Source organism: Rutidosis leptorrhynchoides, chromosome 2, assembly GCF_046630445.1.
Source record: "Rutidosis leptorrhynchoides isolate AG116_Rl617_1_P2 chromosome 2, CSIRO_AGI_Rlap_v1, whole genome shotgun sequence".
In the NCBI taxonomy this organism is placed as follows: Eukaryota; Viridiplantae; Streptophyta; class Magnoliopsida; order Asterales; family Asteraceae; genus Rutidosis; species Rutidosis leptorrhynchoides.
Window position 1 is genome coordinate 467,069,264 of NC_092334.1, and position 144,179 is coordinate 467,213,442.

General features: G+C 34.6%; 1 protein-coding gene across 1 annotated transcript; it reads left to right on the forward strand.

Annotated features, from left to right (window-relative positions):
- The first annotated feature begins 132,436 nt into the window (after positions 1-132,436).
- LOC139892567 (heavy metal-associated isoprenylated plant protein 7) lies at positions 132,437-134,591 on the forward strand. Its single transcript, XM_071875679.1, has 5 exons — positions 132,437-132,554; positions 132,667-132,868; positions 132,988-133,190; positions 133,276-133,366; positions 133,799-134,591. Exons 1-5 carry the CDS (start codon positions 132,546-132,548, stop codon positions 134,269-134,271), a joined length of 978 nt encoding a protein of 325 aa, XP_071731780.1. The 5' UTR covers positions 132,437-132,545; the 3' UTR covers positions 134,272-134,591.
- The last annotated feature ends 9,588 nt before the right edge of the window (positions 134,592-144,179 follow it).

A 144,179-nucleotide genomic window follows, 5' to 3' on the forward strand; every position in this document is an offset into this window, starting at 1 on the left:
GATATGATAGAGATGGGTACACCATGCCTGGAAACTACTTCCTTCAAATATAGGCGTGCTAATTTCTCCATACTGTCTGTCTCCTTTATTGGTAGAAAGTGAGCTGATTTAGTTAGACGATCAACTATCACCCAAATAGTATCATGACTACTTGCAGTCCTTGGCAATTTCGTAATGAAATCCATGGTTATTCTTTCCCATTTCCACTGCGGAATTTCTGGTTGTTGCAGTAATCCTGACGGCTTTTGGTGCTCAGCTTTGACCTTTGCACACGTCAAACATTTGCTTACATAAGTAGCAATTTCTGTCTTCATATTAGGCCACCAATAAAAATTCTTGAGATCGTGGTACATTTTTCCGTTTCCTGGGTGAATTGAGTACCTCGTTTTGTGTGCTTCATCTAGTACTAGTTGCCTTAGATTACCATGTTTTGGTACCCATATCCTATCAGCAAAATACAGGGTTCCATCGGCTTTTACTTCAAGCCGTTTTTCTAACCCTCTGCTCATTTCGCCTTTTTCATTTTCTTCTTTTAAAGTCTCTAACTGTGCTGCTTGAATTTGCTTTGTGAGATCAGTACGAATTGTAATATTCAAAGCTCGGACCCTAAGAGGTTTTACTCTTTCTTTTCGACTTAGGGCATCAGCTACAACATTAGCCTTTCCAGGATGGTAACGGATTTCACAATCGTAATCGTTTAACAACTCTACCCAGCGACGTTGCCTCATATTGAGTTGTTTTTGATCAAAAATATGCTGAAGACTCTTATGGTCGGTGTACACTGTACACTTGGTGCCATATAGATAGTGTCTCTATATTTTGAGTGCAAAAACTACTGCTCCAAGTTCCAAATCGTGCGTCGTATAGTTCTTTTCATGAATTTTTAGTTGTCGTGAGGCGTATGCGATGACTTTTGTGCGCTGCATTAATACACATCCTAAACCTTGGCGTGAAGCATCACAATAGATCACGAAATCATCATTTCCTTCCGGTAATGACAAAATGGGTGCAGACGTTAACTTATTCTTTAATAACTGGAATGAGGATTCCTGTTCCGTGGACCAATCATACTTCTTTCCCTTTTGAGTCAATGCAGTTAAGGGTTTGGCGATTCTAGAGAAATCTTGAATGAATCTTCGGTAGTAACCAGCAAGACCTAAGAATTGGCGAATTTGTGTTGGAGTCTTCGGGGTTTCCCATTTACTAATGGCTTCGATCTTGGCGGGGTCAACTTTAATTCCATGTTTACTGACAACATGGCCCAAAAATTGTACTTCTTGTAACCAGAAATCACACTTCGAAAATTTTGCGTACAATTCTTCTTTCTTGAGTATCTCCAGTACCAGTCTTAAGTGTTGCTCATGTTCTTCCTTGTTCTTCGAGTAAATCAATATGTCGTCGATAAAAACAATGACAAATTTGTCTAAATACGGTCTACAGATGCGATTCATTAGATCCATGAATACTGCTGGAGCATTAGTTAATCCAAAAGGCATGACTAGAAACTCATAGTGACCGTAACGGGTTCTGAACGCGGTTTTAGGAACATCTTCTTCCTTCACTCTCAGCTGATGATATCCGGAGCGTAGATCAATCTTAGAATAAACACTTGATCCTTGCAATTGATCAAACAAATCATCAATCCTCGATAATGGGTACCGATTCTTGATCGTTAATTTGTTTAATTCTCGGTAATCTATGCACATTCTCATAGATCCATCCTTCTTCTTGACGAACAGAATAGGAGCACCCCAAGGTGAAAAACTAGGACGAATAAATCCACGGTCCGATAATTCTTGCAACTGGTCTTGTAATTCTTGCATTTCTGAAGGTGCAAGTCTATATGGAGATCGGGCTACAGGTGCAGCTCCTGGTATGAGATCAATCTGGAATTCTACACATCTGTGTGGAGGTAGCCCCGGTAATTCTTCTGGAAATACTCCGGGATATTCTCTTACAACCGGCATGTCATTAATGCTTCTTTCTTCAGTATCGATCTTCTTTGCATGTGCCAGAATAGCATAACAACCTTTTCTTATAAGTTTCTGGGCCTTCATACAGCTGATAAAGTTCAGCTTTGAGTTGCTCTTCTCCCCATAAATCATTAATGACGTTTCATCCTTACGAGGGATGCGGATTGCTTTCTCAGCGCAAACAACTTCCGCTCTTGTTTTGGACATCCAGTCCATGCCAACTATTACATCAAAACTTCCTAATTCTACGGGTATCAAATCAATTTTGAAGGTTTCACCAGCGAGATTCATTTCGCAACCATGGCAAATTTTATCGGCTTTTATCAGTTTACCATTAGCTAATTCAATAGTATATTTATCGTCTAGAGGTAATGATGCACATTTTAGTTTAAAACTAAAGTCTTTACACATATAACTTCTATCAGCACCCGTATCAAACATAATAGAAGCTAGTTGATTATTAACGGTAAACGTACCCGTGACAAGATTAGGATCCTCACGTGCTTTACTGGCACTAACATTAAATGCCCTCCCACGTGCGGGTTCTTTGTTCTTCTCCTTATCAGGGCATTGATTTATAAAGTGACCAGACTTCCCGCATCCAAAACATTTCTTGACATCGGTCAGTTTTGTCTTTACTTCAGAAACGGTGGCATAACAATCTTTCGCCACATGTCCTTTCTTGTTGCACTTATCACAGACCACTTGACAATAACCTACATGATGTGTATAACATCTTTTGCAGAACGGATGGGGTCCCTTATAGTTTGGACTTGCAGTTGCCCCATCTTGTTTACCTTTAAAAGTTTCTTGTTTCTTCAGGTGAGTACTTTTGCCCTTATAGTCTTCCCATTTCCTCTTTCCTTCAGTTGTCTTGACTTCGGTAATTGGTGCCTTAATCGAACTCTCTGTGATCTGGTCCATGAGTTGGTGTGCCATTGTCATGGCTTCCTGCATCGTATTCGGTTTGGACGATGTAACATTTCCTTTGATATTGATCGATAAACCGTCAATATACATTTCTATCTTTCGTTTCTCATTTGGCACCAATTCGGGACACAACAAGGCTAGTTCCATGAAACGCTTTTCATAGTTATTGAGATTCGCGCCGATAACCTTCAGATTACGTAACTCAGATTCCATTTTTCTGATCTCGTTTCGAGGACAGTACTCCTCGATTAGCATCTTTTTCAGTTCTTCCCAAGAGATATCATATGCCGTATCTATTCCTTCTGCTTTAGCATAATTGTTCCACCAAGTAAGTGCACCATCTTGCAACGTGCACGAAGCATACTTTGACTTGTCTCCGTTCGCACAATTACTGATTTTGAAAACGGACTCCATCTTTTCAAACCATCGGGTTAGACCGACTGGTCCCTCAGTTCCACTAAACGTCTGTGGTTTGCATCCCTGAAAAGTTTTGTATGAGCATCCGTTTCGTGAATTTGTGTTTACGGCTGCTGCTTTGGCTGCTGCTTCAGCTGTTGCTTTTGCTGCTTCGGTTGCAGCAATTCTTTCATTCACACGTTTCTCGACTAGTTGCTCAAACTCAGCATCCGACATTTGAGACATGTTTCTTCAATAAACACAACAGATATAATTTAATCATATAGAATATTATAGGTAAAATGAGTTGTCAATAGTTAATCGTAGCATATTAATAATATGAACCGATTATTATAAAAGCCTTTTCTTCTTATTAGCATTTTATAATTATTTCTAGGGTATTACCTACCCGTTAAGTTCATACATAATAGCTAGTACCAGGAATTAACTACTAAAATCCTAATAATATTCCACTATAAAAATTTTATAGCGAGTTACTACATTATTATGTAATAATAATAATAAGAAGTAGTAATAATACAAATAATCATTCCATGCATTTATTATTAATAAACCAAAATAATACAATACCATACAATATTGATATTTTACATATGCTTATTTTACATAACAAGATAGAGTAGCACACATAAGCAATAAAATAGCGCATGAAAGATTTATGATTGCGAGGTCGTTCATTCAGAACTATCAGAAACTTCTTCCCATTTGGTTCTCTCTGCCAATTGTTTGTGTGCACATGGTCCGACAGACATTCTGGCAGTGTATTTTATTTTTAGTTGGGGTTTTGAGGTACCCGTTGCCTCAGTGGGTTTAATACAATAAGGGTGGTTACGGATCGAATGGTCCTGTTCTTTTTTAATAATTAAGGACATTTTATTATTGTGGTTGTTTTTATTATCTATAGCAAGTTGGAATTTCTCCTTAGTGATCTCTTTTATTTCATTAGCGAAATCCTCCTCCTTACTGATCTCGTCTGATGACGAACTGTCTGAGTCATGTGTAGGAGAATATGATGACGAACTGCAAGAATATGTACCGGTGGTCATGAACCGAAATCTGCCAGGCGTAATCGGCACAACCCGCCCGTCGGCGGTATATCTGGACCAATGTCCATATTTGTTTAGAAATGGACGATCCTCTTTTACTCCAGGGATCATGGGTCCATGCCAACGATACTGTGGCTCCGGAAAACTAAAGCTGGGTGGAGCTGGAACCTCCTCTGGGTTTACCGGGAGTTGAGATTCCCCGGCTAACACAATTTCTTCTTTAATAGGTATTGGAACGCCCTTTTCAGTTGTGGATAGAATAGATTCAGTGTCCGATTCCGAGTCGTACAAAATGATAGGATTAGAAGAAGTCATCTATCACATAATTGAAACAACAATTACGTTAGCATATAAATATATCACATATAATGTTTTTGACCAAATAATAAGCAAAAATCAGGAAAAACAGATATGGTCATAGTCCAGACTCACTAATGCATCCTAACAATTACCAGTTAAACACAATAATGTAATTTCTGGTTCCCTATGACCTCAAGCTCGGATACCAACTGTAACGACCCGTCAAAATCGCTATTGACGCGGCACGTTAATCATTGATTCCACAGTGAGGTTTTGACCTCTATATGATACGTTTTGATAAAATATTGCATTCATTAAAATAAGTGACTTTCTAAACATAGAAAGTTATAAACATGTGGGCGAGTGCTTAGGTATAAGCAAAACCCCGAAATACATAAGTCTTTAATTTACAGGTTGACATCACGGTCCAATTATTTATTACACAACGCAGTTTTATTTTGAATGCAATAAACTTTGTACAAAGCATGAGAGACTCCATGCAGGCAACAAGCACATCACAGCGGAAGCATTCTAAGGACCTGAGAATAAAACATGCTAAAAAGTCAACACGAATGTTGGTGAGTTATAGGTTTAATTGCTCGAGTCATAAACATATATAAAGATAGACCACAAGATTTCATCAAAAGTTTATCAATAGATTCTACGTAACAGAGCACCCTGGTAACTAAACTTAACTCTATAGTGATAATTACCCCATTCGTTTTAATACACGCAAACCAACGTGTCTTAAACTCAAATAACATACGTCCGTTAAAAGGCTAGCGCTCTAGCTCGGACGGGGATGTCAAGCCCTATGGATCCATATACAATTATTCGCGCCCACCAGTCCATATCCTATGTACTGGCAGCTGCTAGTTACCAAAGCTAAGGGATTTTCGGTTTAACTCAGTGTAGAATTTTGTATGTACTTGTGTCTTATTGCGTTTAAAATAAATTGCATGTATTCTCAGCCCAAAAATATTTAAAGCATTTAAAAAGGGAGACTATAACTCACAGTTCAATATTGAGACTCAATATTGTAGGCAAATTGCGTAGACGTAATGACGGTAGACGACTGTCTGGTTGGCCTTGGATTCAAGAACAATACCCCAAACAATACCCAATATTTCCTTAGCTTAAAGCGGTTTGAAACCCGAATTAAAACACCCTCGAATATACTTTATTATTATTAACTTAAATTAAAATTATAATTATAATTATAAATTAAAATTTACGTACATAAATAATTATGAAGAATTTCGTCGAGCAAAACTGACATTTTATAGTACTTTTCGATTTACTGTAGCTCATGCGATCGCATGAGTTTTCAGCGTTTTTGCCATGCGATCGCATGGCCGCCTTTTCTGTTTTTGTTTGCTAGTTCGTCGACATCAAATAGTGTTTAATGTAGCAAATAGTGTTTACTGTAGCAAATAGTGTTTTACTGTAGCAAATAGTGTTACTGTAGCAAATAGTGTTTCACTGTAGCAAATAGTGTTTACTGTAGCAAATAGTGTTTCACTGTAGCAAATAGTGTTTTCACTGTAGCACTGTAGCAAAATACGGTTTCACTGTAGCAAATAGTGTTTTACTGTAGCAAATTGTGTTTTACTGTAGCAAAGTAATTTTTACTGTAGCAAATAGGGTTTTACTGTAGGAAAGTCATTTTTACTTGTACATATATATATACTTACATATAATTGTTCATGAATCGTCGAGAGTAATCAAAGGTAATTGTATATATGAAACAGTTCTAAAATTTTGAGACTCAATCTAACAGACTTTGTTTAGCGTGTTCAAATAATAAATCGTATAGAGAATTGGCTTAAATAAGTCAAAAATTTTCGGGTCATCACAATGCTGGTACCTCTGCTACTGCCACTACTGATTCGTCTCAGGCTACTGCTTCTGCTGATAAGAAGCCATATGTGTGCCAGGTACCCGATCCTGATGAATTGTACCTAATTTCATCTATAGGGGAGCATCCATCACTCCCAGAGTTGCTTGCTGGTGGATCAGCTTACTATTGATCCCCAAAGTGCTCTGGTGTCAGCCAGTAAACTACCTAGAGAAGAGCTGACTGAAATGCTGTCTCAGCTTGATCGACCAGCAAGAGAAGAGGTATATGAGAGGCTGGCCACTTTAGAACAAGATCAATGAGCAGCCATACTATCACTATTTTGGTATGGCTCCAGCTGCTTCTTCATGGCCTAGTACATAGAGGCCTCTCAAGTTCATCAGAGATCTCACTACTGGTAAATTTATCATGCAAAAACTTCCTGATTCGCCAGTACCTTCTGAGTCATCAGCTTCTTCATCATCATCTTCTTCATCTGATGGTGATGCTGATAAAGGTACTGGTAAGGAAGAGCCAGTCATTCATGATAATGTGACTGGCTCCAAAGATAAACCAGTAGATCTCACTGATGATGCTGATAATGATGCTGACAAGGATACCAGTGGTTCTAAAACTTCGGGTGAAGGTAAAAATGATGGTTATCATGGTGATGAGTCAGACTCTGACCTTCCACCTCCACTACCCCACGGAGGTACTCCTGTGTTAGCTGCTAGTGATCGCCCCTCCACCAGCTATACTAAGTTTAATGCTGATGAGGTGGCTGCCATCTCCACTTTGGCTGTCTATAAGACATTAGCTGAAGTTACACCAGATCTACAAAACACCATCCGCTCTGTAATTGTTGATAGAATGACTGAAGCCATACAAAAAGCTGGGCAAGTTACAACTTCATCCATTGAAGCCCAGCTCAAATAAGTATGTGCCTTTGCAGATCTTGCGGTGGAAGCCATTGTCAAACAACATGAAGAGGAGGATGATTTAAAGAAGCGAATCATCTCTCACAATGAGTATACTGAGGATATTGCCCATCTTTAAGCTGATTTGGATGCTGCTAATCGTAGAATTCTCTTTCTTAATGAGGAGAATAGGGTATTGTCAGAGAGATTGGATTCGCAGGAACAACAAATGGCTACTATGATTTCTACCTCAGCTTATGTTCAAATGGTGGTGGTAATGCAACGAATGGCTGCTCTTCAAGCTGATGTTAGGGCTGATGTCCAACAAATGGCCATAGGTGTTGCTAGAAATGAAGTTCGAACTTCCAACCTCTGCCTAAGACAATATGGCATTGATCCTGGTACCAATCCTTCTCCTGCTGATGTTGAATGGAATAATTTTGCTTTCTCTGTTCCTCAGTCAGATAGTGATCTTGATGCACAGGTCTCCCCTGCTCACCCTTTTGACCCTGCTGATGACAAAAAGGGAGAGAAGAAGTCTAGAAAGAAGTCCAAAAAGAGAAAACAATCTGAGGGGGAGCATGAGCATGAAAAGGCTCCTAAACAGCAAAGGAGAGATGGTGATGATGGTGGTGATGGTACTGGCACTAATCCCAGCAACGCTCATACTGAAGCTGGTGTACAGGCAGCTGGTGAATCTCAACCCAGTGTGTCTGCCACATCAGTGGATGATATTGGTTCTGGCAGTAAGCCCAGTGATGTTTCTGAATTGGCTGTTGCTGAATCTTTTGTTGTCTCTCAAACCATTGAACGTAAAATGAAAAGAAAAATGGAGAGACATCAAAAGAGGCAGCATGAATTAGATGATGCTTTCAACGCTAAGTTTGGGGCCTATGCTGCTCTAAAAAGACTTAAAATTGAGCGTAGACGAACCCTCACTCCTGATAAGCGTGAAATTGATGATGATCTGATCAGCATTGAAGAATATAAAAGGGCTACCCTGAAAAGAAATGTTAAGTTCGTGATCAAGTATGATTAAAAGAAAGCCAAGCTTTATGCTGAGCGAGCAGATAGAATAAAGAAGATGACTCCTGAAGAGATGAAAGACTATTTAGCTTCTACTGAGTCAGGAGGAGTTAGAGCTGATGTATTTATGAAATGGCTAGATGCAATGTTAGAAACCAGCTCATCTTCTCAACCAATATCATCTACTCATCCAGCTAAACAACAACAGCCAGCAGATGTTGATGTTCAGGGGGAGCATCTTGCTATTGTTCCCTATCTGCCACCACAAGAACCAGTATCAACACAAGAACCATCAGCTGAACCCAAGCCAATTGACAAACAAAGGGTGAAATTTGCTCCTAGGGACAACCAGCCCCTAAGGAAAGGACCCCTATTTGAGTCAGCTGATGAAGATACTGTGGTAGTTGTGCCAGCTGATACTAATCAGTCAGCTGGTACTGAAGACACGGCAAGGAGTGATGTGAATGAAGACCCAGCCAGTAGTGTGCTGCTGGGTGAAACAAGTGTTGAAGACCCAGCAAAGGTGGATGTGCTGGGTGCTAATCAAGATGATGATACGGTTAATCCTGCTGACTTTACAGTCTGGGGTAGAAGAGATCACTTATTTTAATCGTGTTAATCAGTTTCTAGTGAGTTCATCTGGCATAGGTGAATCAATCATGTATCCTCCATCTTCCACAAAACGTCATGGTAAATACAGATCCTGGGAAGATGATTCAGTTACCCGTGGTGAGCCAGATCTATTTAGAATGAATCCAGATGAAAGAGAGGCTTACAGGCTGGAGATCACTGTACCATAATTGCTTGAGCAAAGACATGCAACTATTAATGAAAGGATATGCCAAGTTAGATTTCTGCATCATCCTCTTGATCAGCCATTCTACATCACTGTCTTGACTTATGGCATTGAAATTAGTGTATACTTAAATAGCAGTGGTCAAAGGCTCTCTACTGATGAAGAGAAAGCTCAATTTCAAGAGGCTTGCCAGCTGGGTATGGATCTAAGGCGGTATCGTGCTGCCCTTAGAACTGAAGAGGGTAGAAAGATGATTGAAACAGAAAAGTCCCTAAAAATTACTGCCGATGATTATCTGTTGGGCTTAGAAGCTGAAAGGCAAAGAAGGGAGGCTGCTGATGCTGAACTCGCTGAAAGGTTAAGGCTTCAGAAAGTAGAAGACAAATTGGCTGCTGATACAAAGCAAGAGGCTGAGTTCCTCAAATTAGCTAAAGCCATTGTCAAGGAACAGGATAAGGCCCTTGATGAACTAGAAGCTGCTGAGAAAGCACCTGCTATTGCTCCTATAGAAACAGCCCGAACCATAGAACTATCTGATCATTATTATAGGTGCAGGTATGGTGATGTGATGAACAAAAGATCAAATCCCAGCAAGATCATCAAAGTGCACAGAGGCTCAAAAAGAGCTTTCAATGTCAGCAGGGAGAATAATGTTCAAGAAAGGATAAATTATGATGAGTTACGATTCTTAGGATTCGGTGAATGGATGAAGATACTGGAGTACTTCATTGGTAAAGCTAAAAGTGGTATTAAAAAGTCATTGAAGCCAGAACTCCAAGAGCTCTTCAACAAAGCTACAAAATTTGGGAATGCACCAGTAGTAAACGTAGAAGAAGTACTTTCTCAAAAACCTAAAGGAAAAAAATCTACTGGTGAAGGCCCACAAAGAAGAGATCCCATCATACCACCTCCTCATATCCCTATATTTGATCCTGCTGATATACCTATCCTATTTCCTGAAGCCTGGAAAATCAAACAAGAGGAGCTATCTAAAGAGGAATTAGATAAAGATAAAGATAGATAGCCCTCTAGTGCTCAAATTGTATCTTTTTTTTATTTCATTTTTCATTATGATGTTCTTGTAATTACTGTATATACTCTGTTGTAATGAAAGTGAAATGAGTTTATTTTCAAAATCATATCAAATTATAAGATATAGATAACTCAGCAAAAGATTCCAAAAACAAACTTAAAAGGGACAAATTTACTGCCCATTTTTCATTAGGTCCCTCTGTGCTAGCTTTAATGTTTTCTCTATATGTCATAGGTTTTTTCATCATCAAATAGGGAGAGATTGTTGAGTCCCCAAATAATTAAGGATTTAATTATGACAAAACTGTAATTTATTTGCACTAAAATATTATGTACAGCCAGCACAAGTTTATTTATATATAGACAACAGATATTGCTGTGTCGAGTGTAGTTTGTTGCTCAGTCTACCAGCACAAGGTAGACAGTTTTCTTCAATCAGCACAGGATGTGTACTCAGCAGTTCAAGAATATCAAGTGTCTCAGCAATGAAGAACCAGCACAGCTGGAATGCAGCTTACTATACACGACAGCTATGCTCCATTATAAGCATAGTAGTTTCTCGAGTGGTCTACATCAATTGTACTATTCAACAGAAGTTAAAGAAAAAGTTGAACAGAAAAGGACACGCGTCGACGGCTGACAATTGACCTTACAAGACCACGTGGGAATGCAGAAGTTTAATGCATGTGCAGACATGGGTTATACTTTGTCAACACCTAGGGAACACAATATTCTATTTGTTTAATCAAATAGTGGTGCCAAACCGAATTGGGGTGTTCCTGCAAATAGCTACCAAAGAGGAAAGAGGAGAGCATGCTCTCTGATGCAGTTGTCCCCACAAGTACAGACATCCTATGTACCAGTGGACAATAGAACCATTACACGGTTAATAGGACTACTATAAATTGTTGTATCCACTATTGTAACAACTAGTGGTGTGGGTTTATTTATTTAGAGTCAAAAACGTGTAATAGCTTTTAGTTTACCTCTTAGCTATATTATAGGTAATCTTTATCAACCAACTATCATTCCGCCAAGGATAGTTATGATTCTTTGTGATTCAATCAATAAAGAATAGCCGTTGAAAATTACCTGTGACTCTATTTAATTTACATGCTTGAATACTAATCGTGTTTAACTGTTAAGTTAATTAAAAGAAATTGTATTCACCCCCCCCCCCCTCTACAATACTCCTGTTGTTATCAAGGGACCAACACTTCCACCCCTCATCATACTAACAAAACCCAACTCGTTAATATTGTCAAAAATACCCATTACAACACTAGACTCATGTGGACACTTTAACCCATAATTATCCCAAATCATACATTATATCTAGCAAGTATCACCCATTGATACATACTTGCTAAACAACTTGTACACCTTGACACTAAATACACCCAATATCTCTTTTAATCTCAAGAACCCTGAGTTTACACAATTCTTTAAGGATTCTTTAGTAGTAAGAAATAAACAAAAGTATGACATCCTCTTATGGTCATTAAATTTCCCAATTTTGACCCAAAACCCAAACCCCCCAAATAAATCACTAATTAAGAATTAGGGTTCTTACAAAACAAAATAGAGAGGGATGGTGGTGATGAGCAGCTACACACATTTGAGTGTTGTTGAAGAACACCTAAAATTCTCATGCACCACTTCAATCATTAAAATTCTCACTCCTAGACCTCTTTCTCTCACTAGAAACTCAAGGGGTAAGATGTTTTGCTCACTAAGTTGGTTGTGTTGGTGAAATCTGAGTCCAAGTTCCAGATTTTGGTGCTAAAATACGTTTTTAACAAAATTAAACATAAAACCCAGATGATTTACCAGGGTTACCTCCAATAGGGCAGTATTCCATTTTGGGCTGTCCCATTCTGATAGTCCACTTCCATAAATAGAAAGGAAAGAAGATATTTCATTGGTGGATCTGGAGAGAGAAGATATTTCATTGGTGGAGAAATGAAGTCAGTGAAATTTTTTAAAACTGCGTGTTTTTTGTCTGTAGACTATTGGAATGAGACGAAGGGAGTATTATGTAATGATGTGGTTAGGACCAGTTTGTGACAAGGGTCACAGAATAGGTTTGTTTATTTAATTTGGACTTCGTTTGGGTTGCCAAATGATGTACGAAAGATATCAGATAACTGATAAATACCCGTGTGTTGCACAGAGTAGGATTTTAACCCACTTTAGATGACTAGTGCTTCCATTTTATTCATTTTGTTCCAGAATATTCACACACACAAACACATCTCGTTCTTCATCTTCTCCAACTACCAAACCCTAATCTTGAATTCTTGTTCTTCAGCTTGAATCTTTCTTACTATCTTGTTCTTCGTGATTTACTGAGTCTATCAAGGTAAAAATCATAGCATTTCATGCTTTAATCTTTAAGAAATTTGGGTTTTTGAGTAAGTTTTACAAAGTGAGTAATTTGGGTCAAAATGGGTAGATTTGATGTTGTTTGAGTCTAAAATTTGTGGTTTTATGTTTCTACATGTTTAGTTTCTTCGATTTGGTCAGTTTTGAGGTTGTAATCGAGCTCTAGAGCAAGAATGGGTTGATTTTGGGTGAAACCCGTAGCCTTGTTTATCAACATCTGCAGATAAACACAGTCGGCCGAGTGTCTCAAGACACTCGACCGACCGACTCGACAGTCAACCGAGTGTGTATGACCCACGGCCGAGTATGTCTGTGAGAGACTATCGACCGAGTGACTAGACACTTGGCCGAGTGTCTTTGGGAAGTGAAATATTTTACTAAGCGTTGATTTGTAGCCGTTATGCTGCCCGTTTGTATATTGATGATCAGGAAGTAATAAGTGTTAAGTAGAAATTTTTAGCGATCGCTTTTTATACAAAAATATCTGTACTGTGTTTTTTGGTGTTAATGGACAGAAACTAACTTGATTTGCCTTATGTTCAGGTGATAAGGATAAGGAAGCAGCTCAGTAGTAGATTATCTGAGCTGGTTGCTGGTATTTGGTGAGTGGGACTAACTGGAGTATATAGTATAGAGTAGCATGTTATATTATGATTGTCATGCTTGTTAGATATACTTACTGATATAGTTAGTTAGTATGTTGTGATGACTGCATGTTAGTTGATGCTTGCCTGTTGGATCCCAGTGCGTCCCTATTGTGTGGTTGCCTCGGCAGGAGAGATCAACCTCCGGGTTGGGTTCCTCATGTGGTTGCCTAGACAATCGTGGTGTATATATATGTGAATGACGCGTACGTCGCGTGTGGATTATGTATATACACGCGGTGGTGGAGGAACTTCTGGTAAGCCTCAGTCTGATCAACTGGTGGTTAATGGTTTGGCTGAGCCACCAGAGTCTCTGTAGACGGCACTTGAGTGATGTTTGTGTGCTAGTTTTTGTGACATGATTAGTATAACGGTTCATGTGTACTATTTCCTGTAGTTAGTCGTACTCACTTAGCTTCGTGCTAATTCCCCTCCATCTCCTCCCTGCAGGTTGTAGCTTTTGTAGATAGTGCAGTTTTGGGAGATGACGGTCATGGTGATGTTATGTTTGACAGGGTTAACTCTGATGTGGTCTTTTAGGATATGAACCGTGTACTTTTGAAAACATAATGTAATTACGTCTTTTCCAGTTAAATATATAATTTGTTTTAATGACACGCGACATTGGTTTGTACAAACGTTGATTACAATTTATATCGTATTTATTTAATAGAATGCTTCCGCCACGTATAAAAAAAATTAGCGGTGTCACAAGTTGATATCATAGCTTAGTTTGGCAGCATGTGCATTGTGATCTAAATGTCATGTTCCCAAACTTAGTAGAGTCATGTCAAACATAACATGCTGGGGATGGGTTAAGTGAGTATTAGGACAGGTTATGTGTTAGTTGTTAGTACTAACAGAGTTTATACTAAGCCTTGGTGTGAGTGTTTTGGTAGTGCAGTAATGACAGATAATGAAGAAAACACTACTGGCCCCACTGTCCCTGGAACTGGTACTTTCAGAGCTCCCGATGAAGATGGGCATGTGTCATTGGAAGAGGAAACCTCACAAGAGGTTATAAACCTTCAAAGTCGATTACTAGAAGCTGAGGAGAAAATTAAAGAACTGGAACAAGAACGAGCTAGATGGAACCCTAATACCACTGCGTTGAACACAATTTTTCCTTCAAACCTTTATACTCAAGCCGGTGGCAGTTCTCAGTCACATTTTCCTTAAATTACCTATCAAAACCTCCAAATTCCATTTCCGTTTAACCAGTCGTTTCCAAATTAGATGATATACCCATTTCAAATTCCCGAGACAAGAAAGAAATGTACGTATAAACAGTTTTTGGACTGTAAACCTCCTGAGTACAGTGGTCACACAAACCCTATGATGACCCTCAACTGGTTAAGAGAAGTGGAGAGAGCGTTAGAATCATTTTTTTGTGAGCCAGAATCCATGGTGTTGTTTGCTAGTAGGCTTCTCAAAGGTGAAGCGATGGAATGGTGGGACTCTATCACTGTATATTTACCCAAAGGACAGATCAGTCAAATAACCTGGGAACAGTTTGCTGCTAAGGTTCGTGAGCAGTATTGTTCTGAGTATGCGATGGAAAGATTGAAAACGGTGTTTCTGAATATGAGGATGACGGAAAGTATGACGATTGATGAAGTTTTTAGAGATTTTACATCTAAGTTAAGGTTTGTTCAGCAATGGGTACCGATAGAGATGGATAAGATCCAGCATTTTATGCGGGTGATTAAGCCAGAGTATAGAACAGTAGCGAGATTTGCAACGACTTTGGATCAGGCTCATAAGATGGCCAAGGTTACTGAAGGTGATGTAATGGCAGCAAAAAGAGAAAGTTCAAAAGGTGGATCGTTTGGGGCAAAATCTGAAAGTCAAACAGGTGGTCAGTCTGTTCAGCAATTAAGTAAGCAATCAGGATTTCGTGGTAAGAAGTCAGGTGGGTTTAAACAGAAAAGTAAGTCTGGTACTAGTAGATCGGGTTCTAGTCAGTCTGGGTGGTGTACTGTATGTAAGTCGACGCATGTCGGCCCATGTTCTCCTATGACCAGAAGATGTCTAAAATGTGGAGTTTTAGGTCATGAAGCAACAGCTTGCTCTTTTAAATCATATGTTTGTTGGAGTTTCCATTAAGAGGGGTATAGATCTGCAAATTATCCATCTGCATCAAGAGCCAGTTCTGGGGCAGGGTCAGGGGCGAGGTGAGTAACTTCTGGGGATCTTCTACTTCTACTGCCGAGCCGAAGAGAAAGAATCCTCCAAGAGCATAGGCAAGGGCATTTCAGATGATGGTAGACGCTGCAACCACTACCAATGACGTCTTCCTTGCTAGCTCGTGTGTTGTTTGATTCAGGAGCTAATCGATCTTTTATGTCCTTTGGCTTCTGTGATAAGTTGAAGTTGCATGTTAGGATGTTAGATGCGCCTTTGGGAATAGAAGTAGCTGATGGTAAAATGGTTCCATGCACATCATCCGTGTCTGGAATTACCATCGAAATCGACGGCCATTCCTTCCCTTTAACCTGTTTGTTGATGCCTATACCTAGCTTTGATGTAGTCATAGGCATAAATTGGATAAGAGCTAATAGGGCTAATATTAAGTGTGATAAGAAGATGATTTCTTTTCGTTTGGCCGATAGATCCCGAGTGATAGCTAGGGGAGAGTGCAGTGGATTTAACTTCCCTATGGTTTCCCTAATGAAAGCTCAGAATGCGATATCAAAAGGGTGTGATTCGTTCTTGGCCTATGTGATTGATGTTAAGAAAGAAAAGAAGCAGGTAACCGACATTCCAGTTGTGTCAGAATTCCCAGAAGTGTTTCCAGATGATTTACCAGGGTTACCTCCAATACGTGAAGTAGAGTATAAATTCGATTTAGTTCCAGGCGCTACGCCAGTTGCAAAAGCTCCTTACAAATTAGCTCCGTCAGAAATCCAAGAGATGATGTTAGATAAGGGGTTTATTCGACCAAGTTCTTCACCGTGGAGTGTTCCTGTTTTGTTTGTGAAAAAGAAAGATGGGTCGCTTCGTATGTGTATAGATTACCGTGATTTGAATAAGGGAACAATAAATAATAAGTATCCGTTACCGAGAATAGATGATTTATTCGATCAGTTATAGGGTGCTTCCTACTTTTCAAAGATTGATTTACGTTCAGGGTATCATCAGGTACGTGTTGCAGAGACCAACATACCCAAAATAGCATTCAGAACAAGATATGGTCATTATGAATTTCTAGTTATGCCATTTGGGTTAACAAACGTGCCAGCAGTGTTTATGGATTTAATGAACAGGGTGTGTCGTCAGTATCTTGACAAGTTTGTGATTGTCTTCATAGATGATATCTTGATATATTCGAAAACCGTGAAAGATCATGCTACGCATCTGAGGTTGGTGTTAGAGCTTCTGAAACAGTAACAATTGTACGCTAAATTCTCCAAGTGTGAATTTTGGCTCGAGAAGTACAATTTCTGGGTCATGTAATTTGTGAACAGGGTATAAAAGTAGATCAGTCTAAGATAGAAGCTGTAATGAATGGGAACTTGCCGAAAATGCCAAAAGAAATTAAGAGTTTTCTGGGTTTAGCCGGTTATTACCGTAGATTTATTAAAGACTTTTCTGAAATAGTAGGTCCGTTGAATAAGTTAACCAGAAAAGATGTGGCCTTACGATGGACTGTTAAACAAGAAAAGGCTTTTCAGACTCTCAAACAGTTGTTATGTCAAGCACCGGTTTTAGCTTTACCAGAGAGATCATAAGATTTTGTGGTTTACTATGATGAGTCACGTGCTGGTGTAGGTTGTGTTTTAATGCAGAGAAATAAAGTCATAGCGTATGCTTCACGAAAGTTGAAAGATCATGAACGAAACTACCCTACTCATGATTTAGAATTAGCCGCATTTGTTTTTACCTTGAAGCTTTGGAGACACTATTATATGGTACACATTGTGAAATCTATACAGATCATAAGTATTCTGTATAACTTTTCGCAGAAAGAATTAAACATGCGTCAACGTCGATGGCAAGAATTGATTAAAGTTTTTGATTGTGAGATTAAATACCATCCGGGTAAGGCAAATGTAGTCGCAGATGCTCTGAGCCGAAAGAAAATCGTCGAAAATGTCAGATTTATGAGAATTGAGATAGTTTCAGACTTGTTCGATCGATTGAAAACAGTTCAGTTAGCAGCATTGAATAATGAAAACCTAAAGAATGAGCAAATAAATAAAAGAAAATTTGACCAATGCAATGATTCTAGAGGATTAAAGACCTATAAAGACCTAATTTGGGTGCCTATGCTTGGAGATTTGAGGGATTTAATCCTTACTGAAGCGCATAAATCGAGATTGACAATGCATTCGGGTAGTACTAAGATGTACAGAGATTTGAAAACGTTATATTGGTGGCCGACAATGAAGACAGATGTTGTAAATTTTGTCGAAAAATGTCATATTTGTGCGCAAGTTAAAGCAGAACATTAGAAATCGTATGGGTCTCTACGACAGTTAAAAATCCCTTAGTGGAAATGGGATCATATAACGATGGACTTTGTAACCAAGTTACCCCGAACCCAGAAGGGACATGACATGATCTGGGTGATAGTGGATCATTTAACAAAGAGTGCTCACTTCTTAGCTACTCGTGAAACAGTTTCGTTGAGTGATTTGGCAGAGTTGTACTTGTAAGAAATCGTTAGTCTACATGGTGTACCGTTGTCAATAGTTTTCGACAGAGATACTAGGTTCGTATCAAACTTCTGGAACAGTTTATAACAGAATCTTGGTACGCGTGTGAATCTAAGTACAGCTTATCATCCACAAACAGACAGTCAGAGTGAACGAACGATTCAGACACTAGAAAGATATGTTAAGCGCGTGTGTCTTAGAATATGGTGGTTCTTGGGATTCACATCTTCCATTAATAGAGTTTTCTTACAACAATTCGTATCATTCGAGTATCGGAATGCCGTCGTATGAAATGTTGTATGGTCGCAAGTACAGATGTCCTACGTGTTGGTTAGAAGCAGGTGAAAAATAATTTGCAGGTCCCGAAATTGTTCAGATAACTGCAGAAAAGGTCGAAATTGCACGTGAGAAGTTAAAAGCAGCCAGAGATCGACAAAAGATGTATGCTGATCCGAATAGACGTCCGATAATTTTTAATGTAGGTGATCGTGTATACCTGAAGGTATCACCGTGGAAAGGGGTTATCATATTTGGCAAACGTGGTAAGTTGGCACCAAGGTTTATTAGGCCATTTTCGATCAGGGAAATATTGAATGATCAAACCGTTGTTTTAGATCTTCCATCTGAGTTAGCGGGAATTCACAAGTAGTTCAATGTGTGTTATTTAAGGAAGTGTAAAGTAGACGATGAAAGTCAGATTCTTCCATTGAAAGATCTGAAAGTTGACTTGACTAAGAAATTAGTAGAAGAGCCAATTCGTATAGTGGACAAGAAGGTCATAAAGCTAAGAAAGAAACAGATTCCAATGATATTAGTGGAGTGGCGACATAGCTTAGGTTCTAACCTGGCGTGGGAAACCGAGGAGTTAATGAGGGAATGTTATCCCCAGTTGTTTGACCTTGACCAGATTACGAGGACGGAATCTTCTTAGGGGGTAGATTTGTAACATCCTCAACTGGGCTTAGCTGTAAGATTACTAGTTTACCCTTAAGTTTGATTTATGTTGATATATGCTTTTATTTTTATTTAATATTTATTATTATGTAATGATGTGGTTAGGACCAGTTTGTGACAAGGGTCACAGAACAAGTTTGTTTATTTAATTTGGACTTCGTTTGGGTTGCCAAATGATGTACGAAAGATATCAGATAACTGATAAATACCCGTGTGTTGCACAATGTAGGATTTTAACCCACTTTAGATGACTAGTGCTTCCATTTTATTCATTTTGTTCCAGAATATTCACACACACAAACACATCTCGTTCTTTATCTTCTCCAACTACCAAACCCTAATCTTGAATTCTTGTTCTTGAGCTCGAATCTTTCTTACTATCTTGTTCTTTGTGATTTACTGAGTCTATCAAGGTAAGAATCATAGGATTTCATGCTTTAATCTTTGAGAAATTTGGGTTTTTGTGTAAGTTTTACAAAGTGAGTAATTTGGGTCAAAATGGGTAGATTTGATGTTTTTTGAGTCTAAATTTTGTGGGTTTATGTTTCTACATGTTTAGTGTCTTCAATTTGGTCAGTTTTGAGGTTGTAATCGAGCTCTAGAGCAAGAATTGGTTGATTTTGGGTGAAACCCATCGCCTTGTTTATCACCACCTGCAGATAAACACAGTCGGCCGAGTGTCTCGAGACACTGGACCGACCGACTCGACAGTTGACCGAGTGTGTTTGACCCACGGCCGAGTATGTCTGTGAGAGACCATCGACCGAGTGCCTAGACACTTGGCCGAGTGAGTGTAGACAGTCGGCTGACTATCTCTGACAGTCGATCGAGTGTCTTTGGGCAGTGAAATATTTTACTAAGCGTTGATTTGTAACCGTTATGCTGCTCGTTTGTATATTGATGATCAGGATGTAAATTTTTAAAATACATAAGTGTTAAGTAGAAATTTTTAGCGAGCGCTTGTTATACAAAAATTTATGTACTGTGTTGTTTGGAGTTAACGGACAGAAACTAACTTGATTTGCCTTATGTTCAGGTGATAAGGATAAGGAAGCAGCTCAGTAGTAGATTATCTGAGCTGGTTGCTGGTATTTGGTGAGTGGGACTAACTGGAGTATATAGTATAGAGTAGCATGTTATATTATGATTGCCATGCTTGTTAGATATACTTACTGATATAGTTAGTTAGTATGTTGTGATGACTGCATGTTCATTGATGCTTGCCTGTTGGATCCCAGTGCGTCCCTATTGTGTGGTTGCCTCGGTAGGAGAGATCAACCTCCGGGTTGGGTTCCTTATGTGGTTGCCTAGACAATCGTGGTGTATATATATTTGAACGACGCGTACGTCACGTGTGGATTATGTATATACACGCGGTGGTGGAGGAACTTCTAGTAAGCCTCAGTCTGATCAACTAGTGGTTAATGATTTGGCCGAGCTGCCAGAGTCTCTGTAGAAGGCACTTGGGTGATGTTTGTGTGTTAGTTTTTGTGACATGATTAGTATAACGGTTCATGTGTACTATTGCCTGTAGTTAGTCGTACTCACTTATCTCCGTGCTAATTCCCCTCCTTCTCCTCCCTGCAGGTTGTAGCTTTTGTAGATAGTGTAGTTTTGGGAGAAGACAGGCATGGTGATGTTATGTTTGACAGGGTTAACTCTGATGTGGTCTTTTAGGATATGAACCGTGTGCTTTTGAAAACATAATGTAATTACGTCTTTTCCAGTTTAATATATAATTTGTTTTAATGACACGCGACATCGGTTTGTAAAAACGTTGATTACAATTTATATCATATTTATTTAATAGAATGCTTCCGCCACGTATAAAAAAAAATTAGCGGTGTCACATTACCCTTATTGGTTCTTCAACACATCTCAATTTATCATCCCCGAAGTCTCTAATTTTCCAATATTGCCCTAGCTGGACAGGCCACTTGTGCGATGAGCAAACATAGGGCGCGACGCGCTCTATGCTTGGTTCAGGATGTCACAAGTCTCCCCCCGTTGAGTTGTTCGTGTCCTCATGAACCACTCTGGTGAACATACAGACAGCCACTCTTCAGGCTCCCAAGTATACTCAGAACCCTTTTTATAACGCCATTATACCTTCAAAAAGGTAAATGTCTTGTTTCAGAGCTGTTTCACTTTATGATCCATTACCCTTATTGGTTCTTCAACACATCTCAATTTTGAAAGGACCCATCCTAATCCATCCGGACGAAGTCCATATCGATTATAAATGATTCACAACAGTTGATTACATCGCGAGGTATTTGACCTCTATATGATACATTTTACAAACATTGCATTCGTTTTTGAAAAGACAATCTTTCAATACAACGAAAGTTGACGGCATGCATACCATTTTATAATATATCTAACTATAACTGATTTAATAATAATATTGATGATCTCAACGATTCGAATGCAATGTCTTTTGAAATATGTCATGAATGACTCCAAGTAATATCTTTAAAATGAGCAATTACACAGCGGAAGATTTCTTTCGTACCTGAGAATAAACATGCTTTAAAGTGTCAACCAAAAGGTTGGTGAGTTCATTAGTTTAACATAAATAATCATTTCATAACTTTAATAGACCACAAGATTTCATATTTCCATTTCTCATAAACATACGTCCCATGCATAGAGACAAAAATATCATTCATACGGATTGAACACCTGGTAACCGACATTCACAATATACATATAAGAATATCCCCATCATTCCGGGATCCTCCTTCGGACATGATATAAATTTCGAAGTACTAAAGCATCCAGTACTTTGGATGGGGCTTGTTGGGCCCGATAGATCTATCTTTAGGATTCGCGTCAATTAGGGTGTCTGTTCCCTAATTCTTAGATTACCAGACTAAAAAGGGGCATATTCGGTTTAATAATCCAACCATAGAATGTAGTTTCGATCACTTGTGTCTATTTCGTAAAGCATTTATAAAAGCAGCGCATGTATTCTCAGTCCCAAAAATATATATTGCCAAAGCATTTAAAAAAAGGATTAATGAAACTCACCTAATGTATTTTGTAGTAAAAATACATATGACTAAATTGAACAATGCAGGATTGGCCTCGGATTCACGAACCTATATCATTCATATATGTATTAATACATATTCTTGAAATCGAACAAATATTTATATTTATATATATATATTATTATATTTAATAGTTTATAGGTTTTGTTTATTAATTAAGTATAGCTAATTTTATATATACCTTAGATGAATAATTAAAATATTATTATAAACATAATAATATAGTGATGTTATGTATATTAAATATGTTTTTATGTAACTAATATTTATTTGATAAAAGTTATATTAATAATAATTAAAGAGTTTGTATTTCTATAATAATAGTAATAGTAATTACTTTTTAGTGATAGTAATTATTGTCATGATAGTAGTAATGTTAATAATAATGATAATAGTAATAATGATAATTTCAATAAGAGTGATAATTTTTTACAGATGTTAATTTTAATGATAATACTAATTTTAATAAAAATGCTATTTTTAAAAAAATAATAATACTTTTAGTAATAATGATATTAATAATAATACTGATAATAATAATAACTATACTAATAACAATTTTACTACTAATAAGAGTAACTTTAATAATAATACCTTCTTATATATATAATTGATAACCAAAATCTTAAAGTTTAATCCTAAAGCGATTATTCATGACTTACATCCATGAAAGAAACATATTAACTTGATATTCATATCCATAGTTTATATATAATAAGTATAGCCATAACCATGAATATCATCATGTCGTTAATCATATTTTTAAATGCTTCATAGTGCTTGTTATATATATTTTCATACTTGAAACTATAATTATATCATATCGTTTATTATCGTTAAACTTTTGATTCGCAAGCAAAGTCATGATACCATGAATTTAATGTAAATTTCGTCAATAATAATACTAACTATAATAATACTTATTATTCAGTTACTTATAACAATAATAATCTTAACATTATCATTAATAATCATACTAATGGCAATAATAATAATAATAATAATAATAATAATAATAATAATAATAATAATAATAATAATAATAATAATAATAATAATAATAATGATAATAATAATAATAATAATAATAATAATAATAATAATAATAATAATAATAATAATAATAATAATAATAATAATAATAATAATAATAATAGAAATAAAGTGATAATAACAATTAGGTAACTACCTTACTAAGCTTTATAAAAAATTCTGCCACGAGCTGGGCTCGAACCCGCGACCTCCCGTTCACAAACACACCCCATTAACCATTGATCCATATTAGTTTTTCTGAATATATTCCATCCTATATCTATATACGCTTTATCCGATTATTTCTCACTTCATCTTCTTCTTTTCAATTCCAAATTCGACCAGAGGCATAACAATCATCAAAACAGAAATTTTAACTACTCCAAAATGATAACAAACTAATATCAATTGTTTATGTTACTTGAAAACAACAAAAAAAAATATAAAAAGAAGTTCAGCAGCATTGCCGCTGTCGCAGCAAAAAGAAGAAAAAAAAAATATCAAAGTTCGATTTTCGTAGCATTTTAGAAAAAGATTATAACACGAAAAGTTTTTCTAATCATATATAAAAACTATTTGAATCATTAATTGAACTTAAAACCTCAAAACAGATTCGAATTTGATGATGAACACAAAGCTTTGACTTTTTGAAACTTAACTTTGACTCGATAATTCGAAGTCATTTTAAAGAATTGGGATTTGAAATTTTTCAGGAAGATTGAGTAGAAGAAACCTAACACAATGGCATTATTACTTTTTGAAGTTTCTTTCGAATTCGAGTTTTGGGTATAAAGATATGAAGGACAGGGTCGACTTTATTTTCCTTGTTTTCTGTTTAAATCCCACAACTCAATTTGATTACTAGTATTTGTGATTGATACTGATAATGGATACCAGAATAACCCCTCTCTAATTCGAGGAAACTGACTCAAGTATATAGAAAACGTGTGTCGACATCAAGCTCCCACAGATATCCATTTAGAAGGGGAAAAAAAAAAATAAAAAAAAAATATAAGACAAGGATGTATAACAGATTGTTGGACACTTCTATGTTGTAATGGCATCTGAAATCGACAGAAATATTCTCAATCAGACAGGAAATCAAATTTTGACATTGGGGTACAATAGACTTTGTTTTTATATATTGGATTTTATATACCATATATAACTAGTTAAAGAAAATAAATAAATATATTACTAATAATATTAATACTAATAATAGTTATATTAATAATTAATAAACACAATTTTAACAACAAAGATAATAATAACTATAATAATAATAATTTTTAAAAAAAAAATAAAAAAAAATAATAATAAAAATAATAACAACATTAATATCCTAAACTACATGTATTAACTTGTATATGTAGTATTAATAATATTCATAATACCTAATGGTAGTATTACTAGTAATAATAATAATAATTATACAACTTACTAATAATAATGATAATAATATTCAACCAATAACAATTTTTAATGATGATACTTAATAATAATATTAATAATATCAAGTTACATGTTTTAATTCTTTATATCTATATATAATAATAATAATAATAATACTTGTTAATGATAACGTAATAGTAATGTCTAATAATAATACAACTTATATTTAAGATATAACAATTTACATATTTCCATTTATATATTAATACTACAGATATTGATATTAAATATAAAAGCAATTATAACAAATATATTTTAAACTTGTAATTTACATTTAATTATAAATTTTATATGATATTATAGATTAAATATTCAATATTCATATTTTTTTTATATATTACCATATAATAATAATTATTGATAAGAATCATACATATATAGTTTCATATCATATCATATATATATATATATATATATATATATATATATATATATATATATATATATATATATATATATATATAATCATTTTAATATTACTAATTTATTATTATTAATTTACATGTTTAATTACACACAGTTGTTCTTGAATCGTCTGACATAGGTCATAAGGGCAAATGCATTCATGTAATTGTTCCAAAGTTTTCGAGACTCAACATTACAGACTTTGCTTATCGTGTCGAAATCATATAAAGATTAATTTTAAATTTAGTCGGAAATTCCCGGGTCATCACAGTACCTACCCGTTAAAGAAATTTCGTCCCGAAATTTGAGTGAGGTGGTCATGGTTAACAATGAAGATGTTTTCATGACGAAAATTAAGTTGATAAATAAAGTTTTATCATCATTGAGTAATATGGATAGAACAATTCGATTAATTGAAACGTATGAATGAAGCTATCACAAAAGATCGAGATGAATAAATGGAGATTTTCCATAACTTTTGACGTAGTCGCGATTGAATTTCCGGAATTCAAGGGAATTAAAGAAAATCTTTGAAATCTGAGAGATTTGATTCTTCGGTGAATAAGGAGATTAAGATCTCTATAATTAAATGCGGTAATCTGTCTCGATTCCTCTGTCTGATATTTTCACTATAAATTTTACCTTTTCCATTTCATTAATTTTCACCACTTCAATACTCAATTCCCAAATTCAAAAGATCGTGAAAATGCTTAATCCAGTTCTGATCCTTGTCCTTATCCTGATTATCGCAACAATCATTCTCCCTTTCCAACTTCTACCGGAGGAATCCGTTTATTTCTACTATTCTTTAGGGATTATTGTATTTATAATCCTCCCGTGTCTTTATATTACTATACGCACTGATATTCACGGTTTGTAAATTCGGTGTTGTTGCTGGGCTTTATATTTTCTCTTATATTTTGGAGCTCTTTGCCTTTTTATTATCCTCCCGACCTCTAGTAAAGCGAGTAACGGTCTAGAATTCGTAAGTATGGAATTTCGAATAAACATCGTGTTCTAAATAAGAACTAATGTATTAGCATGATTTGATTTATCAAATTACCAGAATCACTGAGAATAGAACTATCAAGAATATACTTTCTTGATATGTTCAGAAGTTAAGCATAATGAAAGAGTTATGTAACATGGCACGTGATGATGTTAGGATCTGTGAATCATCACGTCCCATTTGAAACTCAGCATGACTTACTGTAATATAATCACGTTGATCAAGTGTCATTATATTATACTAACCCATGCATCAGTTCCCAACATTACTTCAATAACATTCATATTTTTAGCTCGAAAGTTTATAGAATATAGAAACTAACAGTTTCTATATGATGTAATACTGATAGCACGAAGAGATTAATGATTTCAGATAAGAATAGTTATAAAAATATCTCCAGAAATATGGAGGATATTTATAATAAAAGATACGATGATATCTTGGAATTTCTAATATCGATGGATGATGAAAAAGATTTATCCCTAAGGGTTTAGATTCGGAAGCAAGGTATTCGCTAAAGATTTCATCAGCAACAGAATCATTTGGATTCTTTGAAGTCAAACTTATTCTTTGTGATTTGTCCACGGCTTCCTTCATAGTTTCGCATAATCCGCTTTTCGGTACTAGATTTTCTATTGAATGTTTCCAATATAATGACACACAGGAAGCACGAAGAGGTATATAAATATTGAAGATATTGATGATGATATTTTGGAATTTCTAAGTTCGATGGTTGATAAAGAAAGATTTTTCGTAAAATTTTAACATGACTTCGGAGCAAGATATTCTCTAAAGATTTCAACGGATCCAGAATTATCTAGATTCTTTGAATATAGGGTATGGTCCTTGTATTTGTCATTGGTCTCCTTCATGGTTAATTCTATCCGTTTTCTAGTTCCAACATTTCTGAGCTTTTCCAACATATTATTCTTTATCATCAAACTTCCGACGACTAAGGTCGTTTACGGTTGTCTATGGTTTCTGCTGCTTCATTCAGCTTTTTCAACATTCAGAGTATTGATTTGTGACTGAGTGTTTTTCAGAATTCAGAATGAGAGATCATAATTCTTAGAGATAAATGTCATACATATAACTATTGATGTAGATATGCTGTGAGTTTTCAAAGTACTGATTTCTGATTCCCGGTAATTGGTATGGCAGTTCTTGTTACAAGATGTGGATGATTATATGATAGGGTTTCAATGAATAAATATAATAATTTTGTCACAGAGATTTATGTCAAGAAGCAACGAAGTTGCTGGTACGTCTGCTGGTAATATAATGGAATATAAAAGAATTCTCTGGTATCAAAAGGGTAATCGTATATATCAGGGTTATAGTAAGTCTACTTCGAATGAAAAGTCGAAGTTGACTTGCTGGAGCTGTGAAAAAATTGGCTACTTTGAAAAGGGATCTCAAAGCTATTTTCGGTAATAACAACGCCAAAGGAGCTAGCACAGATACGTGTTAAACATTTACTCAGGTTCTGAGTGTTTTCAGGTGCATAACTATATGCATTAATCTTTTCTTCCGTAGATGAAGTGCGATTGGTTCAACCTCTCGATTGAGGTGTTTTTAAGAATCATGAAAGGTTTGAACGCAGATGGTAATCGTCAAGATACAAATGAGGTTTAAGATGAAATCAAGTGGCAAACTTGAAGAATTGTTTAGTTTCATATGTTATAATCAATATTTTAATTCATTTTAATTGTCCAATGTCGACGGTCCACAGTTGATAGTCCACAATTTACAGTCCAATAATTCATATATAGTTTAATATATAATATTCGAATTAATTAACATGTGTCATGACCTGTATACGTCTCAGACTCGATCACAACTTAAACTATATATGTTATTGTAGAATCAACCTCAACCCTGTATAGCTAACTCCCGCATTACTGCATGTAGAGTGTCTATGGTTATTCCAAATAATATATATAGATGGGTCGATATGATATATCAAAACCTTGTATACATGTCCCGATATTTAAAGTGCGTAAAATAAATAACAGAAATTAAATGACGATAAATTAAATTGCGATAATTAAATTGCGATAAATAAACTGCGATAAATAAAATGTAATCAGTTAGCTAGGAACAGTTAGCTGGAAATAGTTAGCGTGGATTCTTAACAAAATTTCTCATAGTTAATTAGTCTGTTTCTAACAAATTTTATTTTGTCAAATGTTTCCTTCATTATGCCACTTGATTTTTGATAAATCAAAATCCAAATATGAAATTGGATGAATATGGTTATTCTGTGGTGAGCGGATTTGTATATCGGTGGACGTAAATAGGATAGCAAACAACTGTTGAATCAGCTTCGAAGAATGTACAGTGTAACTTATTAATGTGAAATCTGAATACTCCTCGGGTATTACCTACCCGTTAAAATATTTTCACCATTAACAGTTTGTATCAAAGAATTATTAATTACAAACTTTATGAAAACATATATGATATACATTTTCTTTAGATGTAATCATGGATTTAATGAGTTAATATGATATTAAACTCATTTGATTTACCGTTAGAATAAGAATATATAATCTCTAAAGCATTAGAAATTACATAATCGCCATGTCGAACTAAGATAACTGATGTAGAACAATTCATAGAACGATAATTATACTCGAGGTACATAATGAGATTTTGAGGCATGGATTGTTGATGCTAATGGTGCTGTTACTGATGGTACTGTTGGCGCCGGTGATGTTGTTGAAGCTGGTACATTTTGCACCATATTTTCCAAATTGATTACTCGAGTGCGAAGTTCGTTGACTTCTTATATTACTCCGGGATGATTGTCGGCCAGAACAAGTGGATGAATAAGGTTTAGAATTGTGGATAGAATATAATCGTGTCGACTACTCTAGAAATGAGGCTGAAAATGGTGTTTCGGATAGATTCGTCGGTAAACGTTTCAGCTTCATTGTCAAGAGGTGAATTCGGTTGGTGGAAGGGATCGCCTTTTTCGCGTCTCCATTGATTAGGTCGACTACGAACTCATCAGATGAATTGGGGATGGATGATTGATTGATTCATTCTGGTGACACTGCTTTCGGAGCTTAGGTGAACATCCATGTCGGAATAGCTGTCGGAATAACTATCGGAATAGCTATCGAAATCTGAGGGACTCGAACTTGTTGAGGGATTCATCTCGTACGATCAGATGAATTATTTTATATAAGAAATAGATTATAGGATATAGATTAGTACCCTGCAATACATAATTTACATATGTATATATAATACTAAAATCCCATAAGTTACAGAGGAATCTACGGAAGTTGTCAGGCAAAGTCTACAGTAACAGATATGCTAAGATATGAATTAGCAGATACACTAAGATACGAATTTTGTCTATACACTATTCATGCAATCATTGCAGTAATATGTGTCTAGACTAAGAATGATAAGCGGGTAATTTCCTAAGGATGGTAAACAGGTGATTTCTGACAAAAATGATAAGCAAAACTTTTGACATGCAGACACGGTCGAAGTCCAGACTCACTAATGCATCCTAACAATTATCAGTTAGACATAATAATGCAAGACCTGGTTCGCTAAGACCACCGCTCTGATACCAACTGAAAGGACCCGTCCTAATCCATCCGGACGAAGTCCATATCGATTATAAATGATTCACAACAGTTGATTACATCGCGAGATATTTGACCTCTATATGATACATTTTATAAACATTGTATTCGTTTTTGAAAAGACAATCTTTCAATACAACAAAAGTTGACGGCATGCATACCATTTTATAATATATCTAACTATAACTGATTTAATAATAATCTTGATGATCTCAACGATTCGAATGCAACGTCTTTTGAAATATGTCATGAATGACTCCAAGTAATATCTTTAAAATGAGCAATTACACAGCGGAAGATTTCTTTCGTACCTGAGAAAAAACATGCTTTAAAGTGTCAACCAAAAGGTTGGTGAGTTCATTAGTTTAACATAAATAATTATTTCATAACTTTAATAGACCACAAGATTTCATATTTCCATTTCTCATAAACATACGTCCTATGCATAGAGACAAAAATATCATTCATATGGATTGAACACCTGGTAACCGACATTCACAATATACATATAAGAATATCCCCATCATTCCGGGATCCTCCTTCAGACATGATATAAATTTTGAAGTACTAAAGCATCCGGTACTTTGGATGGGGCTTGTTGGGCCCGATAGATCTATCTTTAGGATTCGCGTCAATTAGGGTGTCTGTTCCCTAATTCTTAGATTACCAGACTAAAAAGGGGCATATTCGGCTTAATAATCTAACCATAGAATGTAGTTTCGATCACTTGTGTCTATTTCGTAAAGCATTTATATAAGCAGCGCATGTATTCTCAGTCCCAAAAATATATATTGCCAAAGCATTTAAAAAAGGGATTAATGAAACTCACCTAATGTATTTTGTAGTAAAAATACATATGACTAAATTGAACAATGCAGGATTGGCCTCGGATTCACGAACCTATATCATTCATATATGTATTAATACATTCTCTTGAAATCGAACAAATATTTATATTCATATATATATTATTATATTTAATATTTTATAGGTTTTGTTTATTAATTAAGTATAGCTAATTTTATATATACCTTAGATGAATAATTAAAATATTATTATAAACATAATAATATAGTGATGTTATGTATATTAAATATGTTTTTATGTAACTAATATTTATTTGATAAAAGTTATATTAATAATAATTAAAGAGTTTGTATTTCTATAATAATAGTAATAGTAATTACTTTTTAGTGATAGTAATTATTATCATGATAGTAGTAATGTTAATAATAATGATAATAGTAATAACGATAATTTCAATAAGAGTGATAATTTTTTACAGATGTTAATTTTAATGATAATACTAATTTTAATAAAAATGCTATTTAAAAAAAAATAATAATACTTTTAGTAATAATGATATTAATAATAATACTGATAATAATAATAACTATACTAATAACAATTTTACTACTAATAAGAGTAACTTTAATAATAATACCTTCTTGTATATATATAATTGATAACCAATATCTTAAAGTTTAATCCTAAAGCGATTATACATGACTTACATCCATGAAAGAAACATATTAACTTGATATTCATATCCATAGTTTATATATAATAAGTATAGCCATAACCATGAATATCATCATGTCGTTAATCATATTTTTAAATGCTTCATAGTGCTTGTTATATATATTTTCATACTTGAAACTATAATTATATCATATCGTTTATTATCGTTGAACTTTTGATTCGCAAGCAAAGTCATGATACCATGAATTTAATGTAAATTTCGTCAATAATAATACTAACTATAATAATACTTATTATTCAATTACTTATAACAATAATAATCTTAACATTATCATTAATAATCATACTAATGGCAATAATAATAATAATAATAATAATAATAATAATAATAATAATAATAATAATAATAATAATAATAATAATAATAATAATAATAGAAATAAAATGATAATAACAATTAAGTAACTACCTTACTAAGCTTTATAAAAAATTCTGCCACAAGATGGGCTCGAACCCGCGACCTCCCGTTCACAAACACACCCCATTAACCATTGATCCATATTAGTTTTTCTGAATATATTCCATCCTATATCTATATACGCTTTATCCGATTATTTCTCACTTCATCTTCTTCTTTTCAATTCCAAATTCGACCAGAGGCATAACAATCATCAAAACAGAAATTTTAACTACTCCAAAATGATAACAAACTAATATCAATTATTTATGTTACTTGAAAACAACAAAAAAAAAAATATAAAAAGAAGTTCAGCAGCATTGCTGCTGTCGCAGCAAAAAGAAGAAAAAAAATATCAAAGTTCGATTTTCGTAGCATTTTAGAAAAAGATTATTACACGAAAAGTTTTTCTAATCATATATAAAAACTATTTGAATCATTAATTGAACTTAAAACCTCAAAACAGATTCGAATTTGATGATGAACACAAAGCTTTGACTTTTTGAAACTTAACTTTGACTCGATAATTCGAAGTCGTTTTAAAGAATTGGGATTTGAAATTTTTCAGGAAGATTGAGTAGAAGAAACCTAACACAATGGCATTATTACTTTTTGAAGTTTCTTTCGAATTCGAGTTTTGGGTATAAAGATATGAAGAACAGGGTCGACTTTATTTTCCTTATTTTCTGTTTAAATCCCACGACTCAATTGTTTATTAGTATTTGTGATTGATACTGATAATGGATACCAGAATAACCCCTCTCTAATTCGAGGAAACTGACTCAAGTATATAGAAAACGTGTGTCGACATCAATCTCCCACAGATATCCATTTAGAAGGGGAAAAAATAAAATAAAAAAAAAGTATAAGACAAGGATGTATAACAGATTGTTGGACACTTCTATGTTGTAATGGCATCTGAAATTGACAGAAATATTCTCAATCAGACAGGAAATCAAATTTTGACATTGGGGTACAATAGACTTTGTTTTTATATATTGGATTTTATATACCATATATAACTAGTTAAAGAAAATAAATAAATATATTACTAATAATATTAATACTAATAATAGTTATATTAATAATTAATAAACACAATTTTTACAACAAAGATAATAATAACTATAATAATAATAATAATTTTTAAAAAAAAAATAAAAAAAAAATAATAATAACAACATTAATATCCTAAACTACATGTATTAACTTGTATATGTAGTATTAATAATATTCATAATACCTAATGGTAGTATTACTAGTAATAATAATAATACTACAACTTACTAATAATAATGATAATAATATTCAACCAATAACAATTTTTAATGATGATACTTAATAATAATATTAATAATATCAAGTTACATGTTTTAATTCTTTATATCTATATATAATAATAATAATAATAATAATAATAATAATAATAATAATAATAATAATAATAATAATAATAATAATACTTGTTAATGATAATGTAATAGTAATGTCTAATAATAATACAACTTATATTTAAGATATAACAATTTACATATTTCCATTTATATATTAATACTACAGATATTGATATTAAATATAAAAGCAATTATAACAAATATATTTTTAACTTGTAATTTACATTTAATTATAAATTTTATATGATATTATAGATTAAATATTCAATATTCATATTTTTTTATATATATATTACCATATAATAATAATTATTGATAAGAATCATACATATATAGTTTCATATCATATATATATATATATATATAATCATTTTAATATTACTAATTTATTATTATTAATTTACATGTTTAATTACACACAATTGTTCGTGAATCGTCGGACATAGGTCATAAGGGCAAATGCATTCATGTAATTGTTCCAAAGTTTTCGAGACTCAACATTACAGACTTTGCTTATCGTGTCGAAATCATATAAATATTAATTTTAAATTTAGTCGGAAATTCCCGGGTCATCACAAATTTATCATCCATAACGATAGTCGGCAATGGCACAAAAGCATTTTCATCCACTAGACACTTTCTCAATTGTAACACATGAGATGTTGATGTGGTTGTGCAACGATACATCTTTTACCCTCTAAATTTATATATGATTCAAACACTACAAATAAGCACACACAACTAACGAGCACTTAGAACCCGGTTATTATAGCACTTCTATGTAAGTATTCTTATCAAATTCGTCCCAAGAGATCGGTGTAAGTCGAATATTTGAAACTATCAATTATCCTAGGGTTTGTTTGATTGGGGGGGGGGGGGGGTTTGATTGATTTTGATTAACAACTAAAACTTGCACCATTAAACAAACTTAAACTTAACAAGTAAACTAGTAGCAAGAAATAAGTACGAAGTATTAAGACTTAAATCAAATTAACTAAGAAGTGTTCACTTATCTAATCATCTCTATGTTTGGCTTACCCCGTTTTGCCTATTTTGCTATCACAATAGTTGTTGAACTATTAAATGTTTAGTATGACTACCAAATCTCAAATCAAACAACACTTCGCGAATTCACATAAGCATTGTATTCTAAGATAGAGTTAAGCATGATTTGATTATTGAGATTATGCTTAGGTTGAAATCACTTAAAACCCCCAACTATCAAAATCACTTAAGATAATCGGCACTACTATGTTGACTAAAGGCCAATTGAAAATCAACCTAGATTAAGAACACAATCACTTGAAATTCCTAAACTAGTTGTCCAGATCACCTAAGGTGTTGAAGCATACATTGATTCACTTCTCAAATCACTAAGAGATCTACTCGACATATGTAATTAAAGTCAAGCCTAAAACAGACTCATAGCAATGGTTCTTTAGCTAACTCAATGACACATGATCATGTAATTCATTCATACAACATTATTCAATTGATTTTGGGGCAAACACTAGCGTTAGAGATTCATAGATAAGCAAACACAAGAGATTTAGCCAATCATGGCTAAGATCAAACTAATAATAAGCTGATGTGTGCAGCGGAGGCGTACGAAATATTATTATTTTTAATACGGAATACGATACAAATCACACAAGTTTTTAATTATTTAATTATGGGATATACCTAAACCTTGCTGCAACACTTATAGGCAGTGTACCTAATCGTAGAGTAGTGTAGTTTTTAGTAAGTCCAGTTCGTTTCGCAGGGAGCTAGCGATTACGTACTATATTTTTAATAACTATATTTATATAAATTATATATAATTATATATAGTAATATTATTATAAAAGGGGGGGTTTTACCGTTTAATGACCGATTTGTCAATTTTATATTTTTAAGCGTAAAGATAAATGACAATAAATAAAGTGCGTAAAATAAATAACAATATTAGAATGACAATAAATAAAATGACAGTAAAAAAAAGTACGATGAGAAATACAATAAAAGAATTATGTGAAATGTCTCGTTCATATTGATTATAAACGTTCCATATTAATTGATTTCGTCGCGAGGTTTTGACCTCTATATGAGACATTTTTCAAAGACTGCATTCATTTTTAAAACAACCATAACCTTTATTTTATCGATAAAGGTTTAAAAAAGCATTACGTAGATTATCAAATAATGATAATCTAAAATTTACCGTTTACACACGACCATTACATAATGGTTTACAATAAGAATATATTACATCAAAAATAAGTTTCTTGAATGCAGTTTTTACACAATATCATACAAGCATGGACTCCAAATCTTGTCCTTATTTTAGTATGCAACAGCGGAAGCTCTTAATAATCACCTGAGAATAAACATGCTTAAAACGTCAATAAAAATGTTGGTGAATTATAGGTTTAACCTATATATTATCAAATCATAATAATAGACCACAAGATTTCATATTTCAATATACATCCCATACATAGAGATAAAATTCATTCATATGGTGAACACCTGTTAACCGACATTAACAAGATGCATATAAGAATATCCCCTATCATTCCGGGAAATCCTTCGGACATGATAAAAATGAATTCGAAGTACTAAAGCATCCAGTACTTTGGATGGGGTTCGTTAGGCCCAATAGATCTATCTTTAGAATTCGCGTCAATTAGTAGATCGGTTTACTAATTCTTAGGATACCAAGCAAAAAGGGCATATTCGGCTTCGATCATTCACCCATATAATGTAGTTTCATTTACTTGTGTCTATTTCGTAAAGCATTTATAAAACTGCATGTATTCTCATCCCAAAATATTAGATTTTAAAAGTGGGACTATAACTCACTTTCACAGATTTTTACTTCGTCGGAAAGTAAGACTTGGCCACTGGTCGATTCACGAACCTATAAAAAATATGTACATATATATCAAAGTATGTTCAAAATATAATTACAACATTTTTAATACGTTTTACTGTTTTAAATTTATTAAGTCAGTTGTCCTCGTTAGTAACCTATAACTAGTTGTCTACAATTAGATGTACAGAAATAAATCGATATATATTATCTTGAATCAATCCACCACCCAGTGTATACACGTCTCAGGCTAGATCACAACTCAAAGTATATATATTTTTGGAATCAACCTCAACCCTGTATAGCTAACTCCCACATTACTGCATATAGAGTGTCTATGGTTGTTCCAAATAATATATATACATGGGTCGATATGATATGTCAAAACATTTGCATACGTGTCTATGGTATCCCAAGATTATATAATATATTAGAATATATGTATAATACAATATAAGTTAGCTAGGATATGATTAATATAGATTTGTTACCAATTTTCACGTAGCTACAACAAGAAAAATTATCCAATCTTGTTTTACCCATAACTTCTTCATTTTAAATCCGTTTTGAGTGAATCAAATTGATATGGTTTCATATTGAACTCTATTTTATGAATCTAAATAGAAAAAGTATAGGTTTATAGTCGGAAATATAAGTTACAAGTCATTTTTGTAAAGGTAATCATTTCAGTCGAAAGAACGACGTCTAGATGACCATTTTAGAAAACATACTTCCACTTTGAGTTTAACCATGATTTTTGGATATAGTTTAATGTTCATAAGAAAGATCATTTTTCCAGAAGAACAACTTTTAAATCAAAGTTTAACATAGTTTTTAATTAACTAACCCAAAACAGCCCGCGGTGCTACTACGACGGCGTATATCCGGTTTTACAGTGTTTTTCGTGTTTTTCGATTTTAAATCATTAAGTTAGCATATCATATAGATATAGAACATGTGTTTAGTTTATTTTAAAAGTCAATTTAGAAGGATTAACTTTTGTTTGCGAACAAGTTTAGAATTAACTAAACTATGTTCTAGTGATTACAAGTTTAAACCTTCGAATAAGATAGTTTTATATGTATGAATCGAATGATGTTATGAACATCATTACTACCTCAAGTTTTCTGGATAAAGCTACTGGAAATGAGAAAAATGGATCTAGCTTCAAAGGATCCTTGGATGGCTTGAAAGTTCTTGAAGCAGAATCATGACACGAAAATAGTTCAAGTAAGATTTTCACTCGAAATAAGATTGTTATAGTTGTAGAAATTGAATCAAAGTTTGCATATGAATATTATCTTGAATTAGAAAGATAACCTACTGTAAATAAGTCATGAATGATTACTCATATTTTTGTAATTTTATGAGATATTTCATGCTAGTTTTCAAATGATGGTTCCCACATGTGTTAGGTGACTCACATGGGCTACTAAGAGCTGATCATTGGAGTGTATATACCAATAGTACATACACCTAAAAGCTGTGTATTGTACGAGTACGAATACGGGTGCATACGAGTAGAATTGTTGATGAAACTGAACGAGGATGTAATTGTAAGCATTTTTGTTAAGTAAAAGTATTTTGATAAGTGTCTTGAAGTCTTTCAAAAGTGTATGAATACATATTAAAACACTACATGTATATACATTTTAACTGAGTCGTTAAGTCATCGTTAGTCATTACATGTAAATGTTGTTTTGAAACCTTTAGGTTAACGATCTTGTTAAATGTTGTTAACCCATTGTTTATTATATCAAATGAGATTTTAAATTGTTACATTATCATGATATTATGATATATAATATATCTTAGTATGATATATATACAGTTAAATGTCGTTACAACGATAATCGTTACATATATGTCTCGTTTCGAAATCATTAAGTTAGTAGTCTTATTTTTACATATGTAGTTCATTGTTAATACACTTAACGATATATTTACTTATCATTTAACATAATTAACCAAGTGTATCAATATCTTAATATGATTCATATGTACCTAGTAAGACGTTGTTATAACGATAATCGTTATATATATCGTTTTCTAGTTTTTTTAATTTAATAAACACAATTTTATGTATATAACTCATTGTTAAAATACCTAATGAGATACTTACTTATCATAATATCATGTTAACTATATATATAATCATATATATGTCATCATATAGTTTTTACAAGTTTTGACGTTCGTGAATTACCGGTCAACTTGGGTGGTCAATTGTCTATATGAAACCTATTTCAATTAATCAAGTCTTAACAAGTTTGATTGCTTAACATATTGGAAACACTTAATCATGTAAATATCAATTTTATTTAATATATATAAACATGGAAAAGTTCGGGTCACTACAGTACCTACCCGTTAAATAAATTTCGTCCCGAAATTTTAAGCAGTTGGAGGTGTTGACGTATCTTCTAGAAATAAGTGCGGGTATTTCTTCTTCATCTGATCTTCTCGTTCCCAGTGAACTCAGGTCCTCTACGAGCATTCCATTGAACCTTAACAATTGGTATCTTGTTTTGTTTAAGTCTTTTAACCTCACGATCCATTATTTCGACGGGTTCTTCGATGAATTGAAGTTTTTCGTTGATTTGGATTTCGTCTAACGGAATAGTGAGATCTTCTTTAGCAAAACATTTCTTCAAATTCGAAACGTGGAAAGTGTTATGTACAGCCGCGAGTTGTTGAGGTAACTCAAGTCGGTAACCTACTGGTCCGACACGATCAATAATCTTGAATGGTCCAATATACCTTGGATTTAATTTCCCTCGTTTACCAAATCGAAAAACGCCTTTCCAAGGTGCAACCTTAAGCATGACCATCTCTCCAATTTCAAATTCTATATCTTTTCTTTTAATGTCGGCGTAGCTCTTTTGTCGACTTTGGGCGGTTTTCAACCGTTGTTGAATTTGGATGATCTTCTCGGTAGTTTCTTGTATTATCTCCGGAACCGTAATCTGTCTATCTCCCACTTCACTCCAACAAATCGGAGACCTGCACTTTCTACCATAAAGTGCTTCAAACGGCGCCATCTCAATGCTTGAATGGTAGCTATTGTTGTAGGAAAATTCTGTTAACGGTAGATGTCGATCCCAACTGTTTCCGAAATCAATAACACATGCTCGTAGCATGTCTTCAAGCGTTTGTATCGTCCTTTCGCTCTGCCCATCAGTTTGTGGATGATAGACAGTACTCATGTCTAGACGAGTTCCTAATGCTTGCTGTAATGTCTGCCAGAATCTTGAAATAAATCTGCCATCCCTATCCGAGATAATAGAGATTGGTATTCCATGTCTGAAGACGACTTCCTTCAAATACAGTCGTGCTAACTTCTCCATCTTGTCATCCTCTCTTATTGGCAGAAAGTGTGTTGATTTGGTGAGACGATCAACTATTAACCAAATAGAATCAAAACCACTTGCAGTCCTTGGCAATTTAGTGATGAAATCCATGGTAATGTTTTCCCATTTCCATTCCGGGATTTCAGGTTGTTGAAGCAGACCTGATGGTTTCTGATGCTCTGCTTTGACCTTAGAACACGTCAAACATTCTCCTACGTATTTAGCAACATCAGCTTTCATACCTGGCCACCAAAAATGTTTCTTGAGATCCTTGTACATCTTCCCCGTTCCAGGATGTATTGAGTATCTGGTTTTATGAGCTTCTCTAAGTACCATTTCTCTCATATCTCCAAATTTTGGTACCCAAATTCTTTCAGCCCTATACCGGGTTCCGTCTTCCCGAATATTAAGATGCTTCTCCGATCCTTTGGGTATTTCATTCTTTAAATTTCCCTCTTTTAAAACTCCTTGTTGCGCCTCCTTTATTTGAGTAGTAAGGTTATTGTGAATCATTATATTCATAGATTTTACACGAATGAGTTCTCTGTCCTTTCTGCTCAAGGCGTCGGTTACCACATTTGCCTTCCCTGGGTGGTAACGAATCTCAAAGTCGTAATCATTCAACAATTCAATCCATCTGTGCTGCCTCATGTTCAGTTGTTTCTGATTAAATATGTGTTGAAGACTTTTGTGGTCAGTATATATAATACTTTTGACCCCATATAAGTAGTGCCTCCAAGTCTTTAATGCAAAAACAACTGCGCCTAATTCCAAATCATGCGTCGTATAATTTTGCTCGTGAATCTTCAATTGTCTAGACGCATAAGCAATTACCTTCGTTCATTGCATTAATACACAACCGAGACCTTGCTTTGAGGCGTCACAATATATTACAAAATCATCATTCCCTTCAGGTAATGACAATATAGGTGCCGTAGTTAACTTTTTCTTCAACAATTGAAATGCTTTCTCTTGTTCATCCTTCCATTCAAATTTCTTCCCTTTATGCGTTAATGCAGTCAAGGGTTTTGCTATTTTGGAAAAATCTTGGATGAATCTCCTGTAATAACCAGCCAGCCCTAAAAATTGGCGTATGTGTTTCGGAGTTTTCGGGGTTTCCCACTTTTCAACGGTTTCAATCTTTGCTGGATCCACCTGAATACCTTCTTTGTTCACTATGTGACCGAGGAATTGAACTTCTTCCAGCAAAATGCACACTTTGAAAACTTAGCGTACAGTTTTTCTTTTCTCAGCAACTCTAGCACTTTTCTTAAATGTTCCTCGTGCTCTTGATCATTCTTCGAGTAAATAAGTATGTCATCGATGAAAACAATAACAAACTTGTCAAGATATGGCCCACACACTTGGTTCATGAGGTCCATGAACACAGCTGGTGCGTTAGTAAATCCAAACGGCATAACCATCAACTCGTAATGACCGTAATTCGTCCTAAAAGAAGTCTTTGGAATATCATCCTCCTTCACCCGCATTTGATGATATCCAGAACGTAAATCGATCTTCGAATAAACAGACGAGCCTTGTAGTTGATCAAATAAGTCGTCGATTCTCAGTAGTGGGTAGCGGTTCTTGATGGTAAGTTTGTTCAACTCTCAGTAGTCGATACACAACTTAAATGTACCATCCTTCTTCTTGACAAACAAAAACATGAGCTCCCCACGGAGATGTGCTTGGTCGAATGAAACCACGCTCTAAAAGTTCTTGTAATTGGCTCTGAAGTTCCTTCATTTCGCTAGGTGCGAGTCTTTTGAAGCACGAGCTATTGGTGCAGCTCCCGGTACAAGGTCTATTTGAAATTCAACGGATCGGTGTGGAGGTTGTCCCGGTAATTCTTTTGAAAATACATCGGGAAATTCTTTTGCGACGGGAATATCATTGATGTTCTTTTCTTCAGAATTGACTTTCTTGACGTGTGCTAGCACAGCATAGCAACCTTTTCTTATTAGTTTTTGTGCCTTCAGGTTACTAATAAGATTTAACTTCGCGTTGTTCTTTTCTCCGTACACCATTAAGGGTTTTCGTTTTTCTCGTATAATGCGAATTACATTTTTGTAACAAACGATCTCTGCTTTCACTTCTTTCAACCAGTCCATACCGATTATCACATCAAAACTCCCTAACTCTACTGGTATCAAGTCAATCTTAAATGTTTCACTAACCAGTTTAATTTCTCGATTCCGACATATATTATATGCTGAAATTAATTTACCATTTGCTAATTTGACTAAAAATTTACTATCCAAAGGCGTCAATGGGCAACTTAATTTAGCACAAAATTCTCTACTCATATAGCTTCTATCCACACCCGAATCAAATAAAACATAAGCAGATTTATCGTCAATAAAAAACGTACCCGTAACAAGCTCCGGGTCTTCCTGTGCTTCTGCCGCATTAATATTGAAAACTCTTCCACGGCCCTGCCCATTAGTATTCCCCTGATTCGGGCAATTTCTAATAATGTGGCCCGGTTTTCCACATTTATAACAAACAGCGTTGGTATTACTTGCTCCGACACTATTCGTTTCAGCATTACTTGTTCCGACATTATTTGTTCCTTTAGTTCTGTTAAACTTTGGTCCGTAGACCTCACACTTTGTCGCGCTATGACCATTTCTTTTACACCTGTTGCAAAATGTCGTGCAAAACCCCTGATGATCTTCTTCACACCTATGAATTGGCTGTTTTTGGTTTTTGTTGCCGTTGTTGTTATTGAGGTTGTTGTTGGGATTGTTATTGTTGTTGAAATGGTTGTTGTAGTTGTTGTTGTTGTTGGGATGTTTTTTGTAGTTATTGTTAAGATTGCGGTTATTGTTGCGATTGTTGTTGCGGTTGTTGGGATAGTTGTTGCGATTGTGGTTGTAATTGTTGTTGTTATACTGGTGACTCTTGTCACCGTTTTCCTCCCACTTCCTCTTGAGTTGTTTTGTGTTGGCTTCTTCGGCCGCCTGCTCATTAATTCTTCCCTCAATCTGATTTATGAGTTTATGAGCCATTCGACTTGCCTTCTGTATAGAAGCGGGCTCGTGTGAACTCACATCTTCTTGAATCCTTACTGGTAACCCTTTTACAAACGCGTCGATCTTCTCTTATTCATCTTCGAATGCTCTCGGACACAATAGGCACAACTCTGTGAATCGTCGTTCATATGTGGTAACGTCGAACCCTTGTGTTCGTAACTCTCCAAGTTCTGCCTTGAGTTTATTGACTTCGTTTCTAGGACGGTACTGCTCGTTCATCAATTGCTTGAATGCCGACCACGGTAGTGCGTAAGCAGTATTTTGTCCTACCTGTTCAAGATAGGTGTTCCACCACGTTAACGTAGTACCTGTGAAGGTATGTGTCATAACCCGACCTTAACCATAAGGACGATTACAATAACATATGATTTCATCGCGAGGTATTGACCTCTATATGCGACATTTTTCAAAAACTGCATTCGTTTTTACAATACAAACCATAGCTTTTATTACAAATACAAGGTTTAAACAACTTAATAATGATTATCGTTTAGCGATAATCTTAGACTTACAAACTTTACATGTGATAATAACAATACGACTTCCAACATATTTTACATTACAAATCCTCCGATATGCAGTTTTATTTTTGACACAAATATGCATACTCAAGATCTTGCTTAAATTCAACATGTTGCAGCGGAAGCTTTTAGTTATCACCTGAGAATAAACATGCTTAAAACGTCAACATAAAGTTGGTGAGATATAGGTTTAATGCCGGCAGCGTTATAAATATAGACCACAAGATTTCATATATAAACGTTTTAATAAAAATATTCTAAGTTGTTGAGCACTTGATAACCATACTTAACATTTAATCAACGTCGCATATTCCCTTTATTATGAAATCTTACTACACCGTACCAAGTGTAGTCACCAAAACGAAGTACTGTGCAACCGTTGAATACTGGTCGTCCAGTCCGGTTGGGGTTGTCAGGCCCGATAGATCTATCAACAGGATTCGCGTTTACAATACCTCATGTAAATAATAGTTACCAAGTTACAGGGAAGTATGCCAGTGGTACAACTCAACGTAGAATATATATTTTTAATCACTTGTGTCCATAACGTAAATCATAAAATGCATGTATTCTCATCCCGAAATATTTAGAGTTTAAAAGTGGGACTATATACTCACCTTTGTCTTGAAGGTATTTAACTCGACTTGGTCTCCGATAGATATCACGAACCTAACCATATATATAATATATCAACATATTTTCTTTTTAAGTAATCGTTACATATATATATATATATATATATATATATATATATATATATATATATATATATATATATATATATGTATATATATACTTTTAATACTTTTAATATTTTCTTAGTCCGTAGTTAGCAGTCCGATGTTAGTGGTCCACAATTAGTTGCTTAAATAAAATAAATAAAGACCCCATCGTATTCGTATTGATCAGAATTAATCTTGACCCATGGTACCATGTTGTCAAGTGACGTGTTGCGTACATAAAGTACCGTGTTGTCAAATGACGTGTTGCGTACAATCATGAGGTCTTATGATTAATCTTCTCGTGTTGTTTACGGGTGGTCCTGATATATAAAATCAAATCATAAGTAAATATATATTAAATATTATGTTAATTAGCCAAGATATGATTAATCCGATTTTGTCATAATATGATATATTACAGGTCTTGAAGTGTTTTTAAAAATCAAATTAGAAGGATCTATTTAGTTTGCGAACAAGTTTGAAATCACTCAAACTATGTTCTTGTTGTTAAAATTTTACAACACAAAATAAGATAGCTATATAAATATGAATCGAATAAGGTTATGAATAAGGTTACTACCTCAAGTTACTTGGACAAAGCTACTGGAAAAGGTAAGAAAAATCTTGGAATCAAAAGAGTGGTGGAGTGGGATTGAAAGATTGGAAGTAATCTCCTTGAAATCGGATGACTATATTGATACGTTCTTGAGTAGGTAAATGAAGAGAGATTAGGGAGTGAATTAACTTGAAAGAAAATTGGAAATGAAATTGTATGTGTGTGTGTGTGTGCAAAATAGCATGATTATGGGATGGATATATAGGAGATTTAGTTTATTTTCTTGCACAAAAGTCACACATGAGGTTAAATGGCTGGTTCCCACATGTAACATCATGTCTAGTGGCTGATCATTGAAGTTTATTGTTGGTATATACCAATAGTAAATACGTATAGAAGCTGGGTATGATACGGTTACATATACCCTAGATATACTTGTAGAAATTTTGAGGAATCGGAACGAGAATTCAAATATGGACGGGTTTATAACTGTAAAAGAGGCTCAAAACTGGGCTTTTATTTTTGGGTCAAACCGGGCCAAAATAAAATTTTAAGACATTTTTAATAAAGCAATGTTAGCCAAAAAAAAAATTTCCAAGCTAACCTGGCAGCTCGACCCCAGCCAGGGGCTCTGCCCCTTGGACCCCACCAGGGGTTGCCACTCCTTGGACCCTGCTTATCGGGGGCGCTGCCCCCGAACCCCCGTCATAATCAAGATAAGTTCAAACAAGTGTGCACTCCACACTTCCCCAGACTTGTTCGATATTTATCAAGATTATTTTGGTTACAAATTAATCCCATTACACTTAAATCATATTGGTGACATAGATCACCAACACACTATAGATTGTACGTATATATGTCAAAGAACGTTACGTATAGTTATCGTTTTGAAAACTTAAGTTAGTGGTCTCAAAGTATACTTATAACTCATTGTTGTTAGTTCACAATGAAATGTTAAACCATCCTTAAATCATGTTAAATATGTATAGATATGTACATATACATAATCGTATAATTATCGTGTGTTATATAGTTCGTGATATCATCGGTCAAATTGGACGGTCAAACGTTGTGTGAAACTCTTTTCAAAAACATAAGTCTCAACAGTTTGGATTTCTTATCATGTTGGTAAGGTTTATTTTATGTAAATATTAATCTCATAAGTATAAAACAATCGGAAAAATCCGGGTCGTTACAGTACCTACCCGTTAAATAAATTTCGTCCCGAAATTTTAAAGTTGTACCTATTTTGCGTTGTCGGGTAACAAATGTGGATACTTTTGTTTCATCTGATCCTCTCGTTCCCAAGTAAACTCGGGACCCCTTCGAGCATTCCAACGAACCTTGACGATTGGTATGTTGCTCTGCTTGAGTTGTTTAACTTCACGGTCCATGATTTCGACTGGTTCTTCTATAAATTGTAGTTTCTCGTAGACTTGGATTTCTTCAAGAGGAATGGTGAGATCTTCCTTTGCAAGACATTTCTTGAGGTTTGAGACGTGAAATGAATTATGTACCCCGGCGAGTTGTTGTGGTAACTCAAGTCGATAAGCTACCGGTCCGATGCGTTCGATGATCTTGAACGGGCCTACATACCTTGGGTTCAGTTTACCCCTTTTTCCAAAACGTATTAAACCTTTCCAAGGTGACACCTTTAGCATAACCATGTCACCGATCTGAAACTCTCATGGTTTCCTTCGGACATCGGAGTAGCTCTTTTGGCGACTACGGGCTGTTTTCAATCTCTCCTTGATTTGCACTATCTTCTCAGTAGTTTCATGGATGATCTCGGGACCAGTTAATTGTCGATCTCCTACTTCATTCCAACAGATAGGGGATCTACACTTCCTTCCATACAGTGCTTCGAATGGTGCAGCTTTAATGCTCGCATGATAACTATTATTATACGAGAATTCTACTAACGGTAAATACTTATCCCATCCGTTTCCAAAATCGATCACACATGCCCTGAGCATATCTTCAAGAGTCTGAATTGTTCTTTCACTCTGCCCATCAGTTTGCGGATGATATGCAGTGCTCATATCCAAATGAGTTCCTAGGGCCTCTTGTAGTGATTGCCAGAACTTTGATGTAAATCTACTATCACGATCGGATATAATGGAAATAGGTATTCCATGCCTTGAAACAATTTCCTTTATATACAATCGTAATAGTTTCTCCATTCTATCCGTTTCCTTTATAGGCAAGAAATGTGCAGACTTGGTGAGACGATCAACAATCACCCAAATGGTGTCGTATCCCCAGGCAGTCTTTGGTAACTTCGTGATGAAATCCATGGTAATACCGTCCCATTTCCATTCTGGGATTTCTGGTTGTTGAAGTAACCCTGACGGCTTCTGGTGTTCTGCTTTGACTTTGGAACAAGTTAAACATTCCCCAACATATGTTGCAACGTCTGTCTTTAAATTAGGCCACCAACAATGCGTCTTAAGATCTTGATACATCTTTCCAACTCCAGGATGTATCGAGTATCTTGTCTTATGTGCCTCGTTCAATATCAACTTCCTTAATCCACCCAACTTCGGTACCCAAATACGATTTGCAAAATATCGAGTTCCATCTTCCCGTATAACGAGTTACTTCTCATACTTCTTCATTATTTCATTTCCTATATTTTCTTTAGTAAGAGCTTCTCGTTGAGCCTCTTTGATTTGTGAGTTGAGATTCATGCGAATTTTTATGTTCATTGCTCGTACTCGAATTGGTTTCCGTTCCTTTCTGCTTAGAGCGTCGGCCACTACATTCGCTTTCCCGGGATGATAGCGAATCTCACAATCATAGTCGTTTATCAGCTCGACCCACCTACGTTGCCTCATGTTCAGCTGTTTCTGATCAAAAATATGTTGAAGGCTTTTATGATCAGTAAACACAGTGCATTTAACCCCATATAAATAGTGTCTCCATATCTTCAATGCAAACACTACTGCACCCAATTCTAAATCATGCGTCGTATAATTCCGCTCGTGAATCTTCAATTGTCGGGATGCGTATGCTATAACTTTCTTCCGTTGCATAGGGACGCAACCAAAACCTTGTCGCGAAGCGTCACAATATATCTCAAAATCATCGTTCCCTTCAGGTAATGATAAAATAGGTGCTGTAGTCAACTTCTTCTTCAGTAATTGAAATGCACTCTCTTGCTCAGAAGTCCATTCGTACTTCTTCCCTTTTTGCGTTAACGCTGTTAATGGTTTAGCTATTCGGGAAAAATCTTGAATAAACCTTCTATAATAACCAGCTAAACCCAAAAATTGGTGTATCTGCGTTGGTGTCTGTAACGACCCGTCAAAATCGCTATTGACACGGCACGTTAATCATTGATTCCACAGTGAGGTTTTGACCTCTATATGATACGTTTTGATAAAATATTGCATTCATTAAAATAAGTGACTTTCTAAACATAGAAAGTTATAAACATGTGGGCGAGTGCTTAGGTATAAGCAAAACCCCAAAATACATAAGTCTTTAATTTACAGGTTGACATTACAGTCCAATTATTTATTACACAACGCAGTTTTATTTTGAATGCAATAAACTTTGTACAAAGCATGAGAGAATCTATGCAGGCAACAAGCACATCACAGCGGAAGCATTCTAAGGACCTGAGAATAAAACATGCTAAAAAGTCAACACGGATGTTGGTGAGTTATAGGTTTAATTGCTCGAGTCATAAACATATATAAAGATAGACCACAAGATTTCATCAAAAGTTTATCAATAGATTCTACGTAACAGAGCACCCTGGTAACTAAACTTAACGCTATAGTGATAATTACCCCATTCGTTTTAATACGCGCAAACCGACGTGTCTTAAACTCAAATAACATACGTCCGTTAAAAGGCTAGCGCTCTAGCTCGGACGGGGATGTCAAGCCCTATGGATCCATATACAATTATTCGCGCCCACCAGTCCATATCCTATGTACTGGCAGCTACTAGTTACCAAAGCTAAGGGATTTTCGGTTTAACTCAGTGTAGAATTTTGTATGTACTTGTGTCTTATTGCGTTTAAAATAAATTGCATGTATTCTCAGTCCAAAAATATTTAAAGTATTTAAAAAGGGAGACTATAACTCACAGTTCAATATTGCGATTCAATATTGTAGGCAAATTACGTAGACGTAATGATGGTAGACGACTGTATGGTTGGCCTTGGATTCAAGAACAATACCCCGAATAATACCTAATATTTCCTTAGCTTAAAGCGGTTTGAAACCCGAATTAAAAACACCCTCGTATATACCTTATTATTATTAAACTTAAATTTAAAATTATAATTATAATATAAATATAAATATTGAGAGTTTAATTTGAAAGAGTTCGTCGAACAAACTGCGTATTTATATTACTTTTCGATTTACTGTAGCTCATGCGATCGCATGAGTTTTCAGTGTTTTTGCCATGCGATCGCATGGCCGCCTTTTCCGTTTTTGTTTGCTAGTTCGTCGACATCAAATAGTGTTTACTGTAGCAAATAGTGTTTTACTGTAGCAAATAGTGTTTTATTGTAGCAAAGTAATTTTTACTGTAGCAACTAGGGTTTTACTGTAGGAAAGTCGTTTTTACTTGTACATATATATATATATATACATACATATAATTGTTCATGAATCGTTGAGAGTAGTCAAAGGTAATTGTATATATGAAACAGTTCTAAAATTTTGAGACTCAATCTAACAGACTTTGTTTAACGTGCCAAAATAATAAATCGTATAGAGAATTGGTTTAAATTAGTCGAAATTTTTCGGGTCATCACAGTGTCTTAGGAGTCTCCCATTTTTCAATGGCCTCAATTTTAGCTGGATCAACCTGAATTCCTTTGCTACTAACAACGTGGCCAAGAAATTGCACTTCTTTCAACCAAAATGCACACTTAGAAAATTTGGCGTATAACTGTTCTTTTCTTAACAATTCTAATACCAACCTTAAATGCTGCTCATGCTCTTGCTCACTCTTGGAATAGATAAGAATATCGTCAATGAAAACGATAACAAACTTATCTAAATACGGACTACAAACTCGATTCATGAGGTCCATGAATACAGCTGGCGCATTAGTCAACCCAAACGGCATGACCAAAAATTCATAATGACCGTAGCGTGTCCGAAAAGCAGTTTTCGGAATATCTTCTTCTTTGACGCGTAGTTGATGATAGCCCGACCTTAGGTCGATTTTTGAGTAAACACATGATCCTTGCAATTGATCAAATAAGTCATCAATTCTCGGTAGTGGATACCGATTCTTGATAGTTAACTTATTTAATTCACGATAATCTATGCATATTCGGAAAGATCCATCTTTCTTCTTGACGAATAAAATCGGAGCTCCCCACGGTGAAGTGCTCGGTCGAATGAAACCACGGTCCAGTAATTCTTGTAACTGACTTTGTAACTCTTTCATCTCAGATGGTGCAAGTCTATATGGAGCACGAGCCACTGGTGCAGCTCCTAGTACTAGATCTATTTGAAATTCTACAGATCTAAATGGAGGTAATCCCGGCAACTCTTCCGGAAATACTTCAGGAAAATCTCTTGCCACAGGCACGTCGTTGATGCTCTTCACTTTTTCCTTCGTTTCGACTTTATTAACATGTTCTAGGATAGCATAGTACCCTTTCTTCAAGCACTTTTAGCTCTCAAACAACTAATGAGTTTTAGATTTGAGTTACCCTTCTTAGTGATCTCTATAAATTTTTATTACTGAAGAAAAAATATGTGATAATTCGTCGAGCAAAACAGGCGTATTTATATTACTTTTCCGTTTACTGTAGCTCATGCGATCGCATGAGTTTCCAGTGTTTTTGCCATGCGATCGCATGGTCACCTTTTCTGTTTTTGTTTGCTAGTTCGTCGACATCAAATAGTGTTACTGTAGCAAATAGTGTTTCACTGTAGCAAATAATCTGCTCAATCGGATGCTCCCTTGTCCATTTGGTGTTATGAACAGGTGAGCTGGTTGTAGAACACACAGCATCTTGATCATCAGCTGGTTCAGATGAGTGAGCAGCAACAGAAGGTTGCTGATCAATATCAGTAGAATCAGTACCAGCTTGTGATCTCTCAGAACCAGCAGACCTAGGCTCATAGTGTTTTACAGCAACAAATAGTGTTACTGTAGCAAATAGTGTTTACTGTAGCAAATAGTGTTACTGTAGCAAATCACTGTAGCAAAGTCGTTTCACTGTAGCACTGTAGCAAAATACGGTTTCACTGTAGCTAATAGTGTTTTACTGTAGCAAATAGTGTTTTACTGTAGCAAATAGTGTTTTACTGTAGCAAATAGGGTTTTACTGTAGGAAAGTCGTTTTTACTTGTACATATATATATATACATACATATAATTGTTCATGAATCGTCGAGAGTAATCAAAGGTAATTGTATATATGAAACAGTTCTAAAATTTTGAGACTCAATCTAACAGACTTTGTTTAGCGTGTTAAAATAATAAATCGTATAGAGAATTGGTTTAAATAAGTCAAAAATTTTCGGGTCATCACAGTACCTCCCCCTTAAAGAAAATTTCGTCCCGAAATTTTGAGTAGTACCTGTTTCATGAGCGATATCAGTGAACAAATGTGGATACTTTTGCTTCATCTGATCTTCACGTTCCCAAGTAAACTCGGGTCCTCGTCTTGCGTTCCAACGAACCCTAACTATCGGTATTTTGCTTTGTTTTAATTGTTTGACCTCACGGTCCATGATTTCAACAGGTTCTTCGATAAAATGGAGTTTATCATTGATTCGTATTTCGTCAAGAGGAATTACGACATCCTCTTCAGCTAAACATTTCTTCAAATTTGACACGTGAAATGTGTTGTGAACACTACTAAGTTCTTGCGGTAGCTTTAATCGATAAGCAACTGTTCCAATTCTTTCGGTGATTTCAAAGGGTCCTACGTACCTAGGACTTAGCTTTCCTCGTTTACCGAATCGTGCAACGCCTTTCCAGGGTGACACTTTCAACATGACTTTGTCGCCCACTTGAAATTCTAGCGGTTTTCTTCTTACATCAGCATAACTCTTTTGGCGACTCATGGCCGTTTTCAATCGCTGTTGTATTTGAATGATCTTTTCGGTGGTTTCGTGAATAATTTCTGGTCCAGTAAGTTGTCTTTCTCCTACTTCACTCCAACATATAGGAGATCTGCACTTTCTACCATAAAGTGCTTCAAATGGCGCTGCGTTGATGCTCGTATGATAGCTGTTATTGTATGAAAATTCTGCCAACGGTAAGTGTCGATCCCAACTGGTTCCAAAGTCAATCACGCATTTCCGTAACATGTCTTCCAATGTTTGTATTGTTCTTTCACTTTGACCATCTGTCTGTGGGTGATAAGCGGTGCTCATATCTAATCGAGTTCCCAATGCTTTTTGTAATGACTGCCAGAAACGTGATGTGAATCGGGTGTCGCGATCAGATATGATAGAGATGGGTACACCATGCCTGGAAACTACTTCCTTCAAATATAGGCGTGCTAATTTCTCCATACTGTCTGTCTCCTTTATTGGTAGAAAGTGAGCAGATTTAGTTAGACGATCAACTATCACCCAAATAGTATCATGACTACTTGCAGTCCTTGGCAATTTCGTAATGAAACCCATAGTTATTCTTTCCCATTTCCACTGCGGAATTTCTGGTTGTTGCAGTAATCCTGACGGCTTTTGGTGCTCAGCTTTGACCTTTGCACACGTCAAACATTTGCTTACATAAGTAGCAATTTCTGTCTTCATATTAGGCCACCAATAAAACTTCTCGAGATCGTGGCACATTTTCCCGTTTCCTGGGTGAATTGAGTACCTCGTTTTGTGTGCTTCATCTAGTACTAGTTGCCTTAGATTACCATATTTTGGTACTCATATCCTATCAGCAAAATACAGGGTTCCATCGGCTTTTACCTCAAGCTGTTTTTCTAACCCTCTGCTCATTTCGCCTTTTTCATTTTCTTCTTTTAAAGCTTCTAACTGTGCTGCTTGAATTTGCTTTGTGAGATCGGTACGAATTGTAATATTCAAAGCTCGGACCCTAAGAGGTTTTACTCTTTCTTTTCGACTTAGGGCATCAGCTACAACATTAGCCTTTCCGGGGTGGTAACGGATTTCACAATCGTAATCGTTTAACAACTCTACCCAGCGACGTTGTCTCATATTGAGTTGTTTTTGATCAAAAATATGCTGAAGACTCTTATGGTCAGTGTACACTGTACACTTGGTGCCATATAGATAGTGTCTCCATATTTTGAGTGCAAAAACTACAGCTCCAAGTTCCAAATCGTGTGTTGTATAGTTCTTTTCATGAATTTTTAGTTGTCGTGAGGCATATGCGATAACTTTTGTGCGTTGCATTAATACACATCCTAAACCTTGGCGCGAAGCGTCACAATAGATCACGAAATCATCATTTCCTTCTGGTAATGACAAAATGGGTGCATACGTTAACTTCTTCTTTAACAACTGGAATGAGGATTCCTGTTCCGTGGACCAATCATACTTCTTTCCCTTTTGAGTCAATGAAGTTAAGGGTTTGGCGATTCTAGAGAAATCTTGAATGAATCTTCGGTAGTAACCAGCAAGACCTAAGAATTGGCGGATTTGTGTTGGAGTCTTCGGTGTTTCCCATTTACTAATGGCTTCGATTTTGGCAGGGTCAACTTTAATTCCATGTTTACTGACAACATGTCCCAAAAATTGTACTTCTTGTAACCAGAAATCACACTTCGAAAATTTTGCGTACAATTCTTCTTTCTTGAGTATCTCTAGTACCAGTCTTAAGTGTTGCTAATGTTCTTCCTTGTTCTTCGAGTAAATCAATATGTCGTCGATAAAAACAATGACAAATTTGTCTAAATACGGTCTACAGATGCGATTCATTAGATTCATGAATACTGCTGGAGCATTAGTCAATCCAAAAGGCATGACTAGAAATTCATAGTGACCGTAACGGATTCTGAACGCGGTTTTAGGAGCATCTTCTTCCTTCACTCTCAGCTGATGATATCCGGAGCGTAGATCAATCTTGGAATAAACACTTGATCCTTGCAATTGATCAAACAAATCATCAATCCTCGGTAATGGGTACCGATTCTTGATCGTTAATTTGTTTAATTCTCGGTAATCTATGCACATTCTCATAGATCCATCCTTCTTCTTGACGAACAGAATAGGAGCACCCCAAGGTGAAAAACTAGGACGAATAAATCCACGGTCCGATAATTCTTGCAACTGGTCTTGTAATTCTTGCATTTCTGAAGGTGCAAGTCTATATGGAGATCGGGCTACAGGTGCAGCTCCTGGTATGAGATCAATCTGGAATTCTACACATCTGTGTGGAGGTAGCCCCGGTAATTCTTTTGGAAATACTCCGGGATATTCTCTTACAACCGGCATGTCATTAATGCTTCTTTCTTCAGTATCGATCTTCTTTACATGTGCCAAAATAGCATAACAACCTTTTCTTATAAGTTTCTGGGCCTTCATACAGCTGATAAAGTTCAGCTTTGAGTTGCTCTTCTCCCCATAAATCATTAATGACGTTTCATCCTTACGAGGGATGCGAATTGCTTTCTCAGCGCAAACAACTTCCGCTCTTGTTTTGGACATCCAGTCCATGCCAACGATTACGTCAAAACTTCCTAATTCTACGGGTATCAAATCGATTTTGAAGGTTTCACCAGCAAGATTCATTTCGCAACCATGGCAAATTTTATCGGCTTTTATCAGTTTACCATTAGCTAATTCAATAGTATATTTATCGTCTAGAGGTAATGATGCACATTTTAGTTTAAAGCTAAAGTCTTTACACATATAACTTCTATCAGCACCCGTATCAAACATAATAGAAGCTAGTTGATTATTAACGGTAAACGTACCCGTGACAAGATTAGGATCCTCACGTGCTTTACTGGCACTAACATTAAATGCCCTCCCACGTGTGGGTTCTTTGTTCTTCTCCTTATCAGGGCATTGATTTATAAAGTGACCAGACTTCCCGCATCCAAAACATTTCTTGACATCGGTCAGTTTTGTCTTTACTTCAGAAACGGTGGCATAACAATCTTTCGCCACATGTCCTTTCTTGTTGCACTTATCACAGACCACTTGACAATAACCTGCATGATGTGTGTAACATCTTTTGCAGAACGGATGGGGTCCCTTATAGTTTGGACTTGCAGTTGCCCCATCTTGTTTACCTTTAAAAGTTTCTTGTTTCTTCAGGTGAGTACTTTTGCCCTTATAGTCTTCCCATTTCCTCTTTCCTTCAGTTGTCTTGACTTCGGTAATTGGTGCTTTAATCGAACTCTCTGTGATCTGGTCCATGAGTTGGTGTGCCATTGTCATGGCTTCCTGCATCGTATTTGGTTTGGACGATGTAACATTTCCTTTGATATTGATCGATAAACCGTCAATATACATTTCTATCTTTCGTTTCTCGTTTGGCACCAATTCGGGACACAACAAGGCTAGTTCCATGAAACGCTTTTCATAGTTATTGAGATTCGCGCCGATAACCTTCAGATTACGTAACTCAGATTCCATTTTTCTGATCTCGTTTCGAGGACAGTACTCCTCGATTAGCATCTTTTTCAGTTCTTCCCAAGAGATATCATATGCCGTATCTATTCCTTCTGCTTTAGCATAATTGTTCCACCAAGTAAGTGCACCATCTTGCAACGTGCACGAAGCATACTTTGACTTGTCTCCGTTCGCACAATTACTGATTTTGAAAACGGACTCCATCTTTTCAAACCATCGGGTTAGACCGACTGGTCCCTCGGTTCCACTAAACGTCTGTGGTTTGCATCCTTGAAAAGTTTTGTATGAGCATCCGTTTCGTGAGTTTGTGTTTACGGCTGCTGCTTTGGCTGCTGCTTCGGCTGTTGCTTTTGCTGCTTCGGTTGCAGCAATTCTTTCATTCACACGTTTCTCGACTAGTTGCTCAAACTCAGCATCCGACATTTGAGACATGTTTCTTCAATAAACACAACAGATATAATTTAATCATATAGAATATTATAGGTAAAATGAGTTGTCAATAGTTAATCGTAGCATATTAATAATATGAACCAATTATTATAAAAGCCTTTTCTTCTTATTAGCATTTTATAATTATTTCTAGGGTATTACCCACCCGTTAAGTTCATACATAATAGCTAGTACAAGGAATTAACTACTAAAATCCTAATAATATTCCACTATAAAAAAATTATAGCGAGTTACTACATTATTATGTAATAATAATAATAATAAGAAGTAGTAATAATACAAATAATCATTCCATGCATTTATTATTAATAAACCAAAATAATACAATACCATACAATACTGATATTTTACATATGCTTATTTTACATAACAAGATAGAGTAGCACACATAAGCAATAAAATAGCGCATGGAAGATTTATGGTTGCGAGGTCGTTCATTCAGAACTATCAGAAACTTCTTCCCATTTGGTTCTCTCTGCCAATTGTTTGTGTGCACATGGTTCGACAGACATTCTGGCAGTGTATTTTATTTTTAGTTGGAGTTTTGAGGTACCCGTTGCCTCAGTGGGTTTAATACAATAAGGGTGGTTACGGATCGAATGGTCCTATTCTTTTTTAATAATTAAGGACATTTTATTAGTGTGGTTGTTTTTATTATCTATAGCAAGTTGGAATTTCTCCTTAGTGATCTCTTTTATTTCATTAGCGAAATCCTCCTCCTTACTGATCTCGTCTGATGACGAACTGTCTGAGTCATGTGTAGGAGAATATGATGACGAACTGCAAGAATATGTACCGGTGGTCATGAACCGAAATCTGCCAGGCGTAATCGGCACAACCCGCCCGTCGGCGGTATATCTGGACCAATGTCCATATTTGTTTAGAAATGGACGATCCTCTTTTACTCCAGGGATCATGGGTCCATGCCAACGATACTGTGGCTCCGGAAAACTAAAGCTGGTGGAGCTGGAACCTCCTCTGGGTTTACAGGGAGTTGAGATTCCCCGGCTAACACAATTTCTTCTTTAATAGGTATTGGAACGCCCTTTTCAGTTGTGGATAGAATAGATTCAGTGTCCGATTCCGAGTCGTACAAAATGATAGGATTAGAAGAAGTCATCTATCACATAATTGAAACAACAATTACGTTAGCATATAAATATATCACATATAATAAATTTGACCAAATAATAAGCAAAAATCAGGAAAAACAGATATGGTCATAGTCCAGACTCACTAATGCATCCTAACAATTACCAGTTAAACACAATAATGTAATTTCTGGTTCCCTATGACCTCAAGCTCGGATACCAACTATAACGACCCGTCAAAATCGCTATTGACGCGGCACGTTAATCATTGATTCCACAGTGAGGTTTTGACCTCTATATGATACGTTTTGATAAAATATTGCATTCATTAAAATAAGTGACTTTCTAAACATAGAAAGTTATAAACATGTGGACGAGTGCTTAGGTATAAGCAAAACCCCGAAATACATAAGTTTTTAATTTACAGGTTGACATCACAGTCCAATTATTTATTACACAACGCAGTTTTATTTTGAATGCAATAAACTTTGTACAAAGCATGAGAGACTCCATGCAGGCAACAAGCACATCACAGCGGAAGCATTCTAAGGACCTGAGAATAAAACATGCTAAAAAGTCAACACGAATGTTGGTGAGTTATAGGTTTAATTGCTCGAGTCATAAACATATATAAAGATAGACCACAAGATTTCATCAAAAGTTTATCAATAGATTCTACGTAACAGAGCACCCTGGTAACTAAACTTAACGCTATAGTGATAATTACCCCATTCGTTTTGATACACGCAAACCAACGTGTCTTAAACTCAAATAACATACGTCCGTTAAAAGGCTAGTGCTCTAGCTCGGACGGGGATGTCAAGCCCTATGGATCCATATACAATTATTCGCGCCCACCAGTCCATATCCTATGTACTGGCAGCTACTAGTTACCAAAGCTAAGGGATTTTCGGTTTAACTCAGTGTAGAATTTAGTATGTACTTGTGTCTTATCGCGTTTAAAATAAATTGCATATATTCTCAGCCCAAAAATATTTAAAGTATTTAAAAAGGGAGACTATAAACTCACAGTTCAATATTGAGACTCAATATTGTAGGCAAATTGCGTAGACGTAATGATGGTAGACGACTGTATGGTTGGCCTTGGATTCAAGAACAATACCCCGAACAATACCCAATATTTCCTTAGCTTAAAGTGGTTTAAAACCCGAATTAAAACACCCTCGAATATACTTTATTATTATTAAACTTAAATTTAAAATTATAATTATAATTTAAATATAAATTTTTATTACTGAAGAAAAAATATGTGATAATTCGTCGAGCAAAACAGGCGTATTTATATTACTTTTCCGTTTACTGTAGCTCATGCGATCGCATGAGTTTCCAGTGTTTTTGCCATGCGATCGCATGGTCACCTTTTCTGTTTTTGTTTGCTAGTTCGTCGACATCAAATAGTGTTACTGTAGCAAATAGTGTTTCACTGTAGCAAATAATCTGCTCAATCGGATGCTCCCTTGTCCATTTGGTGTTATGAACAGGTGAGCTGGTTGTAGAACACACAGCATCTTGATCATCAGCTGGTTCAGATGAGTGAGCAGCAACAGAAGGTTGCTGATCAATATCAGTAGAATCAGTACCAGCTTGTGATCTCTCAGAACCAGCAGACCTAGGCTCATAGTGTTTTACAGCAACAAATAGTGTCACTGTAGCAAATAGTATTTACTGTAGCAAATAGTGTTACTGTAGCAAATCACTGTAGCAAAGTCGTTTCACTGTAGCACTGTAGCAAAATACGGTTTCACTGTAGCAAATTGTGTTTTACTGTAGCAAATAGTGTTTTACTGTAGCAAATAGGGTTTTACTGTAGGAAAGTCGTTTTTACTTGTACATATATATATACATACATATAATTGTTCATGAATCGTCGAGAGTAATCAAAGGTAATTGTATATATGAAACAGTTCTAAAATTTTGAGACTCAATCTAACAGACTTTGTTTAGCGTGTTAAAATAATAAATCGTATAGAGAATTGGTTTAAATAAGTCAAAAATTTTCGGGTCCTCACATTGGTGCACACAACTTCAGCTCCTATTTTGGACATCCAGTCCATGCCGACTATTACATCAAAACTTCCTAATTCTACGGGTATCAAATCAATCTTAAATGTTTCTCCAGCTAAATTTATTTTACAATCACGGCAAATTTTATCGGCTTTAGTTAGTTTACCATTAGCTAACTCAATCATGTACTTAGCATCTAGAGGTAATGATGAACAATTCAATTTAGCGTGAAAGTCTCTACACACGTAACTTCTATCGGCACCAGTATCAAATATAATAGATGCGGATAAGTTATTAATGGTAAACGTACCCGTAACAAGCTCCGGGTCTTCATACGCCTCTCTAGCATTAATAACAAATGCTCTTCCACGTGCAGATCTGTTATTCTTCTCTGGATTCGGGCACTGACTCTTATAATGACCCTGTTTCCCACACCCATAACAAGTAATAGTGGCCAAGGCATTTCTATTTGCATTGGTGGCAGGAGTCTTGGTACCGTTTGTATTTGTAGCGGGAACCCTACAATCTTCAGCAAGATGACCTTTTCGATTACAATTGTTGCACACCACATTACAATAACCAGAGTGATGTTTGTGGCATCTATTACATAAAGGATTTCGTCCTTTGTAACCTGAGTTTGAACCGCTACCCGCACCTTGCGTGGTTTCTTGTTTCTTGTTGGATTGTTGATGATTACCTTCCCACTTTCTTTTATTTCCCGATGTCTTGACATCGGTGTTCTTATCCAGAATAATCTGGTCCATCAACTCGTTCGCCATGGCGATAGCTTCATGAATAGTCTTGGGTTTGGATGCTGTAACATTTGCCTTGACCTTTTTAGGCAAACCGTCTTTGTACAGTTCAATCTTCCGTTCTTCGGTTGGTGCCAATTCGGGACATAGCAAAGCTAATTTCATGAATCGCTGATTGTAGTTGGTGAGTTCAGTACCAACAACTTTCAGGCTTCGTAATTCAGCTTCCAACTTCCTAACCTCGTTCCTTGGACAATATTCGTTGATTAGCATTGTTTTGAATTCTTCCCAAGGAGTATCATAAGCTACATCTCCTCCTACGGCCTTCACATAGTTTTTCCACCACGTGAGTGCACTATCTTGTAGGGTGCACGATGCATACTTGTAACATCATGTCTAGTGGCTGATCATTGAAGTTTATTGTTGGTATATACCAATAGTAAATACGTATAGAAGCTGGGTATGATACGGTTACATATAACCTAGATATACTTGTAGAAATTTTGAGGAATCGGAACGAGAATTCAAATATGGACGGGTTTATAACTGTAAAAGAGGCTCAAAACTGGGCTTTTATTTTTGGGTCAAACCGGGCCAAAATAAAATTTTAAGACATTTTTAATAAAGCAACGTTAGCCCAAAAAAAAAAATTTCCAAGCTGACCTGGCAGCTCGACCCCAGCCAGGGGCTCTGCCCCTTGGACCCCACCAGGGGTTGCCACTCCTTGGACCCCGCTTATCGGGGGCGCTGCCCCCGAACCCCCGTCATAATCAAGATAAGTTCAAACAAGTGTGCACTCCACACTTCCCCAGACTTGTTCGATATTTATCAAGATTATTTTGGTTACAAATTAATCCCATTACACTTAAATCATATTGGTGATATAGATCACCAACACACTATAGATTGTAAGTATATATGTCAAAGAACGTTACGTATAGTTATCGTTTTGAAAACTTAAGTTAATGGTCTCAAAGTATACTTATAACTCATTGTTGTTAGTTCACAATGAAATGTTAAACCATCCTTAAATCATGTTAAATATGTATAGATATGTACATATACATAATCGTATAATTATCGTGTGTTATATAGTTCGTGATATCATCGGTCAAATTGGACGGTCAAACGTTGTGTGAAACTCTTTTCAAAAACATAAGTCTCAACAGTTTGGATTGCTTATCATGTTGGTAAGGTTTATTTTATGTAAATATTAATCTCATAAGTATAAAACAATCGGAAAAATCCGGGTCGTTACAGTATGCGTAGCGTACTTAACTTTATCCTCTTCAGTACACTTACTTATGGCAAACACTGATTCAACTTTCTCAGTCCACCGTTTCAATCCAATTGGTCCTTCGGTTCCATCAAATTCCAAAGGTTTGCAGGCAGTGAATTCTTTGTAGGAGCATCCTACACGATTTCTTGTACCGTTAGCTGTATTGCTAGATTCAGAGTTATTGTTAGTATGTAACGCAGCCTGTACTGTGGCTATGTTTGCAGCAAGAAAGGTACGAAATTCCTCTTCGCTCATATTCATGGTTTGTCGAGTAGTCGGTACCATTTTCTTCAAAATAGCCAACTGAATCGAGTTAATCATACAGAATATTAAGAGTAGTCAATAGTATTTCGTAGCATAATATGAACTCATTTATAAAAGCTTTTTCTTCATATTAGCGTTTTATAAGTTTAAATTTGGGTACTACCTACCCGTTAAGTTCATACTTAGTAGCTAATATACAATTCAACTACTACAATTCCATATAAAAAACTGATTATAATAATATATCACATATAAATATTCTTCAAACTTACAACATCGCTATATTACATATAACATGAAATATAGTACACTTTGATACAGGACAGTTTTGAAGATAAACCTAGTTAATACGCATGTTGTTCAGCAAAGGAAATAAAGACACGTAATTCATAAGTCCAGAAACAAGTCATGCATTCTAGTTTTACTAAGACGACTTCCCATCCTTGGTCTTATGGAAAATAACCGTTATGACCATTGGCTAGGTAGCATGTTGTAATGTCGTCAAAAGGACGAGGGTTACGTAATGTCCAACAACCCCGTAATAATCTAAAAACCTTGTTTCTCACCCCAACTACTGAATCCGTCACTTGTGGGAAGGTTTTATTTAAAAGTTACAATCTGATGTTCTTTTTCTCACTTTGGTAAGAAGCAAACATCACTAACCCGTAAGCATAACATGCTTCTTTATGTTGCATGTTAGAAGCTCTTTCTATTTCACGAAATCCTATGTTGGGTTATGTTGAGTCAAAATAGGTTCTTAACCCGTAGCGTAAAATTACATTTGGGTTCCCCACATTTAATGCTTTAAAGAAAACACGGCGTAACTTACGGTCTCCCCAATGTGATATACCCCACCTATCAAAGGAAAGCCTTTTATAAACTAAGGCATTTCCGGAAAGTCTTTCAAATGTTTGACAAGTTAATTTCGCCATAACTAAATGTGCTGATAAATTTTGACCGACTCTAGACAAGATTTCCTCAATCATATCCTCTGGTAGGTCTTCTAAAATATTCGGTTATCTACCCTTAACATCCATTTTGTTTTTATACTATAAAATAGACAAGGATTAGATTCGTAAAAGATAACTATCAAACAATACAAGCAATTTTTACATAGAACATAAAAGTACAAGTACAGTACAATACATATAATACACAACATGATTACAACCCTCTAATCTGAATCACTGGTTTCTTCTTCTTCGGACTTGGTTCATTTTCCTAATGTTCTAGGAATATATGATGTTCCTCTAATACGAGCCATCGTTTTCCATAATGGTTTAGAAAAACCTGGTGGTTTAGAGGTTCCCGGGTCATTGTTACATTTTAGGAAATACGGATGTTGTCGATACATATAAAGTTCATCGGGGTTGGAATCGGGTTTCTCTATTTTTATAAATTTTCCCTTATTATTTTCTTTCGCTTTATTAAATTGGGTAGAGGTAATTTCTATAACATCATCGGAATCCTCATCGGGATCCGATTCATCGGAAAATTGGTAATCTTCCCAATATTTTGCTTTCTCGGTGGAAACACCATTGACCATTATTAACTTTGGTCCGTTGGTTAAGGATTTTCTTTTATTTAATCGATTTACTATAGGTATCAATATTTCTTCCTCCGGAACCTCTTCTTCTTCTGGTTCCTCCTCTTCCGATTCCTCCTCTTCTGGTTCCTCTTCTTCCGGTTCCTCCTCTTCTGGTTCCTCTTCGGGAATTTGTGAATCTTCCCAAAATATATTTGATTCTTCATTATTATTAGGTGAATCAATGGGATTTGTACTAGAGGTAGACATCTATCACACAATATCAAACAGGTTAAGAGATTAATATATCACATAATATTTACATGTTAATATTATATATAGTTTCCAACCACAAAAATGTTAAGCAATCGTTTTTGAAGAAAAACACGGTCGAAGTCCAGACTCACTAATGCATCCTATCAAACTCGGTAAGACACACTAATGCAATTTTCTGGTTCTCTAAGACCAACGCTCGGATACCAACTGAAATGTCCCGTTCATATTGATTATAAATGTTTCATATTAATTGATTTCGTCGCGAGGTTTTGACCTCTATATGAGACGTTTTTCAAAGACTGCATTCATTTTTAAAACAACCATAACCTTTATTTTATCGATAAAGGTTTAAAAAAGCATTACGTAGATTATCAAATAATGATAATCTAAAATATACCGTTTACACACGACCATTACATAATGGTTTACAATAAGAATATATTACATCAAAAATAAGTTTCTTGAATGCAGTTTTTACATAATATCATACAAGCATGGACTCCAAATCTTGTCCTTATTTTAGTATGCAACAGCGGAATCTCTTAATAATCACCTGAGAATAAACATGCTTAAAATCTCAACAAAAATGTTGGTGAATTATAGGTTTAACCTATATATTATCAAATCATAATAATAAACCACAAGATTTCATATTTCAATATACATCCCATACATAGAGATAAAATTCATTCATATGGTGAATACCTGGTAACCGACATTAACAAGATGCATATAAGAATATTCCCTATCATTCCGGGAAATCCTTCGGACATGATAAAAATGAATTCGAAGTACTAAAGCATCCGGTACTTTAGATGGGGTTCGTTAGGCCCAATAGATCTATCTTTAGGATTCGCGTCAATTAGTAGATCGGTTTACTAATTCTTAGGCTACCAAGCAAAAGGGGCATATTCATCTTCGATCGTTCACCCATATAATGTAGTTTCATTTACTTGTGTCTATTTCGTAAAACATTTATAAAACTGCATGTATTCTCATCCCAAAATATTAGATTTTAAAAGTGGGACTATAACTCACTTTCACAGATTTTTACTTCGTCGGGAAGTAAGACTTGGCCACTGGTCGATTCACGAACCTATAACAAATATGTACATATATATCAAAGTATGTTCAAAATATAATTACAATATTTTTAATACGTTTTACTGTTTTAAATTTATTAAGTCAGCTGTCCTCGTTAGTAACTTATAACTAGTTGTCCACAATTAGATGTACAGAAATAAATCGATATATATTATCTTGAATCAATCCACGACCCAGTGTATACACGTCTCAGGCTAGATCACAACTCAAAGTATATATATTTTTATAATCAACCTCAACCCTGTATAGCTAACTCCCACATTACTGCATATAGAGTATCTATGGTTGTTCCAAATAATATATATACATGGGTCGATATGATATGTTAAAACATTTGCATACGTGTCTATGGTATCTCAAGATTACATAATATATTAGAATACATGTATAATACAATATAAGTTAGCTAGGATATGATTAATATATATTTGTTACGAATTTTCACGTAGCTACAACAAGAAAAATTATCCAATCTTGTTTTACCCATAACTTCTTCATTTTAAATCCGTTTTGAGTGAATCAAATTGATATGGTTTCATATTGAACTCTATTTTATGAATCTAGACATAAAAAGTATAGTTTTATAGTCAGAAATATAAGTTACAAGTCGTTTTGATAAAGGTAGTCATTTCAGTCGAAAGAACGACGTCTAGATGACCATTTTAGAAAACATACTTCCACTTCGAGTTTAACCATGATTTTTGGATATAGTTTCATGTTCATAAGAAATATCATTTTCCCAGAAGAACAATTTTTAAATCAAAGTTTAACATAGTTTTTAATTAACTAACCCAAAACAGCCCGCAGTGTTACTACGACGGCGTATATCCGGTTTTACGGTGTTTTTCGTGTTTTTCGGTTTTAAATCATTAAGTTAGCATATCATATAGATATAGAACATGTGTTTAGTTGATTTTAAAAGTCAAGTTAGAAGGATTAACTTTTGTTTGCGAACAAGTTTAGAATTAACTAAACTATGTTCTAGTGATTACAAATTTAAACCTTCGAATAAGATAGCTTTATATGTATGAATCGAATGATGTTATGAACATCATTACTACCTAAAGTTTTCTGCACAAAGTTACTGAAAATGAGAAAAATGGATCTAGCTTCAAAGGATCCTTGGATGGCTTGAAAGTTCTTGAAGCAGAATCATGACACGAAAACAGTTCAAGTAAGATTTTCACTCAAAATAATATTATTATAGTTGTAAAAATTGAATCAAAGTTTGAATATGAATATTACCTTGAATTAGAAAGATAACCTACTATAAATAACAAAGGTTCCTTGATCTTAGATGATTACTTGGAATGGATTAGAAAGCTTGGAAGTAGACTTGCAAACTTGGAAGTATTCTTGATTTTTATGAAACTATACTTATGGAATTTATGAAGAACACTTAGAACTTGAAGATGGAACTTGAGAGAGATCAATTAGATGAAGAAAATTAAAGAATGAAAGTGTTTGTAGGTGTTTTTGGTCGTTGGTATATGGATTAGATATAAAGGATATGTAATTTTGTTTTCATGTAAATAAGTCATGAATGATTACTCATATTTTTGTAATTTTATGAGATATTTCATGCTACTTGCCAAATGATGGTTCCCACATGTATTAGGTGACTCACATGGGCTGCTAAGAGCTAATCATTAGAGTGTATATACCAATAGTACATACATCTAAAAGCTGTGTATTGTACGAGTACGAATACGGGTGCATACGAGTAGAATTGTTGATGAAACTGAACGAGGATGTAACTGTAAGCATTTTTGTTAAGTTGAAGTATTTTGATAAGTGTCTTGAAGTCTTTCAAAAGTTTATGAATATATATTAAAACACTACATGTATATACATTTTAACTGAGTCGTTAAGTCATCATTAGTCGTTACATGTAAATGTTGTTTTGAAACGTTTAGGTTAACGATCTTGTTAAATGTTGTTAACCCATTGTTTATTATATCAAATGAGATGTTAAATTGTTACATTATCATGATATTATGATATATAATATATCTTAGTATGATATATATATACAGTTAAATGTGGTTACAACGATAATCGTTACATATATGTCTCGTTTCGAAATCATTAAGTTAGTAGTCTTATTTTTACATATGTGGTTCATTGTTAATACACTTAATGATATATTTACTTATCATTTAACATAATTAACCAAGTGTATCAATATCTTAATATGATTCATATGTACCTAGTAAGACGTTGTTATAACGATAATCGTTATATATATATATCGTTTTCGAGTTTTTTAATTTAATAAACTCAATTTTATGTATATAACTCATTGTTAAAATACCTAATGAGATACTTAATTATCATAATATCATGTTAACTATATATATAATCATATATATGTCATCATATAGTTTTTACAAGTTTTAACGTTCGTGAATCACCGGTCAACTTGGGTGGTCAATTGTCTATATGAAACCTATTTCAATTAATCAAGTCTTAACAAGTTTGATTGCTTAACATGTTGGAAACACTTAATCTTGTAAATATCAATTTCATTTAATATATATAAACATGGAAAAGTTCGGGTCACAACATTATGCTTATTTAAACTTCCGTAATCATGATGTTTGACGTTTTGATTTTAATTTATTACTCTGGGTTAATTGTCCTTTGTCCTGGATTATTTGAAACCAATATGGTTTCTGCCCATAATAGTCCATCGGTCATAATTATAAAATGCTCGTCAAATTAACCTTATTTCCGAAGTCAAATATTCCAACTAATTAGGGATTCGAACTGTAACAAGGTTTTAATACTTTGTTAATAATTACACCAGGTTATCGACTGCATGTAATCCAAGGTTTTAATACTTTGTTAACAATTACACCAATTACCCTTGTATGTAATCCACCCCTATTTTAATGAGATATGAATATTAATTTACCCACTTGATCAGTTTGAATAATCAATTACCCAACCCGAATAATTAATTAAATGATCGTAAAAGATGTCGTATAAACGTCACTAAATAGGACATGCATAATCATTTAATAATTATTAGATTAACTAATTTGAAGATAGGTTCGATAGATTCCAATTAGTTGTCATTCAATTAGATAATACCCCCCATCTATTAATAGTCCATAGTCCAATGTCCACAAGTGTCGGTCTTTTGTCCAAACCCTAATTATGGTAAAAAATCCAATAACCCCGTCTTTAATATTTAGTTTAACATCATGATTACTTCGGCTCAAATAAGCATAATAATAACTTAGTTACGATACATTAATTGAAAAAGGAAGAACATAGCTTACAGTGATTATTTATCGCGTAGCGTTACCCGGATAGAGTTTCGACTTAAAACTCGTAAACCATTTCTTACAATAACTCAACTAAACCATAACTTTATTATTAAAATTAACTTAAATTAAAATTATAATATATATATATATATATATATATATATATATATATATATATATATATATATATATATATATATTATATATTAAGTTTACAGAGGAAGAAAGAAAAAATGGTGTACATAATTCGCAGAAAACTGGCCAATTTATAGGACTTGGCCTGCTACAGGGCACCATGCGATCGAATGGAATTTAGGCATCCTGGCCATGCGATCGCATAGCCAGCTGGATCAGCTCAAAATGCACTAAAACGTGGGCGGCTGTTATTTATTTAACATATAATATAATATATATAATTTTACATAATATATAATTATATATATATATATATATATATATATATATATATATATATATATTATATTCTTGTGCATAGTTGATTCGTAATTTTAGGTCCGTTGTCTCGCGCGTTGATGCTTGGTTTATGTCTCGGTTCCGGATTTTCAAACGTCCTTTCGTACGCGTAGATATCTTGTACTTTATGTTTCGCAATTTGTAATTTGCACAAAAAATTATTTTCCTTAACTACCAAAATCCGCGCAATTCTTTAACTCACTTTTAGTGGCGATTTTGAGTGCACTTTGGCTTTAGTGGCACTTTTCAAGCTTTAGTGGCACTTTTTCTTCAATTCTTTAATCTTCGTGCTTCGTCTTCACATTTATTTATTTAAACGATTACAACTTAAAAATAGAATAAATACAACTAAAAACTCTACATATTGGGATGATATTGCGACTAAATATATGTTCATTTGGAGTACTATCATAAGCATAGAAACATAAACAATCATCATCTTAAAGTTATTACAAGTAATTAATGCCAAGTAAATAAGGAAAAGTAAAGATTACAACCCAAAATGTAAAGAGATGAAGATCTAGAGCTAAACAATGATGAATCTAGAGCTAGCTTCCTTGAACCCACCTTTAAACACCAATGGATGATGAAATTGGGGTTTTGTAGGTGAAATTCGGAGTTGTGGTAGCTGCTCTCTAAAGATACATATGAAAAATAACATAATCTTGTTCCTTTTATAGTGCTGAAAATCTGGGTTGAAACAGCGACATGAGCGCCGCTTTTGTCTCAGGAGCGGCGCTTTTTGGCTTGAGTGATGAGCGACGCTTTTGATCAGGAATGCCGCTTTTGGCAACATTTAGGGGTGGCACTTTTGCTTTAGGAACGCCGCTTTTAGCTGGATAGGAGCGGTGCTTTTGGCTGTAGGAACGACGCTTCTGGCCACTGGTGGAAAATGGAGTCAAAACGTGCATAAGAACGTCGCTTTTGAGAGAGGTGCGACACTTTTTCTCCACATGAGCGGCGCTCTTAGTTGAGGAGTGGCACTTTTCATGCTGAATTCTGCACTTGCCATTTCCTTAGCCACTTTTGATCAGGATTTGATCAATTTTACACCAAATTAAGTCCTTAGCCCCCAAATTACCATTTATCTCAATAGCACACAAAATAGGCTCCAAGATCATCAAAAACCGAACAAAGTGAGGGAGATATTGCGAGATAAAACATATATAAATGGAGCGATATCAAACCCCCTACATTTGAATCTTTGCTTGTCCTCAAGCAAACAAATCGACAAAACAAGCTTTGGAGATAGAGAACAAATAAGTGATCAATGCCAAAGTGCGAAAGGTTTGGGTATAATTTGATACCTTCCATGAATATGCACTTGATGGCTAGAGTGTTCTCCAAAAACTTGTAATTGCTTAGGACCAAGCACAAACATCATCTTCTTCTACTAACACAAGCTCGAAGCAAGCTCCAAATAATCTCTTCACTAGCACACCTCTGAATCTTCAATCCTCAAACATTAACACAAACACATTTCAAGCCTAAGTATACCCGAACCAATCATTCCCCCGGCCAAAGTCAACTTCATCTACGAGAAGGTCATCAAACATCAATCACAAAGTATCAAATCTTCACAAACTCAACTTAGACCTCCTTGACCATGACCAAATATGTAGGATTCACGGGATAACCATAAACTCATCAAACTAATCAATCACAATCTAACATAAATCTACTTAAACAAACTCAAGGTATACCCAAAATATATAGGATGCACCCAAAATGAATAAGGGCCATGAACATCTTACACATCATCACTAATCAAGAAATACATCGTGTAGAGAATATGCTTCCAAAAAGAATGCTCACCTCATTAACCCGTGATGGCTATCCCTCTTCCACCTCCATGCCCCCAAAACACCTATTTTCTGTCAATTCCAAATAATAGTCGTCAATTCAAAGTAATAATCGTCAATTTCAAGTATAGGGTTAAGGTGGGTGTGCCAAAGGTAAGGGACTGGGTACCCCACCTTTATTGGTCACCTCGGGCTCGGGATGACCGGCACTCATCAAGCTTTCTATCACAACATAGTAGAGCGAAAGCATTGACGGAGGTTCGTGGAATTAGGGCCCCATGTGGCTAAATAAGAGAGTCCACCAATTCCAAATTTTGAAGCACTAGGAAGACCTTAACTTCCTTAAAAAGGATCGAGCATGACTTGGGAGACTTTACTCCCAAGCTTGGAACACAACATAACTTGGAAGACTTTACTTCCAAGTTTGGAAGACTTGACTTAGACATTGAGAGAACTTGACTCTCCCGGGAGTGTCAAAGCTTGAGGCTTTTATTCACTCATCTACTTCCCACATAACAAGCTTTTCTGCTTATATTGAGAAAAGGTAGGAAGCAGTTACTACCTTTCCATTAATTGAATGCACAAGTGTGCCATAGCTTTTGGCTATGGCGTGTGTTGTCTAGAAACACTAGCACGCAGCTATTGCACCTAAAAAGGATAGCACTTTGTGAAGCTCTGTGGCTCCTCTTCCCACGGCACTTTACATCTTAAAATGATGCAAGTATGAAATGGTGTAGATTAAGAAGTCTCCTACACCAAGTAATGCAAAATTCGGTTGACTTGACTCCCTACAATGGATGGACTCGATTCATCCAGAAGTGTTAAAGCACAAAGCTTTAAACACTTGGTTTTGGTGCACATGCATGAAAGACTTTAACTTTCAAGCACAAGTTTGATTTTTTCCTCAAGATTTTATTATTTTCGTACAAAATCATATGAAAAGTGAAAGACTTTACTTTCACTTTGCGAATTGCAAGTATGAAACAAAAGGAAGACTTTACTTCCTTAAGTTTTGAAAAACAAGAAAAAGACTTTACTTTTCCCAAAAAATTTGAAAATTTTACAAGTTTTAACCATTTTAGTGTTTATGATATGAATTAATGTGATGGTTAAAGACATGTTCCAAAAATTTGTTCGACAATAAAAGCTTCAAACTTTGTAGTGTATGTGATATGTTTACCCGAAAAAGTTCGAAAAAGTTCAAAATGGCCAGATATTTTAACTCTCCCCCATACATTTAGTGTATGCAATGCCCTCATTGCATTAAAACAATAGAATAAGTGAAAATGAGGGACATTTTGAAATAGAAAAGTTGAGAGAAAAGAAAATAAAAACCGAGTAAGATTAAACGATTTTTGTTGTCACCATTCGGATAATATATAGTCACCAAGGTCGCTTGCATGTCATTGTACCACTTGTTGAGCCAAAAGAAGGAGCCAAGTGCATATGGCATTCCCTAAAATTGAAGTATGCTCACAAGGTATAAAATGTGTGGGCCAAACTCGGGGGAGTATGCGCGCCCACAATAAAATCATAACGCTCCAAAGTCATCAAAAAAGTAAGCTAAGCATCCAACAACATGATTATATTCTCAATCAAACAACTCAATCAATAAGATCATATACAAAAGATAATCTCTATGCTTCAACAAAAAAGCATAAGATAATAATGATCATCATCACATATGCATAATCCAACGAATCAATCAACATACAAATCAACATCATATGCATCATCAACAGTAAATATAAACATCACGAACCTAAATAGTGTCGAATTATTACATGCCAAATTCAAAGTCATAATTGTTTTCTCCGGGAATCACACACCCTCCGAATTCAGATACCTACCATCATTACCGATAATCAAACACAAACAAATTGTTTTCATCACAAAACCAAATCACCAAATTGTTCAAATTTGCCCAAACCATCCGCCCACGATTATTACATGCCAAATATTCAAACAAAAGTTTCACAAATCAACCAACCATAAGTTTTAACTAAACCATAAATAAAAGGAGCGAGAGCACAATAATAAAAGTTACCACCAATTATAACCTTTGTAGTACAAGCTTCCAGATTGGTCCGGGTTTGGATAATCTTCATAGTTTGGCGGCCTACTCCACTCATCTTGCTCTTGTTGTTGTTGTCGTCTCAACCGCTCGAAATGCTCGAATTCTTCGGCTCTCTTAAGAGCTTCATTGTGGTCATAGTCAATAATAGGTTCGCTTCTTGGGTTCTCATAATCATACGGGTTGTAGGTGGGAGCAAAGGGCATAGAGGCATTCCGGTTCGCGTGGCTCAGTTGGTTGCCATTGAGATACCGCACGGAGGCCCGAGAAATTATAACGTGCCTCATATTCTTGGTTGCTTTGGTTGATATTGATTTGATTAAATTGATTGGAAATCCAAGCTTGATCATACCCCCTGGAACACTACTTCTCGCACCTTGCGCTCCACTACTCGATCCTATATTACCCGTCTCGTAACCATGCATCACCTTTTCCTCTTCTTCACCCTCATTTTCTTCCTCTTCATTAATGTTCCTTAAATCAAACCACCTCCTCATGTTGTTGTTTTGATCCCGCTTAAGAATTTTTCCTCCCTTATAGTCAACATACCAAAACTTACCCATATTGTTAGCCGTATACCCTGAGATGTCAATCCCTAATTGATTCGCTATCCTGGTTACAAAAACACCACCCACCGTGCCTTTCTTTCCCTTAGTCCCATGCTTATCAAAAAAAATAGTTGGCTATAATGTGTGGGACATGGACATGTTCCTTATGGAAGATTCGACCAGTGAGCCAAATGTCCAAATGGGACATTTTCCCATTGTTGTAAAAACGGTAGTTAACCGTGTTGGCAATGAATCGGGCTATGATCCGATGGGGAATTATCCTTAGGGAGTTGGCAACGGTCTTTCCCAGGCTAAAAGCTCAGGCACTCATTTGGTGCCAAGCACTTGGAAAGTCAAATTCCTTAGGGTTGGTGGTGGGGATTTTGCATGACAAAAGATAAGACCAAAGGATTTCATGTTTGTTCTTAAATTCTCTGTATAATCCTAAGGCTTTGATGAATTGAAGCATGCACATGCTTCGGTATTGTCAAGCTAGATAAAACTTCATATAGAAAGGGTCATCGATTGCATCTACCCTAAAGTTGACAGTTAGGGTAGAGGTGAACTCTAGGGTTGAGAAAACATAAACAGGCTCATTTAAGTTGAAAATTAGGACCCAAGGGTTAAGTGACAAGCTCCTATATTCAACCTTTAAAAGATCCTCAACCTCTTCACTCACGTTTGCTTCATTCAGAGGAGACCAGCCAATATACTTCCCTGGGTAGAATTTGTCTTTAAGCCTAAGTTCTAGGCCTGCTCTGTATTGTTCATTCATCAAAATTTGTTGAAGACAGGGGTCTGTTGAAAGCCTACAGATGTCCTCTGGAATCATTGGCACTTCTTCTTCTTCTTCTTCAACTTCTTGTTGAGCTGCAGGTCGTTTCCCTCTTTCTTTGAATCCAATGCTCTTTTGTCGCTTAGACCCACTTTCGGATGTTCCATGTGATCTCGGGGTTTCGCTAGTCTACAACACAAGACAAATAAGAGAAACATTGTGGAGAGGTATATGTTAGCACATAAACAATTAATCTTCAAACTTCAACCACCATCACCAAGTTGATTCTAATAATTCACAACAAGTTTTATCATGCAACTTATGTCAACATTTAGCATACATGACTAAAACAAGTGCAATTAATCATTGTAAAGCATGAAATCAAACAAGGATAAACCTCATGTCACAATCTCAAATTCATTAAAAAGTTGTGAAATTTAGCTCATGCAATGAAATATCAAATCATATGTAGTATCACAAGCTAAACATGCATTATCATCAATCATTAGATTTCATTTGGTCAAACATGGTCAACATGAACCAATTGCAAAAATTCAACCCTAGCCAAAGTCTAGTTCGTTCAAAATATGGCTAAGACAAAGAGTATTCATCAAATGATAGCAATTCTTCATGTTATATCATAAATATACCGCAAACATATACATTATCACTAATCACATGCTCAGATTGGTCATACCAAATCAAACCTCAAACTCATGAACCCTAATTTGCAAATTCAAATCATACAAGCTTGAAAAATAGATTAAAAGCAAGATAATCATGGCAACCTATCAATTAAGCATTAAAAACAACAATTAACACTCCAATTTGGCTCAGACTCAAAAAAACCCCAAAATTGGATGAACCCTAGAATTTCAAATTCAAAATCGATGTAACTAAGCATGCAAATCATGTTAATAAACATCAATGTAGTCTAGATCATCAACAATTTGATCATTAACATCATTAATCAAGCACAATCTAGAAATTAAGCATAAAGAGAAAAATAGTAAAAATCACAAGAATCATGTTAAAGAATGAATTTAAATGATGGATTCTTACTTTTCCCATGTTAAATGTTGAAGTTTTGCAAGAAATTAGATGAAATTTGAAGTTTTGGGTTGATTAGGGTCGATTAGGGTTGAGAGAACGCCGCACTTAGAGAGAAAAATTGAGTTGGGTGTGAAAAAGTGAAGTTTTGGTCGTGCAGATTTCTTAAGTAACCAGGTACAGGAGCGCCGCTTTTGGAACAGGAGCACCGCTCCTGGTAAAAGGAAAGCGTCGCTCTTGTAGGACAAGCGTCGCTCTAGGTGAAATAAAAGCACCGCTTTTGAAAACAAAAGCGTCGTTCTTGGTGTAACGACCCGACTTTTTCGACTTATATTTTTGTGCTCTATACTTTCACGAAACTGCGTATTTGTGCGTACTGAGCTAGTTTATGCTCTGGGATCTTATTTCATGATAATTACTTTCTTTAATACCTTACAACTTGCTATTAAGTGCTTAATCACTTAACTTGATCCTCGAATGCTTTTATGACTGTTAGTGTCACTTGACGTTTAAAGCGATCTACGTACTTGGTACACGTTTAACTTTTGTCATAATGGGAATATTATGACTACGTAATACTAATTGTTATTTTCTAATGACAATTACTTGGCTTATTGGTTGCTTAATTACGCTTAGTAATTTACTTATAAACACTAGTTAGTCTTGTTGGACTTTCTACCTTGTTAGACTTAAGCCCACCCTACTCTAGCTAATGGACCATTTAATTAGCCCAATTTTAAATGGATTATGACCCATTAAAATGTAGGACAACAATCCATTAATATGAGCCAACATGCTAGCATTTTTGTTCACCATTACTACAAATGTTGCGTGAGATCCTAACAATAAGCACCATCTTTAGACCACCACTAACCAAAAAGAAAAAATGTGTCCCCCTTGTCCCCCCCATGTACCCATGGTTTTGGAAGACCACCACCACCACCCTCACACTATAAATACAAGCCTTGATCATCCATTTTACACTTGATCTCATTCACATTTTACACACACTTACTCTCTAATTTTCTCTCTAGTCTTTCTCACTCTAAAACTGTAAGTTTAAAATTTTCTTCTTCTTCTTTTTCTTCTTCTCATAATCATGACATCATCATCATTAAAGGATCAAGCTTTTTAGCTTTTTGATCTTATTATATCTTGTAGATTTAAACTTTGATTTGAATCCTTCAAGAACATGAAAGATTCAAGCTTTCTAGCTTTGAATCTTCATTTACTTTGTTGGATCTAAGTTTTCTAGCTTATGATCTCTTTATTTTGTCAAAAAGATCAAAACTTGTGTTTATGATTTTCATGAAACTTGTAGATCTAGCCTTTTGCTTTAAGGATCTTCAAGAACATTAAAGATCCAAGCTTTCTAGCTTAGGGTTTCATTATTTTGTTAAAGATCTAAGCTTTTTAGCTTATGGTCTCATTAATTTCACTAGATCTTAGCTTTCTAGCTTATGGTCTCATTAATCTTGTAAAGATCCAAGCTTTCTAGCTTAGGGTTTTCTTAATACTTGAGATCTAAGTTATAATTGTAGATCTAACTTACTTGGAACATTTTTGTGATTGTTGTGATGATAAAGATCAAGTCTTCATCATCTCATATGATGAAGATGCATAAACTTGTGTCAAAAGGACAAAGGTTGAAGCTTTAATGTGTTTATGCAATAAAGAGACAACATTGATGTTCAAAACTTGTAGAATGTTAGCTTTTACTCTTAGTTGTGTGTTGATGGTTGAAACTTCGTCAAAGTGATGCTAAAACGTCAAAGAGTTATACACTTGAAGCTTACACGCATCAAGGATGAGAACCGTGATGAGCATCAAGCACCAAGAAACCCACCGGAGCACTTGTTTGCTGTTTTTCGGTGTCTGATCAGACTCCTAGTGTGACAACCCTGAAATTTCCAACCAAATTTAAACTTTAATTTTTATATGTTTCCGCCACGATAAGCAATATTTTTTAAGTTAAATTTCAAGAATTTTAAACTATGTTCATACATTCATTCAACCTCGACCAAGTTCCAACGATTCATGAACCATTAAACGAATATGATTATATATGTATATGTATATGTGTATATATATTATAACTTGAAACGTAAACAAAATATTAGATTAAATACTTTATATGATTGTATCTGTTTTAAAATGTTTATCAATGGAATTAGAAGATAAGATCAAATGATTGAATTATGATTACAAGTCTCTGTTGAAAGCCCAAGTTGATTTGAGAAATCTTTCTATTTTAACAATATTCGAAAAATGGTAAAGTGATTTATAAATAAGAACAAATTGTCAATCATTGAGAACTAGACAAAGGATAGTGGAAGATTGAATCTCATAAAGACTCGATTGATCTATTTAGTTTCAAACGTACAAAAACTTTTTCAGTTTAAAAAGAACTTTATTATTAAAATGTATATAACTTTTATAAATATCTAGAACCACTTTTGACAACTCATTACTTAACTAGTATGATAAAGATAACGATATTTATATTTTATTTTATTAAATATATATAATGATTTAAATTAATATTATATATATTTATACGCGTATTATACGTACATAGTTTTATACTTTTACTATACTTAAACTTTACCTTTACTTTATTTTTACTTTACTTTAACTTTAATAATTCACTTTAATAATTCACTTTAATAATTCATACTTTAATAATTCACTTTAATAATTCATACTTTAATAATTCACTTTAATAATTTATACTTTAATATTCACTTTAATAATTCATACTTTAATAATTCACTTTAATAATTCAAAAATCTATTATAAATAGAATTCAATAGGTTTCATTATTTCATAGAAACTTGAAAATATTTTTCTCTAAACTCTCTCAATCGATTTACATATATATATTTACTCCGTATTATTTCAAGATATTATTAGTATACATAAAATATTACGACGGAGTGCTGTCCGAGTGATTTCGAAATTGTTTTTCGAGGGGGATAGGATTAAGGAAATTATGGGTAATAGCTATGGAGGTGATTGAGTATGGTTCATGGGTATGCTCGTAAGGTCAATATAGTGTTTATCATTTCCGTTGCATCTACGTACCTTTCCTGCAATATTGAATCTCAATATTGATACGTGAGTACTCATAATTTAACTTTTACATACTAATAGTGTATCCCTGACTAGTGCTCGAGTATTTAGGATTATGCATGCTTGTACTTTTGATATTGCCCTTAGACAGGTTAGGTTGAATCTTGAATTAGTTACACTTGCGGTTGACATAAGGTATAAGATATGCATGTCCTTGGAAAGCTAGCGAAAAATTAAGAACTTTTCCTTTAGATATCGAATGGTTTCGATGAACGGATTAGAAATTATAATCAATTGAATTTTTTGATATTTTTATTAAAAATGATTATTATTATCGTCGTTTTTATCGTCGTTCTAGTTTTATCTTATTATTATCATTATTATTATCTTTATCAATAAAAGGGATTTATCATTAAAAATTGTTATTTTTTTTATTACTATCGTTATTATCATTAAAGTTATAATTAGTATTATTATTATCATCCAATTATTATTATTATTATTATTATTATTGGTATTATTATCATTATTAATATATATATCATTATTTAAAAATGGTTATTGTTATTGTTATTATTATTATTACTATATTATCATTAAGATAATTATTAGTATTATCGTTAATAATGTTATAGTAACTATCATTATTAATATTAGTGTAATTAAAACAAATATTTGTAACACCTAATTATTTTGATTACTATTATTATCATTATTATGAACACGATATAAAAGACGATTAGAAGCTATTAAACGAAACGATTAGGAAATAATGGGTAAGAGTATCATGATGAAATTAAAATATTATAAGATATTGATTTAGATAAAATTATCGTTCTTACTGTTTTTATCATTACTATTATTATTAAAAGTATCGTTAGTATTAAAACTATCATTTTAACAAAAATTATCATTTTAATAGAAATGTCATTGTTACTATAAAATATCATTATTATTATTATTTTAAATAGAATTATTATTTTAAAGATAATATTAAAAATTATCGTATATATTAAAGTTATCATAATTAGAATTATCGTTTTATCATAATTTCATCTTAGTAATTATAAATATTGATATTTTTATAATAATTATTATTATTATAAAATAATACAACTTTTACTTACTATCATTATAGATATTATGTTATCAAATAAATATGTGATACAAACATATTTTACTACGTGTAATAACTTACTTTAATAATACCTATCATATTATCTTTATGATATTAAATGAACCCTATAAATTTTATTACTTAATATATATAAAAGTATATTTTATTATATAAATTTAATTTAAAATTTTATTTATTAATAAATAAATTATATTATTTACTCTAATAAATCTTTTAAAAATATTTAAAAATATAAAACGACGATATTTAAACTATATATTAATCATGTATAGATTTTTGGAAATTATTTTGAGTCAAATTTACTCTTGTTGACTTTTGCATATTAGTCTCGAGCATTAGGATTGTGGTACACTATGACTTGACCTAATTTGTTAGACAAATATTGACCAACACATAAATATATATAATTAATTTAGGTTCGTGAATCTGAGGCCAACCTTGCACTTGTTCAATGACGTTATATGTATTTTTACTACGAAATACAGTATGGTGAGTTTCATTTGCCTTTTTACCCTTTATATTTTTGGGACTGAGAATACATGCGCTTTTATAAATGTTTGACGAAATAGACACAAGTAATTGAAACTACATTCTATGGTTGAATTATCGAAATCGAATATGCCCCTATTTATTAAAGTCTGGTAATCTAAGAATTAGGGAACAGACACCCTAATTGACGCGAATCCTAAAGATAGATCTATTGGGCCTAACAAACCCCATCCAAAGTACCGGATGCTTTAGTACTTCGAAATTTATATCATGTCCGAAGGAGGATCCCGGAATGATAGGGGATATTCTTATATGTATCTAGTTAATGTCGGTTACCAGGTGTTCACCATACGAATGATTATTTTTGTCTCTATGCATGGGACGTATATTTATGAGAACTGGAAATGAAATTCTTGTGGTCTATTAAAATGATGGAAATAAATGATTATGATAAACTAATGAACTCACCAACCTTTTGGTTGACACTTTAAAGCATGTTTATTCTCAGGTGTTAAATAAATCTTCCGCTGTGCATTTGCTCATTTTAAAGATATTACTTGGAGTCTTTCATAGCATATTTCGAAGAACGTTGCATTCGAGTCATTGAGTTCATCAAAGATTATTATTAAATCAATTTATAGTTGGATAGTGGATATTATGAAATGCTATGCATGCCTGTCAATTTTTGATGTAAAGAAAGAGTGTCTTTTAAAAACGAATGCAATGTTTGTAAAATGTATCATATAGAGGTCAAATACCTCGCAATGTAATCAACTATTGTGAATCGTTTATAATGTATATGAACGGGTCCTTTTAGTTGGTATCAGAGTGGTGGTCTTAGCGAACCAGGTCTGCATTAGTGTGTCTAACTAATAAGTCGTTAGGATGCATTAGTGAGTCTGGACTTCGACCGTGTCTACATGTCAAAAGTTTTGCTTATCATTTCTAGTCGGAAATCATCTGCTTATCATCCTTAGGAAATTACTTGCTTATCATTATTAGTCTAAACAAGTCTTGCTACATTAATTGCATGAGTAGTGTATAGACAAAATTCATATCTTAGCGTATCTGCTAAATCATATCTTATCGTATCTGTTACTTTAAACTTTGTCTGACATATTCCGTAAATTCCTCTATAATCTACGAAATCTTTTGCTCTATATATATATAGATATTCTATGTAATTAGAATACCATTCGATAGCCGGAAAATCGTTTCATATAGAAAAATCCTTTATTCAATCGTACGAAATGGAATTCGTCATTAGTTCAAGTTCCTCAGATTATGGAATGGAATCCCACTCAAGCTCCGAAAGCAGTGTGACCGGAATGGATCAACCAATCACTCATCACCTATTCTGGATGAATTGGGGATGGGTTCGTAGCCTCCTCAATCATTGGAGACAAGAAGAAGGTGATCCCTTCCATCCACCACATTGTCCTCTTGACGAAGAACCTGAAGCACTTACCGGCGAACCTGTCTGAAACACCATTTTCTCTCTCATTTCCAGAGTATCTCGTCACGATTATATACTACATTAAATTCTAGATTTTATTTATCCGCTTGTCCGAACCAACAATCATCCCGGTGTAATAGAAGAAGTCAACGAGCTTCGCGCTCGGGTAGTGGCTTTGGAGAATATGGTGCAAATGTTACAAACACCAGCAGCAGCACCAGCAGCATAATCAGTACCACCAACATCAACATCAACAGTACCATTACCACCCCAACCACAACCGCGTCGTAAACCTCAACTCCACAATCTGTCCCACGAGTATCAAGGTCATACGTCCTATAAATAACATGGAAGACCAACAACAACAAACGATGAAGTATTAATTCATGACTTCATCGGAGAAATATTTTACGGTGATTATGTAATCTCTAAAATTTTAGAGATTACTTATTCTAGATCTAACCATAAATCAGATGAGTAGACCGAAATGATAAAAGAAACCCTGACCAGAATGGTGCACGATTTACAAACTAGACTTGTTTTACCAACAGCATCAACAGTACCGCCAGCATCACCAGCATCGTCAGTATTGTCAGCATCAGCATTAGCAGCACCTATAACCTCACAAGCTCCGTCAGTTCAAGAATCACCGCGGACATCATTATGAATCAACAACGAGTATATTGTATCAACGAGTTATGAAGAATTAACTCATTTCCACTGAAGGATTTATATGTATATCTTATATATAAATCTTTAAACCATAATAAATCTTTCCGTACTAAGCTATTATGTGTGAATCTTAACTACTCGGTTAATTCATATTACTAATATGCAATAATGCAGTCCTTCGTTCGCAACTTAACTATCGTTAACTACAACCTCTGTCTCAATTCAATAAATTCCAATTCATAATAAACAAGTGTATTATTCAAATATATGTTGATTTTACACTTTCGTCATCAATGTACTCGAAACTTTTCAGATAACATCATTCGTACTTTGCGAAGTTCAAAAGAATTTAATGAAAACCAACATCATGCCCCAACAAATAACGAAGTATTGATTCATAATTTCAATATTATTGAAGTAATACTTATGTAATCTCTAAAGCCTTTAAGGGATTATTCAATTCTAGTTTCAACCGTAAATTAAATGAGTTTAATTTAATATTAACTCATTAAATCGATGTTACATCTGAAGAAAATATACATATATATATATATATATATTTTCAAAAAGACTGTAATAAAAATTCTTTTGTACAAAATATTAATTGCAAAATATTTTTTTAACGGGTAGGTAATACCCGAGAGATATATAAATTCACAATTAATATGTTACATTCTTCGAATCTGATTCAGCAATCATCAACTATACTCACTATTTTATCAAACAATATATATTCTTTTATAGAAATCAAAACAACCATAATCATTCAAAATTTAATTGCATATTCTAATTTTGAAATCTCAGAATTCAACTCGAGATATGACCGAAATCATCACTCTTAGATCCTTACATCTTTCACAAGCTATACTTTGACTTCAAAACTATGTTAGAACATCATATGTATATTAACGATTACAATCTGTGTTCAAAACCCTTCGAAATTCCTGAAGACACTTCAAATAATGAACAATCGAGATGATGATCCAACCACATATTAACCACAGTCTTGCATCTGAAAAGCTCTCGAAACTAGAGTCATAATTTAACATGTATCCGTGTCAGACCCTTTGGCATTTATTAGGAAAAATAACTTTGCGATTCCTTTTCAAATTAGTCAATTTTGTCACAGCTTTAGCAAGTCAACTTCGACTTTTCAGTGGAAACAGTCTTATTATAACCTAGATATAGACGTTGCCCTTTCGTCATCGTTACCGGAGAAACTTTTATGTCTCACCACATTAAAAATAAACTTACCAACAACTTCACTGATCTTTGACTTTCCGAAAAGTCATTATATTTATCGAAACCCCATCATTTAATCATCCGCATCTTGTAACAAGAATTGTCATGCCAATTACTGGGAATCAGCAATTAGTATTTTGAAATCTTGCAGCATGTCTCTACCAACTGTTATAGGTGTATATATAACGTCTATCTCCTAGACTTATATACTTTGAATGTGAAGTTTCTGAAAAACACCCTAAACTGCGAACTAGTTCTCCGAAGTTTGGAAAATGCTGATGAAGCAGCAAAAACTGTAAACGACCTTAACAGTCAAAAGTTTGATAATAAAGGATAGTGTGTTGGAAAAGCTTAGAAAAAGAGAAGGTTTGGAACTGGAAAACGGATTAAGCAAACCATGAAGGAGGCTATGGACAAATCACAAAGACTAAACCTGCCTTCAAAGAATCCAAATGATTCAGTGTCTGCTGAAATTATTATCAAATACCTTACTCCTGACTCTAAACCCTTGTGAATAATATTCTTCATCATCCTCTGATCTTAGATATTCTAAAATATCATCATATCTTTCATTATAAATATCCTCCATATTTCTGAAGATATTTTCTTAATTTTTCTTATTTGAAATCATTTACCTCTTCGCGCTATCTGTATTACATCATAAAAGAAACTATTTTAGTTTCTAAATTCTGAAACATTCAAGTTTAAAATAGGAATATTTTGAAGTAGTGTTGGGAACTGAAGCATGAATTAGTATAATATAATGACACTTGATCAACGTGATTATATTACAGTAAGTCATGCTGAGTTTCTAAATGGAACGTGATGATTTCACAGATCATGACATCATCATGTGCCATGTTATACGACTCTTGTATTCTATTTAACCTCTAAAATATCAAGAAAATATTTCTTGATGATTCGGGCTTTTCCAAGGTATTCTAGTAATTTGACAAGTCAAGATCATGCCATCACAATTTCCTTCCTAGAACATTAACAATGTTCATTCCGAAATTCATATTTGTGAATTCTGGACCATTACAAGCGGTGCTTAATCGCAAGAAGAAGAAACGAAAGGACAAAACTCCGAAATAGAAATTGGGGTATAAATTGCAGCAAATAAAATAGAGTATTAACTGTGAATGATAATGATTATAGAAGACAGAAGCAGAGACTTTGAAATATAAGGGAACATATAAAGCCCAACGATAAACTAGAAATTATAAACCATATATATCAATGCATATAGCAATATAAAGACACGGGAGAACTAGAAACACTATAAACCCAAGAGTATAGTAGAAGTAAATAGATTCTTCCGGCGGTAGATGAAAAAGAAGAATGACCGATATGAAAGTTAGAAGTATATCGAGAATCAGAACTGGATGGAGCATATTGATGAATACTTTAAAATATGAGTTGAGGGGGAAAGAATAGAAGGTGATGAAACATGACTAGGAACTTAGAAATCAACAGATTTAACTCACACAATGGCGGAATAAGTGAATCAAACCCTCTAGTGAATAGGTTAAGTTTTTTTAGTTAATTTAGTCAAACCACAACTAAATCAAGTGTGATTAGATCAACACCTAGAGCTATTATTCACCACCTGGGTGATTTGGACTGAGAGAGAATCGGAGGAGCTCACTAGATATGAGTGTGTGTAACAAATGAGAGGCTTAACCTAAAATGAAGAACATAAGACTTTATATACCCCTGCTGTTGACTCACCCATACGATTCATTCATCACACGTACGAGTTGGCTTCATCAGCCATACGGGTGATCACTCACTCGTGTCTTCTCATTTAGGTTGTAATTGTGACTTAGCTCAGCATCAAGCGTGCGTATGAGTCTGTCAGCCGTACTAGTGAGGCTTCACTCGTACGTCTGACTAAGTCTAAAATAGTCAAACATCTAAATCTCATTCCTGCAGTTCCTGTAACCACATACAAACACGGATAGTATAATAACGAGCAATCATGGTGGCCTGTAAACTGTTGTACCTGCAATGGACGTGGGTAGATGTCTAGGGACTTGCATAAAATGCATCATCAGAAGGTGTGAGTTGTAAGGAAACGAAGGAGGTGAATTTATAAGAAAATCTTCGACAGAACAATTAAAATGGACGATCGCATTTAAAGCGGATCCTAATTCCCTTGATTACCGGAGAGTCAAATCTTATTAAGAAGATTTTCTTCAAATCCCTTAAAATATGGGAATCAATCATATCTACATCAAATGATAAGATGAATCTACACTTACTCATTTCACTCTTCTATGTTAGCTTCATTCGTACTCTTCATATAAATGGATTGTTTATCCAAATTATTCGCTGATAATAAAACTCTAATTTTCAGCCCGTATGCATCATGAAAACATACTTATTATCATTCACGACCTTTCCACTCAAATTTCGGGACGAAATTTCTTTAACGGGTAGGTACTGTGACAACCCGGAAATTTCCAACCAAATTTAAACTTTAATTTTTATATGTTTCCGACACGATAAGCAATATTTTTTAAGTTAAATTTCAAGAATTTTAAACTATGTTCATACATTCATTCAACCTCGACCAAGTTCCAACGATTCATGAACCATTAAACGAATATGATTATATATGTATATGTGTATATATATTATAACTTGAAACGTAAACAAAATATTAGATTAAATACTTTATATGATTGTATCTATTTTAAAATGTTTATCAATGGAATTAGAAGATAAGATCAAATGATTGAATTATCAGATATATTGAATTATGATTACAAGTCTCTGTTGAAAGCCCAAGTTGATTTGAGAAATCTTTCTATTTTAACAATATTCGGAAAATGGTAAAGTGATTTATAAATAAGAACAAATTGTCAATCATTGAGAACTAGACAAAGGATGGTGGAAGATTGAATCTCATAAAGACTCGATTGATCTATTTAGTTTCAAACGTACAAAAACGTTTTCAGTTTAAAAAGAACTTTATTATTAAAATGTATATAACTTTTATAAATATCTAGAACCACTTTTGACAACTCATTACTTAACTAGTATGATAAAGATAACGATATTTATATTTTATTTTATTAAATATATATAATGATTTAAATTAATATTATATATATTTATACGCGTATTATACGTACATAGTTTTATACTTTTACTATACTTAAACTTTACCTTTACTTTATTTTTACTTTACTTTAACTTTAATAATTCACTTTAATAATTCATACTTTAATAATTCACTTTAATAATTCATACTTTAATAATTCACTTTAATAATTTATACTTTAATATTCACTTTAATAATTCATACTTTAATAATTCACTTTAATAATTCAAAAATCTAATATAAATAGAATTCAATAGGTTTCATTATTTCATAGAAACTTGAAAATATTTTTCTCTAAACTCTCTCAATCGATTTACATATATATATTTACTCCGTATTATTTCAAGATATTATTAGTATACATAAAATATTACGACGGAGTGCTGTCCGAGTGATTTCGAAATTGTTTTTCGAGTGGGATAGGATTAAGGAAATTATGGGTAATAGCTATGGAGGTGATTGAGTATGGTTCATGGGTATGCTCGTGAGGTCAATATAGTGTTTATCATTTCCGTTGCATCTACGTACCTTTCCTGCAATATTGAATCTCAATATTGATACGTGAGTACTCATAATTTAACTTTTACATACTAATAGTGTATCCCTGACTAGTGCTCGAGTATTTAGGATTATGCATGCTTGTACTTTTGATATTGCCCTTAGACAGGTTAGGTTGAATTTTGAATTAGTTACACTTGCGGTTGACATAAGGTATAAGATATGCATGTCCTTGGAAAGCTAGCGAAAAATTAAGAACTTTTCCTTTAGATATCGAATGGTTTCGATGAACGGATTAGAAATTATAATCAATTGAATTTTTTGATATTTTTATTAAAAATGATTATTATTATCGTCGTTTTTATCGTCGTTCTAGTTTTATCTTATTATTATCATTATTATTATCTTTATCAATAAAAGGGATTTATCATTAAAAATTGTTATTTTTTTTATTACTATCGTTATTATCATTAAAGTTATAATTAGTATTATTATTATTATCCAATTATTATTATTATTATTATTATTATTGGTATTATTATCATTATTAATATATATATCATTATTTAAAAATGGTTATTGTTATTGTTATTATTATTATTACTATATTATCATTAAGATAATTATTAGTATTATCGTTAATAATGTTATAGTAACTATCATTATTAATATTAGTGTAATTAAAACAAATATTTGTAACACCTAATTATTTTGATTACTATTATTATCATTATTATGAACACGATATAAAAGACGATTAGAAGCTATTAAACGAAACGATTAGGAAATAATGGGTAAGAGTATCATGATGAAATTAAAATATTATAAGATATTGATTTAGATAAAATTATCGTTCTTACTGTTTTTATCATTACTATTATTATTAAAAGTATCGTTAGTATTAAAACTATCATTTTAACAAAAATTATCATTTTAATAGAAATGTCATTGTTACTATAAAATATCATTATTATTATTATTTTAAATAGAATTATTATTTTAAAGATAATATTAAAAATTATCGTATATATTAAAGTTATCATAATTAGAATTATCGTTTTATCATAATGTCATCTTAGTAATTATAAATATTGATATTTTTATAATAATAATTATTATTACAAAATAATACAACTTTTACTTACTATCATTATAGATATTATGTTATCAAATAAATATGTGATACAAACATATTTTACTACGTGTAATAACTTACTTTAATAATACCTATCATATTATCTTTATGATATTAAATGAACCCTATAAATTTTATTACTTAATATATATAAAAGTATATTTTATTATATAAATTTAATATAAAATTTTATTTATTAATAAATAAATTATATTATTTACTCTAATAAATCTTTTAAAAATATTTAAAAATATAAAACGACGATATTTAAACTATATATTAATCATGTATAGATTTTTGGAAATTATTTTGAGTCAAATTTACTCTTGTTGACTTTTGCATATTAGTCTCGAGCATTAAGATTGTGGTACACTATGACTTGACCTAATTTGTTAGACAAATATTGACCAACACATAAATATATATAATTAATTTAGGTTCGTGAATCCGAGGCCAACCTTGCACTTGTTCAATGACGTTATATGTATTTTTACTACGAAATACAGTATGGTGAGTTTCATTTGCCTTTTTACCCTTTATATTTTTGGGACTGAGAATACATGCGCTTTTATAAATGTTTGACGAAATAGACACAAGTAATTGAAACTACATTCTATGGTTGAATTATCGAAATCGAATATGCCCCTATTTATTAAAGTCTGGTAATCTAAGAATTAGGGAACAGACACCCTAATTGACGCGAATCCTAAAGATAGATCTATTGGGCCTAACAAACCCCATCCAAAGTACCGGATGCTTTAGTACTTCGAAATTTATATCATGTCCGAAGGAGGATCCCGGAATGATAGGGGATATTCTTATATGTATCTAGTTAATGTCGGTTACCAGGTGTTCACCATACGAATGATTATTTTTGTCTCTATGCATGGGACGTATATTTATGAGAACTGGAAATGAAATTCTTGTGGTCTATTAAAATGATGGAAATAAATGATTATGATAAACTAATGAACTCACCAACCTTTTGGTTGACACTTTAAAGCATGTTTATTCTCAGGTGTTAAAGAAATCTTCCGCTGTGCATTTGCTCATTTTAAAGATATTACTTGGAGTCTTTCATAGCATATTTCGAAGAACGTTGCATTCGAGTTATTGAGTTCATCAAAGATTATTATTAAATCAATTTATAGTTGGATAGTGGATATTATGAAATGGTATGCATGCCTGTCAATTTTCGATGTAAAGAAAGAGTGTCTTTTAAAAACGAATGCAATGTTTGTAAAATGTATCATATAGAGGTCAAATACCTCGCAATGTAATCAACTATTGTGAATCGTTTATAATGTATATGAACGGGTCCTTTCACCTAGGACTTCTGGAAAACTTATATTCAGATAGTTCGGTTCTATTAGATGACTTTTCGTTTAGGGCTCACCTAAATCCGATATACGGTTTTGGATTTATAGCCTTCCGAAAATCACTAAGCCTTTGTAACGACATGCTGAAAATTCTGACCTACTCAAGCTTGAACCGTCACCACAGTCAAAGGACATCGAGTTAGGATCTAAAAATTTGATAGCAGTACAAGGACTCACATACGGAGCCTTGGCCACTGACCACACATCTTTTCAGTTTGTATAGAGGTCGTAGCAGCTGTTCGAAGTCAGCCTTTTGTTTCGATCTCTATTCTTGTTGAAAACTTACTTTATCTTTTACGAATGATGATGATGATGATACTTAAACTAAATTTATTCACTTTTAAACTTTTGGGGAAAATTTACTGACCTAGTAACCTTTGACTTAGGTTGAGGACCTTTTGGATCGACCAACTTACTTGTTTGGACCGACTTACTACTTGCTTACATTGTCGTATCGATTTTACCGCACATTTATTGTGAGTTATAGCTTCCCCTTTTACTTCAACTATTTTTGGGACTGAGAATACATTCGCTTTTTATGTTTACATACTAGACACGAGTACTTACACTTTATATATGTGTGGGTGACATAACGGCACAAAGATTCCCCTTAGCTCGGTAACATTTAGTCATTGGTTTATGAACCGGTGAACGCGAATCTTAGATATGGATCCATAGGGTTTGACATCCCCACTCGGGCTAGTCGTGCTAGCATTCAACGGATGTTTAATACTTCGTAAACAGACGTACTCGCCAAGTGTACTTTTAGGGGGTAATATTACGTTAAGTTGGTTACCGGGTGCCCACGGATAAGCATATACTTTATCATACTGACTTGAAATACTGATTTGAAACGCTGGTTGAAGCCCTGAAACCTCGTGGTCTACATTACATTACTAATTACAAACATACTATAGCTCACCAATGTTAACACCTATTTTCTTATGAGGTAAGGCTTAGTGTGTCAACAAGATTCTAGAAGTAATCTAGCTTTAGGAGGGCGAAGTGTTGCCGATTGATTTTTACCCTTGGGAAATAATCCCTGCAGACCCGGTTCACAAGTGTAGAAACTTGTGGGGTGGCTTAATCAATCTGTCATCCGTAGAGCGTGAAAGTGCTAGCCGGATGACTTCCAGTGAGAGAAAGTAGAGAGAGAAAGTGAATTGAAGTCTCAGCTCCCAAGGTTATCAGAATATCTGAACTGTGTAAAATGACGACCCAAAGGGTCTATTTATAGTGTCAGATCCACCAGATTGCTCAGGGACACATGTCAAATGATGATACGTTCTGTTATTCGTGATTCGAAATTTATGCTGAAGGTGACGTTCTCCGGCCAGGGCTTACGCGCTAGGCGGCCTTCAGGGCTTACGCATGACGGAGCAGCCTGTACAACGGAGAACACTGGACGGTTAACTCCACAAAACTGTTGTTTCCAACCTTCCTGATGCTACTTTTATGCAACCATTACGCCTTTTATGCGTGTATACGATAGGATACACCATTAAGTCCCCCAAGTTTAATGACTTAAGCATTTGAAAATTGATTAAGTTGTTAAACTTGGAATAACGCATGCCAACCAAGTCTTCACATTTTCCTTTTGCATTGGGAAGTACATCACAGGCATTAAATGATAGGTGAATTTTACTGACATTATGATGATTGCTTTTTACACAGCTAAAATACCGCACGCGCCTCTAGCTGTAAAAAGACTCTTCGATGTACTCACCTTTTATCTTGTCCTTACACGTGTGTGGCTGAAAACAAAACCCCCAAAATCACCACTGATTACATCTGTTATATCTTTTTGCTTTTTAACCACCATAAACCCTAACCGATCATTTACTTTTACAACTTCCTTCTACAGTGTTCATCTTCTTCCATCAATACCTTCTTTTCTTCCTATTTCATTAGAACATTAATGGCAGCCATAAAGGATGTTTCAGCTATTCATAGCAGAGTAAATAAAAAATATTTATGCGAGCTACTGCAACATTTTCCTAGATTAGCTGGCGTTGAACCAGTGATTCCTGCAATCAATGCCAGAGCCTGCTCACCGCCCCCTGGCAAGATTGCTATTTATAGCCATTCAATTTTCAATTTTTCTTACGTCTGCCATTTACACCATTCTTATTAGAAGTTTGCAAGTTTTATGGTGTTGCTGTTGGTCAATTTGAACCAGCATCAATTCGAAAGATTCTGATTTTTGAAATGTATTGTCACGCAAGGAATATTGAACCATCTGTTCGAATATTTTACCATTTGTTGCATATAGCACACCATGAAAAAGGTTGGTTCACATTCAATAAAGTTCATGGATTTCTGAAACCTGCACTTGATCATCCCGGTGATAACTGGTATGCTTCATTTATCTTTATTAATGAAGATGCAATTGATGACCAATACGAAGCTACTCGAGTGTGGCGCAAACACTTGCATACCATATCAGTTACCTTTCCAAAACTCGTTACCAAGGAAAATCTTTTGTTTAAGAAAATTAAAGCTGAATAAATCAATGACATTAAATATGGGGAACACATGCTTTCGCTGACATCCGTAAGCCAAGACTGGGATATCACACAAGGTTATGCATGTTCTTGCTGGGAGGAAGAGTAAGCATTTACTTTTGCTACATATGCTTAATAAGATGCCCTCCTTTATCTATCCAATTAACCACTGTGACTTTTAAACTTTTGCAGCAATTACACCGCTTACCGCCATGCGGTCATCGGTTTATTCGCAGCTTACCTTTACTACTCAGAAAATTATTGATGATACCCCCAAGATAGATGAAGTGAGGGAGGAGGAAGATGAAGAAGAAGAAGACATAGGTATGAATCGAGTTGCCTCTAGAGAACGTCGTGCCTCGGGTAATGATAACACTGAATTATGTAAAATACCATACCAAAACCTGTACTTGTTTTCTTGTATGCCCAGTACTGGTGGATTTTATAATCCAAACCCTTCCTTATATTTTATGCCACCCTTAAAATGTTGTGAAGCATATTGGAACTCTTTTATAAATAACCATTTCCCTTTATCTCCAACAGCTAGTGCATCACATCAAGACAGTACATTAGCAACTCTTCTGCCTTCCGCCAAGAGGAGAAGAACTGGTCAAATTCCCCCGTCATCCCCTCAACAAGGATCTGGCCCTAGTTCTTCTCAACAACAAATTACACTTCCCAATCATGACACAAACATGCTTTCCTCCCTTTTAAAAGGACCACCACACTCATAAGAAGATTTCATGACTTTTTTTGAATGCCATGGTGTGTCCTTCACTAGCCCAATTCTTTAGCAGCCTATCTGATGCAGATGCCAAGAAAGTTAAGGCACAAAGTATTATTATGAACATTGCTTCTGGCTTAAATGACCTTCAACGCCTATCTGAGTTGCAAAACAATGAAGTCACTACAAATAAGGAGCTATCTGCTGAAAAGAAGAAAGTAGCCAGGACTGAACAAATAGCTACAGAGATAAAGAGGGAATACGAGACAATGAAGAGACTTTATGATAATAGTAATAATCAGAGGGCTGAGTATAAGGAGCAAGTCAAAGAACTATCCTCCAGAGAAAAACAGCATCTGAGCAAAATTGATGAACTAGTAAAAGAGAATGAAAAAATGCTCGAGCAAAATAACATGTTGAAAGAGCAGCTTAAAGCCAAAGAGGAGAACGAAAGATGAATAATAGCTGGCATCCCCACATTCGTAGAGCGTATCTTTAATTGCCAAGCTTTGTCTCACAGGATACGTGAGTTTGTCCGTCTTGTGAAGTCTGCTGAACGGCTAAATTTTTTCAACTTTATGAAAAGAAAACTGCCAGAATTGCCAAATCCAATGCCTGTTGTTATTACATCGAAGATTAATGAAAACGCCCTAAAAGAAGCTGATGCAGCTGGTGCACTAATAGAAAATATGAAGTTTTCTGATCTTGAAAATCTTTGTAAAAGGCCGGATGTAACAATAGATGATGTATTGAATTATACTCCGCAAGATGAATGAAATATTATGTTTTATACATCTGCTTTTGCATAACGTTGAATATTGTACTTGGTTGTATATATTAGAAATATGCTGTAACTTAGTAAGATTGTTGTAGTGAACAATGCACAAGATATTGAGATTTGTACTTTGCAATCATTATGTTTGTAAATATTGAAATCATATTCTCCGTTATCCGTCATAAAACTCATGAGGAAAAGTTTTGAATTATTTTCGCCTTTAAATATTTTGCTGGACACCATGGTCCGTTTTCCGTTTTGCTCTGCATTTTGTGTATATAAGTTGTGTCATGACATTTGTTGTAGATTCGTTTCATCGCTTCGATGTTTTAGTGAGTTCTACATGTATCACTATCGATACAACCATTTTGAGTATGATTGTACTTCTACCATCGAAAGGCTTTCTTTCTTTCTACGGGTAGGGATGACACACAGCTATGTGACACCTGGGCTAAAAAATCCTTGGCCGGATGAAATTTGTGAAAAATATTGCCATAAGAACAAGTGCTATTATTCATATTCTTAAAGAAATTTTTACATTTATGACTATATCTCATGCATTTGACAGTTGATCAAGCTGTCCATGCATATAGTGCTACACATAAATTTTTTTTAAATTCATTGAATTCCAAGCTCTTTCATATTGCTCGCCGGAAGGCGCAGCAAGCATGTATGATCAATTCTGATTTACTTTCGTGACCTTATAAGGTCCTTCCCATTTTGGGGCTAGCTTTCCAAATTTGATTTGCCTGCTTGCCTCATTATCACGTAGTACTAAATCACCTACTTCAAACTGCACATGCTGCACTTTCTTGTTATAATATTTTGCCATTTTATGCTTGTGATCTGTTTGCCGGATGGCGGCCGTCAACCTTCTTTCCTCCAACAAGTTGAGATTTTCCCTTAATGCCTCAGAATTAGCCTCAACATCAAATGCCATAATGCATTGCGTTGGCACACATATTTCAGCCGGTATCACTGCCTCTGTTCCATACACCAAACTAAAAGGTGTTTCCCCCGTGCTCCGCTTTGGCATCGTCCGGTGTGCGCACAATACATTTGGCAGCTCATCCACCCATCCAGTTTGACTCAAACCCAACCGTGCCTTAATGCCAGCAACGATTTCCTTATTGGTAACCTCCACTTGTCCGTTCGCTTGAGGATGAGCAACAGATGTAAAGTTTTGTTTTATGCCCAGCTCTTCACACCAACTCCTAAATGGATTTTCTGCAAATTCTTGCCGTTATTGCTGACTATTTCATTTGGCACCCCATAACGGCATACAATATCATGCCAGACAAACTTCTTGACATTTACTCCTGTGATTTTTGCTAAAGCTTTTGCTTCAACCCATTTCATGAAAAAATCGATCGCTACCACCAAGAACTTAGCATTACCAGTGCTTCTATTGAATGGCCCCACAATATCAATAGCCCACTTGCAGAACAGCCAAGCAGATGACACCGGTATCAAGTCATACTTTGGAAGACGCTGAATTGTACCATGCCTCTGACAATTCTCACATGTTTTTATGATTTATGCGACATCCCGATAAAGGGAAGGCCAAAAATACCCTTGTCGCATGATCCGTGATGCCACAGTACAGAAACCAGAGTGTTGAGAACAAACTCCTTCATGCATTTCTTTGACTACTTTTAATGCTTCGTTATCGGTTAAACACCTTAACAATGGACCATTGTATGATTTTCGATAAAGGATACCATTAACAATTTCATACATTGGTGCGGTTACTCTTATTCTTCTTGCTTCCGCCTTATCAACAGGTAACCATCCGTCATGCAAATATCTCAAATACGGAGTCATCCAAGTTTCCTTAGCTCCTTCAACTATTACAATAATTGGTTTTCCATGTATTAATTTCTCCTTAAGTTCTTCAACCAACACTCGTTTGTGCAAATGATCAAAGGTTAAAGTAGCTAACTTGCTCAAGACGTCAGCTTTTTTGTTCTTATTTCGAGTGATTTGCACGACTTCAAGGTTATCAAATTTCTTTGAAATTGCCTCCACCAACTTTACATATTGCCTCATGGATGTATCCCTTGCATCGAACGTTCCATTAACCTGCTGGGCGACAATTTGAGAATCAACATATGCTCGTAAATTTGTTATGCCCATTTCTACTGCTATGCGGAGGCCGGAGAGTAACGTCTCATACTCTGCTTCATTGTTTGAAGCATAAAAACAAAATTTCAATGCATAAGTATACTCTTCACCGTCTGGACTTCTTAAAACTAGTCCTGCATCTGTTCCCTCTTCACTGGATGTTCCATCAGTGTGTAACTCCCACTCATGCTGTGATGGTGCCATTTTGTTGTCATACTCTACTTTTTCATTTGTCTCCAAGAGGAAATCTGCCAAAATTTGTCCTTTAACTGCATTTCGGGGAGCAAAATTGATTTCATACTCCCCCAACTCGATGGCCCATTTTGCTAAACGGCCAGATGATTCTGGACGCCAGAGTATTTGCTTCAATGGTTGATCTGTTAACACTAAGATGGGATGACCTTGAAAATACCTTCGTAAACGTCGTGCAGTATGCACAAGGGCATAAACCATGCGGTGAAGTGGTGGATAATTTGTTTCACTAAGCTGCAACACCTTGCTAACAAAATATATAGGCATTTACACGCCGTTCCATTCTGCGATTAGGACAGAACTTATTGCTTCCTTTGAGACAGCTCAGTATAAAATTAGGGTTTCCCCCTCTTTTGGTGCTGTTAATGTAGGTAATGTTTTTAACAAGTGCTTGATCTCTTGGAATGCATTTTCGGCTTCCGCCGTCCACACAAAATCTTTTTTATTTAAACAGCCCTTTAACACCTTCATGAATGGAAGTGAATTTTTAGCTGCTCTGGACAAGAATCTTGTTAATGCTGCTAGACATCCATGTAACCGTTGAACATCTTTTTGCTAGTTGGTGACTTCATATCTTCAATTACTTGAATTTTCTTATGATTAGCTTTAATTCCACGTTCTTTGATAATATGACCTAAGAATTTTCCCTCTTCCACACCAAACGTGCACTTCTTGGGATTTAATTTCATGTTAATTTTTCGCAGAGATGCAAAAGTTTCCTGTATATCTCGTAACATCTTTTCTTCAGTATGACTTTTGATGATAATGTCATCAACATAAGCTTCTAAGTTTCGCCCAATTTGATCCTTAAACGCCATATCAATAAGTCGTTGATATGTTGCTCCTGCATTCTTCAAACCAAAAGGCATTTTCATGTAACAGAATATGCCTTCCGTCGTGTGAAAAGCCGTTTTGTCTTCATCTTTTAAAGCCATTGGTATTTGATGATATCCCTTAGCTGCATCTAGGAAACATTTGAATCGATATCCTGCCAATGATTCAACCTTCCAATCAATTTCAGGTAAAGGATAATTGTCCTTTGGACATGCTTTATTGATATCCGTAAAATCCACACACATCCGCCATGAGTTGTTCGGCTTCCTAACCATGACCGGATTGGCTACCCATGTCTGATATTTGACCTCTCGTAAGATCCCAGCATCCACCAAACTTCGTACCTCATCACGGAGGAATTTGCTTCTTTCTGGCGCCATGCCACGCTTTTTCTGACAAACAGGATATATGTTGGGATTCACGTTTAGCCTATGCTCTGCAATTTCCCTTGGAACACCGGTCAAATCAGACGGCTGCCATGCAAAAACGTCTAGATTTGTTGTTAAAATATTGTGTAATTTTTCTTTACATTCGGCGGACAACGTGTGCCCAATTATGATTTTCTGATCTCGAAATTTAAGATTTGGTGAAATTGACCCATCATCGTGTATGATCAGCTTAATTACTGCCTTTGTTACTTGAGAACACTCAATTGACTTCTGCCGTTCTGCATATAACGTTGCTACTCCGCCTGGCGTTGGAAACTTCATCATACCATGTACAGTTGATGTTACAGCTCCAAACATCATTAAAGCAGTTCTTCCCAAAATTATGTTGTACTGTGAATTTGCTTTAACCACCAAGAACTCAATGTTGGTTGTGCGTCTTAGGGGTGTTTTGCCCAAGGTTACTTCAAGCAGAATACTTCCTTCAGACCAGGACGGCTCACTTGTAAAACTTTCCAACGGCACATATGTTTCCTACATTTTTTCTTGTACATCTTTGGGTAGCTGTGTGAAGCAATGTTCATACATAATATCTGTTCCAGCTCCTGTGTCAGTGTAAATGTTGCGTATTAAGCAATTAGCAACTCGTGCTTCTATAACCACTGGACTATCGGATGGATTTATGTTACACATAGAAGGAAATGATATTAATTGCTCTTCCCAATGTTCTAATACTTCTGCCTTCCTCCGTTGTCCAGCTTTCCATGGATGTATCATGCCCATTTCTACGGGTATGAATTCGTTATCCTCGCCATTTTTATCAGTGTTGGTGAGATGATTCGTCTTAATAATGGATTGCACCATTGTTAACACCTATTTCCTTATGAGGTAAGGCTTAGTGTGTCAACAAGATACTAGAAGTAATCTAGCTTTAGGAGGGCGGAGTGTTGCCGATTGATTTTTACCCTTGGGAAATAATCCCTGCTGACCAGGTTCACAAGTGTAGAAACTTGTGGGGTGGCTTAATCAATCTGTCATCCGTAGAGCGTGAAAGTGCTAGCCGAATGACTTCCAATGAGAGAAAGTAGAGAGAGAAAGTGAATTGAAGTCTCAGCTCTCAAGGTTATCAGAATATCTGAACTGTGTAAAATGACAACCCAAGGGGTCTATTTATAGTGTCAGATCCACCAGATTGCTTAGGGACATGTGTCAAATGATGATACGTTCTGTTATTCGTGATCCGAAATTTATACTGAAGGTGGCGTTCTCCGGCCAGGGCTTACGCGCTAGGCGGCCTTCAGGGCTTACGCATGACGGAGCAGCCTGTACAACGGAGAACGCTGGACGGTTAACTCCACAAAACTGTTGTTTTCAGCCTTCCTGATGCTACTTTTATGCAACCATTACGCCTTTTATGCGTGTATACGATAGGATACACCATTAACCAACATTCGTGTTGACTTTTTAAGCATGTATTTCTCAGGTGCTTAGACGTTGTTGCTTCCGCTGTTAGACTTGCTGTTATAGTCTTGGTGTTATAGACTTGCTGTTACAGACTCGCTGTGTTAGACTTCCGCTGCATTACTTAGAGATGCCTCAATCATGGAACTTTTACTTTGCATTCACAACTTATGTTACATTTGAACAATGGCTTTGTAATGATCTTTACGTCACGTACTTATGTTAATGCTTTCTATTCGTAGAAGCACGTTATCTTTGTAAAACATTTGACGTTGATAAAGACGTCACCTTTTCATGAATGCAAAACTTGTTTTAAAACAGCATGTAGTATTGTACCGTGTAATGGACCTGTTGTTGATGATCCGTATACGTTGATTTTATACGGGGTGTCACATTTGGTATCAGAACATTGGTTGTAGGGAATTAGGTTGCATTAGTGCGTCTTGTGTGACGACCCGGGAATTTCCGACCAAATTTAAACTTAATCTTTATATAGTTTTGACACGATAAGCAAAGTCTATTACACCGAGTCTCAAAATTTTTGAACTGTTTCATGAAATCATTTGACCTTCGACCAGTTCCGACGATTCACGAACAATTATGAATAAATGAGTATTTAAACACATATATAAATATAGATATAAATATGAGTGTAAATAATATTTTGAAATTTACTTAATCATTTAGAATTAAAAATGTAAAATAATAAATAGAGTAGATAAGTTACTATTATTACAAATCTATATATATATGGATCCACACATAATTAATGTTGTATGTATGTTATAACATATATAAAATGTATAAATATTAAATGTTCAGAATATATGATTATATACATAAATATTAAATGACATATGTAATATTAATATATTAAATATAATTACCAGTTTAGATATAGTGATATATCAATATTATTATTATTATTACTCTCATTATTATTTATATTAAAATTAATATTATTATTTGTATTATAATATTATTACTTTTATGAAATTTGATACATGTAACTTGTTTATCTTAATTATTACTTGTATTATTATTAGATGTTATTATTATTATTACCGCTATCATTAAAAATCATTATTTTTATTATCGGTATCATTAATAATATTATAATTATCATTTTTATATAAAATTATAATCATCATTAATTTATTATGATGCAGATTCATATTAATATTACTTTGATATTAATACTAAAATTATTATTAATTCTGTTATTATTATTATTATTATTATTATTATTATTATTATTATTATTATTATTATTATTATTATTATTATTATTATTATTATTAATATATATTTATATATACTAATTAATTATACATAGATAGAATCAAAGAACTGGATCAAATCCTTTTAACATATCTATCGTACTGTATGTGATTTTTGTTTTTGTCCCTTATCTGGTTACAAATCGAGTTCAAGAAACGAATTTTTCCCCAATTTGTTAACCATCGTGATCAACTTTTTGTATTTTTATTTTTTCCCTCTGAACTCTTCATAAGCTCGAATAATCTGTCCTAAATCAACTGATCATTTTCACATTATTAAGAACGTAATTGACCTTTCCTCAATCATTATCAATTATCAATATTATCTTCCGATTTAAATAGAAAAGATATCAATTAAAACGTTCTCATTTCTCATCTACAAGCTCAAATTAACCGCCATCACTTCCATCTTCAAACTCATAGAACCACCTTAACCCACTACAACCGAACTTCAATAACATCGGATCACCTCACCTTAAAACATATCACCTTGTCATCGAACAACCAACAACAACCCCTGTTTCTTGCTTAGCCACCACCTTACGGATCATAAGCTCTTCTCTCTCTCTCTCTCTCCTGTAAAAGCCACGACACCCCTTTGAATCACTGCTGCTACGCTACAAGATGACTTTGGTATATATTTTTATTTTTATTTTTGTTCTTCTTTCTCGATCAGACCAAACAATCCAGTTAATGCTATGCTGTTACTGGAACGTTTATGTTCTATTGAACAAATAAAATGAAACGGTAAAATAATGATAATGATGGATTCACGATGGCTATATGAAGATAAAGGTTGCACTTTCTTTCTTTTCAGCTAGTATTTTCTAATATGATATTGATAATGGAATGTGACATGGAGTTAAGGATGGGGACGTTTATTGGATTCCAAAGCCAACAGATGTTTTGTTTTTTTTTTTACGGTTCCTTATTATATCTAACTTGAACTGAACCATTGATTGGACTGAGGGCCAAATTACACCTCCTGTTGGGCTAAATGAAAGTCTGTTGGGCTTGTTGTTTAATGGGTAGAACTAAATAAGTGGGGCTTTGGAATTGGGCCGTTTGTTAAACTATTTTTCCTGCTTCCTGCTCGAGTAAAATGCTGCTGTTGTAGCCGGCTTAGCATCAATGATATGTAGTGACAATGGGTGAAGGATACGATGATGGAATATGAAAATAAAAACTATACAAGATATGATAATGTAAAGATAATAATATATACATAATTCGATTATTGAGAGGTTGATAGGATAGAATTAAGATGATGATTATGATCATGAATAAAAGATTGTATTATGAAGAATGATGGACATGATATTGATGATGATGAGGAGTATGACAGAAAAATTTAGATGAAGAAGAGATTAAATGGGTTTTGGTTTGTAAAGAAGAAGAGGATAGCAGGATATGTCGACATAAATATTAATGGGTTATAAATTATTTAGAGAATATAGAAGTAGACGAGTGGTTAGATCAGTGTTCGGGTGAGCGAGGGGTCGAGGGTTCGAACCCTGTCAGTGGCATTTTTTTACACATTGAGGTAGTTACCCTATTTCTATTATTATCAATTCCTTGTTATTATTATTATTATTATTATTATTATTATTATTATTATTATTATTATTATTATTATTATTACTACTATTATTAATATTAATATTATTATTATCATTAACTAGTATTATTGTTATTATGATTAATTAATATTGTTAACGAAATAATTATTAAAATAAATTTATGATATTATCAATATTATTATTAGTATTATTATTTCTAATATTATGGTTATTATTAGCATTATATTATTATGATATTATTATTAGTATTATCATTAAGAATGTTATAAAGTACTATCATTATTATTAAAATTACAACTATTATCATTATTATTATTATTGATTATTGTTATTATTATGATAATTGTTATTACTTTTTAAGTATTAGAAGTAATAAATATTATTATTATTTATCTAAGTAATAGTATTATCATTATAGCTATTACTAATATTATCATTAAGTATTATTATTATTATAGTTATTATTATATTTATTACTGGTATTAGTACTATCATTATTATTATTTTAAAAACATCATTTTTGGTAAAAATTATTATTATTGTTAAAGTTATCATATTAATACTATCATTATTATTATCATTCTTATGATTATTAGTATCATTACAAATAGATATTTTTATGTAAATACATTACAATTATACTAATATTACATATCACTATTTTTTTATTATAAAAATGATATTAATTAAGTTACATATAAAATATATCAATTAATATAAAAATATATATTCTTCATATATAAACCTTAATATAAATTATTATTATTATTAATATGTTATAATGATAAATTTGGTATATAGAATATATGAAGTAAATATATTAAATTTATCTAAATAAAACATAATATAACAAGTATAATATTATTTAATATATATATATATATATATATATATATATATATATATATATATATATATATATATATATATATATAAACTAGTTCGATTATGATTATATGTTTTAATATAAATAAATGATATAGGTTCGTGAATCCGAGGCCAACCCTGCTTTGTTCAGTTGTTCAATATCGTCATATGTATTTTTACTACAAAATACAGTATTGTGAGTTTCATTTACTCCCTTTTTAAATGCTTTGCAATATATATTTTTGGGACTGAGAATACATGCGCTGCTTTTATAAATGTTTTACGAAATAGACACAAGTAATCGAAACTACATTATATGGTTGAATGATCGAATCCGAATATGCCCCTTTTGCTTGGTAGCCTAAGAATTAGTAAACCAGTCTACTAATTGACGTGAATCCTAAAGATAGATCTATTGGGCCTAACAAACCTCATCCGTTGTAGTGGATGCTTTAGTACTTCGATGTTGTTTTATCATGTCCGATGGATGTCCCGGAATGATAGGGGATATTCTTATATGCATCTTGTTAATGTCGGTTACCAAGTGTTCAATCCATATGAATGATTTTTGTCTCTATGCATGGGACGTATATTTATGAGAAATGAAATTGAAAATCTTGTTGTCTATTAAATTGATGAAAAATGATCGTTTATGATAAACTAATGAACTCACCAACCTTTTGGTTGACACTTTAAAGCATGTTTATTCTCAGGTATGAAAGAAATCTTCCGCTGTGCCTTTCCTCATATTAAAGATATTACTTGATGTCATTCATGACATATTTCAAAAGACTTTGCATTCGAGTCGTCGAGTTTTTCAAGATTATTACTAAGTCAATTATTGTTGGATATATTATGAAATGGTATGCATGTCGTCAACTTTCGATGAAATGAAAGTTTGTATTTTAAAAACGAAAGCAATGTTTGTAAAATGTACCATATAGAGGTCAAGAACCTCGCGATGTAATCAACTATTGTGAATCATTTGTAATCGATATGGACCTCGTCCAGATGGATTAGGACGGGTCATTAGATCTTAACCGAGTCGAGTAGAATTCACTAATAGGACTAATCTACAACTTGCTCGTTTACTTGTTTCTGCGGAACTGCTGCATGCTACTGCTTACTTTTACTGCTCTATGAACTTGCTGTATGCTACTGCTTATTCTCGCTACTGCATGCTACTATATGCTTTTTGTATGATACTTCTGTTTGATACTGTTACTGTTTCCATGTTATGTACTGCTGTAGACGATCTAGGCTGCTGTAGTTATTATGCCTGATTACGTTCTTGCTACATGTCTGATATTCGCTGTATCGACTTGGAGAATTTATCTTTCCTAGTTCAGATGTTTTTCTGAGCCCTTTTCCCACTCGTCTAACCCTAAGAACTAGTAATGTAATCCACCTGTTGCTACTGTTCCACCGTCCCAGAGATCGAAACATTACTTCACGCAATCTAGGAAGATTACCCCTCGGATTGTACGCCCACTAAAGTAGATCCTCGGAGGAGGAGATATGTGAAGACTTGTCGGAGTAACCGCACCTCGCCCCACCCCCCGAGCTCACCCTAGTTAGCCACGTACAATGTATGAACATTAGAAGGTTGTTAGGTTTCCGCAAGTTGACCCGTATCCCGTATGCTTTCATGACCGTCACTTATCTCTTTCATCCTTCACCACTACTCGATGATCTAACGACACTTCTGGACTTAGGTCCCTAACACTCTTAGGCATTGGAGAAGTCGGGAGGACATCTCCTTCCACAAGGTCAGAATGTCTTCTACTGATGCTCAGCCATACCCAAAGACTTGGGAGTCGCCTCAAGACATATCGTATTACTACTTGTTACACGTACAACTCGACACGAGACCCATATTGAATTCCTAGAAAGGAACCTAACGCCATTACCTGAACTCGAACATTTTGAAGAAAATTTCGGGACATTTAGGCATTGATGCATGACCTACGGCACCTACCCTCCCACACCGAGAAACCATGAGATTAATTATGTAGATTTTGTTTTGAAATAGCATAGATAAGGCACCGTTAGATGAAATTGAGTAGAACTTGAAGTAATCACGTTACATTGACCATATAGAGTGATATTGGAATGAACGTACGATTTAGTACAATATAATGATGCCAGGCCAGCGTGATTATATTGAAGTAAATCATACAGAAGTCCCAATGTTACTATATAAGGAATATGAAGTGATTCAAAGGAAATTTTGGTAGGAACCACTTGAGTATACGCATTATGGTCTGTTAGAGGTAGGGAAAGAATAACCACTTAGCCTAGATATTGTACAAAGGGGGCCTTGATTGCAGAATTGATAACCCGAAAATTTGTTATAGATATAGACACCCTGGAAACTTAAAGAAAGAGTTCTCAAATAGGAAAACCTTTGGACTTACTTGCGGTAAAGTAATCGTTATCTCAGCTATGGAGACTCGCATGGATCCTGATTTTAGTTAGGGTACGTTTCGTCACTACGTTTTATTGTCTCGGAGTTGTTTAATACTAGAATGATAGAAACCTTATATCTAAGAACCTTAATGTTATGACTAATAAGCCATTAACAACCATGAGTGTTAAGTATTCTATAGGACAAGCTAATGGTAAGCTGGCAGAGATAGAGGAATACATTAAGGTAGTGCCTTAAAATTAACAGGTGGGTCGTCTGGAGATGACCTCATGTCAATAAAATTAACAGGTGGTTTTGAAGTAGTAGTTAGAAAGGATTAGTTAGCTATGCACAAGCAGATGTTATTTGAGAAGATTGATAGAATTTTTCACGGTAGTATAATAAGATTTGGTTGGAATGAACCTTAAAATTAACCTAACACCCATCAACTTGGGGAGCTTGATGTAATAGTTGGAACGGACTGGCTTTCAAGGAAGAAAGCGAAGGTTATTTATAGTGAGAAGATTATTCGTATACCTCGCGAGAATGGTGAGCCATTAATAGTTTACGGGGAGAGGAATAGCCCGAAGCCGAACATCAAAAAACCATCTGAGTTACTTCAACAACCCGAAATCCCACAATGGAAATGGGAAAATAATAATGGATTTCATCATGAAGCTACCAAAAACGTTAGGCGGTTAGGACACTATCTGGGTTATTGTTGACCGTCTCACCAAATCTGCCCACTTTCTAGCCATGAAAGAAATCGATACCATGGACAAAATTGCACAACAATGCATAAAGAAAATTATATCCCGTCACTTCAGCGATTCAAATTCTATATTAAAGAATACCCAAGAATCTTATTTGATACTCATTCTTACGCGACTCTGAATCCTAACTTATTCCGAGAGGTTTCTTATTTGATGATAATCACACCATCATCCTTCTTACTTCGATATTAGTCATACCAGTTCAAAATTTTCCAAAATCAATGGGTGGTTAATTCTCATCCTCATACTCTCCCATTCGTATCTTACTTATAAGCAACAGCTTCACACTTAAGCATTTTGTTCAAAGGACTTATGTCCTACTAATAGTCGTCAACCACATTTAAATTCAATAGTTTTTATTACCTCAAATATCACTCAAAATTTTCAAAAATCTTTTACTCGATCCTCATCAATCTTTTTCCAACTTGTAACCTCCGAAATATGAAAATTTTGTTTGCCAAAATTTTACACACACTATTTTACTGTGCGATCCTCTCAAAGTTTTATAAAAACAAATTTATTTTATTTGCCATACGTGCAAATTTTTGAAATCGTATATGTTATATAAAATAAAGTAAATAATTACTTATTTTTGACTAGTACATATGAAATTTTACTTTCACTTTTACAAATCAATTCTTTTATTCACAAGATATTTTACTTAGAATAGTACATGTTGTACATAACTCTAGTTTACTAAGAACTTCGTTTCTTTTCTTACATTGTCACCTGAAACGATTTCTATAAAATTTTCGTTGCTTATTATATAAAATTTTTCGTTGCTTATCCGTATCCAAGTCATCATGAAGACTTTACAACCGTCGAAATCGAGAGATTCATGTGTGTGTGTGATGAAGGCACTTACTACCACATCATACAGAGCCTTCGGGCATCCACTAACACTTAAACCATTCAAAATTATTGCGTTACCCCAAGGATCTTATTTGCCACACCTGTTGGAACGATGCTCTTTCTTACATAACTCTAAGGCCTGACTTATTTCAAAAGATTCTCGTTTAGTAATATTAACACCATCAGTATTCCGACTTTAATATTAGCCATAACCTGTTTGGCATTTTGCAAAGTCAAGAAGCGATTAACTTCTCGTCCTCATGATTTGTCCTTCATACCTCACTTTTTAGCAACGGCTTCGCACGTGGACATTTTTGACCCAAAGACTTATGTCCTAATAATTATCAAAACTATATTTAATTCCTTAGTTTTCATTACCTAGTAACATGTCACCCGATGATTTAAGGATTTTTCACTCGATCTTTTTCAACTCGTAACCTTTGAAATACGAAAAACTATATTATCAAAATTTTTACACGATGTTTATTTATGCGGTCCTCATGAGATTTATGGACAAATGAAAGTAATAAAATTTTTCTAGTAACTTATGCGATTTATAAAATCATATATGTATGTATAAAATTAAGTTAATAAATTTACCCTTACTTATTTTGGTTAGTACTTACTAAGTTATACCTTCAAATTATTTAAAAATCGCTCCTTTATTGAGTTGTTTAACTAAAATCAAATAGTTTTGTGCAAAATGGTACACGTTGTACATACTTCTAAATTTACTAGGAACTTCGTTCCGTTTATGTTATCCCATCAAACGTTTAAAGGTTTTTCAAAACTTCCTTAGTTGATTTTATTAAAGGTTTTCGTATTAGACTACACCATATATGGATCACACTTCTTCTCGTCCCCCGTTTAGGGATGAAGCTTACGATTAAGATCTTTGTTAAAAACTCTTGAGCCACTTTGGATGGCAGTTTTATAAAATTTGTTAAGAAGTCTTTGCGCTCATAAAACGTTCCTTTTAAGGTTAGACATGGCAAAAATGCGGATAAATCAGTTTTCTGAGGTACACCCAGTGGTCACCCTATTATAGGAAAGGCACTAGGTGGGTTTCTGTAAGACCCTAATCTTCATTGTACAGCAGGGTATATATGGTACATAGCGTGTGGGTGAAGTTGTGTAATCAAACATAAGTCAGAAGCTGAGCTGGGCTAGGTGCGCTCAGCGCACACCTAATGGTGCGCACCGCGCACTGTTCACTGTAGCCGGATCCAGCTCTTTTATTCAGATATTTTGATGGACTTTTTGGTAATTTCACTTGTGGACGAGTTAAAGGCCAGTTGGTCAGTTTGTGGAGTATCATTAACTCCATTATCAACAACCTTATCCTCTTCACTTAAATTTTAGAGAGAGAGTGTGATTCTTGAGTGAGAAAGCTTAAATCCAAGAGGAAGAAGTTGTTCTCAGACCAAAGTGCGGGTATTAAAGTTGTTCATCTCCTCTCTAGCTCCATTGTGGTTGTTGTGGTATGTTCTAACCTTAATTTCCTTACTTTGATTTTGTGTAAGGGTTAGGATTTGAGTAAATGAAGAACAAAAACCCATATTTGGTGATTTTGGGTGTTCTTGGGTAAGATGGAGTCATAAAGACTCAATGGTAACTAACCTAGGATTTCAAAATGTTAATTGATGTTTATGAGTTCTAATTGGTTAGTCAATCACTAGCACACCTAGTTAATTAGTAAATGGGTGTTAGATGGTTTAGTAGATAACCCGAAATGGGTGCGTTGACTTTAAATTAGTCAAAGGGCTAATGATTAACCTAATTGGGAAATATGGGTATGAAATACCCTAATTGTGTAATGGTTAGTGTTGTTGGACCTTAATCACTAGCTTTTAAGTAATTAATGATGGTCTTGACCCTTAAAGGGCAGTTTTGGTGAAAATGGGGCATTTAATGCATTTAAGTCATTAAATGCACATAAGTGAAATTGTTGGTATTTAGTCCAACTAGTTATGTGGGTTGATTGAAGTACTTATTATATTAGGTACTTTGCTTTGAAGCTTACGGGAGTATAAATCATCACCAAATTGTTAAGGTGAGTGGAATGATTATATGCATATGTATGTAATGTATTTATTTTTATGCTATGGTATGAACCAAAGAGCCGGTAGTACCATAGTATGTGCGAGCGTGCTATGATGTGAACCAAAGAGCCGGTAGCGTCATAGTAGGTGTGTTATAGTGTGAACCAAAGAGCCGGTAGCTGAAATGTCCCGTTCTTATTGATTAAAAACGTTCCATATTAATTGATTTCGTTGCGAGGTTTTGACCTCTATATGAGACGTTTTTCAAAGACTGCATTTATTTTAAAATAACCCATAACCTTTATTTCATCAATAAAGGTTTAAAAAGCTTTACGTAGATTATCAAATAATGATAATCTAAAATATCCTGTTTACACACGACCATTACATAATGGTTTACAATACAAATATGTTACAACAAAATAAGTTTCTTGAATGCAGTTTTTACACAATATCATACAAGCATGGACTCCAAATCTCGTCCTTATTTAAGTATGCGACATCGGAAGCTCTTAATAATCACCTGAGAATAAACATACTTAAAACGTCAACAAAAATGTTGGTGAGTTATAGGTTTAACCTATATATATCAAATCATAATAATAGACCACAAGATTTCATATTTCAATACACATCCCATACATAGAGATAAAAATCATTCATATGGTGAACACCTGGTAACCGACATTAACAAGATGCATATATAAGAATATCCCCATCATTCCGGGACACCCTTCGGATATGATATAAATTTCGAAGTACTAAAGCATCCGGTACTTTGGATGGGGTTTGTTAGGCCCAATAGATCTATCTTTAGGATTCGCGTCAATTAGGGTGTCTGTTCCCTAATTCTTAGATTACCAGACTTAATAAAAAGGGGCATATTTGATTTCGATAATTCAACCATAAAATGTAGTTTCACGTACTTGTGTCTATTTTGTAAATCATTTATAAAACCTGCATGTATTCTCATCCCAAAAATATTAGATTTTAAAAGTGGGACTATAACTCACTTTCACAGATTTTTACTTCGTCGGGAAGTAAGACTTGGCCACTGGTTGATTCACGAACCTATAACAATATATACATATATATCAAAGTATGTTCAAAATATATTTACAACACTTTTAATATATTTTGATGTTTTAAGTTTATTAAGTCAGCTGTCCTCGTTAGTAACCTACAACTAGTTGTCCGCAGTTAGATGTACAGAAATAAATCGATAAATATTATCTTGAATCAATCCACGACCCAGTGTTTACGTATCTCAGTATTGATCATAACTCAAACTATATATATTTTGGAATCAACCTCAACCCTGTATAGCTAACTCCAACATTCACATATAGAGTGTCTATGGTTGTTCCGAAATATATATAGATGTGTCGACATGATAGGTTGAAACATTGTATACGTGTCTATGGTATCTCAAGATTACATAATATACAATACAAGTTAGTTAAGTTATGGTTGGAATAGATTTGTTACCAATTTTCACGTAGCTAAAATGAGAAAAATTATCCAATCTTGTTTTACCCATAACTTCTTCATTTTAAATCCGTTTTGAGTGAATCAAATTGCTATGGTTTCATATTGAACTCTATTTTATGAATCTAAACAGAAAAAGTATAGGTTTATAGTCGGAAAAATAAGTTACAAGTCGTTTTTGTAAAGGTAGTCATTTCAGTCGAAAGAACGACGTCTAGATGACCATTTTAGAAAACATACTTCCACTTTGAGTTTAACCATAATTTTTGGATATAGTTTCATGTTCATAATAAAAATCATTTTCTCAGAATAACAACTTTTAAATCAAAGTTTATCATAGTTTTTAATTAACTAACCCGGAACAGCCCGCGGTGTTACTACGAGGGCGTAAATCCGGTTTTACGGTGTTTTTCGTGTTTCCAGGTTTTAAATCATTAAGTTAGCATATCATATAGATATAGAACATGTGTTTAGTTTATTTTAAAAGTCAAGTTAGAAGGATTAACTTTTGTTTGCGAACAAGTTTAGAATTAACTAAACTATGTTCTAGTGATTACAAGTTTAAACCTTCGAATAAGATAGCTTTATATCGAATGATGTTATGAACATCATTACTACCTTAAGTTCCTTGGATAAACCTACTGGAAAATAGAAAAATGTATCTAGCTTCAACGGATCCTTGGATGGCTCGAAGTTCTTGAAGCAGAATCATGACACGAAAACAAGTTCAAGTAAGATCATCACTTGAAATAAGATTGTTATAGTTATAGAAATTGAACCAAAGTTTGAATATGATTATTAACTTGTATTAGAATGATAACCTACTGTAAGAAACAAAGATTTCTTGAGGTTGGATGATCACCTTGCAAGATTGGAAGTGAGCTAGCAAACTTGAAAGTATTCTTGATTTTATGTAACTAGAACTTGTAGAATATATGAAGAACACTTAGAACTTGAAGATAGAACTTGAGAGAGATCAATTAGATGAAGAAAATTGAAGAATGAAAGTGTTTGTAGGTGTTTTTGGTCGTTGGTGTATGGATTAGATATAAAGGATATGTAATTTTGTTTTCATGTAAATAAGTCATGAATGATTACTCATATTTTTGTAATTTTATGAGATATTTCATGCTAGTTGCCAAATAATGGTTCCCACATGTGTTAGGTGACTCACATGGGCTGCTAAGAGCTGATCATTGGAGTGTATATACCAATAGTACATACATCTAAAAGCTGTGTATTGTACGAGTACGAATACGGGTGCATACGAGTAGAATTGTTGATGAAACTGAACGAGGATGTAATTGTAAGCATTTTTGTTAAGTAGAAGTATTTTGATAAGTGTATTGAGGTCTTTCAAAAGTGTATAAATTCATATTAAAACACTACATGTATATACATTTTAACTGAGTCGTTAAGTCATCGTTAGTCGTTACATGTAAGTGTTGTTTTGAAACCTTTAGGTTAACGATCTTGTTAAATGTTGTTAACCCAATGTTTATAATATCAAATGAGATTTTAAATTATTATATTATCATGATATTATCATGTATGAATATCTCTTAATATGATATATATATACATTAAATGTCTTTACAACGATAATCGTTACATATATGTCTCGTTTAAAAATCATTAAGTTAATAGTCTTGTTTTTACATATGTAGTTCATTGTTAATATACTTAATGATATGTTTACTTATCATAATATCATGTTAACTATATATATATCCATATATATGTCATCATATAGTTTTTACAAGTTTTAACGTTCGTGAATCACCGGTCAACTTGGGTGGTCAATTGTCTATATGAAACATATTTTAATTAATCAAGTCTTAACAAGTTTAATTGCTTAACATGTTGGAAACATTTAATCATGTAAATATCAATCTCAATTAATATATATAAACATGGAAAAGTTCGGGTCACTACAGTAGCGCTATAGCACGATTTGTTAGGGTATGAACCAAAGAGCCGGTAGCACCTTAGCGTTGTTAGAGTGTGAACCAAAGAGCCGGTAGCACTCTAGCGTGAGTATGACTCGAGTTGTAATGTGAACCAAAGAGTCGGTAGCATCATGACAAATGCGTATGGTGTGAACCAAAGAGCCGGTAGCACCATGACGCGAGAATGGTTAACCATGGTCGTGTATTTTGTTTTGTAGCATATTATATTATGTCGATTATATCTTATTGATTACTCTAGTAGCAGTTTGTTGGAGATTATTAGCTTTGTACTTGAGATGGTATGCTAATTGTATTGCTAGCGTGTATGCGGTATATGTGTAAGTGATTGCAAGTAGGTATGTTATATATATGGGTATAATTATTGCATTCACTAAGCCTTGCTTACCCTCTCGTTGTTTATCTTTTTATAGGCTCTGGCGTTGACAAGGGTAAGGGCCTTCGATTGGATTAGAGATCCCGCTTGTTGTTTAGGGGACGCTTTTGGAATGTGATAGCTTTGGAATTTGACCGAGATTTGGGTAGTTTAACCCCAAACACCATGCTCATAGTGTCGTTTGGAATTTAAACTAGTGCGGTCGAAACTCGAACTTTTGTATGAAACTCGTAAAACGGCCGATGTGGGCCCCGTTTTGTAAAACTCATTTTATTATTGAATCGTGTGAGTTTTAACCATTATAACATATTGTGAAAAGCGTTTCGTCTAAATATATCGGGAAGTGGGAGATCTTTAATTGAAAATTGACGAAATCGGACAGAACTGAATGTGGGCCTGTGCGCGTGGCTCACTCCCCTGTATTAAAAAAAAAATTCTTATGCGTGTTCGATTGTATATTGGGTTGGGTTGTTACAGCTTCTACTCTCAATATTTCACGACTAATCGCAACACCCTCGTAAACATCATTTCTATGATCCAGTACGTTGAGGTACAAGAAATCATTTTTGAGATTCTTTTCACTTAGAGTAAACCATTCTTTATGACCAAGGGACCATGTATCTTCTCATCCACGCATCCCCTTAAGTATAAGGATAAATTCATAATCAACTCGCTCGTTGTACAAAGAGTTCACTCTCGTTCAAAGATCACATCTCTCGTGCGATTTTCTTTCGGAAATGTAATGTAAAATACTTTAAAATCTATGAATCTTGTTATCCTCTTGGAAGGGACTGCTTAAAACATCTATAACACTGAGGTGGTTACTCTATATATTTCTTCCTTCGTTGGTTGCAACTATATGTTGTTCTAGTCGATGTTAACCATAACTTCAATATGTAATTGAAAGGATATAGTTACATCGTGGAACTATGCCTTCATTCCATCCAAGGGTAAGTTCACATGCTGTAGGTTGTGATCGCCATGTTTTCCATTATATCTGTCAGCTTTGTATTGCGACATAAGCGCTCAATGTTTTAGATGAGTTTGGAAACATTCATGATGCACTCCATGCATCCAGCTTACTGAAGATGCTTGTAAGGCTAAAAACATCATCTTTCCTTTTGTGGGTATATATTCAGATGACATATTCATGTTAGCAAAAAACAAAATCAATTTGTTGATCTCTTAGGACAAGAGATTTAATTAATGGCATATACCTATTCTTACTTTTATACGCTCAAGTACCTTTCAAGGTAAATAGCTCACTTCTGAGCCCACGAGTCTCTCGGAACTTTGATACGCTCCTTCTTTTTCAAATTCGGTACCGTTGTTAGCCACTCCTCAAATTTTCGGGACGAAATTTTCTTTAACAGTGGGTAATGTAACGACCCGACTTTTTTGACTTATATTTTTGTGCTCTATACTTTCACGAAACTGTGTATTTGTGCGTACTGAGCTAGTTTATGCTTTGGGATCTTATTTCATGATAATTACTTTCGTTAATACCTTATAACGTGCTATTAAGTGCTTAATCACTTAACTTGATCCTCGAATGCTTTTATGACCGTTAGTGTCACTTGACGTTTAAAGCGAGCTACGTAATTGGTACACGTTTAACTTTTGTCATAATTGGAATATTATGACTACGTAATACTAATTGTTATTTTCTAATGACAATTACTTGGCTTATTGGTTGCTTAATTACGCTTAGTAATTTACTAATGCACACTAGTTAGTCTTGTTGGACTTTCTACCTTGTTGGACTTAAGCCCACTCTACTCTAGCTAATGGACCATTTAATTAGCCCAATTTTAAATGGATTATGACCCATTAAAATGTAGGACAAATACCCATTAATATGAGCCAACATGCTAGCATTTTTGTTCACAATTACTACAAATGTTGCATGAGATCTTAACAATAAGCACCACCTTTAGACCGTCACTAACCAAAAAGCAAAAAGGTGTCCCCCTTGTCCCCCCATGTACCCACGGTTTTGGAAGACCACCACCACCACCACCACACTATAAATACAAGCCTTGATCATCCATTTTACATTTGATCCCATTCACATTTTACACACACTTACTCTCTAATTTTCTCTCTAGTCTTTCTTACTCTAAAAATTGTAAGTTTAAAATTTTCTTCTTCTTCTTCTTCTTCTTCTTCTTCTTCTTCTTCTTCTTCTCATAATCACGACATCATCATCATTAAAGGATCAAGCTTTTTAGCTTTTTGATCTTGTTATATCTTGTAGATTCAAACTTTGATTTGAATCCTTCAAGAACATGAAAGATTCAAGCTTTCTAGCTTTGAATCTTCATTTACTTTGTTGGATCTAAGTTTTCTAACTTATGATCTCTTTATTTTGTTAAAAAGATCAAAACTTGTGTTTATGATCTTCATGAAACTTGTAGATCTAGCCTTTTGCTTTAAGGATCTTCAATAACATTAAAGATCTAAGTTTTCTACCTTAGGGTTTCATTATTTTGTTAAAGATCTAAGCTTTTTAGCTTATGGTCTCATTACTTTCACTAGATCTTAGTTTTCTAGCTTATGGTCTCATTAATCTTGTAAAGATCCAAGCTTTCTAGCTTAGGGTTTTCTTAATACTTGAGATCTAAGTTATCATTGTAGATCTCACTTACTTGGAACCTTTTTGTAATTGTTGTGATGATAAAGATCAAGTCTTCATCATCTCATATGATGAAGATGCATAAACTTGTGTCAAAAGGACAAAGGTTGAAGCTTTATTGTGTTTATGCAATAAAGAGACAACCTTGATGTTCAAAACTTGTAGAATGTTAGCTTTTACTCTTAATTGTGTGTTCATAGTTGAAACTTGGTCAAAGTAATGCTAAAACATCAAAGAGTTGTACACTTGAAGCTTACACGCATCAAGGATGAGAACCGTGATGAGCATCAAGCACCAATAAACCCACCGGAGCACATGTTTGCCATTTTTCAGGGTCTGATCAGACTCCTAGGACTTCTGGAAAGTTTATTTTCAGATATTTCAGTTCGATTAGATGACTTTTCGTTTAGGACTCGCCTAAATCCGATATACGGTTTAGGATTTATAGCCTTCCGAAAATCACTACGCCTTTGTAACGACGTGCAGAAAATTCTGACATGCTCGCGCTTGAACCGTTGCCACGGTTAAACGACATCGAGTGAGGATCTGAAAATTTGACAGCGGTACAAGGACTCACATACGGAGATTTGGCCACTGACCACGCGTCTTTTCAGTTTGTATAGAGGTCGTAGCAGCTGTCCGAAGTCAGCCTTTTGTTTCGATCTCTATTCTTGTTGAAAACTTACTTTATCTTTTACGAATGATGATGATGATGATACTTAAACTAAATTTATTCACTTTTAAACTTTTGGGGACAATTTACTCACCTAGTAACCTTTGACTTAGGTTGAGGACCTTTTGGATCGACCAACTTACTTGTTTGGACCGACTTACTACTTGCTTACATTATAGTATCGATTTTACTGCACATTCACTGTGAGTTATAGCTTCCCCTTTTACTTCAACTATTTTTGGGACTGAGAATACATGCGCTTTTTATATTTACATACTAGACACGAGTACTTAAACTTTATATATGTGTGGGTGACAAAACGGCACAAAGATTCCCCTTAGCTCGGTAACGTTTAGTCATTGGTTTATGAACCGGTGAACACGAATCTTAGATATGGATCCATAGGGTTTGACATCCCCACTCGGGCTAGTCGCGCTAGCATTCAACGGGTGTTTAATACTTCGTAAACAGACGCACTCACCAAGTGTACTTTTAGGGGGTCATATTACTTTAAGTTAGTTACCGGGTGCCCACGGATAAACATAAACTTTATCATACTGACTTGAAATACTGATTTAAAACGTTGGTTGAAGCACTGAAACCTCGTGGTCTACATTACATTATTGATTACAAACAAACTATAGCTCACCAACGTTCGTGTTGACTTTTTAAGCATGTATTTCTCAGGTGCTTAGACGTTGTTGCTTCCACTGTTAGACTTGCTGTTATAGTCTTGGTGTTATAGACTTGCTGTTACAGACTCTCTGTGTTAGATTTCCGCTGCATTACTTAGAGATGTCTCAATCATGGAACTTTTACTTTGCATTCACACTTATGTTACATTTGAACAATGGCTTTGTAATGATCTTTGTGTCACGTACTTATGTTAATGCTTTCTATTAGTAGAAGCACGTTATCGTTGTAAAACATTTGACGTTGGTAAAGACGTCACCTTTTCATGAATGCAAAACTTGTTTTAAAATAGCATGTAGTATTGTACCGTGTAATGGACCTGTTGTTGAAGATTCGTACACGTTGATTTTGTACGGGGCGTCACACTTGGCTACTTTCCATTTTTGGTCCCAAAATACAGGTTAAAGCATCGCTCTTGAAACAGAAGCGTCATTCTTGAAGATGAAAAGCGGCGCTCCTAGGACAAAAGCGTCGCTTTTGTACCTGATTGCAGTTTTTTCAATTTAAAGTCCATTTTGACCCATTTACAAACTATTTTTGGTGTTTTCCAGTTTTACCCATATGCATGAAATGCAAAAACATAAAATTCAACTAAGAAAAGGAATATCATACAATTCTAAACGAAATGCAACTAAAAGAAACTATGTACACAATTGCGGAAAGTTTTTAACGAGTCTATCACCCGACTCCCATCCCCTTGAGAATTCAACTAATACCGGGGTGGTAAACTTCCCTTCCCTTTGAGCGAACGGAAACATTTTCATTACCGCCACCACTTATCATTGACATTAACCAACCATTCGCTTCTTTGGTTTCATTGATTAAATCTTTAAGTTTGACTTTTTCACGTTTTGACAAGTTTGAAATTAGGCATTTTCTCAAATGTTCGTCCTTTTTGGATGAACCCCAATGCACCCGCCCAAACAATTTTCTTATGGACTTGTCAACAACGTCATTTTGATCTTTGGGTTTACCTTGAGTTCCCTTGGTCAATCCCTCGCCACCTTTTGTTGGTGAACTAACTTGCTTTGTGCTTGTAATGCATTGCACACTAGCAATAACTTGTGGTGTGGTCAATGGTATTGATGGTGATCTAACACGTTTGGTTCGTATGCTCATGCATTTCCCTTTGTCACTAAGAGTCAATTTCCCGGTTCTAAAGTCAAAGAAAGATTCCGCGGTCGCCAAAAATGGTCTTCCCAAAATAAGGAGTACAACTGTATCTTCCTTTATATCGATAATGACAAAATCAATTGGAAATACCATGTCCCCCACCTTAATAATTAAGTCCTCGGCAATCCCCACACTGGAGCTAATTGATTGATCAATTAATTTTACTCCCATTGTAGTGGGCGAAAGGTCACCTAAGCCTAACCTTTTATAAATGGAGTAGGGCATAAAGTTGATACTTGCCCCCGAGTTGGCTAAAGATGTAAGCATCTCTGACCCGTTCACATTACATGGGATAAAGAAAGGTCCGGGATCACCCATTTTTGGTGGTAGGTTACATTTCTTTAAAATCCCATCACACTCCTTTTTCAAGAAAGCGATGGATGCTTGTTCAACATCTCCTTTTTTGGCCATAAGTGTCTTCAAAAATTTCCCATAGTTGGGCATATTCTCAAGCACCTCCTCCAAGGGGAGTTTAACATAAATGTTTTCATTGTCGGTTAAAGTTGACTTACAATCCACATCCTTTGGATGTGTAGGAGGTAATGGTTGAGGATATGAGACCGGTGTTTCATTTTTCTCTTCGGTTGATGTAGTAAGAACCTCGATCTCGTTCTTTTGCTCCTTTGCATTCAATAAAGTTTCGACCTTTTTCTCTTTCTCAACCTTTCCCAATTTAATGCGCTCGAAATCACCCTTTATTTCCTTGCATGTCGACTCAATATCCTCCATAGACATTACACTTTTAACTTGATAGGGAATGAACATTGCATCATCCGAATCCTCTGAAAACTTGAATACCCCATAATCTATCGTATCGATTTCCAACGCTTCATCAAAATTAAACTTGTCCCCTTCAACGTCGAACGTGAAAACTTGAGGATATTCGGGTTGATCCTCTTCGATTGAATCTATCTAGTTCAGTTGAGCATAAGTATTGTTGGAATTTGATGAACTCGCTTAATTATGGTTTGGATTGGTAGTGTTGCTCTCAATAGGAATAACTCCCGTGTTATTGTGGTTTTGGTTTTGTTGGTTTTGTTGGGGGTGTTGGTTGTTTCAGTTGTTGTTGTTGATGTAGTTGTTGTTTGGGTTAACTTAAGTGGTTGAAGGTAAAGTTCCTTGTGCTCTTTCGGCAACTTGATTTGAAAGTCTCCCAACGGTGCTCTCAAGATTTTGAAATGAGGCTTGTTGGTTTCGTATTTGTTGCTACAACAGTTCATTTTCTTTTGTTAGGAAAGCTTCGGTTGATTATAACCTTGGTTATTTTGTGGTTGACTATAACTTTGGTTGTTTTGATAATTCGAATTGGCTTGGTTGTTATAAGGTTGATAGTTGTAAGGTTGTTGGTTTTGGTATTACAAGTTGTTGTTTCGGTTTTGGTTATAGTTGTTTTTGTAACCTTGGTTTCGGTTTTGGTTCGTGAATTCGAGTGGTGTATTGGTTTGATTATTGAATGACACTTGTTTTTTATTAGGATTGTAGTAGCCTTGGTTTGATGTTCCTCCCCGTTGATAGTTTTGATTACTCACGTAGTTCACATGAGCATCCGAATTCATGGGAATGTCATCTAGATCAACATGATTGCATTGAGTAATTTGAGGACAATTCTTTGTGAGATGTGGACCCTCGCATCGTTGACAACCTACTTGCATTGCGACTATCGTTTGTTGAAGCTTTTTCAACTCTTTCCCATATGTTTGAAATTGATTGTTTAAGCTTGCAAGCGTGAAATGCCCATTATCACTCTCGATTTGTGCTACACTTTTTCTTATCAAATATCGTGGTGAAGGTGCCCATTCGTATGTGTTAACCGAGACGTCTTCCAATAAGATTTCGGCTGCATTTGGTGATTTATACATAAATACCCCACCGGATGAAGAATCAAGATATTGCTTTGTCAAAGCATTAGTACCCCGGTAGAATGTGTTGATGTACTCCTTCTTCATCAAACCGTGCGGTGGGCAAGCTCTTAACATTTTCTTGAATCGTACCCACGCAGCATACAAAGATTCATCACCCCGTTGGGTGAACCCATTAATCTCCATTCGAAGTCGTTCTACTTTTGACAGTGGAAAGAAGTGATTGATAAACTCATTGGTTAAATCTTGAAAATTCTTATGGAATCGGATGGTAAGCTCCTTAATCAAACTTTTACTTCTCCTTGAAGTGTAAAGGGGAATACCCTTAATTTAAAAGCGTCATCGGTGACATCCTTTTTTTTAGATATCACAAAGATCATTAAAATGTTGGATGTGTTCGAACGGATTCTCGTCTATCAATCCATGAAAGTACGTATCTTTGATCAACGTGAAAAAGTTACCCTCAATTTTCTAATTTTCCGCTTCAATTGGTGGTTTTGTAATAGCCGGTTCTATCATCGTTGGTACAACTAATCTAGCGTTCCATATCGAAGTGTCGTTCGGATCATTTAATAACTCTTAATTAATCGGTGGACCATGGTTGATTGGATTACCCTCTTCATTGAGAATCGGTTGCCCGTTAGGATCCATGTCTTCTAAACAAAGTGGCAAAACAACTTGTACATACTTGCTAAACAACTTGTATACCTTGACACTAAATACACCCAAAATCTCTTTTAATCTGAAGAACCCTGAGTTTACACAATTCTTTAAGGATTCTTTAGTGGTAAGAAATAAACAAAAGTATTACATCCTCTTGTGGTCATTAAATTTCCCAATTTTGACCCAAAACCCCACAAATAAATCATTAATTAAGAATTAGGGTTCTTACAAAACAAAATAGAGAGGGATGGTGGTGATGAGCAGCTGCACACATTTGATTGTTGTTGAAGAACACCCAAAATTCTCATGCACCACTTCAATCATTCAAATTCTCACTCCTAGACCTCTTTCTCTCACTAGAAACTCAAGAGGCAAGATGTTTCGCTCACTAAGTTGGGTTGTGTTGGTGAAAATCTGAGTCCAAGTTTCAGATTTTGGTGCTAAAATACTTTTTAACAAAATTACACTTAAAACCCCGAAGTCTCTAATTTTCCAATATTGCCCTAGCTGGACAGGCCGCTTGTGCGGTGCGCAAACATAGTGCGCGACGTGCACTATGCTTGGTTCAGGATGTCACAAGTGTCCCCCCGTTGAGTTGTTCGTGTCCTCATGAACCACCCTGGTGAACATACAGACAGCCACTCTTCAGGCTCCCAAGTACACTCAGAACCCTTTTTTATAATGCCATTATACCTTCAAAAAGGTAAATGTCTTGTTTCAGAGCTATTTCACTTTATGATCTATTACCCTTATTGGTTCTTCAACACATCTCAATTTATCATCCATAACGATAGTCGGCAATGGCACAAAAGCATTTTCATCCACTAGACACTTCCTCAATTGTGACACATGAGATGTTAATGTGGTTGTGCAATGATACATCTTTTATCCTCTAAAGATTGTTGGGGGGGGGGGGGGGTTTGATTGATTTTGATTAACAACTAAAACTTGCACAATTAAACAAACTTGAACTTAACAAGTAAACTAGTAGCAAGAAATAAGTACGAAGTATTAAGACTTAAATCAAATTAACTAAGAAGTGTTCTAAGATGGAGTTAAGCATGATTTGGTTATTGAGATTGTGCTTAGGTTGAAATCACTTAAAACACCCAACTATCGAAATCACTTAAGATAATCGGCACTACTATGTTGACTAAAGGCCAATTAAAAACCAACCTAGATCAAGAACACAATCACTTGAAATTCCTAAACTAGTTGTCTAGATCACCTAGGGTGTTGAAGCACACATTGATTCATTTCTCAAATCACTAAGAGAGCTACTCAACATATGTAATCAAAGTCAATCCTAAAACAAACTCATAGCAATGGTTCTTTAGCTAACTCAATGACACATGATCATGTAATTCATTCATACAACATTATTCAATTGATTTTGGGGTAAACACTAGCATTAGAGATTCATAGATAAGCAAACACAAGAGATTTAGCCAATCATGGCTAAGATCAAACTAATAATAAGCATAGAAACATAAACAATCATCATCTTAAAGTTATTACAAGTAATTAATGCCAAGTAAATAAGGAAGAGTAGAGATTACGACCCAAAATGTAAAGAGATGGAGATCTAGAGCTAAACAATGATGAATCTAGAGCTAGCTTCCTTGAATCCACCCTTAAACACCAATGGATGATGAAATTAGGGTTTTGTAGGTGAAATTCGGAGTTGTGGTAGCTGCTCTCTAAAGATACATATGAAAAATAACCTAATCTTGTTCCTTTTATAGTGTTGAAAATCTGGGCTGAAACAGCGACAAGAGCGCAGCTTTGGTATCAGGAGCGACGCTTTTTGGCTTGAGTGAGGAGCGGCGCTTTTGATCAGGAACACCGCTTTTGGCAACATTCAGGGGCGGCGCTTTTGCTTTAGGAACGCCGCTTTTAGCTGGATAGGAGCGGCGCTTTTGGCTGTAGGAACGGCGCTTCTGGCCACTGGTGGAAAATGGAGCCAAAATGTGCATAAGAATGTCGCTTTTGAGAGAGGTGCGACGCTTTTGCTCCACAGGAGTGGCGCTCTTAGTTGAGGAGCGGCACTTTTCATGTTGAATTCTGCACTTACCATTTCCTTAGCCACTTTTGATCAGGATTTAATCAATTTTACACCAAATTAAGTCCTTAGCCCCCAAATTACCATTTAGCTCAATAGCACACAAAATAGGCTCCAAGATCATCAAAAATCGAACAAAGTGAAGGAGATATCGCGAGATAAAACATATATAAATGGAGCAATATCAGATGTGTCATGTATAACACTTAACTCATCGGGTAATTCTAGTTTGTAGGCCACTTTTCCGATGCGGGCCACAATCTCGTAATGTCCAACAAACCTTCGTCCCAATTTTCCTCGTTTACGAAAACGTATAATCCCCTTCCTAGGTGAGACTTTAAGTAGAACTCTATCTCCCACCTTGAATTTTATAGCTCTTCTTATTTTATCCGCATAAAAATTTTGTCTATCTTGCGCCACCTTCAACCTTTCCCGAATGTGTTCTATATTCTCCGGCGTTCGTAGAACAATATTTGTGTGGCCCACTTATTTTTGACCCACTTCACTCCAACATACTAGGTATCTACACCTCCTCCCATAAAGCATCTCATAGGGACGCATCCCAATTGACGGGTGGTAGCTGTTGTTGTACGAAAATTCATACAACGAAAAGTGTGTATCCTAACTTCCCCCAAAATCAATAGCGCAACCCCTGAGCATATCCTCTAGCGTTTGGATCATCCTCTCACTTTTCTCGTCAGTTTGAGAATAAAACATGGTGCTAATATGAAATTGTGTTCCCATTTCTTCTTGAAATTTCCTCCAAAAACGTGAAGTAAAACCTTTATCCTTGTCCGAAATAACAGAAACGGGCACCCCATGCCTCGTAACTACTTCATGCATATAAATCTACGAGAGTACATTAGAAGAAGAAGACTCCGTGATAGGAAAAAACATGGCACTTTTTGTTAATCTATCGACTATCACCCAGATTGCATCATGGTGTCGAGGGGTCCTTGGAAATTTAGTGATCAAATACATAGTTATATTTTCTCACTTCTATACCGGAATCTCTAAGGGTTAGAGTTTCCCATACGGCATTTGATGTTCTACCTTGACTTGAAAATAAGTCAAACAATTTTGGACATACTTCTCAATCTCCCGTTTTCATATCCGACTACCAAAAATCCATTTTTAAGTCTCTGTAAATCTTGTTGCACCCGGATGTATTGAATACTTAGATTTATGTGCCGCCTCCAACACTTTTTGCCTTACATCGCCCATACAAGGAACTCATATTCGATCATGAAGTGTTTTAAGGCCCCTACAATGTTGCACGAAAAGGTCCACTTAATCTATAATTCCCTCTTCACCCAATCAATCGGACTCGAGTGTTGAAGTTTGAGCTACCCAAATATTAAAAAAATTGCAGTTGTAGCCACAATCGTTAGACACTTGACCCTAATCGGTGGATGATAACCCTTTCAACTTATGGAATCAGCGGCCACATTGCCTTCCTCAGATGATACAAGATGTCGTAGTCTTTCACTAGATACAACCACCACCTTTTCCTGTTTTTAAGATTCCTTAGACCAAAGAAATACTTCAAACTTTTATTATCGCTATAAATAGTGAATTGAACCCCATATACATAGTGTCACCAAATTTTCAAGGCAAAAACCTCCACTGCTAACTCTAGGTGATGAGTAGGATACCTCTTCTCACGTGGCTTTAGTTACCGAGAGACATAAGCGATCACCTTCCCTCGCTACATTAGCACACGTCGAGTAGGATACCTCTTCTCACGTGGCTTTAGTTATCGAGAGACATAAGCGATCACCTTCCCTCGCTACATTAGCACACGTCTCAATATCTTTTTAGAAGCGTCACAGTAGACCATCATGTCTTTGGTACCTTCAGGTAGTACCAAAATAGGAGCCTGTAGAAGCTTATCCTTATGTAATTAGAAACCTTGTTCGTGTTTCTCTTCCCATTTCCATGCCACACTCTTCTAGGTCAAATTAGTTAGCGCGGTGACAAACTTAGAAAAATCTTGAATAGATCTACAATAATACCCGGTAAACCCCAAGAAGCTTCTAACCCTTGAGGGACTTGTAAGAGGGTCCCATTACAATTCTGATTGAACCTTAGAGGGGTCCACTTGCACACCACCAATATTAATCACGTGCCCCAGAAAGTGAAACTCCCGAAGCCAAAATTTACATTTCACGAACTTCGCATAGAGTTTCTCCCTTCTCAAAGTCTCTAACACTTGTTTCAGGTGAAGCGAGTGGTCACTCTCGCTCTTTGAGTAAATAAGAATATCATCAATAAAGACAATGACGAATCTATCAATCATTGGCTGACAGAATCAGTTCATAAGATCCATTAATGGGACAGACACATTTTTCAACCCAAAAGGCATTACCACAAACTGTAAGTGCCCATAATGTATACGAAAATCTGTTTTCGGAACATCTTCTTCTCTTACTATCAACTGATAGTAACGGGACCTCAAATCAATCTTAGAGAAGTAGCTAGCCCCTTGCATCTGATCGAAAAGGTCATCGCTAGGTAGAGGATACCGACTCTTGATAGTTACCTTATTCAATATCGAGTAATCGATACACATTCTCATTGACCCATCTTTCTTTTTTACAAACAATACAGGTACACCCCATGGAGAACCCCTTGGTCGGATAAGCCCTTATCCAAGAGTTCATACCACTGCTTCATCATCTCTTGCATCTCTATAGGAGCCAACCTATAAGGAGTTTTGGCAATACGAGCAGCTTCCGGAACTAAATCGAGTCAAAAATCAATCTGACAAACTCGATGTATTTTTGGTATCTCCTCTGGAAAAACATCAGGGAAGTCTTTCACGATAGGAATATCACCCACCGCCTTAACCCCTTTGGAAATATCAACAACATGCGCAAGAAACGCCGTGCACCCATGGGAAAAATATGTCTTTGCCTTTGTGTAGGTGCACAATGGAATGACATGCCTCCTCTTATCGCCAAAGATAGTCACCAACTCACCACTTGGTGCTGGTACTAAAATAACCTTCTTTCGACTATGAATTAACCTTTATGCTTCCTGAGCCAATCCATTTCTATAACCACATGAAACTCTCCCATTTGCATTGGAATTAAATCTATATTAAAATCACCTATTACAATATTACATCTCCTATACACAAGATTCACATTAATCTATTTATTGTCGGCTATCTCAACTTCTAATGGACATTCTAGCCTTTTAAGAGGCACATCTGGATTTTTCATAAAAGTTAATGACACGGAAGATTTAGTAGCACCCGAATCAAGTAACACATGCGCATGCATAGATTTCACGATAAATGTACCTGACACAACATAATGGGACTCTTTAGCCTTTATCAGTTGTAATCTGAAATGCTCGCACTTGAGGTCTCCCTCGCGCTGACAAATTCTCCGTCTTGAGCCCCTTTTTGGCTCTTTTTGGGCCATATCTGGAGTTTCGGACAATTAACTTGCAGATGATTGTCCTTGTAATAGTAAAAGCACAATCGCAATGGACAGTCACATGCGAATGCCAAGTTCCCTGATTTTCCACATTGATAAAAAATTGTTTGCCCCAATCAACACTCCCCAAGTGTCTCTTTCCACAATTCCCACAAGTCGGGTTATCACTAGTCATAGCTTTTGTTGGTGAAGGAGTTGATTTACCTTTACTCGGTGACCTGGACCCCTCTTTCATCTTCTTAAAAGATGACCCTTGATTCATGTTTGTCGATGTTTCACTTTTCCTTTTTAGTTTACTCCTCGCTATAAGCTCCAACTTGCTCGGGAAATGGAGCGAATTTCTCAATAACATCCCCTTGAAATTTTCCAAGGAGAATTCTCTAATCACTTCGGGCCCATTGATCTAACTTTGAAAATCCTACCATTCATGACCCCTCCCTTTCAACTGATGAACAACGTAAATCACTTCAAGTCATTCGAGGCACTCACTATGCGCAAAGGTTTCTTCCATTTGATTTATCCACCTCGTGCTTCGGATAGGATCTATTCCCATAAGAAACTCGAATGGTTTACACGCATCAAAATGTATGAATTCAAATCTTTCTTTACCCTTATTCCCCGTTTGTCCACCACTAGACCCACTACCATCACTGGTTTTCAACTCTTCGAGCTTTGTGTCTAATAAGAGTTCTACCCTTCTCAGCAGGGATGGAGTATAGTCCTCGATGGCTTTCCCGACTATATTTCAAATTGCGGCTTCCCCTTTCGAATTAATAATTTCTTGACCCTGGGCATTGGATTTTCTCTAACGCCCTCGATGGTATGATCCACATTGTCGTGTGTGTCGGTCATAGCTTCCTAACTGAAATGTTAACCACTATTAATATGTAAGCACACAATAATCATAATGTAAAAAAGGGCATATTCACATCCACTTATTTATTTTCGCTTTTTAAGCATTCGCTCCCCTCTCTCAAGTGCGCCACCGGGGATTACATGTGGTCGTAGATATGTAATTGTGTTAGCCAAACACACTTAAATTGCACATTTTTCGCATTTTTACGATCCTATTCATAAATTTCACGTTTATGGTCTCATTCACATCACAGTCTCTATAGTTCATTGATATAAGCCTAGATAATCCTGAAGTGGATTATTTATGTCCTTTACACCATCACTCTGATACCAGCTTGTAACACCCTTGAATCCAAAAGATTTTTAGGCACTATGAGCGACACGCGAAAACTTGCGCGGTGTACAGTATAACGTAAAGCCTACTGGAACCAGAATCAGGCATAGTGCGCAGGGCGCATCAATTCTACTCAGCGCGCAGCATCACTGCATCCAATACCAGTTAGGTCAACCCAAAAGACCCCTTGACCCATTTTTCATAAAACAACTTAGGATACAGATTTAATCCCAAAGTTTTCTTCAAAGTTCACAGCAGCGTTTTATCACGAACATAAGTCCAAATGCTACGATACATATACAAGCTATCAAGACCCAAATTACATCCATGCCAACTACGAAAATGGGAAATACACATTCCGCCATACAACGACACTTGGTCTACATATCGAGTTCAAAACTCATAAGCACAATCCCAAAAGAATTCAAGTTCCACAAATAAATGTACCACAAAATGATATGAGATACCGAGAGGTGTCACCTCCTTAATAACAAGGATTAGGCGGACTCTCTTACACTTAGAGCTCCTGGGCTAGTCCTTAACCACTTGTTTACCCTCCCAAGTATTCTTCGATCCACTGGCGCCTAAACGCACAACACAAATTTGTCAAGTAAGCTATATTGCTTAGTGAGTACATGGCTAATAACAAAATAATAACATTAATTCGCGACAACGAACAAACAATTTAAATAACAAATTACACATAACCAACACTTTAACACGTAGGTTCTTAAGTAACCCTCATACCCTTCCAATTTCATGAAAAACCTCTATATGTAGAACCTCTATGTAATTATCCATTCTAGCACGACCGAACCCGATGAACAAAAGGATCAACACCCGGAATGACCAATGCCCCCTTCGTGAATCCCAAGAATTCATATAATCTCTTGCACGGATGAAATCCAGCCGTATGAAATCCTTCCCAAAGTTGGCCACCAGATCAAGTTTACTCATATATTCTATATTAATAATTTAGTGTAATGAGATATACACTCTTGGGAACCCCCTAGATTGATCATCATCTCTTCCACAGATGCAATCCGACGACATCAAACCTTTCTCAAAAGTAGTTCTACTAGCTATGAACTCACCTTACGGATGGAGAATATTGAAGATAGATAGCTACTAAGTTCTCTTAATGAAACTTATACTATTATATTGCACAAAAGCACAATCAATTTCAAGCATTCACATCAAGAACCTAAATAGTAAGAGGTTGACCCATTACAACACTTCTACCCCTCATCATACTAACAAAACCCAACCTGCTAATCTTGTCAACAAGAACCATTACACACCACCAAGAACATTAACACGTGGGTTCTTAAGTAAATCTCTTACCCATTTAATTTCATAACAAACCTCTATATGTAGAGCCTTAAAGTAATTCTCCATTCTAGCACGACCAAACCTGATGAACAAAATGCTCAACACCCAGAATGACAAATACACACTTTCGGGAATCCAAAGAATCCATATAATCTCTTGCACGTATACAATCCAACATTATGAAATCCTTATCAAAGTTGGTCACCGGATCATGTTTACTCTATATTCTATATTAATAATTTAGTGTAACGAGATGTACACTCTTAGGAACCTTCGAAATTGATTACTATCTCTTGCACGGATACAATCCGATGACATTAAACATTTTCCTAAAAGTGGTTCTACTAGCTATGAATTCACCACGAAGAGCAAGTAATTACTTAGATCTTGTCCTAGTAACGAAATGGGAACTTGTCAAAGTTTTTTATGATAGTCTTGATTCACAAAATCGTCAATTCCTATTAGCGTCGAGTGGTGGAGAATTTTACCCGAAATAGTGATGAGGAGTGGGCATTTATCGAGCAACTGAGCAAGGGTTCAAAAAGATAAGCTTAAGTTGATAGAAAATCCTACCATTTCGGCTCGGGTACCTAAGTGTCTAACTTGGGAGGGTATTTTAGGCACTTAGAGTAGAAAGCAGATGAACTAAGGATGATACTTAATATCCCAAACTAGGGTGGTAGTGTTAATTTTGAGCAGATTCACATGTGTTCAATATGTGGAGATGCATCCAACTATGAAAATGGTTGTAAAAGAGAGATGATACTGGTAATGGAAGAGAAAGTAAACGAGGTTCAAGGGTCGAAGTATGATTCATATTCCAACACCTACAACCCAGGGTGGAGGAATCATCCAAATTTTAGTTGGAACAATAACATCATGTTGAATGCACCAAACCAATATCAAAACTCAAATAACCAACAAGGGCCTCAAGGAAACTATCAAAGCTAAGGCAACTACCAGTGAAATAACCAAAACCATGGGTTCTCTAATATTTACCAACAGGACTGTCAGATTTCATATGGATTCCAAAATGAACTTGTTCATGGAGAAGATGAGAAAGACAATTGGGGAAGTTACTTTGGGGATGAAACAACAAGAAAAAATCGAGGATAAAACGATTGTGGCTTAGGAGAAGCAATTTGGTCAACTTGATGAAGAAGTGGGAAATCAAAAACCGGGTACGATTTCGAGTTATACAGTGTTAAACCCGAATCATAAACCGCAAGGAAGAGGACATGAAGTGAACATGGTGGGCACTTTTAGGAGTGGAAAGATATATTTTAAAAATGTGAAAACGCATGGGAAATCAGAAATCGTGAATGATACAGGTAAGTCCCTTATTTTACTTGATAAGGATGATGACGTAGATAATGATACTAATGAGGTTCCGGTGGATTTGGGGGTTGGGAAAAACGATGATAAATCAGAATTTTCAAAAGTTGGAAAAATGGCTATGAAGACTAATACCATTCTGTTTCCCAAAGCGTTAGAATCCCAGACTATTTTTTAACGAAAAAAGGACCTAAATCGGACGATATGTTGAAACATTTAAACAAGTTAAAATCAATATTCCACTTATTGATGCAATCAAACAAATTCCTGCATATGCTACATTTTTAAACGATTTATGTGTTCAAAATCGGAAACTCGAAGCATCATTGCCCAAAAGGTGGAATTAACTGAGAAAGTGAGTGCCGTTATTTCTGGTCACTTCTACCTAAGTTTAAAGACGCGGGTTTACCGCTTATTTTTGTTATGGTTTGGAATGTTAATATTAAAAAGTCTTTGTTGAATTTAGGATCTAGTATTAATATACTTCCATCAAGTCTTTTTGACCGATACGAGTTGAGAACTTTAAAACAAACTGAGATTTGCATCCAACTTGCGGACCAGTCAATAAAAACTTCAAGGGGTATGTTGGAAAATGTGATTGTAAAAGTTGAGGACTTCTATTACCCGATAGATTTTATAGTCATGGACATTGAGACCAACTTTAGGGAGACCTAATCAATGATCATTCGTCGTTCATGTTTTTATCACAATTGATGCTCTTATCAATTGTAGAACTGGGGTTCTGGATATTTCTTTTGGTAATAAGAGATCACGGATTAATATTTTTAATTCATTACATATACCGAATGTCCAGGAATGTTTTGTCTTGGATACTAACAATGAACATGTTCATGAGTTTGTTTCACATGTGAGGCAGGACAAAAGCTCGCAAGTAAATGACATGTTGGGCAATTTTAGAGAACTTTAGGCAAACACTAATGATAAATATGCTCAAATCTTAGAGGAACAACAAGTGTCGATTCAAAACCTAGAGGTTGAGATAAACAAGTTGAATCAACTCCACATAAGCGAACAGAAGGGGTCTACAATTTTCAAAAGAGATGGCGAGGTATCAAAGTAGGTTGATGATGGTAAGGATGAGGATTCAAAATAATTTATGTGTGGGGGAGATAGTAAACCCGTCACATAGTTCTTTGAGGCATGATACTGGGTGTACGGAACATGTTGATGGCCCGGTGATTGATCATTCCTTGAAGAAATCACATAGACGGGTCCATGATGCAAAGATTAGAGGAGATGAAAGTTTGAGTAACCGTCTTGTGTGTAACCCATCATCTAGAAAAAGATAAATTGTTTGAGTTAATGCATTTGGCCAGGGAAAATGATACATGGTTGGAGTCCAAGTTGAGGATAAAAATAGTTGGTGAAAGTTCGCACAAAGTAAGAGAAGAAGGAATCTTTTACAACCCCGGAATTAGTTAAAGTGGAGAAAGAGTCGCGTGCACAACTTAAAAATAAAACTGCATAAACTATGTGTAGAGTTTATATGTCTTCTTTATTTTATTTTATTTTTCTTTTTATTTTTATTATTTAGTTGAATGAACTTTGTAGGTATGTTCACTGCAAACCCTCACGAGACTACCCTTGTCCACCCAAGGTAATTGGGTGGTTTAAAAGGCTTGTTGCATATGCTAAATGCAATCATGCTTCCTACGAAATTAGAATAGTTTAGATTTTACGTTTCTTTTTGTTTTGTTTGAATAAGTTGTAATGGAAGAAAGAAAAGCACGATATGATGTGCATTGCATTAAATGGTGAACGAGCAATACTCAAATAATAACTTTCTTTATTTTCTCTTTTTACATATATTTTTAATGGTTAAAACATGCATACGAGGGCGTTGCGTGGTTTAAGTGCGGGGGAGAAGGAATTAAAATTTTTATGGGGTTAATTATGTTTGATTTGGAATTTAAATAGAGTGTAACATTGTAATTTATGCTTCTCTTGGATGTGAGAAAATTTTAAGATGTTTACATTATGATTTTAATCAAAGCCAAGTGTTTATTTGATTGTCTAATGTTATGAATCTAGGGCGATCTTCACTATTTTTTTCAACAAAGATCGTGATTCTACCCGACCAATTGCCTAGTATCTTGCTCATCGCTTCTCGTTGCAACCGAAAGGTAGTTTATTGAAAGGTTATATACCGGACAAGTAAACTGGTGTATCGCTTTCCGTTAATGGGTTAGCTGTGGATGACACATACATTCTCACAAAACTATAGTCTTTGGGACTAAAGCCAAACAAACAAGAACCAGTTACTCGGTGAGGTTAAATTCGGAGGTCTATCTAGGGTAATAGCTAAAGCATTGAGTACAATGGGTGAAAGCCTAAATTGCCAAGTCTGAAACGATCATTTACCTTGGTGGATGATCCTTTTACAAATTTTCCATCAAACCTGTTATTCCGTAAACATTAGAGACTTTTGGGGCTAAAGTCAAAACGCGAGAGCTAGTTGGGGCCAAATCCAAGAAAATCATTTAACTAAAAATAAGTCACGCGAGACTTAAATTTCACTACACTCCTTCATTTGTGCACCCTATTCTAGAGTCATCAGAGTGGTCATTGGTACACTTGATGACTGCCGTTGTCCTGACCACGAGGATGACTATGGATAGCACTCCCACTTTGCAACTTGGTTCCACCAACATCCCTAGTGTAATAGGTAGAACGTGGTATGAAATTTTTACCTTGGTTCTATTGTCATGACGATAATTTTGGTGATATTATTAGATTATGGTCATATACACATTTTGAAGACTCGATATTGCTGATTTGCATTATTCAGAGTTGAAGACTTGTTTGAGGACAAATAAAGTTAAGTGTGGGGGGTTTGATCGGTCCCTAATTTATGCTCGGAATGGTGTTTTACGACAAGGGTATAATGTAATTTTTATGGTGCAAATAAGGTAATTTTGTGGGTATGCATGTATATCAGGTGTTGAGGAATAATGTCTGAAAAGAAGATAAAAGAAGCTGAAAATGCTGAACATTTTGACTCATGCGAACTGTTGCGAAATTGGTCATAACTCATTCATACAACCATCGTTTGAGGTGAATAAAATTGTCATACGTCCGTATATCAGAGATATACAACTTTAACTTTTATGGGTGACCGTAATTTAAGGCTTAATAACCGTAAAATACGGTGTTAGTTTGTTAAAATTTTTGAACCGAGCCCATAGGGCCATAATTTTACGGCCATTTAATACAGCTAAACTTCCGAAGGCCATAATTCATGGCATCTAGGAGTAAATTATGGCTGGTTCGTGACAAGTGATTTTTGAAAGGTCGAATTTCAAGGGATTATAAAAAACCCCTAACCACGAATTTGGGAACCTCCTATTTCAGTTTTTGAGCTAGAAACTTAAATCCTAACATCCAAACACCCATCTTTTCAAGGATCAAAGGCACGTTCATCATATTTCATTCATTGTTCATCATGCTCATCATCACCAACATGCTCAGCTAAGTTTCTTATTTATTTCTTCCATTGAACAATTGTGTATTTATGATTTCATACAAGTATTATTGTGATTCATGATTTGTAATGATGAATTCTTTGAATTTATGAATTATAGAGTTATTCAAGTTTTCATTTATTGCAAATTTATCAATTTTAATTATTGTATGACTTATTAGTGTGAGTTGATAATTTATTCCAAATTCACTTCGTGTTAATTTAGTTAGGGATTAAGACAAGTTATATAATTTACATGAAAGTGCCCAAGATAATGTTTCTGATAAATTGAAGAACTTATGTTTATGTGAGTTAGATCAAAACTTGATAAAGCTTAATACTTGTTTGAATGAATTATATCAATTGAGATTTTGAAGAGATAAAGTTTTTTACCTACTGATTACAACCAATCACTTTTAATTACATGTTTTAGTCTTTGCTTAAACCTTTCATAGTTTAAGTCTTTTTAATTAAACATCTTTTATTTATTTTTTATTTTTTTTATTTTTGAACAGCGAATGGGATCACCCGAGGGGGAATAAACCACCTGTTGCGATCATCTCCCGTTTCGACTATGCCGATGCAGCGATAATAAACCCGCCTCATCGCTGCCCGGGAGGAAACCTTGAAACCGATCCAAGGGCACGGCCAAGTAAAATCCCCTCCCCTTTACCCCCCCCCCCACCCCCCAAACGATATGGGAAAGGTGCCATGGGTGGATACTTCATGGCAGAGATGAAATTGTGTTTTTAATATGTAGTCAACGGGGGTCGAACTCCTGACCTCCCCTAAAGGAGGCAGGCCACCAACCGCTGGACCACATCACAACTTCAAGGATTGCTTTTAATCATCAAACTACTCCAACAATTGCTTGCTTTTGACCACAATCTTTCGTGGAACGAATCCTATTTACCATAACTAGTCTAGAGTATTTAGTTCGTTTTTGACGGGTACTTCGATGCTCATCAGAGTGTTTGATGGAAGAGGACGAAAAACACGAAAATACTCATCACATAGAAGGTTCATGTCATGACTTGATAAAGTTTTTAAAAGTCGGTATTGATCGGATGACCACCCATGTAACATTTGTAAACCAAGGTGATATAACATTTTTAAAAGTCGGTGTTGGAGTAGTTGTTTGTAGCGTCTTGATGTGTTCTTCGGTTCTTGTATTTTGGTTTTCATTTTTTTGATGAAGCCTTTAGTAATAAAAGTTGCTTGTTTTTTCAAAAAATAAAATAAAATGTAAACTGTTTTACCAGCGGGTAAAACAAGGGCGGACCTATTTACGCTCCAGTGGTAACGCGAGCTACCACTGAAATACGCGATGCAGTAGAATTTTTTTAAGCTTTTATCTGGTGATATTACTGTATAGTGTAAATTTTTTTATACGACACCATTGTAATAGTGCAAATTATTTAGTACTTTCAACTAGTGACACCTTGTATTTTGTAAACCAAGGAAATACAGTATTTTTTATGCTTGTAAAGTCAAAAAGATTGACTATTTGATCATCTATCACATCAGACGGTATAGAAAAGGCTATGGTGCGGATGCCTGTAGGGAGAGAAGTATCCGAATGTTTCCCAAAATAAACACCCATCAAAAACGGCATCGTTTAATCACTGTATTTCAAATTCTTGAATTTCACGTGGCATCTAAAAAAAGCCACGTCAGTTCTTTGATGACGGAAATGAGTACTCATTAATACCCTCTTTAGATCTCATATAGTCATATATATCATCCATCATCATACCACACATTCACGATTACTATACACATTTCCTAACCCCCACCCCTATATAAATTAAAAATTAAAAATAATATATATTTCATACTCCGTATTTCATAGTATTTCGTATTTAATTTATTTATATATATAAACGCACAAAGGTGTCTTCTGTGTGCTCTGTTTCACCACCTTATCTAAATCTTTCTATTTTCTTTACAGAAAGTGATAATGGGAGAGGTTGGTTTTTTATTCTATTGAATCTTTGATTACAAAGTTTGAATCTTTGATTATAAAGTTTAAATCTTTATTATTATTATTTCTGATGTTGTCATTTTCTTGAAATTTTTAGCAAGTGGAAAAGCCGCCGGAGGAGAAGAAACCTGAGGAAGAAAAGAAAGAAGAGCCGGTCAAGGCCGATGAGAAGAAGGCGGAGGAGTCAAAAGATGCACCGCCGGCGCCACCACCTCCGCCGCCTGAGATTATTTTGAGAGTTTTCATGCATTGTGAAGGTTGTGCAAGAAAAGTCCGGCGGTGTCTTAAAGGCTTTGATGGTTTGTTCAGTCTAACCTTTCTTTCTTAAATAAATTTTTTGTAATTTCAAAAATTAAATATATTGTGCCGAATTAATTAATTAATTATTTTGCAATTTGAATTTGATTCATTTAATTAGGAGTTGAGGATGTACAAACGGATTGTAAGACACATAAGGTTGTTGTAAAAGGAGAAAAAGCAGATCCATTGAAGGTTCTTGAAAGGGTGCAAAAAAAAAGTCACCGGCAGGTTGAGTTGCTTTCTCCGATACCCAAACCGCCGGCGGAGGTACCTAAAGTGGAAGAAAAAGAAGCACCAAAGGTTGAAGAGAAAAAAGAAGAGGTATATTTATCTGTCACTTTAATAATTTAGTTTTTGAATTAATTTGTTGATAAATGTTTTTCATGTGAGTTGTGATGCTCAACAGCCACCTCAGGTAATTACAGTGGTTCTTAAAGTGAACATGCATTGTGAAGCTTGTGCTCAAGAAATCAGAAAAAGAATTCTAAGGATGAAAGGTATATACTCATTTTCTTGTTTTTATAGTTAACAATTTTATGGAAAAAGAACAAAAAATAAATTCTTTTTCTTGACCAATTATGAATCTTGTTTGACTAGTTCTTTTTCTTTCAATCACAACCATCAGCTTCTTTTGTGTGTCAAAAATATAATCAAATTTATTTCTATTTATATCTATATTACACTTTAAAAATTAATAACACTAAGTTACTTAAATTTATCATAATATTTAATCATATGTATTTCAAGATTACAGATTTGCCTTTAATTCTACTGTATTAATTTGTATTTGTGACTTATTTCAAGATTCCAGATTTGCCTTTAATTTCAACAATCAAATTTAAATTTTTTAATATCACTCAATACGTTCCTATAAAATCCCAACAACCAAATAATTAATATTAAAATTTATTTATTTATTTATTTAATAGGGGTTGAAAGTGCTGACTCAGATCTAAAAAACTCACAAGTAACCGTTAAAGGAACATTTGAAGCTTCACAACTAGTTGACCACGTTCACAAACGGACCGGAAAAAACGCCGTAATCGTAAAACAAGACCCGGAACCTAAAAAAGAAGAAGACAAAGGTAAAGAAGAGAAAAAAGATGACGGCGCCGGCGAAAAAAAAGAAGAATCTAAAGATGGCGCCGCCGCCGCCGAGAAGAAAGAAGAATCAAAAGATGAGAAGAAAGATGAAGCAAAAAGCGACGGCGGCGCCGAGGGTAGCGGCGGCGGAGAAGATTTGAATGTGATGGAGTTGAAACGAAATGAATATTCTTATTACTGCCCGCCGCAGAATTATATGATTCCGGCGAGTTACCCCTTGGAAGCGGCGTATGGGTACCACCCACCAGCAACACAAATGTTCAGTGATGAAAACCCCAATGCATGTACTGTGATGTAAAAGAAAATTAATGACGAGGGGTAAAATTGGAAAAGAAGAAAATTAAAGGAGGAGCACGTGGGTGGTTGTCGTGGGAGGTCACGTGGGTTGTGTTGTCTTTGCCGGACTTCTGCTAATGCAGAAAAAAAGTTGTAAAATATTGCGAGACCTTTTGTACTTTTTTTTGTATTTTTATTTTTACTTTTGGGTTGTAGCTTAATTCACTACTGCTACTATAAAGTAATGGTGGTAAATTGTTACAAAAATATGAGTAAAATAATAATGAGAGTTGTATATATAAATAAATAATTAAATAAATAAATGAATTGATTTCAAGTTTCTGTACATGATATAAAATTAGATGTATGTCATTATTTTTATTTGATTTGATTCGATTCGTTTTAGGCTAAAAATGAGAGCACCGGGCGTTGTCATGCATTTCAGTGTTTTCCAAAATATGCTGAGATCATCTGCATTGATTCGGACATCCATTTTCCGATGTTGAGAATTCGACGTCGATTTCTAGGCATTTTGAACGTTAAAATTTACTTCGTAAATAACAACACACCAGTCAGCGGTTGGATAAAGACGACGGCTTGGACTGGACCGAAGACTAATACTTTGTTTTTGAATGTTTTCTGTTGAGAACTCGTACATGCTTGATTAAATAGACCCACTATTCCGAGTTTGGTGTTGCATGCATAGTCAATTATATTGTGAACGATATGATTAGCAACTGGGGCGGCCATAAGACCCTGTATGTAATTTGCTCCACTAGATCGACTTAGAATAGTGATATCGATATGTTAACAAATTGACCACTTAATGTATTTGGTATGTGTTGATGGAACCACCGTATTAAGTCCCGTAGTATAATAATACGTTTAATCTTAGTGGTACTTATGTGACAGTTAAGTACACTTTGCCAATAAAGGGATTAACTATCCCGATGCTCATTTTGAACGCTCACTACCATTCGAAAAGACGATGTTAAACCATGATCTGATTACATATCAAATTTTCGATCGAACCTACATCCTTCCTTTCCTATATTTGATCCTATTTTCAATATATCAATTGCTCCTGCAATACAAAACCCCCAACTTACATATATATTGGTAGGATTAGGGGGAAGTAACCAATCGGGGGGAAGCGGGGGGAAGCAAAAACTTTTTTTTTTCGTTTATTGAAAAAAACTTTGTTCACGAACATTATAGATTGGATGAAAATATGAACATTTAATAAAGACACTTTGTGATAAATGTTTTTATTTTGGCGGAAAAACGCTCGAAGAAGTAATATATAACAATTATCGTGTTTTTCGAGCGTATGTTGAGGTTTTAGATATTAGGGTTTATAGGGTTTAGAAATTTAGGGTTTAGATTTAGGATTTAGATTGAGTTTTTAACACGAACGGTTTAGAGTTTAGGGTTTAGGGTTTAGAGTTTGGGGTTTTGGGTTTAAGGACTAAACCCAAAACACCAAACCCTAAACCCTAAACCCTAAACTCTAAATCGGGCTAAATTTTGCTTCACAAAACATGAAGAAAAAAAAAAACGTTAACATTCTTCACGACCAATATTATCTTGAATGTTATTTTTGTCGATCGTTTTCCCGCCTAAATTATAACATTAATCACGAAGTGTCTTTTCTAAATGTTCATATTTTCGTATGATCTTGATGCCTGAAAAAAAAATTCCAAAAAAACGAAAAAAATAAAAATTTTTCCTTCCCTCCGCTTCTCCCGATTGGTTACTCCCCATTGATCCTGCCCATATATATATATATATATATATATATATATATATATATATATATATATATATATATATATATATATATATATATATATATATATATATATAGTGGTAGGATCAAGAGGAAAGTAACCAATCGGGGGAAAGCAAAAATTTTTTATTTCTTTTCGTTTTTTGAAAAAACTTTGTTCACGAACATTATAGATTGGATGAAAATAAGAACATTTAGAAAAGACACTTCGTGATGAATGTTATTATTTTGGCGGGGAAAAAAATCGAAGAAGTAATATATAACAATTATCTTGTTGTTCTAGCATATGTTGAGGTTTTAGACATTAGGGTTTAGATATTATGGTTTATAGGGTTTAGAAATTTAGGTTTTAGGGTTTAGAGTTAGGGTTTAGATTTAGGATTTAGATTGAGTTTTTAACACGAACGGTTTAGAGTTTAGGGTTTAGTGTTTTGAGTTTATGGAATAAACCCAAAACACCAAACCCTAAACCCTAAACCCAAAACCCTAAACTCTAAATCGGGCTAAATTTACTTCACAAAACATGAAGAAAAAAAACGTTAACATTCTTCACGAACAATATTATCTTGAATGTTATTTTTGTCGATCGTTTTCCCGCCAAAATAATAACATTTATCACGAAGTGTCTTTTTTAAATGTTCTTATTTTCATCCAATCTATAATGTTCGTGAACAAAGTTTTTTCAAAAAATGAAAAAAAAAATAATTTGCTTCTCCCCCTTCCCCCCGATTGGTTACTTCCCCATTGATCCTGCCCATATATATATATATATATATATATATATATATATATATATATATATATATATATATATATATATATATATATATATATATATATGGCTTGCCTGAGTGGCCATTAAGTTTCCCAATTAAGCACACCACCCCGTTCAATTCATGACTATTTCAAATTGTTCAAAAATGAAGTGTGACTAGCGTGCGCATAATACGCAATTCACCCGGTACCAGACCTCGCGTTCTAGGGGCTTGATTACCCGAGGTTTTACCATCTGTGGGGGAGTCAATGTGCTCGTTCATAAAAGGATTTTCTCGCTTATATATATATATATATATATATATATATATATATATATATATATATATATATATATATATATATATATATATATATATATATATATATATATATATATATATATATATATATATATATATATATATAGACACACACACATATATACATATGGTTAAAGTTAGAAATACGTTCTATACTTTCACTTTTGTTCTAATGTACGCTATATACCCAACAAATACGAGTGTAGGCTATATACTTTCAAAAAGTGTGCTAATATGAATGCGTTGAACTTATTAACCGGATAAAACAAAAATGAGTGAATAAAAGTGAAAGTATATAGCCTATATCGGAACAAATCATTTTTGTATATAGACTACAACGGAACACAAATGAAAGTATATAACCTATTTTTATCCATATAAAATTAAAAAAAAAATGTTAAAAAATTGATTTTACCGGTTCAAAAGATAACCGGTCACCGATAGCGTACATTAGAACACTTTTTGAAAGTATGTGACATGCACTTGTAATTTATTGGGTATATAGCCTACATTGAAATAAAAGTAAAAGTATATAGCGTATTTATAGTTTTAACCATATATATATATATATATATATATATATATATATATATATATATATATATATATATATATATATATATATATATATAGAGAGAGAGAGAGAGAGAAAAAAATTGCGTGGATAGTCCTTGTGGTTTGTAGCACCCAACGTGGATAGACAAAGTTGGTGATTTGAGCGTGGATAGTCCTTGTGACTTAAAAGTGGAGCAACGATAGCCACTTCACTAACACTATTAACCTTTTCCGTTAAAACTGAATCATGTGCCAAACATGTGAGGTTAAATTCGTCATTTTGCGTACCTTCTACCCGATTTCATATCTGTCACGACCCTACTTTTTCCGTTATCTTTTTCCGTTAGTATTTAACGTTCGTTAATTGATATTCGTGCCACGTCATTTCTATGACTTATATTATTATTTTAGTAATAATATATTCCTTATTATGTGTTATATGAATATATGTATTCGTATTTAAAATTGTTCGTTTCTACGTATCGTGGATTTCTATCCGGCGAATCAATTCGGTTTTCAAACCAACGATTAGACTTTTGAGATCTTTGAATCCAAATTATTTTATTTATGATATTTTTATATCAAATGAGTATATATAATATTTCTATATTTTATTTTCCGCGTGCGTGTTCTTTCCAAAAATTTAAACACGTAACAGTGTTTTCGCGAATCGGGATTCGTTCGGGCTTTCGAGCCACAAGCTATTGATCCATACATCAAAGTGGGCTAAAGGGAACCTATTTGACTCCCATATTCTTCCAGCCCATCCCCATATGCCCATGGGGTTGAAAATGTAAAAATCACATATCTTTTAAATTCTACATTTTTACACTACTTCACTTGAAAATACCTAAACCTAATTTATTTATCCTTTCTCCCTCAACTATGGACGACTTTTCCAGCCTCCCTAGCCTCTTAAAAATTGGCCAACCCTTGATCATACACAATTGATCATCATTTCTCAAGGTTGATCACATATTCGGGTGCTTCATCTCACGATCTTTTATCTACATCTCCTTAATTTTTGATTTGGGTTTGAACACAAATCCTATATTTTCAATTTTCATTTATTTTACTGATTTTTATATGTATGATGATGTTATAGTACTTGTATATTGGTGACTTGATGCGTAGAAATACTCGATTTGTAATGTTTTCGGTTTGATTAATTTTGGACAGCAGAATGTTGGTTAAAATTAGTAAACTTAACATGGATTCTTGATTAAATAAAGTGTATAGATGAGTTTCTCTCATCAAGACAATAATTTTAGGCTTTGGATTCATGCTGTTTTGAGTTTCAGATCAAAAGTAATGCCCGATTTAGGGTTTTGATGGAATTAAGATATAAAAACGACTTGATCAGTTTTGGTCCAACTTTGTGACCATTTTTGGAGTCTCTAGGGTGTACTAGTGTGTTAGGATTGATTATTGGATGAACATTCATGTTCGGGTCATGGAAATCCGAGCCACGGATCACCCGGTATGACTAAAAAAAGTTTTTGAACGGATTAAAGCTCCAAGTTGATATATGGCTGTTGGTCACGACTTGGGGGCTGTTATTGGAGTGTTCTTGAGTGTACTAATGTGTCGGGTGGTTTGGTTAGGCGAGGATATATATAAGACTCATCGAAAACCGACACCCGGGGCTCAAGTTATGACCCGATGAACTTTTAATTAAAACTTATGGTTATAAAATGGAACTTATGATATAAAATAATGATTTTCATTATTAATGAATTACTTATGATATAAAAGTAATTATTTTAATTTAAGATTTATGATATATATATATATATATATATATATATATATATATATATATATATATATATATATATATATATATATATATATATTATATCATTTAATAATTACTTATGATTTAATTAAACTTTTAATTAAACTTATGATTAATAATACTTTTATTATAAATAAAAAAATACTATAGGTAAGTATTAAACTTATGTTATGAGATTATTATAATAAGACTTATAATAAAGATTAATTAATTATTTAATTATTATAAGACTTAAGTATTATTTAATTATGATTCAATTATTAAATACTTATGATTTAATAATTTTAATTAAAACTTATGATATGATTAATAATTCATTATTAATTAATAATACTTATGATATGATTAAAAAATTATTATTAATTAATAATACTTATGTTATGATTAATATTTAATTAATTAATTAATTAATTACTTATGTTATATTAATCATATCATTTAAACTTATGTTAACTTTAATAATTCATTTTAATTTAATTAAACTTATGATATGACATAATTATACATATTTGAGTTTAAATAACATTATAACCTACATTATTAATATAAGTTATACGTTAAAATTCAATGTTGATTAAGTTTGACCAAGGTTGACTTTTGAGTTGACTTTCGGTTGACTTTGACTTTTAGTTGACTTTTGTTGACTTTCTAATTAAGGAAACTTTCCTAAATTATAAATTCTGAAAAAATTGCAACTTTCTAAATACGAAAACTTTCCTAAAATAGAAACTTTCCTAAAATAGAAACTTTCCTAAAATAGAAACTTTCCAAAAATGGAAACCTGATAAAAATAGAAACTTTCTAAAAATAGAAAGTACGTGTCCTTACGATGTTCTGATCAAATCGAAGCATACTGAGTATTGTTCTATGATTACTTGCAATAAGTACTATAGCTATTATACTAAGTCTTGACCTAAGTTAGTTATTTATATTGACCTGCTTTATTTATAGGTCGGCGTTGTGATCATTCTTGATCACTTTGCTTCGTGCAGTTCACGTTTTTCGTGTTACTACTTCGTTTACGTTAAGGTGAGTTATAGTCCTATTTTTCTATTTTATATCTTTTGGGATGAGAATTCATGCATTTTATTTTTCATATTGGACACAAGTGGAAGTTGGTTTAAGTTATTCATTGTGAGTTGAACGAAAATATTCCCTAGTCTGGTAACTGTAATCACTGGTTTCTACTGGTGAACGCGAATCCTATGGATAGATCTATCGGATTTGACAACCCCATTTCGTGCTAGTCGCGGTAGCAATTTTTGAAGACGGAATGTATTAGTACTTCGTAATTATTTGAAGATACACATGTTCAGTGTATATTGTGTTTGGTAAGGGTGGAATTGGTTAAGTGGTTACCAGGTGGCTCACGGGTTAATGGAATAATGCTTTATATGTTTTTGAGCATATAATTTTTGTGGTCCAAAATAAGGCTTTATGTTTTCAAACATAAATTTTTACGGTTTAAATTAAATATTATTTGCAATATTAAACCTATAATTCACTCAACATTTTTGTTGACAGTTATTCGCATGTTTTATTCTCAGGTTCATGATTGATTGCTTCCGCTGTGATTAGAGAGTCTGCATATTTATGATGGCAGCTTTTGTTAAACATTAACTTGCATTCTATTTTGATACATTAAATTGTGAGTGTTTGTTGACTTTGTTTTGGTCAACTTTAGATTAAGTATTTATGTATGATTTTTCTAAACTTACATATTTTGGTAGGTTTCCTTTATAGGAAATCATTTTTAAATAAAGAATGCAAGGTTATTTATCAAATTCATATAGAGTTATGATCAAGCTGTGGGACCAAGATAACGATGGTCATCAAGTGTACCTTGACGGGTCGTTAAAATATCCTTCATCATTCTTCATCTCTTTCATGTTTTTTTTTTCAAATCTGTAATCTAAACCACATCTACATTATCAAAAAAAAATATCGCCCAACTTTACCTTTCCTTTTCAATTTGATTAAACGTCAGAGGCCTTTGTAGAAAGAGACTTCTCTCTCTACATATACACATAAAGAAATGTAATCATGTGAGAACATTCTCACAAATAAAAATGGTGAGAACAAATCAAGGCCATTCATTTATTAGATCAATGGTTAGAAAATTTATAGCAGTTTCAAAGTTAAATATAGTTAGAAAGGGTATATATGGAACATTACAAATTCTCTAAAATTTCTGATATAGTTATGTACACAAATAAAGCTTTTTACGAAGTAGTCGATAACCAATTCTTTTCTTTTCAACTAAACTTCTTCCACTGAGATTTAAATACCACCATGGCAGCATCCATATTACTTCTTTATCTTAGGTAGAGTGATGGTGTTTGTCACACAAAAAGAATCGATATCCATTTGAGATGATTATTAGTTATTAATTAATTAAAATTAAAAAATAATTAAAGGGCATTAGTGGAATTATGGTTACCTCTCTCTTCCATTTATATCCTGACAAACTTCACCTCTCAATTTTTTAGATTGTACATTTGTATTCCATAACCGCTATTCGTTCCCTTCCATACACGAAGTAATTAATATCTAGGCCACCCATGAAAGGGATGCAAACAACAAATATGTATTTGTTTTTGTAAATTGATGCATCCCCTTTATTAACATATGCATGTATTCTTGTTTTTGTTGATTTAACTCACAGTAAATTTGGTTGATTCATATAAGAAATATATGTTCAAAGCATCCATATTTTTAATGTATATATGATATATCTATATCAATATTGAGATGATAATGCATCCTATAAATTTTAATGTTCCTTTGTTTCGTATTTAAGATTAAATAACACGAAGAATTCTTTTATCAATTTGGTGTGTATCAATAACTCAAATGCTTATTAATCTAATTTTTAGTGATCATCCTCTTGCCAGATTTGAAGATCTAGATGTGTATGCATCATGCATCCTTTTTCATTTGCATCAAACATTCTTTGAGAAACACCTAAAATGTTCATACGACTTATGAATAAAAAATTAGCAGGTGTAGTTTACTTTTTGTTCTTGAAATAAAAGTTTGGAGAGAGAGACTATATTTTAGGAGATTCTAAAATGCTGGAAACATGTAAATTTCCTTTGGTACCCCTGTTCTCATTTTTTATATATGTGAGAATGTTCTCACGGGATTATAACCCTACACATAAATACACATAAACTACATACGGAGTATCATAATTAGATTAGATTAATAAATAAATTATATTCCGTATTTAAGAGAAAGTAGCTAGCTTCTTCAAAACTTGCTGTATTTGGCAATTTAGGCTGAAACATACATACATACTTTTACAGTAACCTAAATAATCACCACCCTTACCTACCTACCCTTAAATAAATTATAATAAACCCCCACATCCATACATCCATCTAAGAATGGGCCAATAGCCTAGTGGTGAATGACTCACTCTCCCTTAAGGGAGGTGAGGGTTCGATTCCCACTAGGTGAGGATTTTCCAGATAATTGGATCAAAAACCATTCTTACCGGGCTCAAATGATCCCTTAGTCCCACGCATGCGAAGATTGCAACAATAACAATGCAGGTTCGAATCTCGGGCCTGGCATGCTGTGGGGAAATGGGTGATGGTGTTTCGCCAGGCTCCAGTGGGCTACCGGGGACTGCTGGATGGGTTGACAAAGTCAACACAGGGCTAACATGTCCCTGCCGATACACATGTTTTTGCAACAATCCATACATCCATCTACTATTTTTTCCAAGGTTGTAAAAGTCACGAGTCGGGGACGCATCGGTCGAGACCTAAAAAGGACGCGTCGGCCGAGTCGGGGACGCATCGGGGACGCATCAGTCGTTGACCAACGTTGACTTTATTGATAATTTCTTAAATATATATTTATATATGTATAAAATAGTTGATTCTGTACCATAACTTTCTTAAATAAGAATTTGAAATTAAATACAATCAAACTTCGAACTTAATTAACGTTACCGAGTACATAATCAGTAAGGACACATAGAAAAGAGCGGCCAAAAAATGAAAATTTACCCTAATTTTAAAACATATCACATCTTGACAAAAATTTGAATGATTTTGACCGTTTTTGACCAAATTTGACCTTCTTTGACCAAACTTTTAGCTTTGACCGTCTTTTGAGTCGTTTTCAGAAAAAACGGGACGGAGATCCAAAAAAATGACGCATCGGCCGACGCGTCGTCCAAGTCAGCCGACTTTTACAACACTGATTTTTTCTATTATATATGTTCTGAGGAACTTAAAATATCAATCAAAATATCAATATAATCCATCAGATGTAGAGAGAAGAGGCTCTTAACAGATTAATTAAATTTCCGTGTTTTTATTTTCATTTTCAATTTTCAATACTTCAAAAATTAAAATATAATGTTGGATCTAAACGGGTCACCCGACTGGAAACGGGACGTCGTCGAACCGGAAGAACCTGTTAATAATATTATTAATGATAAAGGTAAACAACATGTTGGAGGATCTTCTAATTCCAGCTCATCAGTCATGGTTATTGATCAATCCGACGATGACGAGGATGATTCCGACCAACCTGGATTTGATGTTGGTTTAAGGAAACTTGGTACCGGTGATAGCCTATTATTTGGTTTCTCTATGACCGACAACTCATCATATGACCATATTCCTCAGGTTACTCATCAGTTCCTTCCTTCTATGGATGATCATGGGCCCACCACTTTCGTCGGAGAAATGACG

Bases quoted from the DNA above. Each gene is read 5' to 3' on its own strand.
- LOC139892567 (XM_071875679.1), top strand. The intron at 133,191-133,275 runs GTATATTTATCT...GATGCTCAACAG, and splicing joins TTGAAGAGAAAAAAGAAGAG to CCACCTCAGGTAATTACAGT. The intron at 133,367-133,798 runs GTATATACTCAT...TTTATTTAATAG, and splicing joins AAGAATTCTAAGGATGAAAG to GGGTTGAAAGTGCTGACTCA.